The sequence below is a fragment of the Phaseolus vulgaris genome, chromosome 10, assembly GCF_051622355.1.
Source record: "Phaseolus vulgaris cultivar YP4 chromosome 10, ASM5162235v1, whole genome shotgun sequence".
NCBI classification, from domain to species: domain Eukaryota; kingdom Viridiplantae; phylum Streptophyta; class Magnoliopsida; order Fabales; family Fabaceae; genus Phaseolus; species Phaseolus vulgaris.
Window position 1 is genome coordinate 41,294,923 of NC_143507.1, and position 139,356 is coordinate 41,434,278.

General features: G+C 30.2%; 10 protein-coding genes and 2 non-coding genes across 29 annotated transcripts; 6 read left to right on the forward strand and 6 right to left on the reverse strand.

Annotated features, from left to right (window-relative positions):
* Positions 1 to 10,028: 10,028 nt before the first annotated feature.
* On the reverse strand, positions 10,029 to 12,516 carry LOC137818051 (subtilisin-like protease SBT1.9). Its single transcript, XM_068621270.2, has one exon. The coding sequence runs from the start codon at positions 12,412 to 12,414 to the stop codon at positions 10,156 to 10,158; it is 2,259 nt and encodes a 752-aa protein (XP_068477371.2). The 5' UTR covers positions 12,415 to 12,516; the 3' UTR covers positions 10,029 to 10,155.
* Positions 12,517 to 21,256: 8,740 nt separating this feature from the next.
* Positions 21,257 to 22,359, reverse strand: LOC137819261 (uncharacterized). Its single transcript, XR_016516432.1, has one exon. It is a non-coding gene; the product is annotated as an uncharacterized LOC137819261 (transcript).
* Positions 22,360 to 33,038: 10,679 nt separating this feature from the next.
* Positions 33,039 to 34,397, forward strand: LOC137819010 (putative RNA-binding protein ARP1). Of its 2 annotated transcripts, none has more exons than XM_090296752.1 (6): positions 33,039 to 33,227; positions 33,324 to 33,456; positions 33,598 to 33,709; positions 33,794 to 33,830; positions 33,934 to 34,179; positions 34,256 to 34,397. In XM_090296752.1, exons 1-6 carry the CDS (start codon positions 33,042 to 33,044, stop codon positions 34,370 to 34,372), a joined length of 831 nt encoding a protein of 276 aa, XP_090152878.1. In that variant the 5' UTR covers positions 33,039 to 33,041; the 3' UTR covers positions 34,373 to 34,397. The 2 variants fall into 2 exon arrangements, with proteins under 2 accessions (XP_090152878.1, XP_090152877.1); XM_090296751.1 differs by having other exon boundaries at positions 33,040 to 33,227; positions 33,785 to 33,836; positions 33,934 to 34,192; positions 34,269 to 34,397.
* Positions 34,398 to 35,367: 970 nt separating this feature from the next.
* On the reverse strand, positions 35,368 to 39,831 carry LOC137819351 (granule-bound starch synthase 1, chloroplastic/amyloplastic). Of its 2 annotated transcripts, none has more exons than XM_090296839.1 (14): positions 39,540 to 39,831; positions 38,925 to 39,287; positions 38,762 to 38,842; positions 38,592 to 38,690; positions 38,431 to 38,520; positions 37,923 to 37,986; positions 37,734 to 37,834; positions 37,298 to 37,407; positions 36,969 to 37,218; positions 36,704 to 36,880; positions 36,407 to 36,598; positions 36,216 to 36,302; positions 35,989 to 36,117; positions 35,368 to 35,698 (listed from the first exon to the last, which is right to left on the reverse strand). In XM_090296839.1, the coding sequence occupies exons 2-14, from the start codon at positions 39,273 to 39,275 to the stop codon at positions 35,582 to 35,584; spliced, it is 1,848 nt and encodes a 615-aa protein (XP_090152965.1). In that variant the 5' UTR covers positions 39,276 to 39,287; positions 39,540 to 39,831; the 3' UTR covers positions 35,368 to 35,581. The 2 variants fall into 2 exon arrangements, with proteins under 2 accessions (XP_090152965.1, XP_068479263.2); XM_068623162.2 differs by having other exon boundaries at positions 38,925 to 39,284; positions 39,540 to 39,772.
* A 6,820-nt stretch (positions 39,832 to 46,651) lies between these two features.
* Positions 46,652 to 58,806, forward strand: SETH5 (transducin family protein / WD-40 repeat family protein). 2 transcript variants are annotated; one of them, XM_068621635.2, is made up of 19 exons: positions 46,652 to 48,097; positions 48,981 to 49,292; positions 49,390 to 49,626; positions 49,712 to 49,829; positions 49,898 to 50,055; positions 50,193 to 50,826; positions 51,833 to 51,897; positions 52,034 to 52,135; positions 52,224 to 52,366; positions 53,954 to 54,009; positions 54,119 to 54,780; positions 54,884 to 55,074; positions 55,206 to 55,512; positions 55,811 to 56,098; positions 56,231 to 56,340; positions 56,886 to 57,210; positions 57,688 to 58,095; positions 58,185 to 58,425; positions 58,509 to 58,806. In XM_068621635.2, the coding sequence occupies exons 1-19, from the start codon at positions 46,718 to 46,720 to the stop codon at positions 58,532 to 58,534; spliced, it is 5,763 nt and encodes a 1,920-aa protein (XP_068477736.2). In that variant the 5' UTR covers positions 46,652 to 46,717; the 3' UTR covers positions 58,535 to 58,806. The 2 variants fall into 2 exon arrangements, with proteins under 2 accessions (XP_068477736.2, XP_090152666.1); XM_090296540.1 differs by lacking the exon at positions 46,652 to 48,097 and having other exon boundaries at positions 49,155 to 49,292; positions 49,415 to 49,626.
* A 1,498-nt stretch (positions 58,807 to 60,304) lies between these two features.
* TRNAC-GCA (transfer RNA cysteine (anticodon GCA)) lies at positions 60,305 to 60,378 on the reverse strand. Its single transcript has one exon. It is a non-coding gene; the product is annotated as a tRNA-Cys (tRNA).
* Positions 60,379 to 61,030: 652 nt separating this feature from the next.
* Positions 61,031 to 65,223, reverse strand: LOC137818937 (RNA-binding (RRM/RBD/RNP motifs) family protein). Of its 2 annotated transcripts, XM_068622600.2 has the most exons (4): positions 64,749 to 65,223; positions 61,764 to 61,865; positions 61,367 to 61,672; positions 61,031 to 61,288 (listed from the first exon to the last, which is right to left on the reverse strand). In XM_068622600.2, exons 1-4 carry the CDS (start codon positions 65,142 to 65,144, stop codon positions 61,208 to 61,210), a joined length of 885 nt encoding a protein of 294 aa, XP_068478701.2. In that variant the 5' UTR covers positions 65,145 to 65,223; the 3' UTR covers positions 61,031 to 61,207. The 2 variants fall into 2 exon arrangements, with proteins under 2 accessions (XP_068478701.2, XP_090152774.1); XM_090296648.1 differs by lacking the exons at positions 61,367 to 61,672; positions 61,764 to 61,865 and having other exon boundaries at positions 64,749 to 65,209.
* A 2,042-nt stretch (positions 65,224 to 67,265) lies between these two features.
* LOC137812450 (pyruvate dehydrogenase E1 component subunit alpha-3, chloroplastic) lies at positions 67,266 to 70,553 on the reverse strand. Its single transcript, XM_068614429.2, has 3 exons — positions 70,010 to 70,553; positions 68,480 to 69,260; positions 67,266 to 67,739 (listed from the first exon to the last, which is right to left on the reverse strand). The coding sequence occupies exons 1-3, from the start codon at positions 70,235 to 70,237 to the stop codon at positions 67,462 to 67,464; spliced, it is 1,287 nt and encodes a 428-aa protein (XP_068470530.2). The 5' UTR covers positions 70,238 to 70,553; the 3' UTR covers positions 67,266 to 67,461.
* A 9,402-nt stretch (positions 70,554 to 79,955) lies between these two features.
* Positions 79,956 to 85,358, forward strand: LOC137819755 (two-component response regulator-like APRR9). 8 transcript variants are annotated; one of them, XM_068623730.2, is made up of 8 exons: positions 79,956 to 80,455; positions 81,754 to 81,915; positions 82,009 to 82,139; positions 82,273 to 82,419; positions 82,744 to 82,852; positions 82,948 to 83,362; positions 83,920 to 84,691; positions 84,847 to 85,358. In XM_068623730.2, the coding sequence occupies exons 1-8, from the start codon at positions 80,278 to 80,280 to the stop codon at positions 84,958 to 84,960; spliced, it is 2,028 nt and encodes a 675-aa protein (XP_068479831.2). In that variant the 5' UTR covers positions 79,956 to 80,277; the 3' UTR covers positions 84,961 to 85,358. The 8 variants fall into 8 exon arrangements, with proteins under 8 accessions (XP_068479831.2, XP_090152968.1, XP_090152966.1 ...); XM_090296842.1 differs by having other exon boundaries at positions 79,957 to 80,455; positions 82,972 to 83,362; XM_090296840.1 differs by having other exon boundaries at positions 79,957 to 80,455; positions 82,273 to 82,404.
* Positions 85,359 to 92,892: 7,534 nt separating this feature from the next.
* LOC137819499 (NDR1/HIN1-like protein 12) lies at positions 92,893 to 94,000 on the forward strand. The gene has a single exon (XM_068623372.2). The coding sequence runs from the start codon at positions 92,974 to 92,976 to the stop codon at positions 93,721 to 93,723; it is 750 nt and encodes a 249-aa protein (XP_068479473.2). The 5' UTR covers positions 92,893 to 92,973; the 3' UTR covers positions 93,724 to 94,000.
* An 11,992-nt stretch (positions 94,001 to 105,992) lies between these two features.
* On the forward strand, positions 105,993 to 110,605 carry ZAT (zinc transporter). Of its 7 annotated transcripts, XM_068621710.2 has the most exons (4): positions 106,061 to 106,132; positions 106,266 to 106,313; positions 107,721 to 107,783; positions 109,221 to 110,605. In XM_068621710.2, the coding sequence occupies exon 4, from the start codon at positions 109,221 to 109,223 to the stop codon at positions 110,472 to 110,474; it is 1,254 nt and encodes a 417-aa protein (XP_068477811.1). In that variant the 5' UTR covers positions 106,061 to 106,132; positions 106,266 to 106,313; positions 107,721 to 107,783; the 3' UTR covers positions 110,475 to 110,605. The 7 variants fall into 7 exon arrangements, with proteins under 7 accessions (XP_068477815.1, XP_068477812.1, XP_068477811.1 ...); XM_068621711.2 differs by lacking the exon at positions 106,266 to 106,313 and having other exon boundaries at positions 106,036 to 106,132; XM_068621713.2 differs by lacking the exon at positions 107,721 to 107,783 and having other exon boundaries at positions 106,074 to 106,132.
* A 12,890-nt stretch (positions 110,606 to 123,495) lies between these two features.
* Positions 123,496 to 126,975, forward strand: LOC137818875 (transcription factor bHLH67). Its single transcript, XM_068622512.2, has 4 exons — positions 123,496 to 124,235; positions 124,699 to 125,307; positions 125,663 to 126,085; positions 126,387 to 126,975. The coding sequence occupies exons 1-4, from the start codon at positions 124,203 to 124,205 to the stop codon at positions 126,468 to 126,470; spliced, it is 1,149 nt and encodes a 382-aa protein (XP_068478613.2). The 5' UTR covers positions 123,496 to 124,202; the 3' UTR covers positions 126,471 to 126,975.
* The last annotated feature ends 12,381 nt before the right edge of the window (positions 126,976 to 139,356 follow it).

Here is a 139,356-nt window from a genome sequence, read left to right on the forward strand (position 1 = left end):
AAAAAAACTTGAGAAACACATTCCCAATAATTTAGCGAAAAAATTGTAATCTAACTTAATAGAGAATTTAACTCTTTTTTTTTTCAGCAATGAATTAATGAATAAAAAGAGACACTTTAGGGGTATCTCAACCCTTATACAACTCTCAGTTACACAGATACAAACCATAGAAATAAAAGTACATGGAAGCTTTCATTTGCTCAAACATAAACATAATATTTGTTCATAAACCAAAAACAAAAAACTGCAAGACAAATTCTTCCACCAGTAAATCATTCCTTTACTTCAACTTAAAAGAGGATTTCCTATTCTTGAAAAGGCAGCTGCAAAATTTTCCAGTGGTACTCTTTTCCAAATCCAATTCATCATAGGTGAAGCACCTCCCTATGACAGCACAGTAGCCTTGATCCATCCTTAACCATTATATCCTATCTGTTATAGAAACCTGCATCACGATTCTACTAAGCATCGTCAAACAGCACCCAACCGTTAACCACTTCCTAGGCACCATTCCACAACATCTTTGGATCCCATAAAGATACCCCATCAAACCAAAAAACGTAGATCCACAATACAAATTCTCTTCAATACAGATTCTCTTCTTTCAAATCCTGCACCACTAGCCATTTGCCCCTTGTACGCAGTGACCATCTTTTACATGCTCCCCAACACTAACCTCTAAACATATTAACTCCTTCATCAAACATCAGCAACTTCGGACCACCATCTTTTCACACTTCCATCTTCTTTTATAATATTAATACTCTGCTCCCCTTCGGCTATACCTGCACCATCAACACAACCTTTCCCACCTCTCAAACTGGCTTAAACAAGCAAAACAAAACCAGAACCTTGCTCTTGAAAGAATTATAACATATTTATTACCTCACCCAAACCAGTCATTCAGAATATGAATAGGGTTAAGATAGTTTTTGTAAAATACATGTATATGAAAAAATAGAAACACTTTTAAACCCTTACCTAGTTACCATGTTAACACAGGTTAATGGTGATAAGATCCAATCAGAGAAGGAAAATGTAACTTTCTTTTCTTTGTGTTTCAACCAAGCCCAAGATTGTACTTACGCCATAGTGAAAATCTCCTCTGCGTCTACCTTTGCTTGTTTAAAGATAACCCTGTTTCTATGCTTCCAAATGCTCCATACTATGGAGACCCAAAGACTTTTCCATAACTTATTGCCCTCTTTGTTAGAGCACATACAAGAGAATTGTTCAAAATGAAAAATCAATTCTTTGTGATTCACAGAACTAATTCCCAACCAACTAAAGCACATGTTCCAAACCTTACTTGATTCCCTACATGAAAGAAGGATGTGTGCAGTAGTCTCCTCTTCGGTTCCACATAATGCACATAAAGTATCTCCTAATATCACACCCCTTTTGTGCAGATTCTGTTTTGTTGCTAACCTATTCGAGAAAGCCCTCCACACAAAAAAACATGGCCGATGGCATAACCTTTAAATTCCAAAGAGAACCAAACATAGAAACCCCCCCCACACCCGTGGTTAGCTAACTTATTATAAGCGGATTTTACCGAAAAAGTGTAAGATGGAGGATCATTCCATAACCTTGAGTCCTCTTTATCAGGTTGTAGTAACACCTGTGATATTATTGACATGAACTCCTCTACCATAGTTTTTTCCCATTCAAACCAATCTCTTCTCCAACTAAATTTCCACTCCCACCCAACTGCATTCCAAATACCAAAATTATCTATAGTCTTGTCTTTAAGCTCAGAGTTATTGTATATTCTTTCATATCTTACTCTGAGTTGACCATTGGTTAGCCATTCATCTTCCCAGAATTTGATCTTCGCCCCTGATCCAACTTTCCAGACCATATTCTGATTGAACCAATTAACTCCTTGGTCTGAAATACTAGCTTTGAATAAATCTAACCACCATCTAGACGTAAATCTATTTTGTTTCGGTACATATGAATTTGACAACCACCTCAAACCATACTTAGATTCTAAGACCTCCTTCCAAAGACCATATTCTGTAGAACCCAGTCTCCATATCCATTTGGCCAAAAGTGCCTTATTGAAGTGCTCAATACGCCTAATACCAAGACCTCCTACCTTTTTCTCTTTACAAATATTATCCCAACTAGTCCAAGCAATTTTCCTCCCTTCCGTACCCCACCCCCACAAAAACTTCCTCTGTAAATTTGTAATCTCTTTGCACACTCCAATTGGTGCTTTAAAAAATGATAGGTAGAATAGTGGTATAGCGTTGATAACTGATTTTATAAGGCACACTCTTCCTGCAAATGACAGATTCCTCCCCTTCCATACAGAAAGTTTCTTCCTTATCTTTGATACCACAGGCTCCAAAAAAGAACACCTAGATGGGTTACCTCCTATAGTTAAACATAAGTATGAGAAAGGTATCTCCATTATGCTACAATGGAGTATTTCTGAATATAATTTCACCTCGTAACTATCTACTCCAATTGCGCCTAACTTACTCTTAAAGAAGTTTATCCTGAGGCTCGAGCTTAATTCAAAACATCTTAAAATAGCCTTAATACACCTAATATTTTGCACGTTTGGTTCACATAAGAAGAGGGTATCGTCTGCAAATTGGAGTAGATCCACCTCCACATTTTTATCCCCTATTTTAATTCCTGATAACAAGTTTTTTCTTGTCGCTTGTTTTACAAGCCCAGATAAGCCTTGTGCTACCATTAGAAACAAAAACGGTGCCATCGGATCTCCTTGTCTAAGACCTCTAGTTGGTTTAAATTCTTTTGTCGGACTACCATTTACCAAAATCGAGACTGTAGCCGATTCAAAGCAAGCTCTAATCCACTGCACCCATTTTCCACAAAACCCTAGTCTTCCCATCATATAAAGTAAGAACTCCCAACTTACAGAATCGTATGCCTTCTCAAAATCAAGTTTCACAATCACCCCCCTTTTCTTTCTTCTTTTCAAGTCATCAACAACCTCATTCACAACAAGAACACTATCTAACAAACCTCTATTGGACAAAAAAGCTGACTGTGAACCATCAATTACCTTCTTAATTACTTTTTTAATCCTATTAGACAACACCTTTGTCAAAATCTTATACAAACAACCGACAAGTGAAATAGGTCTATATTCTTCAAGGGATTGAGGGTTCTCAGACTTCGGGATCAACGTTAAGAATGAGGCGTTACAACCTTTCGGAATCTTCCCCTATTTGTGAAAAAATTTTACTGCTCCCAACACATCCTTTTCTAGTAGACGCCAGTTCTTTTTAATAAAACTAAAAGTTACTCCGTCAGGTCCAGGGCTTTTATGACTATCACAATTCCAAATGGCTTCCTTTATTTCCTTTTCCTCGAACGGTTCTATCAAAAGTCTATTATCAGATTCAGAAATTTCCTTAAATTCCACATTGTCCAACCTAACTCCAATATCTTCAATGGCCGACATCTTATTCTTGTAAAACTCTCTGACCACCTCCTTTACCTTATTTGGTTCTTCCACCCAAATACCAGAAAGATTACAGTGTGCTCCTTTTATCTCATTTCTCATCCTCCTCCATTTGATGGAAGCATGGAAAAATTTTGAGTTGGAATTCCCCTTTTTAATCCATAGTGCTCTTGACTTTTGTTGTAATAAAGATTCGTTCCTCTCATTTATGTCCTGTAGTTGGCTCAAAAGTTCTCTTCTTTCCTTGATCTTATTTTCGTCTTAGCCATCTACATCATTTCTCATATCTAACTCTTGTATATTCCTCAAGATTTCAAGTTTGATTTTGTCAACATGCCCGAATACATCTTTATTCCATCCTTTCAGATCACTCTTTAACATCTTCAGTTTCTCTTTTAACACTAAGATTTCGTTGCCCTAGACCAAATAACTTTCCCATTTACTTTTAATAAAATTTTCAAACTCCTTATCTTCCTGCCATATGTCAAGAAACCTAAAAGGTTTTGGGCCCCAATCCACCACATTTGATTTTAGTATTAAAGCACAATGGTCAGATATTTGTCTATCTAAAACATATTGCTTACTTCCTGGCCAGTGTTGTAACCATTCAAAGGAAATTAAAAATTTATCAAGCCTGCTCTTAGCTTTACCATTAGGTCTATACCAAGTATATTTTCTTCCAATACAGGGTATATTATCAATGAAATTATTAAACTCTTGTAATTCTTTCTTATAACCATTACCATTGGAACTATTTATCCCCCTACGCTCCCTTTCATCGGAACCATTACCATTACCAAGATTTACACGGATCCCTTTGTCTAATCTCTAATAAATTGGCCCACATTTGCCTTTTCTCTTGCAGATTGCAAGAAGAGTATACGTTTACAATAACAACAGGAATATTTTTCTCCTTAAAGAACCCCAAGAACACTATGAACCGCCTGTTGATGATGTGATTGGAACATTGAAAAAACTTTTTATGCCAAATCATAAGAATACCCCTTGACCCGTTAGTTGGATTGCTATAAAAATAATCAATGTCATTATCACCCCATAACTGACAACAATTATTTAAACTAAAAAATGACAATCTTACTTCTTGCAAGCACAGCATTCTAACATCTTCCTTTCTGATCAAATCCTTGATATACCTCTATTTCACAGGACTCCCAAACCCTCTCACATTTAACGTAAGAATTCTCATTGATAACCCGTAACCTCCCTCACATCCCTTTGGAGTTTCATACTCCTGTCCCTTTTTTCTAATTCTTTTAGGCTAACCATGACATTTCCTTCAACCCCACATGTAGCCCCTAACTGTTTACCCAATTCCCATACACGAATCGTTTCTAGACTTCCATGTTTTAACCAGAACAAACGATTACAGTTATTTATTGCCATATCAGAAACAAAATTACTAATATGAGATAGAACTGACCTTACATTCTTGCGTTCCTCCCTCTTACTGTTTTTGGTTGACTCCCCCATCTAGAAAATTCTTCTATCCGCAGTTGAGGATGAATTAATTGTGACTGGTTCAAAGCCTTGTTTTGTTTGATGGACCATAGCATCTGCGGCCAATTGATCCCCGTTATTTATTGATTTATCGAACGGAGCATAAGTGTCCCTTATTCTGCTTAAACACGATCCAGGTAGAAAATTGGGGTTCGTAGTGCTTAGTTTCATTTGAATTCTGTTTGAGAGAAGAATGGTATGCTTCCCCTGTTTCTGACCCACATAGCGAGTCCTCCACCCTCGAGATTGACTTCGGAGAACCTTGCATCCCCCCCTTCACCGCCACCGCCGACGTCGGCGCACTAGGTCTCGTTGTTCCGTGCGTAACCTCGAGCAAATTATTGGGACGCGCGTTGATCTTTCCATTGCAGGTAACCTCCTGATGTGCGGCGTCGATGGCAGCCCCTGGTTGTTCATTCTGTTCTGAATTGTGAAGGTTGAAAAAAGTTTCTGAATTAACTAGGCTTCCAAGCAACCCATTCCATAGCAGCGCCACCCTATGGGCATATGGGCCATGTTTCGATAAAGCCTCAATTTGTTTTTTATTACTACACCTCCCTTCCTCCTTTTCACAAGTTACCTTGTTCACCACACACTGGGCCATTTCTGAAGGCCCACACAAAATTTCCACGCCAGCCCTAGTAAGAGCCGTTGGGGCTTCAGACCCTAGGTTTTCACTACCTAGGATTGATCTGAGAATAGGCGTAGAGACAGAGCCTACGGGTCTAGCCAGGATGGGTTTGCAACATGTTACTGGTGCGCTAGGTCCCAAATTCCGGCAGCCTTGTGCCGTCGGAGGCAACGCCTTACTCGCATCCACCATCGAAGTCTCCTCAGCGACCTTTCTTACCTCTTCGAAATCCTTGCTCCCCGATCGCACTGAATCATTAGACTCTATTGAGTCAACCTCTGTTTCGAGATCTTCAAATTCTTCGCTCCAATGGCATTGACAAAGTTTATAATCTGGAACTGTGTATTCTTCCTCCACCGAAACCTGGTACAAAACATCATTGATATTCATATAGCTAGTAATTTTCGCCTCGCACCCCACTGATACTCTAATTCTGAACCTTGCGTACTCCATCTCTTCCAATGCTAGAGTTGCTTCATCAATCTCAACGAGGGTTCCCAATAACGCAGCTATGTGCTTGAAACAATCATAATTCCATAGTTCCAAAGGTAAACCTCTCCATCTCACCCGTACCAGTTTGTCTACCGCTACAAATTGCTCATTCCAAGGAATAATTGTGTCAAATATTTCTTCAAACCATTCTTTGTTCTCCTCTATGGCGTCTTTTATCGTCATTTCATTTTCTCCCTTCAGTAACACATGGAACCCCCCCAGAAATTTAACCTTTATAAAGCCAAGACCGCCCAGAATAAAACTTTCGTTCAAACTTGAGATTTTGCTCAGATTCGATACTCTTCCAATATGACAGGTATTTAACCATTCTCTGGGAGTTTCTTCTGCTTTAAAGTGAATAGCATGTAAACTTCCCCTGTTCTGCGATTGTGCTCTGTTCCCATTACCATTCTTAACAGTGTTTGCATACGTATTTGTTCCCTTTGCCCGCCACACTTTTTTAATTTCTTTCTCTGGCTCTAATGCCTTCTCTTTTAGCTTTGCATTCCACTCCTTTCTTGTTTCTGTTGCTCTGATGTATTTAGGTCTATTAGCATTCAATTTCCAGCTCCCAATCCGTATTGTATTCAGATGATATTCCAGCTCCCTAACATTCTGTACTCCCAGAAATCTAACAAATCCAAACCTTTGCTTCTTTATATTTAATCTTCTAGAGATGAAAACATCACTCACCCTTCCCCATCTTGGAAAAATTTTCCACAAATCAGACTCTTTAAGATCAAAGGGGAAGTTGGAGAAGAAGAAAGGTGTTCCTCTCTCATTCATCTCGAAGGGCGTGTGTATGATCTCTTGTTCTCTGCTCAAAGTTAACTGTGTTTTGTTGGTTGGGACAGAGTACACAAAATATAGCAGATCTTCTATGTATTATTAGAGAATTTAACTAATAATAATAATAATATGATAATAAGAATAACATAAATGATAAGTTGAAAAAAAGTTAGGTGTTGTGGCAGATTATATATGTGCTGATGGACTTGGGTTCAATTTCTTGTTTTAATAAAATTTTAATTACAATTATAAACATGGTAATTAGGGATGGCAAAGCGGGGCGGGCAATGCGGGCCGGCCCGCGACCCGCTGGTAAAAAACGCGAGGTGGGCTAACCTTTTCAACCCGCTAACCCGCATTAGCCCGCGGGCCAGCAGCGGGGCGGGGCAGGCTGACCTACTAACTTGCAAGAAAAAAAAATTATCATTATTTTAATGTGTGTAGATGACGGGGAAGATTGTAATTATGAAAAAATGGATGAAAGTTCTTAAGGCGGCATCCAATGTTATTGAAATGGAAGAATGTTAATAATGTTTTTGTTTAATGTTTTTGAGTTAATGTTTAATGTTTTTGAATTAGGTATTTTTAATGTTTTGGAAGTGGAAGAATAGTGATATTTGATATTTATCTTAATGTTTAATTTTTTGATGTTTGACTATATTTGAAAAGAAAAAAATAATTGGGTTTGATAGTAACAAATATATAGGTTTAATTTGACAATTTTTTAAGAACAAAATGTAAAAAAAAATTTAATTTAAAAAAAACGCGGGCTGGCCCACAAACCCGCAGGGCAGCTCTTATGCGGAGCGGGTTGGGAATTCTAACCCGCAATAACTTTGCGGGGCGGGCCAACCCGGCTCGCATTTTTGCGGGTCAAGCGCGGGGCGGGCCAATGCGGGGCGGACTGGCCCGCTTTGCCACCCCTAATGGTAATACTAAAATATTTTGTTTTTTTTTATAAAAGAATTAGTACTTAATAAATATTTTTAAACTTAAAAAAAAACATAGATACTTTAATGTTCTAGTTTTTACTGATTGTTTATTAAGGTGGTGTCGTCCAATTTATTTTAAATTGATAAAAAAATATTTTTCTGATAAAAAATAAAATTCAATAATAAACGAATTCAAATTTATTTCTATTGTTTTTTATATTTTATTGTAAAAGGTATTTAGAAACACTGAAAGTTATATTGTTGGAAGACTTAATTATATATATGTATATATATATATATATATATATATATTAATGGTTATTTACATTTTTTCTTGCTCTAGTAATTTTTTTAAAAATGACTGTTGTTCTACTAGTTATTTTATTTTTATGTAAATGCTAATTTCAAAATATGATCATGACTTAATTAATATTACATTTTATGTTGTGTTGATTATTTTAGTTGTTATATTAAAATAATGTTAAAATTTGTATTAAAAATAATTCGAAACTGCAAAACGAGCTAAGTCAAAAGATTAAAAAAAAATCATACGATTTAGTTAGGATATGAAATTGCATTCAAATTGGACCGAATTCAGTCACATATTTAGTGTAAATATTCTAACAAAATCATACTAAAAGCATCCATACTTTCAACATTTCTTGTAGTTTCTCCAATGAAATTTACATGTTAAATGTGAAAAATAATGAATATAAGTATGAGAGTATGCTCAAAAACATATAAATCTATTCGCCTTTTTTTTTCCAATGAAACCAATCACGCATTATAAGACGTGAGTCAAATGAGTAAAAATTAATATAAAATGAAAAGCGATGGGAAATTAATATGGCCACTTGAAAAAAAATGCAAAAAGATAATCGTTTTAAAATAATTGAGACTATAAAATATTGTTAACGTAACAAAAATGATTAATTAACAAACGAAGAGTTTTTAAAATATAAAAAGGGTTAAATCATTGGAAGTCACGTGTCTTAAATAAATAGTAAACACCAAAACTATGCAAATTATGTTTATAATATTAAAAAATAAAAAATCATTCCCCTAAAACAATATTTATAGATAAGTAAAAAATCATTCCCCTTAATCATTGAGTTCACTTTTTTACTACCTTTTTTCTTCAGCCTATGTCTCAGGTTTAGATATATAATTTGCTTAATCCACCAAGAAAAATTACCATTTAGTTTTTTTTACTAAGTAGTGTGACTTCCTTTTTTCAACAAATATCTCAAATTTGATCAATTTCTATCTGTTATTTAGTTTTGCACTCTCATGATTTACTCGTGCATTTTCATAAGGTGGGTAAAAGACAAAACTATTTTTCGAAGAATATATTCGAGTTCTACTTCAAGAACATGTTCTAGATAAAACATTTTTTTTTATGATTCAAAAATTAAGATTGACATCTAAATTAATGTTTCGAATTGTATAATCTGGTATAAGTTTTTAAATTCTAAATTGTACTATTAAATAACCAAAGTGAGATTTTATTGTGTAGGATGCGGAAGAAAAGTATGAGATTAAAAAAGAAATTCTTTTTCTATCAACATCTGTACTTGTTAAGAATTGGGCTCAAGTCCATGAACCATATCTTAATTTAAAAGTAATTTCTTTCTACACCCCCGTGATCTTAATTTGCACCTTCATTAATTTAAATATTACAAATTTATTCTTTTGTTTTTGTTTTTTTTTTTTTATTGAGTTCTAGTTTTGGATTGTGCAATTTGAAAATCTCGTGATACAATCTGAAATGTTAAACACAGTTTTTTATGTTTTAAATGTATAATCCAAAATATAAATATGTATTCTAAATTATATTTTACAATTCAAATTTGTATTATGGATTAATATATAAACTTATCTTTCCTCACTCTTTCAATAAAAAAATATTGATATAACCAATAAATAATTTTCAAACTATAGGCTTGGTGACCTACTGCAGAATACTTTCTTAGCAACTATCTGCACGAGTACATTGGAAATTTTGTCACAACAGGTACTGAACCAGTGTATAGGGATAAACAAGAGGTAAGGTAAGTAAAAAATTACAGTCTACACTATTAGAATTATTTTCATATATACTGAACAAGGGCGATTTTTTCACATCTTTTAACGGTATGCATATATAAAAAAAATTATATGAAAAACAAAAAGAAGAAAAAGAATATATAACTATAAAAATAGGAGTATAAAAGAATCAATCTTATTTGTGAAGTCATAGAAAATCATATTACTCAAGTGAGAAATGATGATTATTTTATATAGATAAATTTCTAGTGAATATACATTTTTTTCACTTGATTCATACATATGAGCATATATGTAAAGGTCTACATATGGAATCTGAGAGTTGTGACCACAATGGGACTTCTAACCACATATTTCCCGTTCGTCCAAGTGAGATGCCCAAAATCAACTTCCTTCTCTTTCGTCTTCGTTCTTGGACCTTCAATTCTCAATGTGTAGCTCAACTTCTCGTACTTCTCCTTGAACACCAGCAATTCAGGGGTCACACTAACTCTGTACCCTTCCAAGGATGTAAAGTTGGCAGCATAGCTTGCAGGTCCCTCTCCAACATTCGTCACTGTTCTCTGAAATTCTTGTACTGTCCTTGAATTGTTGCTACTGAAGAAAGCAATAAAAGAAGGGTAGTTGAGGTCCAGAGAAGGTCTGGAACAATCATTGTAATAGGTTCCTGTGATTACAGTGATTTCCCTTTGAGTGTAGCCAAGACCGCAAAGGAGATTCACATAATCTTGAACTCCAACATCGTAAACAAGTCCAGGATTAAGGGCTTTGTTAGGGTTGATATGACCAGATCCAGATGCCAAAGGAGAAGCTGGTTCGTTGTGGTCACCAATGTCTTTAATGCTTCCAAAGGTGTTATCAAGCATGTAAGATGTTGTCATGATGGCTGACCTAATGGATGCAACACTCCAATCAGGGTGTGCTCCTCTTAACAATGCTGCCACACCAGCCACATGAGGGCATGCCATGGATGTGCCACTTATCAAATTGAAGTTATTGAAAATACTTCGGGACTCAACCACTGGAACATTTTGTGGCCATGCAGCTAAGATTAATGTACCAGGAGCAGTGATGTCCGGTTTCAACACAGATGGGCAACTGTTTGATGGCCCTCTAGAACTGTAAAAATCCACACTCGGTGCTGGTTTAGTACCCAAAACTGTCTTCTTAAAAGACATGCTTGCTTTTGCATTAGAGTTATTTCTCTCAATGTAAGCTTTGACAATTTCCCCGTTTCTTGGGGAAATAAAAACAGTTCCAAACCTATTATCTAAGAGAAACAAACTCTCATAGTAATTTGTTATGACCACTGCCGCGGCAACTTTTGCTTTATCCATGTTAGACAATTGAACATCGATGATAGTTCCATTATCTTCACACACCACAATCTTGCTCCTTACTTTGGCGAGTTCCTTCACTTGGTCGCACAACCCCATGAAAACAATTGGAACATGCCTAGAGGAGAAGTTTCCATGATAAAGAGACATGCCACTTATCTGGACTCCATTGCCAAGAGTAAGGGTCCCGTGAAATTCACGGTCCATAGTGCCAGAAGCCACAGTTATGACCCATGGTATTCCATTGTGAAGTCGTCCAAGGATTGGCCCATCGTTCCCTGCTGACGTGGACACAAAAATGTTTTTCTGCATTGCTGCAAATGTGGCTACAGCAACAGGGTCGTCGTACAAAGGTACATTATCAAAGCCAAATGACAAGGAAAGAACATCTACCCCATCAGATATTGCACAGTCAATCGCAGCTATTACATCAGACATGGAAGTTCCTTCTCTCCATAGGGCTTTGTACATGGCCACTCTCGCACTTGAAGCCATTCCTGTGGCTGATCCAGAAGCATAGCCAAAGTACGATGCACCTTCGACTATTCTCCCAGCTGCAGTGCTCGATGTGTGAGTTCCATGACCCAGAGTGTCACGTGTTGAGTTTAAAACACTTATGGTGCTGTTGGGGTGCTTTGCCAACATTCCTCTGTTAAAGAACCTTGCTCCAATGAGTTTGTTGTTGCATTTGATGCTACTTTCACACTGGCCTTTCCATCGTGAAGGAACTTCACTCATGCCCTCGTCTCTGAAGCTTTCACTTTCTGGCCAAATTCCAGTGTCCACTACACCAACAATGACATCTTCACCAAATTTCGCTGCAGGCCAAGCTCCAGTGTTGCGATTGAGGCCAAGGAATTTTGGTGAGTGTGATGTGTCAATCTTGGCTAACAGATCTGGTGTGGAGGAAACGTAACCCGGGGAGACTTTGAGAGCTTCAAATTCCTTTGGGGACAAATTTGCACTAAAACCATTCATGGCGTTGGTGTAGGTGTAAATGAGTTTAGAAGAGGCGATGTTAAGATTATTATGATTGGAGGTATGTGCATTATCTAACACAGAAGAAAGAGTGGACAAATGCCAAGAGTGTTGGGTGGAAAAGGCTTTTGGCATGGCTGATGCGTCCATGTGGATGATATAGTTACGAGATTGAGCCAAGGTATGAACGAGGTTAAGGATAATGATGCTGGAAAACCAGAGAAAAACACCAGTTATGGTAGCCATGATTGAAAGTTATTTTGAATGCGAAGGTCTAATTGCCCAAGACAGGGATTCAAATACTGAACCAACGCATCAACTCCTTATTCAGTCATGTTCATATCTCACTTTTCAAATTACAACTATTTTACAATTCTCTTTATTAATAGAATACTGATATCTTTGACACCAGTTTCATTTCATTCACTTCATATCAAAACTTATTAATTTATTATAATATAATATTTTATTTTAAAAAATGATGTTGAATGACTGTTTTTTTTACTGTTGAAGTATAAAGAAAAAAAAACATTTCTTATTAAATAATAAAATAATAAATATAAATAAGTTTAAAAACTTTATTATTATTATTATTATTATAGTAATAAAAATCTATTAAATAGCTGTATCTCTAAAAGAATATCAAAACATATTTTTCTATTAAAACCTCTATATATATAGCTGGACTTATTCACACTAGTTACAACATCTACTACAAGACAATCATGAAATAGAAATCAATTTTAGAGACCAAAATTAATTAGTTGCTATAGTGACTAAATTAAATATCATTTTAGAAACTAAATAATTGGTAGTTAGACTTTTGGTAGCTAATTAGAAACCAATTTAGAAACTATTTAATAATAATCACTACAAGAGAATCAAGAAATAGAAACCAATTTTTAGATAAAAAAAATAATTAGTTGTTATAGTGACTAAATTAGAAACCGGGACTAAAAAAAAATTTAGTTTTTAAATTAGTTTTTATTCACTACAAGAAAATCATGAAATAGAAACCAATTTTTAGATAAAAAAATAATTAGTTGTTATAGTGACCATTCAAAACTATATGTATACAAATTAAATAATTTTTAAATATATTATTGAAATGAGTAATAATATATTCACAATCCATAATTTTTATACATCACATTACAACTTTCAATACTATTATTTTAATATTTTCATACCATTTAATTTCAAATTTACTTTTTATTATTTCTAAATCCATCACATCAAGAATTGTATACAACTTAAAATTGTATACAACTTTAATAATTGTTAAAGCATCATTTTCTTATTAGAATTAATTGACTAGTAAAATTAGTCAAAAGAAAATGATACTTTGATAACCTATAAAGTTTATACAAATCTTGATGTGATGAAGCGACATCTTAAAACAGTAATTGGAGTTAATTGGAGTAATTAGAGACGAAACAAAAATGAGTTTGTCCATTTAATGAGTTCGAGAAGAGGTGAGAACATAATTAATAAAAAAAAACTTGCACACACAACAATTAAATGATTAGTAAATTTTATATTTATTATTTTTTAATAAAATATAATTTAAGGGGAAAGCGTTCCATCAGTTGGTTTAAAAAACGAATTAAATCACGAAATGGTGAAAATTTATTTGTATGTGACTATTTTAATTCTTAAATGATTATAAAACTGTATTTAAAATGTTAATATGTTTATATGATGTTACAAATTAATTAGAAAGTAAACTAAAATATAGTGAAATGAGTACATTTCTTCATATAATGGTGCATACATGTTTATAAAATTAAGTGGTTATCTAAATTTCTTAAATGGTGCACAATTTTTATTAATATATATAGATACATATTAAGAAAGTTCATAATTTTATTTTATTTTTATTTTTAGATTCTCATTAAAGCGTTATCCAGTATTACCATATTTTTATATATATTTTTTAGAAATTCATTATTTTTATTAGAAAAAAATTATTAAATAAATTAATATCAAAACACTAAATAATAATTAGTTAGTATATTGACTAAATTAAATATTATTTTAAAAATTAAAAAAATTATTGATATTTAAAATAGTTTCAATTATTAATAAATAATTTTTAATTTGATATTTAATTAGTTACCAAGATTTTAAATAAAAATTACTTTAGATTCTAAAATTAAAATTATAGTTAAAATCTTAATATTTAATTAACTATTAATTTAAAATTTTATTTATAAATTTTATTAATAATAAAAAATACTTTTAATATTAATATTTTTAGTTTATAAAATAGTGATTAACTATTTTTTTCTCTAAAATTTATTTTTATTTAATGATTTATGATAATGGTAATACTAATAATTTTATTTTATATTAGTAAATACTAAAATTAAAATATTGATTAAATAATTTAATTAATATTATTAATAATATTATAAATAAATAATTATAAAAACAATTTAGTTTAATATATATACTGAATATTGTAATAATAATATGAAAACAAAATATAACTGTTATTTTTAATAAGATAAGTTATGTAGTTAATTTAAAATAAAAAAAATTATTCAATTATTTATTTTATTAAAATAATTAATTAAACAAGTTTTATAATTTTTTGAATATTTTTTTTTCTCATTTTGTAGGTAGTTTCTTTATATAGGTAATTTATCTTATTTTTAAAAACGGTTACTCAAAAATAAAATAGTAAGCATTTGTGTACACCAAATAGAAAATATTATTAATTATTATTAACGTTTTTAAATATTTTAATAATTATTAATAATACTATTAATATTATTAATAATAATTAATAACATTATTAATATTAATAATAATTATTAATATTAATAATATTATTAAAAATATAATAGTAATAACATTAAATATTATTAATAACATTAATAATATTATTAATAACATTATTAAAAAGATTATTAATTTTAATAACATTATTAATAATGTTAATAATTAATGTTAACCACAACATTATGAATAATGTTAATAATTAATGTTAACCATAACATTATTAATTAATGTTATTAATAATAATAATAATAATAATATCATAATAAGAATTACTAAAATATTAATTAATGTTATTAATATTATATTTATTATTTATATTAATAATTCTAAGAATAACAGAAATAGTTATTAATAATAAGAATAACAGAAATGATAAGTTGACAAAAATGTTGTAGTGAGAGATTGTATATATAATATACTCATGGTACTTGGGTTTGATAACTTTTTTTTAACAAAATTTCAATTACAATTATAAACATGTTAATAGTAAACTATTTTGTTTTTTTTTTAAAGAATTAGTACATAATAAATATTTTTAAACTTTAAAATATTATAGATACTTTTATGTTCTAGTTTTTAGTGATTGTTTGAAAGCTTTAATGGTGGTGTCAGATCTCTTTCTTAAGTGCTTAGCTACTATGTTGTGCAATGTTAAATTCAGATTGTAGTTTCATGATTAAAGTTCAGGGTTTTTTTTATTAGGCAATACATGATAACAATGAATTTTTATTGATAAAATAGAAACCAAATTTTATATAGAATAGTAACTAAACTAGAGACTATTTAAAAACTAAATAAAAATTTAGTTTCTAAATTAGTTTTTATTATTGTTAAATAGTTTCTAAATTGGTATCTAATTAGCAACCAAGGTTTTAGAGACCAAATTTAGAAACTAAATAATTAATAGTTAAAACTTTGGTTGCTAATTAGATACTAGAAACTATTTAACAATAATAGAAACTAATTTAGAAACCAATTTTTTATTTAGTTTCTAAAATGGTCTCTAATTTAGTTACTATTGCAACTAATTATTTTGGTGTCTAAAAATTGATTTCTATTTCATGATTTTATTGTAATGTAGTTGGATTTTTTGTGTGGGATATGAGGTAGATTCTACTAGCGAAATTATATAGAAAATAAAATATATTAATAGGTGTACATTGTATTGCTACACTGTAGTTTATTTTTTAATTTGATTCCTTATTTTTTACATTTTTTATAAGGATTAAAACATTTATCAAATATTTTATTTAATTTAATTATTTTTTATTCATAAAAAATATTGATATCGTACATTTTTATTTTAAATTAATATATATATATATATATATATGAATTAAAATATATAATGAAAAAAATAGATATAAATGATAATGATTTCTGCCAAATTTTGAAGGAAAATAATTTTCTTTTGTATTGAGCACTCACTTTGTCACTAATATTTTGACAATTAGATTATCCTTGCACCAGAACACAACTGGCTGACATGGTTGGTTAAATATTAAACAAATAGTGTGTGGATCCGACTTTCTGACATGATTTTTTTTTAAACTTTAGCATTTGAAAGGTGGGTTTTTGGATTGGCGTTTGCGGAGAAGCAAGAGCGTTGCGTTTGGAAGTTAGGGTTCTGGACTGCGAATGAAGAGTGTTGCTTTTGAGGGTTGTGGATTGCGAAGGAAGAGCGTTTGTGTTTGAGGGTTCTAGATTACGAAGGAAGAGTTGCGATTTGTGTGTTTAGCCAAAGAAGCAAAGGTCCGCCAATTGTGTTTTGTAGAAAGGGATTTGGAGGGTTTTAGGTTTTCGATTGGGGTGTTTTTGAAGGGAGAATGAATCATTACTAAGGTGCGTTGCGATTTTGAGGGGTTTAGGGTTTTGGAATGGGAGTGCGATTTGGATTGAGGTTTTTTTATTCGTTTGCTTGGGACTTATTGAAGTATTGGTGCAGTTAAAATTTATGGGGGTGCAAGAGACAGAGGCCTAAAACAGATATGGACTTTTAGTGTTTAACAATGGGCCTCCTTTATGCACTTGTAATTGCTTTTGACACCATCAAAGTTGTTGACAGCATCTTTTTGTTTCATAGGAATGGTAAAAAATATCTTTTAAAAACCCTTACGCTGTCTGAAAAATGTTATTAGGATGTATTAAGAATTTTTGGATTACGTACTTTGAAGAAGGCCTTTTGAAAAAATAGTTCTAGCCAAGAGGGATATCTCTTAACCAAAACATTTAGTTGAGGTCGGGTAAACTTCGAGATGGTCACTGATCGTATCCTTCCAAGCTTCATGGGATCCAAGGAAATGAGGGGGCTCCACCTGCAGAAGATGCTCCGACACTCAAGACCCTGTGTTGTGTCTCTTGTGAGATGTTTTCTTCCCCTTATATAGTGTAGTGCTCTCTCCCTTCTCCTTTTATCTAGTCTTATTATTGGCTTAATTCAATAATAAATGTTGTCTCATCTTATTTAAGGTTGATTATTCAATCCCTTGATTTGCAGTGATACGACATTAATGTCCTTAAATATCAATATGGGTAGGTGATATGTTTATACACAATATCGGGCTCAACCCATGATGCTACAACCCCCTAGCCTCAGGCATAAGCCAATAAGGCTAAAAGCCAAACTTACTCTGACAATCTCCAAACAACCTACATATCTCTTAACATCAGGTTCGACCCATAACACTACAGCCCCCTAGCCTCAAGCATAAGCCAATGAGGCTAAAAATTGCTTTTATTCTACTCATTTTTTGAATATATACATCACTAATATACAGATTATGAACATACTTATGATAAAAAAAATATTGCCTTTGAGGGGCTCATAATTATCCTACTCACCTTCCGAACATAGATATAAGTTTTTACAAAATTTGAAATGACTCATAAAGGCAACTCATGGATAATATGCTTTTACAAAGTATTTGTACCTTTAGTTGTAGACCAAAGTCATGTTTATAAACCCATGTTTATAAACTGATGTACCCTTGTTTTGTGGTTTTGTCTGTTAATGAATGGACTGAGGCTCCACTCGACACCATGGAGGGTAAGAACCCTTCCATGGTTTTTCTGGAAGGTAGTGGACCGAGGCTCCGCTCGACACCATGGAGGGTAAGAACCCTTCCATGGTTTTTTCTTCAAATGAAATAGACCAACGTCACTCCCATACAAATTGCAAACTTATTTTCAATCCCATCGTACACTCTTATTTTCAATCAACATAAATTTAAAATAAATCAAATTGTACCAAATACAAATTAGACAAATCAACAAAAATTTTACAAATATTGAATTAGATGTAATAAAAACGTAGATTAGTCATGTTCCATGTTCTTAGTATAAGCCTCCTATCCAATAATTTAAAAACAATTAAATGAAGGCTCTCCAACATAATAGACATGGTAAGAGAAAAAAGTTCAAAATCATTTTTAATTCTTGAATTTCGACATTTTTAATTTAATGAACTTTCTATCAAATGGATTTTCAAAATTTATGAGATTCATTATTATTTTTCATGGGCCAAAATATATTTAATAATGAAACAACATAATCCATCACTAGTGCAAAATCTCATGGTTCATTAGTGCAATATGCAAAATAAAGTGAATAAATAGTGTATGCATTCTCACTTAAGATAAAGAATAAAAATTAAAGATTACTGAAGTAACCTTTGACAAAATTTGTACCTCCATCATTATTTCTCCCTTTTTCACTTACTTTTATACTCTTTCTTTAATAACAAAGACATTGTAATATAGTGATTTTTTATAAAAAAAATGACATAATCTTAAAAACTTGAAAGAAAAGATTTGGATGAATGGATAAGTTATATTGGTAAATAACCAAAACATTTATTTATTTTATTGGGTGTAAAGATGTTATCATAAGCTCTTAATTTTGATAAAAAGATGTTTACAAATTTTCAAACTGAAAATGAAAGGTTACCACATATACACATCTCCAAAATTTTATTTACCCAATTCTTATAAAAAAATACTTTAAAATAATTAATCTGTTGTCGTATAAATTCTCGCTCCTACTCCTGATTTAAAAATAATGTGTGACCATATTTATTTTCTCATTTGTAACAGAATTTATATATTAAACTAAAATAATAATTTTCCAGTTTATTAACATGGCATCAAACTAAAGTTGTCCTTTTCTTTTAATTTCTTTAATTATTTAATTGTCTCAATCGAAAGAGTAAGTAAAGTAGAATGCTTATTATCAAAATAACATTTAATTAACTAAATTGATTCTTAATATTTTAAAATAAGAAATAAATAAAACAAAATATCAATGACATAAACTCATAACAATGAATTGGACACCAAATCACAAAAACATGATTTCCTATATAAAATCCATTTCTTAACATATTTTCAAAGTTTCATATTAAAAATATTATTTCTCTTGTTTAAAGTATTATTCTCCAAAAAAAATAATGCATGTTATTTTATCTCCTCGTAATTTTTGTCAAACAAACTTTATAAGTATGAGATGGTTTTAGAATGAGATTAAAGTTTAAAAGATTTATTTTTAATAGAAATTAATGGTTTCCCCTATTAATATAAAAATAAACGTATCAACATTTTATACAAAATTTACAATTTTGATTTGCTATAAAAGATAGGTTTTCCAATATATTAGTTTATAAAAAGTTAACTTCATTACTCACAAAAACCCCTTATTACATTTTACGATTACAAAAAAGACAATATTACTAATTTATAAAATAAAAACAATAAATTATTATAAAGTGTTGTAAGTGCATCCATCCATTTTAATTTATTTGATATGTACAAAACTATGAAATACAAAATGTCATTTAAATATTTCTCAGTTTCTTTAATAAAAGAAAAAACATATATATTTTTTAGCATTGTTTTTCATATTACAAGTTTAATTCAATTTTACTTTTTTTATAATGATATTTTTTTTGAGTTTTAATTATCTAATAAATTTCCGAATAATTTTATGTGACAAATCATAAACACCAAATCAATAAATAGTATATATGACGTTGAATGTACAACGATGTAACCTTTATACTCTACTCAATCTATTTACATATTTTTTCATTACGATATTTTTGTGCTCAAGGTGATCAATCATGGATGAAAATAATAACAAAATAAAAATTAATATGCTCATTAAAAATTAAAGGCAACAAATCGGTGTACCTGGTATAGTGACGGCGAACTGCAACAACTACTCTAGAACAACAGTTCTTTCATGGGTGGTGTGTGCTACCTTTTTTTAATAAGAAAAATCTTACATATATATTGTGGACGTAGGAAAAGTTTTACCTGCCCCACGGTGGATGCCAAATGTTCTAGCCAAGAGGATATCACTCAACTAGAGCATGTAAGTAATTGAGGTTGGGTAAACTTCAAGGTGGTCACTTATTGTATTCTTGCAAGCTTCATGGGCTTCAAGGAAATGAGGGGGTTCCACTTGCAGAAGATACTCCAGCGCTCAAGTCAGTAAGAGCATAAACTATAATGAGTATAGTGTAAATATGAGTTAAAAGTACTCATTGTGTTGGTTGTGTCTCTTATGAGTTGTTTTATTTCCCTTATATAGGATAGTGTTCTCCCTCTTTTCCTTCTGGTCTTATTATTAGCTTAATTTAGCAATAAATGTTGTCTCCTACTATTTAAAGCTGATTCTCTAAGATCTCTTTATTTACACTGATACGACATTAATATCTTTAAATATCAATATCGATAAACGATCTGTTTATACACAATATCGGCTCACATGCTAAAAAACTATCATACAAAATGAGAATTCCAAAATTTATAATTTGGAATTAATTTTTTCCCCACATTTTTAATTCAATAACACCTCGAAGTATGACTTATTATGATTTAAAATTTATTCTGAAATGTTCTTTTTGAAAATCTAAACGTTAAACCATTATGAAAAGTTTTGATTTATAAACTTTAAGAAGGAACAATGATACCTTTTACGATTCTTTTTTTGACAATTCAACCATTTGACGAGATTCCTCATCAGTCCAATTTTACAAACAGTCGGGAATCTTTAATCTTCTATTCATCAATCTAATCATGTCATCTCATATCACACAACAATATATAAATATTTCACAACTTTCCAAATTACGTCACATTTGTGAAACCTTGTGATACAAATTTAAATACATGATGATGAAGATTAAGTAGCATTTGTCTCCTTCTCTAATGAAAAAGAATGGAGATATTCCTAATTGTGCCATTTCATTTCTTGTACTAATTATGCCATTTCAATATAGTAGCATATATCCTTAATATATATATTAACACAAAAAAGATGTGAAATATATTTCTCTAATCTGCTATTATTTGAAAACGATGTAACAAAATAAATAAACAAATCTCACTTCACATATGCATATATATACACACGTACGACACCTAAAATGAAATATTTAACACGTTCACAAACAAACAAAAGATAATAATCAAACTTGTTATACACTAACAAAAAACCCAAAAAGGAAAAAAAAAATCAAATAATTAATCATAGCTTGTTATTCCTCCGACATAGAACCTTTCCAACTGCTAGCCAAACTCCACTGGTCGGAGTTCGCCACCGACGACGGAACGCCGTTGCCGCACTTCGCCACCGTCCTCACGCTCTCTATCAACGCCTCCGTCCGCGACTCTTGCGACAAAATCTCCGACAGCTTCTCTGGGCTTATCACCAACTTCACCTTCCAAACTCCACCACTGTTGTACCTGGGAACCACTTCTGGTTCCGCGTACGCATTGTTGTTGTTACCGTTGCTTTTGTCGCACGTGGACATTCGGTATGGAGTTAAGGCCACGTCGGATAACTGTCTTGTCATGGTCTTTATGGAAGAAGAAGGGTTGAGAGGGAGGAGGTAGTAGACTTCGCCGCCGTGGAGCTCTTCCGTTTTGGGTAGCGGTTCGGCAAAGATGTCGCGGCGGCTCCGGAAGATGCCGTGGCCGGGAAACTCGTTGGTTATGCACTCCACAGTTATGGGAGAGAAGAGTTCCATGATGCCTCCGTTTGAGGTCACCACCTTCACCATCATGTCTTCGGACATGTTCTGGTGAAACCCTTTGAACACGCAGTTTCCCATAACACGGGTCACGTTGGATCGGATTTAGAAAAAGGAAGAAAAAAAACAGGAATTTAGGATTGTGTTTGTTGTTGTTAAGGTGGTGTTTGAGGTGGTGTTGGTTTGTTGTTGTTGTGGCTAGGGCTAATTAAGAAGGTTTGGTTTTGGGGTGGGGGTTGGAAGTGAGGAGGTTTCTTGAGGGTTTCTTGTTCATGGTTGGAAAGATGGGTGAACGAAGAAACCGACACAAAAGGACATGAAATCCTTTCTTCTATGGGATCCAGAATCGGGTGTGCATTGCTTGGTGGCTATTATTAGTGGGGTGGTCCTACTTTTCTTGTATTATTAGGAAGGAACTATAATAACTTAGATATACTATGATCCTTTCCTTCTACACCGTCTGATCTTCAATTATCATCAACAAACATGCATCACAATAAGGTCAACCATTCAGGATCATATATATGTATTCATTAATTTCACAATGATAGAGTGGGTAACCTTTCTTAAGCATTGATTGTGAAGTGTTATCTGTTATGTTTTAAATCATTGATTTTATTAGAAGAAAACAAGTATCAAAAGGCCAGATAAAATAAAATTAAACATGCAATATTGAAAGGAAAAAAATACTAGAGGTTTTATTTTACTTGGGTTTTTTAAGCATTGATATAATCAATATAATGTTAGTGGAGGATTTCTGAGATTGGTGAATACCTAACTTTCAGGTGTGTTAATGTTTTTCAAAAGAGAAACTTGATTTTTATGCATATTTTTAAAACTCAACCAATTTCTTAACTAAAATTTCACAATAAAGGTCTTGATGATTTACAGAGCCCCATAATAAACTTCACCAGCAGCAGTAACCTCTCCCCCAAACATTAATGATTATATATATATTCTCTAAGTCATGCAAATAAAAATAATTTTTTCTACTAGAATTCAACCAACAAGATCGATTTATAAGTGCAGATGCTAACCATATCGTAAAAACAATAATTCAAACATAGATAGTTCTGTTAAAATTTTACATAGTTATTTTGGAATTGTGAACTTTTGTAATAAATAGTTTTCAAGTATTTTTTTTTCATTTAAAGTATTTGGGTCAATTGATTCATAGAAAAAATTCAACAAAATTATGCTTAAAATTTCACAATGATAAAGATAAACTGCATTTTGAAGGAAAAATTGTAAATATTAATCATAAATAGGGTAAGTGTTTAGAAAATAGGGTTTAATTAAGTTTTAACTTTTTTATAAATTTGGATATTTTTAATTAAATTTCTATTAAAAGAATTGTTCTATTTAACATTTTTTTAATTGACTCTAACTCTTTTACTTTGCATTATCATTACTTACTTATGAGTCTCTCTATATATAAAAAAAAAAAAAACTTAATTAAGTTTGAAGTCTCTCATAAATTTGAAAGTATTTTTATTTGGATTGAATCTTCAGTGTTAATCGAGTTAACATGAATGGTTGATTTTGCATTCTTAAGCAAAACACCATGAACTTTGACAAGAAGAAAAATGAAGTTCTAAAAACAAAAATCGACATCATTTCATTTTATAAATTAAATACTAAAACAAAAATCAAAATAATTGGTGAGTTATGGAGTCTCTCTTTTATAAATAATTGGTTCATATTTATTTATTTTTTATTGTTAATAAAAAAAACAAAATCAAACAAAAATAACTCATTTGAAAAATATAAAAATGATAGCTAATTGAAAAAGAATGAAATTTTTTAATGATGACTCAATTGAAAATCCTCAAACTTGTACTAAGGACTTAAAATTTAATTAAGAAAAAAAATATAAGTTTCTTTGATTGGAGTTATATTTGTGTATTATTTGCCTGATCTTAGTATAATTATAAATTTGTTGTGTACATCATAAAATATATTATATTTATTATGTATATAATGAATTTCAGAATTTAATTGTGTATTAAACCTGATCTTGCAAGTCAATGTGGTGAGTGTGTACATGAACGATCTTAGAAAAAAAAGTCATGAAATGTCTCTTTTGATAGTTTAATAGTATACGTTTGATGTGGAACTGATCTCCAAGTTGGAACATCACTCACTCAAACTAATATCGTGATTCATACTAAAATGGTTTTAAATATCTTAATGGTATTATTTTAAAATTCACATATTAATTAATAAATTTAATTGTTGTATCTTATCTTTATGGGTCGATTAACAACTTATCATAAATATTACTCAAACCAAATATAAGACCATATAGATTGAGCCATAATACTAATAAACTCTAAATATATATATATATATATATATATATATATATATATATATATATATATATAACTAATTGAGTGTTTACCAACCTCAAATGTAGCAACACTTATTTGATTGTATCCTTCTTGCATTTGTATATGTCATTACATCTTTTGTTATCATTCATTTTGAACTCCACCATTTATAAATAAATACTTTTCTCTTATGTTTTGTGTTAAGTTTTTTTTCTCCTGTATCTCTCTTTTTATATTTGAAATAAACAACAATAAAACTATAAAAACTTATATTAAAATACTTTAAAAAAACTTACCTCAACTTACTTTTTTAATATTTTTATTTAACTTTTGGCTTATTTTTTTTTCACTTTCTAACTCAGATATCAAAACATTTTTTTATTGATACAAAAACTTTCATCACTTCCAACTCTTAAAATTGCAGATATCTCAAAAAAAAAACTGCACTATTACAGTAACATCTACTAATAAAAAAAATTATGAAATAAAAATCAATTTTAAAGACAAAAAATAATTAGTTGTTATAGTGACTAAATTAGAGATATTTTAAAGACTAACAATTTTTGATTTCTAAATTAATTTATATTATTGTTAAATGGTTTATAAGTTGATATCTAATTAGTTACCAAGGTTTTTACTGCCAAATCTAAAATATAAATAATTGGTAGTTAAAACCTTGGTAGCTAATTAGATATTAATTTAAAAATTATTTAACAATAATATAAACTAATTTAAAAACTATTTTTTTTAGTCTCTAAAATAATCTTTAATTTAGTTATTATAACAACTAATTATTTTTTTTCTCTAAAATTGATTTATATTTCATGATTTTCTTGTAGTATAGCAAAGTGTAGGTTCCAATCTTGTGTTCCTTATTCATTGATATTAAAATATTCTTCAACATAATTTAATATTTTAAAAGCTGGAAAATTTCAGCTCATTAAAAAATAAACCTAAATATAGTTGGTCTTGTACTTTTTATGAGAAGATATAAGTGTATTCCTTTTGTGGTTCATATCCAGCTTACATTTGCTTTATAGAATAGGGATCCACTTTTGACCAGCTGCCATGAAAAGATGAGTGGGTGGTTATGTAAAAGTTGATGAATATGTAAAAAATGTAATCAATAGAGGATTCATTTTCATTCATGGGGTTGTTATTCATTTCATCTTTGCTTTACAAAAGGGGACCCCTTTTTCATCCACGAGGTGGTGTAAAGGATTTAATATTAAAATCGGATTTTAAGAGTTAATAAGCAAAATGGTTAATTTTATTAAGGGTTTATTTTTATCCGAAACAATTAAGTCAATCATTTATCTAAGTCTATCTGTGTCAAGACTCCAAGTATTTGAGTCAATATCAAATCAATATGACTTTCTAATATAGTACAGCAATCTTAGCATTTATATTTAATTCGTAAAACATGAAACATCATTAAATTAAGTTTCTTTTAATATATATTTTTAAATAAACAATGCAATTATAAGTATAATTTTATATTACTAAAAGAAATTATATAAAACAACATCAAATCAAGATAAAATTAAGTGAACAATTCATTTTTTATTTTTTTTATCTTCAAGGAAAAATAAATAAATATGAATCACTTCAACGGTGATTCAACTTTTATACCAAAAAATCAAAATTACTAGACAACATAAAATTTTTCAAACTACGACAAACAACACATACTTTAAAACAAGTGGTCCTAGATCACCAACTTCAGCCAAACAAACAACAAGGGAAACAAGGCTAGAAACCACTAAAACCTTAAGCTCCAACACTAAACCACTGTAGTCTGCCAATCTAGAAATCACACAAAAAGAACAACCCAAACGCCCAAACAAAACATCCATCTCAAAAAAAACTCACCCCACCATCCTAATACTGAAATTAACAAGCTAAATCGAGAATAAACAAACCAAGGGTCAAGAAACCAATTAGAGTAAGGGAAGCAAGCAGATGGAATTTTAGAAGTAATCCAAGACCAAACCTTCTATTGAGCCAAAGAGAAAATCTTTGAATGATCCACCACTCCACCTTTAGAAATGATCTTATTCCTATGAAACCAAATCTCACTTACCACCACAATCCAAACGTTTCCCAAAACTATGTTGACAGAATTAGGTGCATTACACAAATTGAACTGCAAGAAATGTGAATAAGAGTTATGAGGATCAATCGACATCAGTCCTAACCACGCATAACCAGGAAATTCTGCAACAAAAAAAACAAATGATTTAAATTCTCCTCTTTTATAGCAGAAACAACTCATTCTTGTATTAGTCTACACTTTAAAAATCAATCTCATCCAAATCAATATTGAAATGCAGTTGTTCTTATGAGAACTATTCTCTTAAACGAAGGTATTCATGTGTGGATGACAGCTCAATATCAGCCTCATGAAAACCTTATATTCTCTGGAATTGGTCGTCTCATATCTTTGTCCTTGCCAACTCCTGATGGATTCAGTTTTCAACTTCAATTCTCAATTTCGATCGAAGATAGATTACTTCCAAAAGACACTGTGATATTCAAATTAGAATTCAGTATATTATGGTTGATGTACTAATTGCTATTAAATACATATATTTATATTTTTTTAAATGTATTTATAAAGACAATGTGATCATATACATATGGATGAAGTTTGAAACAACTTATTGAGATAATCATTTAATTAAGAAAAAACTTTATACACATAATATACTTAATTAATTATCTTAAAATATAATTTAATTTTGGATAACCGATTAACAATAATTCGGAAAAATGTATTACCTCTTCGACCACATAATTCTAGAGATTTTTTATTGCATGTGCCTATGTCTCGGCCACATAAGTAACAATAGTAAATCAAAGAATCAAATGAGATTCATTCTCAAATTTTATAGATTTATAAATAGTTTTGGGTTTCTCTGTCTATTAGGCTAGAGGCTTCTAATATTATAATTATTGCAAGTCTGTGAAATTTGTGTATGTTGTAGAATTAGACACGAGTTTTTTTATAATATGGATCATTTTCACAGTGGAAGAAGAGTGTCTATTAGGCTAACTCGTTGGATTAATGTATCCAATTACGTTAACTAATTACATAAAAAACATTACTATTTATAACCATTTTATCTAATTAAAATTATTCTGATATTGTGCAGCAAAAAATATGGTGGTGGTGGTTAATTTGGCAGGAATTGGAAGAAGCTTGGTTAAGGATATGGTGGGTAGGATTGATAATGAAAGGTTAACAACATTGATTCTATTTCTAGCTAGTCAAAATAAGACTCGGTGTGGCATTAGACGACACTTGTCGGTTATGATGGCAACACTTGGATGGATTTGGAAGCACACATGTTTGCCTTCTGTTATTGATTTTTGTTCTACCAAAACAAAAATGCTAATTCAGTTCGGATTAGAGCATTTGGAGTTATATTCTTCAACATGATTAAGGCTTTATTTATAATATTCCTATTGGAATGATTGAGGTTTTGCGGGACAAGACACTACTAATAGTAGACTTTGACCGTCAAATTACTCTTCTACAGTGAAATTTAGTTTAAAATAACAATTTTTAGTTAGTTATAATTAATATTGTTCTAACCAAGAGAATTGAATATTGACTACCATCGAGTTTAGACATAAACACAAGTATTTGTAGTCGAATTTTTGTTTTTTCGACATTATATCTTTCTATTTGTGCTCCATTGGTTCTCTTCTTAATTTTTATTCACTATTAAATATCAATTTATACTTTTATAATTAATCTTGCATTAAAATTATTTTGAATAGGGAGAAGAAATTAACAAACTTCTTTTATTAAATATTCCATTCTCAATAAAGGCTTTTCTCCTATTAAAATTGTTCCTAAAAGACTCTACCTATTAGAGGTGGCAAAATGGATTGGTCTATCTTGTTTTGGCCTGATTAGTCACTAGTCCACCTAAAGCGAGTCGGACTGGCTGGTCCACCAAGGTTATACACACTAAAATTGGTAATCCACTTCAACATAGGATGGGTTGGTAGGTTGATCCGTCACTTTTCATTTTTTTTTGGACCTATTTATTTAATTGTAGTCATTGATATCACTTTTTGGACCAAAAAATAAATAAAAGAAAGAACAATAAAATTGAATCAAACTTTAATATCATAATCAAAGAAACTTTAATGTCTACCAAAATAAAATAAAGTAAATATCAACAATACTTTAATTAATCAAATGATGTATAAATAAATTGATGTAAATAAATTTTTATATAAAACATTGATCATCACAAATTTTAATTTCAAAAACATGAAATTTCTCTTTAAAAACCATTAAATGTATGTGACGTGCCAAATTGACAAGTTAAGTTGGTTGAACCAATGCAGGCTGATGAATTCAAAAGGTTGACGAGTTCAAAAGGTTGACATGTTCTAATGGAATGACATGCTAGTCTGATCCACTTTGTCATCCTACTACTCATTATATGTATTTCTAAATATTAAACTTATATGATGTTATTTTTAATCTACATTAAAGATTAATAATTTATGATTGTATCAAGACATCTAATAAAAATATTATCAATCAAATTGAAAAAATATTTATCATTACAAAAGTCCTACTTGAAAAAAAATATTGACTACATTGAAAAAATTGTCTATTATCATACAATCCCTAATCTTAAATTAAATGTAAAAAATAAAATATATCTGATGTCATACATATCAGAATTATCAAATATATACTTAGTCATATGTTCAATACGTGAATAAATCTTATAAAAAAAAAAGTTTTCAAGTTAGTAAAATGTTTACCAATAGACAATCTTTTAATATGGAAAATAAACAAAAAGAGTGTCCCTAACACAAGTCAAGAAACGGTATGTTTTTTTTACCCAAGTCCATGATGAATCGATTAAACTAAAGTTGAATTTATTTACAACACAAACATAACCATATTTTACAGCCCTACAACTTTCGGTGATACTTGATTACGATTTTAAACTTGGCTTATAATGATGAAGTAGGCTTCTTGGTTAAAACAACACTTAGAATCATATGAATAATTCCTTTATTCTTTACCTCCATAGGACTACACAGGTGGATCATTTGGTTTAGCTTCACACCTTTCAACCAACTTTTCAATAAATGACGAAAAGCTTTCAAAGGTTTTGATACCACAACTCCTAACACACTTTATGTGAAAAGGTGTAATTTATATGCCTTTTGCTCATGTAGTTAAAGTTTTCACAAACTAATTAATTAATTAACTATTAGCAAGTTTTTTTTGTGAGTGGAGGTGGTCCAAATTCAAAGTGAGTAATTCCATACTAGTTTTTTTTATATATAGTTTTTATGTCTTGTTTATGGTAGTTTTTTTTGGAATTGTTTAATTTGTTAACTAATCTTTACTTGGATCATGTGGATTATATGTAGGTGTATATGTAACTAGAACAGATTTTTTAGTGGACAATTTTTAGTATTCTTTTTATAAGAATTAAAATTGTTTCGATATTGTTAATATAATTTGATATCGTTAAGTAGTTAATGTCAATAGTAATTTATATATTTTTTACTTTTCTAACTCACTAAAGCGTGCATCAAATGCAATGAGAAGACATTAAATTTTATTCTATACTTTTAACTCTTAAGAACAATATTATTTTTTTAATATTTCAATTTTTTCTAATAAAAAAATATTCCAGAATAATCTAAAGGTTTCACTGAAATTATTACTTAGATCATTTTCTTTTTATAATGTAATAAATGATGCTTTATAACGGCATTAAAACGATGGACAATTGAAGGAACTTTAATTTCCAAGTTATCATTGAATGCACAACATTATTACCTCACCATATGGGCTAACTTTTTATAACGGTTTCAATTGTTGTGAAATAAACAATATATGGTTTTTTTGCTACTGTATATATGTTTATTTTAACTTGAGTCTCAAGGATTTGTTTTCAAGAACAAGTATGAAAGTAATATTTACATTGATAATGAAGTTTATTAAATTTACATTTACGTGTATCAGCGTAATCTTTATTAACTAGATATTTTTAAGTTTAATGTTTAATTTCATTCTTTTACTTCTTTTTTTTCCTTTTAAAAAATCATTTTTTATTTGTAATATGCTATGACAAACTAGTATTTAATTTGTGGATTTTAGATATTGCTTCCTGTGCTTTATATATTTTAGCATTTTTTTATCCAAAAACAATTTGATATTTTCTAATTTTAAAGTAATTCATTTTTCTCAAATATATCCTTAATTAATATCTCACTACTAGTTACATAGGCATCAAGGATTAATTTCTTCAATAAAAAGTCAAATACAATAATATTTTACTTTTATTATATTTTTTAATTTATGTCCTTTTAATAAACCCCTTGAACGTCTAAAAATATGAAAGAGATAGTGTTAGATTATTATTATTATTATTATTATTATGCATTTTGGTGAAATTACGTTATTAGATAGACCTGGAAGCATGTATGATAAATTTATTAAATTTAATAATAATTATCTTGAAAAATTATATCAATCATAATTTTTAATTAATTTAGAATGTAATTGTTTTACACTATTAATGTATGACTATTAAATTTCTAGGGAAAAAATATATAAATCAATGCGTTTTAAAATTACTAAAAATTGTGAATTGTCACATTATTTTCTGTTTTTAAATATTTTTATATAAATTGGAAAAAAAATCTGTGTTTATTGCATAATTTAAAAATATTAAAACAAGATAACAATTTTATAATTAAAACATAAAGGCAGAAAATTAAAAACAAGGAACAAAAATACAAGCAGACATCTATTTTCCTTTCTTTCATTTTCTTTTTCACCAATGTAAACTACATAATTTCGGTGTTTCTCATTAGTATTTTACTTCCTGCAATCCCAATTTCTAAACATGCACTCCTACAGCTAAGTGAAATGACTGAATTGCCCCAACACCTCTGCTGTCACTGCTGTTACCACTACTGCACCAACACCACTGAAGAAGAAGAGAAGGACAGTGTTCAAGTTAGAAGAAAAAGAGCAAAAAAAATCTCAAGCAGAAAAGTTATTTCCAAAACATATTTAATGTATTTCAGAAAGTTTGTTCCAGAAATTTTCTTTGGAAAACGAATTATGGAAGAAATTATATGTATTTTAGAAAGTTTGTTATGAAAATCCTATTCTCAAAAGCTTGTTTTAGAATATATTTTATGCGTTTTACGTTTTAGAAACTTTATTCAACAAAATTTGTTCCGAAAATTTTATCATGTTTCAAAAAATGTGTTCTAAAATATATCTCATGAGTTTTGATGAATTTTGGAAGGTGTATTTTGGAAAAATTTCCAAAACAGGTAATGTGAGTGAAAGTCACTTTAAAGAAAGGTAAAATAATCATTTTAAAATTATCGGGGTGCAAATTTAAAAGAAAGGGATGCAGGAAGTCAAAATCTCCTTTTGATTCATTGGGTTTGGTTACTATGTTGCATTCTGCACCCCAATACTTTTCAAGCTACACCGTCAAAATTATTGAAACTCCAAATTTACCCCTTTAAAATGAATTATCAATTAATTTTTGTTTTTGAGTTTCAGTTTCAGATTATGCAATATAGTACCCTTCTAAATTGTACATTCCAAAATATTAAAATTAATATTTTTTATTCTAATGTCTATATTATAAAATACATTTTTTATTTTTTATTCTAATTTCTATGATATTGTGTAATATTTCTTACACATCCATTTACCTCCATATTGTTGAAGCCTTCTCTTTCATGATTTTTAGATTAGTGAATATGTTGAGCACACGGTATATACACAAAAATATATAATAACATAAATAAACAATAAATGTAAAACAATACTAAAACAAACTAAAATCCATGCTCCAAATTATTAATGCAGATCAAACATTAAAGTTCAAAAGTTTCTGTGTTCCTTTTATTTATATTATGTATAGATTTTACAGTTAAGCAATTTCAATAAAAAATAAAAATAAAGAGCAAAATTAGAATCTAAATTTAATTTTAGTTTCGTTCTTTGTTAACCTTTTTTGTTTATAGAATTGAATTGCATCAGATCCAGAAAAGAAGAGTTAAGGAGGTTGAGACACACATAAATGTAAAGATAAGATATTAACATTGAGTAGAAAGAAGAGATAAACACAGAAGCAATATTAAAATCAGTTATTTGTTATGAAAAAAAGAAGATTTGATGTGAAAGTTATCGTATCATGTCCATAGGACACACACAAGGGAAGGTTGGATACAACGAAGCAGAGGTTTTCTGCTCCCAAAATGATACATTATGATGAATGAAACAGCACATGAAAACCTGTGATACAGTAAAACAAAGGTTGGTTTTCTTATTTATTTCAATATTTTGTTCCATCTTCTATATAACTTGTGTTGCAATCATTATATTTTATTATTAGATTTTGTTTCCTTTCTCTTCCTTTCCCCTTGAAAGTAACAATTACTTCTGAATACTAATGTTGAGGAATTCAAGAAGTTGTGCTAATTATTGGATGTGAAAATAGCAGTTGTGACCTTACAAATATAAACTGTACATGAAAGAAGAACAAACACACCTATAGAATCATAACTGCATGAGAACTTTTCATCAAAAATTTATTTGACGTCATCTTCATAAGAACATTTGCCATCCAATTTTTCTTGTTTGTGGGAAATTTGAGATTTTATCTTTCATTTTGCAATATACCATAAAGCAGTTCCAAATGGGGGGTGGTAACATCAATTCAAGTGAATACAATGATACAACTGCAACCAAAATCTTTGTTGGAGGCTTAGCTTGGGAGACTCAAAGGGACACAGTGAGAAGGTATTTTGAGCAGTTTGGAGAGATCTTAGAGGCTGTTGTTATCACAGATAAGAACACTGGAAGATCCAAGGGTTATGGTTTTGTAAGCACATTTTCCCTGTTTTGATTCTCATGTCTCTTTGTTTCTCCATTTCAATTTCTATATGATCTTAAACAATGATTTTTTTTTTCATCCTAGATCACATTTAAGGATCCAGAGGCAGCAAAGAAAGCATGTAAAAATCCCTATCCAATAATTGATGGAAGGAAAACAAATTGCAATATTGCATCTATTGGAGCAAACAAGAATCGCAGGCAGGCTCCACAACATGGTCTCAGTCTGTCCATTTTCCTTTATCTCATAATATTGCAACTTTTACTGTTTTCTTATGAATTAAATGTCAAACATGACAAGTTGTTAATGTTAAAAAGTAAAAGAAGAATTGAGAAATAGCTTCACATGGTGGGTGCAGGTCGGTTTGGAGCAGCACCTGGTTTGTTGGCTTCACCTGTTTATCATGATCCTTCCTCTACATATCTCCATCAAAACAATGTGCAATACACATTTCCTGATCCAACTTTTGGGTAGAACTTTTAATCATTTTGAATCTCTATTTTTCTCTCTTATTTTTACATTCTTTTGATTTTGCTACTTTGCAGTTTTACCAGATATATTCAACATTCACATGACATGATGTACCCCATGGTAGGTGTTTGTGCAAATAATGTTTCACACATATAACTCATACCAATAATTATTTCTGAATGATTGATTATGCACATGTAACTTTGTCTGCACAATTTTGTAGAACTGTTATGGAATACTTGGAGGGCAACAGTTCTCAACTTACTACCCCTACATTAGGCCATCAGAACCTATAGGTTTGGTCCATAACACTTACCCTTTTTCTGCTCAGTATGCACACATTAGCCAAGCTCAAGGTTTTGGAGTCCATTATCCCCAAATGATGCAATCTCCCATTATTCCTAGGCACTATGGCTCACCTGGTATCCTTAGATTTCCTTCTTCAATGGAAATGCCAACAACTATGAGTGCAGGTAAAAAAAGTATACTTTATTGATATTGTCTCTTCATTTGTCAAATTTCAACAAGATTGCATTAAAAGGAAGAATCATGTAACAGTTACAACAACAAAAAGAGAGGCACTAAGAACATGTGCAGATGCTTCACAAACCACTGAAATAACTTCTGAACAAGATTCTTCAGCTGAATCTTCAAATAAATAATCAAATGATGTCTTGAAAGCATAAATACAGAAGAGTCAAATATTGCAAGCTATGTACCAAGAGGAGTAATCCAATACCTCAAAAACCAAAGGGTTCATTCAAGGAATGAATAAATGATGTACATTACATTAAGTTTGTCCACTAATTGACCTAACTAATCCTTAATTCATGTTCTAAATAGTGAAACTTGTACTCTTCCTAATAGACTAATCTTCTAAATATCAATGTCTCAGTGTAAGTAGCATCCAACAATAAGACCTTGTTTATATGAAATGGTAAACGAGCTCATAAGATGATTTTAAAATCTTTAAAAATTGGGTTGATCAATATTTTGAAGGAACAAAATTGAATTATCCATCAGTTTAACAAGAAGTGAATGATTGTTAATCAGTGAAAAGTAATTTGATTGTCTTAAACTACCACTTATTTAAAGGTCTTAACAGAATGTTTATATTACTCGTCATCAAATTAATATTATCATTTCATTCTCGTAAATTAAAATGTTTACATCAAAATTAGTCAAAATTTTAAACATGTAATAATTCATAATCTAATAATTTTTCTCGTCATGATGAGATTTTGAAGCAAAGTCTCTTCTTATATTATCGTACCCATTTTCACTGTATGACTATAATTCTTGCGTAAAAGCTAACTTTTTTCAATAGCTATTATCCATACGTAATTATAAAAATATGTAATAATGTTGATACTTCGGCTTTATAAAACAATCTATTTTTTCCTTTTCTAAGTTTTTTCAAGGAAAGTACAAACTTTCCCGTAGAGAAGGGTTTATGCTAGAACTACCGAACAAGAATAGCAATTGTGTGACTGGTGCAAGTTTTACTATCTCTTTGTCTTTGAAATAAAATTTATTTATATTCTTGTTCCCATATTTAATAGCTATTTCGTTCCTATTTCAATTGGGGTTTGAGATGCAGTAGTAAGCAGTAGAAGTTAGCCAGAGTGATGTGTAGACTGCTAAAGAAACGCTTTAATTTATGCATGCTAATCTTGAAGACATACTCTTATAAATAGGGTTGAAAACACTGATTCTAACAGTGTAATCACCGTGTCCATGTACATTAATTTCTATGATATATTTTGAAGAAAACAAAAAATGGAAGTAGGATAGAAGCACAATAAGAAGTAAGGAGCTAAGGGAACTTCATGAGACTACTAAAAGAGGCTTCCTTCACATATATGCTCTTATTATGGAGTTGCCACATTTTCCTTTGCCTGTGGAGCAATTTCTTCTCCATCAATTCCAGGTTCACTGCCAGGTACTTCCAAGCTTAGCAGCACGTCCTCCCACTTCTTAGCAGGTCCCTATTTAACAAAACAAACCCAGTTACAAAGACTAACGAGAGAAATATAGTATGGATTGGTAGCTGAATAATACTTGTGAGGAAAAAAATATATATAAGAAAATAGTCTAAGGTTTTAGACCATGTATGATAAGTTTATAACTTTTACTGCTTACTATGATTTTTTGTGGTTGAATGTGTGAAAATTATTTGAGAATAAAGACTATGAACTGGAAGTGTAAAACTGGTCCACACTTGACCATTAAACTTAATCTATAAAAGTATCACTCAGGTAGTTCCGCCCTCACTTACCTTCCATGAAAGATCTTGAGCCATGCAATTCTTGATCATTTCTGTGAAAGCTGGAGTTCCGTAGAGTGCAAGGGCCCTTTTGATAGTCTTTGCTATAGCATCAACATCAGCAGCATCCACAGCTTCACACTAGAGCAAAATATTGAAAAATAGGATAGTAATGGTTAGTGCTTAGAACTTCATACTAATGGCACACTTGCAGATTATGAACTGACGGAAGATATTACTTCAACATTGAAGGAACCCATCTGAAATCCAGTGAAGCCTTCTTCGACAGTATCAACTAATCCACCGGTTGAGGAAACAATAGGTACCTAGCACAGTGAAGAATAGAAGTTGAAGAAAAATGTAAAGGCTGGGAAATGTTACTGCAGGAAAGAACACTAGATATGAAGGATTGTCAAAGCAGGAATTATACTGATCCATAGCGCATAGCTTGCAACTGAATGAGACCACAAGGCTCAAATCTGCTAGGAACCAATATAAAATCAGCACCAGCAATTATCATGTGGGCTAGGGGAACATTGAATTTTGCCACTCCTCTGGCCTTGTCAGGGTATGATATTTCAAGTTCCTGAAGCTGTTTTTCCATTTGTTTTTTTCCTGTTCCCTAAGACAACAGCAAAAACATCCTTGAATGAGATTTCTTGTTCCTTTTCTTATGTTTGAAGGGTTGAGAAATTGTGTTTACTTTGTTTTTTCATTTAATACTTACTAGGGCTACCAACTGAACATTCTCCTCGATAAATTGTGGAATGGCTTCTGCAAGAATATCAGAACCTTTTTGCTCTTCAAGCCTACCAATGAAACCAATGAGAGGAATATTTCTGTCCACTGGCAATCCAACTTCTGCTTGGAGGGCTTCTTTCAAAAGAGCCTTTGCTTCCAAAACCTAAGTAGGGGAATTTGTTATTTATTCATTTCTCTTATGAGACATGAGACATTAGGATATACTTTAACTCTTAAAAAAAAGTTCTTACTGTTGAAGCATCGTATTTGACGGCTATATACTTGTCAGTGGATGGATTCCACTCCTGAACATCCATGCCATTCACAATTCCAATTAAACGATCTTCATTTTTGCGAAGGATGTTGTCCAGTTCCACTCCTTTATCTGGACCTGACAATAGTTCTTTAGCATAGTTTGGACTAACAGTTATCACAAACCATGATTCTAAAATTCCAGCTTTCATCCAATTGATTTTCCTTCCAATCACTGGTTTAACATGCCTGCAATATTTGAACATAAAGTAGTTAAATTTTTTAGTTGTCTGCAATGGTTACAATTCGCAACTTATGACAAACATACCCATCAATAAAGTCAAAGGAGCTTTTAAATTGGTCAGGGAGATTTAGAAGTGCATAGTCTGTGAATGCAAATCTTCCTTGATAAGCAATGTTGTGGATACATAAAACAACCTGGTAGTAGCAGCAACCAAAAGAAAATTTGATGAGCTTGTAAGTTGATCATAAATGTTAAATGAGGTTCTTCAAAAGTGGGTTATGCCTAACTCAACCAGCTTGTGATGGTGAAGACTGTTCTTACTTATGTCCATCACTTGGGCTTGGTATCAAGTAAAGTGATTTAAGTCTAACTCAATCATGTAAAAGGATTGTCTGTACTCATATATTATATTGACACTATCTTTAGTCAATGTGGGATTTAGATTTTTTCTCAATAAAGGCAAAATAACCAAATACATAATAGCACTATAGAATAACAAGCCAGTGTGATTTAGACCTACTCGAGCATTCTTAAAGATGCCTACTGACTGGTACATAGTTTTCAAGTAGCAGGGGAGAAGGGCGGTGTGCCAATCGTTGGCGATGAAAATTACATCTTCACCTGCAAAATAAAAATTTAAACGTGATGCACAAAAGATCCTCTGTTGTTGTGAGCTTTGAAGAACTTCATTTATGACCTTAGTCCATACCATATGGTCCAGAGAAATATTTACTGGAATTGAGATTCAGAACCCTTGGTGCTTCCAAAGCTGCCTGGAGATTAATCAAAGAGAAAAAAATAAGGAAAAGGGAAGGGTATACATTAGATGTAGATGAGTTATTATAAAGAGCATATATCACTATATCCATCATATAACTCATGCAACTCTGCAAGTAGCCTTCTTGTTCTCAGAACTTCATATTACTACTTATAAACATGTTGCAAAGAGAATATTTCCTGTGGCAAACTACATGTATTTCTTATAATCAATTAAAATGTGACACACCGCCATGGAAATGACTTGATGTCTAACATTCTATGAAGCTGTTACAACAGTGAAACCCCCCCTCCCAAGTTAAAACGTATATCTCAGGACAGTATAGTAGCTTTATTATGATCTTTTCTGGTTGTAAGTAATAGGTTTCTACTGAAAGCTTTATAGAAACTGCGAAAATCTGTGAACAGAATTCTTGCAATCAAAAGATACGATATAGAACCTGGCAAAATAGACTAAAACGTAGTTGGTTGTCTTCATAATCATCTCCTGTAGTTAGTCCATAAAGTTTGGTTCCGGTTTTCCCCCAGACCTGGAAGTTCAGTCACTAATAAGTATCTGAAAGCAAAACAGCATGACAGAAAAATTAGGAAGTATTCCAACCTTTGAAAGAAACAAAGGGTGATCCACAAAGACACGATCAACTCCCCTCTTGTAGCAATGGAAGTAGCGAACCTTTTCAGTTCTGTCCCCTACTTTCAGCTGCAATAAGCAGATCACAATTGGGTGAAAACCTCTTCTATCAACCTAAAATTGAAAAGTCAAGAACATACCTCAACTACAACACTTGTATCCCAGGCATCTTTGTATTGGTCGTAACGTGGCGCGATAGTCATAACTCGATGTCCATAAGCCTAGAGAAGGACTAATTAGAGAGAGTTTTGCTCTCAAAAACTCCAAATATGCCAATTAATAAAACAATAACATGAAACTTACTGCTAATGCTGGTGGAAGACCCCCAAGAACATCTCCTAACCCACCAGTTTTGCTCCATGGACCCACCTCCATTCCAACAAAAATCAATTTCATGCCACATATGATTTCACCTTTAGGCTTGACATTCTTGCCTTGAAGTCCCTTCCTCGTAGCTTTTGAGTTGATTTTAACTGGGGTCCTGTTTCTTAGCTCATCCACCGGGTTCAAAATTCTCAGTCCATTATGAGTATTGGTCTGCTTTAGAGATTTAAGCCCCATTGTCACTGCTTTAGACTCATATGATGCAGTTGGTCCATGGTGGACATGAGAACTTCCAGAGACCAAGTTACTTGAAGCAGTCAAAGTTGCCATCTTTGGTACCTACTGAACAAAAAAAATTCTTACTTACCCAACTGAAATAATTTTGTAGCAACACATTTGTACTCAGTGTTATGAGCTCAAAGCTCTTAGCTATTCCATATATTCAAAATGGTAGCATCATTGCAATGAAAAGATAAACCATGTCTTTCAAAAAACTGTCTTGAATTATTAAGAACAATTGACACTTGAAAAAATGGCACATCAAACCCAGACGACTGAAAAAAAGGGAAGAAAATGAGAAATGGAACAACTAACCAGGCAATGAAGCACACACAGTTTGGGAGAGAGAACTGATTGAAGTTTGTGAGATTTGAAAGACCAAGTTGCAAGATTAATCAGAAGTATAAAGCATTGGAATGAAAAATTATCATTAAATTCTTGAATTGCTTCTAAACACTGCAGTGGCAGATGCAACATTTGTAGTGTAGTATATTACACGTGTCAATCACAGATTGATTCTCGTGTACTGCATGGCTTGGACACCTCAAATATTATTGGTGGTGATAATTAACATCCATCAAAATAAAAGAACTCTAACTTTACAAGTCTGAATAATAATATTTTAATAACATTTATTTTATTTTTTAATTTAAAATTCTAATATACATTATTATATTATTAAAATATATTGATAAGAAAATCTATATTTGTTTTGAAAAAGGGTCAAATAAAATATTTTTCAATATTATTAGAGGCTTGCAGAGTTTTGAGATTTTAGAGAAATTTTGTGGGGCCATGATGCTTTGAATAATTGGAATATGCCCTCGTACAGACAATGAAGTCTTAAATAAAAAAACATTTTTTTGGTGGGATTTGATAATTAATAACATTTTAGAGTAACCTTTTTTTTTCTTTTCATTAATGATTTCACGGGTTAAATCACTAACTCATCATGTTGGTTGTCATTTTCCTCTTGTGGTTTGAGAGTTTGTGTCCGTCAGTCCATCCATGTGCTGAAAAAATAAGTGTATAAAAATAAATATTAAATTTAGGATTAACTCTATGTAAATATTATAAAAACTTCCACACAAAAAAACTCTTAACCTTATCTTAAGGAGTTAATGTGCATTTTTTTTAATTTCTGAACCGACTACTTTAAATAGGTAGATACAAAAAAGCAGAATTCTTTTCTAAATTTTGTACTATATTTTTATACCTTACCTGTTTTTTATTCTTTAAATTTTGTAATTTCCAAAAAAAAAACAAAAAAAAACACAATCACTTTTCATTAAAATTTATCTGTAAAAAAAAAAAAAAAAAAAAAAAAAAAGGCTTCTTTGTCTTTGGTTTTGATTTGTTTTTGGGAAGATGTAAAATGATTAAAAAAATTCTAGGTCGGTATAGGGCAAAGCTAAACTTGAAGGGTGTGAAAGGTGAAAGTGTGGTGTCAAAATAATAGAAACAAAAATAGCTAAGAGCCAATATTCAAGTGGGAACATGTGCATCAATTGGTCTTTATTGGACAAAAATGTCTTTTTGCCACCATATTATTATTCCAAGTATCTACCACATTACTATTTTTTATAATTTGTCTTTATGAAAATAATAATAATTACTTTTAGCAGAATTTTTTCTTTAAATGTATAATTTTCATTTATAAAATTTAAAGTGAAAACTTTTTGTAATATTGTTTTACATATAGCTTAACTTTATTTTAGAGCAATGTTATGTTGAATAACTGATCATTCATGATAATTGATGACATGATAATAAAATGATAAAAAATTAAATAAATATTGAAAAATGTATTGAGCAATAATAATAAATATATAATAATGGACGGTCCAAAATTTAAGTAATTCACCTTGTAACACTCGAGTCTAGGATGACAATAGAGAGGTGTGTATATGAATTTGTTTTATTTTTTTTAGTCTTTGCTTTCTAATTACAAAACTATATGTACTTTTGTTTTTTTTTTTATATTTGATAGATATGAAATTTATGTTTTTTTTTTATTCTAATCAGGTAATAATAGTATGCATACCTTTACAGACAAAATATTTATTAAATAATTTTTGTTACAAAAAGTAAAATCAAGGCAAAACAAAACTATTTTATCAAGAATTTAATGTTAAAAAGACATATACTACTAAATACTAAATAACAATGAAAAAAATTATAATGTATAAATTTAAAAATAAAATATAAATAAAGTTAAAATGTTTTAATAATTTAAAATGAAATAATATATACATTCTCTGGACATTAAGTATTATTTATACCAATTTCTATGTATGATTAATTTAAATATTTTTATTAGTATTTAAATAAATATAAATAATATCTATATGAATTTATTTAAAGCTGTATTTTCAAAAACTTTTTAATGATGTTCAATAAAACTGTACTAGACATCATAAGTTTCTTCACAAGTGATAAAAGTTTATAAAGAGAATATTCCTTATTTTAAAATCACGCGAGAAGAAAAGAAGAAAAAATTTATTTTTTTGTTACTTTTTTTTATCTATTTCCATTATATTTTGTAGATAATAAATCTCACTTTAAAATATGTGAATTATATTTTAGATCCATATGAAAATTTGAAAAAAAAAATCAAATTTATCTTATCAAGACAGATTTTTATAAATTATAATTTAACTTACCAGTTGGATCAAACCTAAATAACCAAGTTACAATGAAGAAACTTTCCCATCATCCAAAACCTCCAAATTGCATAGTGTTGACATGCAAATGGACAAAATCCTAAACAAGTTGAACCACAGACACACCAGAACACCAGAGTCCATGTGATGTGACTCGTGAGTTGGGCTAATATAATAATTTTTTACCCTTAGTTTGAAAGAAAGAAAAAAGCAAAATTTCCCTAAACATCTGTATTTTTTATATTTTTTTTCTATTTTTTTCATTTCAATAATATTCTTCTTCTGAGTATGATAGAAAGTTTGGTATTTTTTTTTCATTTTGAGGTGGTGGTGATTGTTTATGATGGGTGTTTGACCTTCTAAATATGTTATAGAGTGATTCTTCTTCGTTTTAAAGTGGCAAGGGTTGTTTGTGGTGGTTGATTGTAATGGTTGATGATGATTGAGGTAAGTTTTCTAATATTTTTTACTAGTGGTGATTGTGTTTTTTTTAAATAGAAGCTTTCTTGTTTTGCATCATTATGCAACTTGATATCTCAGTTATGTTTACAACAATCATTTGTCAATACACGAAAAAAAATGTTATTAAAAAAAGAAAATAAATAAAAAACCAAAATATGGGAGAATTAGACCAAAACTCATATTTTAACATTTTGTATTTTGCTTATATTTTCATTAAGGAGATTTTTTTATTTTTTTAAATTATTTTTATTATAAATATTAATATTTTGTTGTGGATGTAAAATGGAGTTGGGTGTCAAAGTATAATCACCCTAACAAAAATGATATATAGGTAGACTATATCTATTCATAAAGAATTCTAAGAATAGACTAGATGGTAGCTTATTATACCAATGAAAAGGTTCTTTGTGAATAAATAATAAATTAGTCAACTTATCAGCACACGCATTTCCTTCACGAAAAATATGAGTAACCCTAAACTTGATTTCCCCACAGTAATTAAGTCAAGTATTCCATCAATTACGAAACATCCAAGGAACATTGGTCCTAGCAGTAAACGCAACATAAACTAAAGCAGAATCACATTCCAGCCAGACATTAGTAAGCCTCATCTTTTGAGCTTCCTCCATAGCATGAATAACCCCATAAAACTCAGCAACCAGAGCAGTCTGAACTTCAAGAAGTGGTGATTGTGTTTTTGTTGGCTTATTTTTTTCATTGTTTTCGAAGCCATAAAATCTAGAAAAAAAAAACCAACAAGATTCAAAAATGGAGTATAAAATTCAAAAAGAAATTATCTTCACACTATGAACATCGAATACAACGAATCTTCTTGTCAACTCTCTCTCACACGCACTCAAATGATGGAACAACTATCTCTCAAAACGGTACGAGAAGAATGAGAAATTGTTGCGACTAAAAGGGAAACATGGATTAGCTTTCGAAAAATAAAAAGTTTTTAGAAGAATTTGTTTTTCTAATTCACACAATTTGAATTAGAAATATCTTATAAATAAAAATCATAAAATTAATTCTTCTAAAAACAAAATACTAGTTAAAAATAATTTTTAAAAAATATGGTTACTGTAAGGATCTAGAAATTAACCTCCCTATAGTATAAGTGATATATTTTGAATGATACATGAATATTTTATTATTAAGATGAAAAGAACATATAAATAAAAAATTCAATTATTCTGGTTTCATTTCAAAAGAACCAACATCTCTCTAGGAGTTCCCTTTCTCCTTTCCTCACCATTCTCTCTAAGGTTCTGACATTCTCACTCATCAGTTTAACGATCGAAGTCCGCCATTAGACTTCTGGTAGCGAAGACTACAAGATTGTCTGATAAAAATATCTAATAGAGTAAGTTCATTTTTGTTATTCTCTTTGAGTCAAATTTTGAACTCGTAGGTTTGTCTCAATCTAAGTTTTTTGCATGTGACTCTTTTAGCTTTAGGACTAATTTGTGTTAGTTCATAGTCTTAGTGATATAGTTAGATTGTTGATTGGAATTTTGTGGTGCAGGTCAAACTACTCTTAAGCTTTTGGTAAAATTAGAGTTCTTAGTGAGCATTTGCTCAAGTAAAGGTAAGGGAAGCTAGTTTAAATTGCCAATAGAATCCTAGGCTAGAAGATATGAATGTAGAGGTGACGTGGTCACCAGTCTCAAATTTTATTGCAGGATTTCTTGTTTTTTAGTACATTGGAATTTGTTTGAGATTGAAATGTGAAGTTGTAGACATAGTAGATGTTGTAAAATGTATGAGTTTGGAATTGAATGAGTTAATGAATGTATTTGAATAGTTGATGAATTAATTCAAATGAATTACTTGACGACAAAGCAGCAGAAGTATCAATGGCAGAATGAATAGGTGAATTTAAAATAGTTAAAGCGGGTAGCATAGTAGGAGATAGTTTGCTGCTTCTTTGATTTCCATGATATTGGGGAGTCTCCTAAGTAGATGGAATATCCAGTGACAAATTTGCTTGTTGTAGGACATGTTGCCCAGTCAAAGTCACTAAAGCCACATATGTGAAGTGAGCTAGTATGAGAAAAATATAGTCATTCACCAAGGGTGCAGGTAAGGCAAAAGACTGTGATGTAAGTTGAATCCCCTTTACATCTTGTTCTTTAGGAAAAAAAAACTCAAAAAAAAGTCAGTAGTAATCATATTATTGGCTTGGGATGTCCTATTGGTGAATTTGTAGTCAGGAGAGAACCCATGCTTTTTGTAATAGTGTGACTACCGTTAAGACTATGGAGACTAGAGTTTTCAATAGACATTGCCTAAGAGATTTTGAAACCCAATCAAGATTTTGAAAGAGAACAGAAAAGATAACCAAGAATAGCAAAGGGGGAAATAAAGATCAGAAGCGCACCAGAACTCTTCATTTGATATTACATAGTCAATGAAGATGAATATTCCTTGTTTAATGTGGTGCTTCAATGGAGCGCACGTAATCACAATGATGAAAGGGAGATTCTGATAAACTCTAATTGCAAATGAAAAAAGACAATGATTAAGCGTAAAAGAGAGAAAAACAGAAAAAAGAAAACACATAAAATTTTTATTCACTTGTATATTAGAGAGTAAAATACATGGTGTATATATAAAAAAAATACTAAGACCTAGTTGAAAGAGAAAATGAAAGTTAGGTCAAATAAACAAAATCCAATAACTTAAAACAGAAAAACTAAAAAAAAAAAATATATTAACAATTGTCAATTTCTTTTGTAACTTTGAATTTTTTAAGTTGGATTCCTATTTGATCTCATTGTTGAACTTAAACAGTGTCTTTTTTATTTTTATTTCAAAATATAAAATTGTGTCGTGTTCATATCTAATAAAATTTAGATTATTTAGGTTGATTTTTTTTATATATTTTATCAACATGTTTGAAAATAGAATAATTGATAAAAATAAAATAAAATATCTCTTTAGCATTAATAAATAATTACAAGTTTTTTTTTTATCTTTTAAATAGACACAAATTGCAAATTGATATCCAAAATCTGAAACACAAATTTTGTATGTAAATTTTTATTTATAATATAAGAGAAATAAAATAATATATTACATGCTCTAATTCATCTCCAAAACGAAGGTCATACAAAAGTCCAATGTTTTAATATAAATTTGTCTATTTTTTTTATATATAACTTCAATTTCATTTACTTTAGAATCATGCATAATATTTTTTTCTATGTAATTATATAACTCTACTGATAAAAGGTTGGCCAAATATGAGACTTTCTATATTCAAATAACATATCAATTATAAAAGTTTGCAAGAAAAATAAATAAATAAAAATCATTGCTTACCTATTGTGATACATATTCATATATGGAATTTCGTAATATTTTTCAGACTTAAAATCATAATCAACACTATACAATACAATATTTTGCAAATGTATTAGAATTTGACCAACAATGTTTTAGTGTTAAAAAATAACTGTGTAAATATGGAATGATAGAATGAATAAACATGTAATTATATATAGATTATTAACATAGTTAACATTTGCAATTGCAACACAAAACATAATAATCCATATATTGTATACTAATTGCAATAATAAGATACATTACATTTCATTAATACACACTAAAATTGTTAAGATTAGTTTAGTTAAATTTGATAAGGTTCTTATACAATTTAATTTTGTCATATTGTTTAATTTTTTAATTTTCTACTAAGACTAATTTGTCTACAATAGTCATCTTTGCAGCGTTTCAACTCAATATAAATAAATAATATTCACTTATCTTCTTTATTTATTTAAATATGTTTTAAGGAAGTTAGTTACGGTAATTATGTATTATCTTCTTTATTGATTTAGATACGTTTTAAGAGAGTTAGTTACATCATCAATTATGTTGTATCTTCTTTATTTATTTAGATAAGTTTTAAGAAAGTTAGTTATGGTAATTATGTAGTTTCTTCTTTAAATGTGTAACTATTTTATCATTTTTACAAATTTTATCATTTATTTATTTTCCTTAGCTTATTATTATATTTTTTACTTTTACATATTTTACCAATTCATTATTGTGTTAATGTTAAAAAAAAGATACAGCTCCAAACAATGATGATATGATTATAAGATTGCTTTATTACTTTTAATATGTTATTATTTTATTAAAAATACAATACATTAATAAAATATATAAAAAAATTGTATGACAGAATCATGAAAGTTAATGGTAAATATGTAGTTATTATTTTTTAAATATATACTATTTAAAAAAAATCGAGACCTAAAACTATGTAAAGTTTATTTTTCTTCTCTAATTGTATATTGAGTTAAAATAATAAAGGAACATTAGACTTGTGCGTATCGTCGTTGGGCACACACCACCATGGAGCTTGACATCCGTTCACTCCTCAACTCCGCCACCTCCGCCACCTCCGCCACCTCCGGTTCCTCCTCCGACACCGACGACGAAGCTCCCCACCGCACCATCGATGATATTCTCAACGACTGTGACACTTCATCTTCCTCAACCTCTCCACCTTCCTCTCCATCTCACTCCCTCTCTTCACTCCCCAATTCCCATCCTCAAAACCCCACTCTTCAACCAAAACCACTCCAACCCGCACTCGATTCAATTTCTCGGTTCAAACCAGCCGAATTCGCTGACCGCACACGCGTTTCGCGCCCGTTCTCTTCTCTATTACAAGGCGTGCGGTCCAATGCGAAGCCGGGCGCCGCGCTCGCGGCGGCTGCAGCGGCGTCTCGATCCGTTCCTACGCCGCACGCGGCGGCGATCATTTCCAGGAGGAAATCTGCGGCAGCAATCAGCACCGAGTTGAGTTCGATCGTTGCCGCCGGCGACGATTATTCCGATGTTACTTCCAGAGGCGAATTGGGCGAGCCTAGCGAGAAATTCGATCCTGTGCCGCGGAAAATCGAGACTCAGTCTGGTGAAAGTGCTTCTGTTAACAGCGAACGTGTTGATAGTGATGCAGAAATTGCCAATGATGTGAAGGCTGGTAGTGCCGCTGACAATCAGGTGCATAGTGATACTGATAATGACAATGGTGATGGTGATGGTGATGGAAATGGCTATTGCAATGATTCTTCTATAGTGACTGAGGAGAATTGGAATTTAGATGAGGTTGACGGTGATCATGGGAAGGATATTAATTCTGCACCGTTTGATGAAGACAATGATGATCGTGACTTGGATGGGAATGATGGTGCTTATGGGAGAATCACAGCTACGGATTCTGCTGTGGAAACAGAAGAAATGGAGAATAATGGTGGCAGTACTGTGGAAAATGTTAAGAATGAGATGAGTGGCGGCGGTAGTGACGAGGGTAGTTCACTGGGTGATGTTTCAGAGCTAGTGGAAGAGAGGCTTGAGGAATTGGAAAGCAGAAGGGCTGCTAAGAGAGCAGAGAAGAAACGAGAGTCTTCAATGAAACCACTTGAATTGGCTGAAGAACTGGAGAAGAAGCGAGCTTCAACTGGTTTGCATCTGGAAGAGGGTGCTGCTGCCCAGCCAATGAGACTCGAGGGCGTTCGAAGAGGGTCCACGACGTTGGGATACTTTGATGTTGATGCTGATAATGCAGTCACCAGGGCAATTTCGTCCCAAACATTCAGGCGTGAGCAAGGCTCTGGTCGAGCCTTGGCAGTTCATGCTAATTATATTGCAGTAGGAATGTCAAAAGGGCTCATTGTTGTCTTTCCCAGTAAATATTCCATTCATCATGCTGACAACACTGATGGAAAGGTTGCTTCCGATTTAATCAAACTCTCTTGATCTAGCTCAAGTTCAATGCTCAATTAATTATGGAAATTTAGTTTACATCCTTGCCTGCAAACATATACCCAGTCTGATATATTAAGGAATAAAAATAATGTAGTTCTTAGAATTTGAGTTTAGTGGTTAATTTAACTTCTCAAAACTGGTGAGACTTATTACACCGTTCACATCTTTTACCAGTGTTGTTAATTAGCCGCTATAAAACTCATTGGATTTGCAGACTTGATCCTGTCCGCTTCTGATCCATGATAGATCTTGATATGATCTTCAAATTTAGACTTAGGCTTAATTCAGCTCCAAACAAACTTATAAGGTGAAGAGCCTTATAAGCATTACTTAGGTCATGTCGCTAAGGCAATGTAGGACTAAACTTATCCTCCATTCCTAGTACTATGATTATGAAGGTTCTGGAGGCTTCAGTGAAGACAGACCGATGAGGCTGCAATTAAGGCCTGTCAGGAGTACCACAATTAAGATGACTTTCCAATAGTAATAGTATGTTTGTTGCTATCTTTTAACTTGATAAGTTTTTCTTTTAGATTTCCCATTAAAAGCTTATTCTATCAGATTGGACTGAAATATCTGAGGAATGAGAGAAAAATATGGAAATGCAAAGGATTTGTTTTTTTTTTTATAAAAATAAGGGATTAAACTACCTCACAAGAAAAAAACCCGCCTCCCCAACACACATGTACACATTATTAATGGTGTAGTATTAAGACACTCTTTAAATGATTACTAGACAATGACAAATCAGTAATGCTGATACTTATAATTTCAAGCATTTATGTGATTAACTTTTGGTATCAGCTCTAACATCATTTATCAATATATGCTGTTTACTTGTTAGATGTTGATGCTTGCTGTACAAGGTGATCGGTTGCGTGCTCCAGTGACATCCATGTCTTTCAATCAACAAGGAGACCTTCTTTTAGCTGGTTATGGTGATGGTCATCTAACCCTGTGGGATGTACAGAAAGGGGTTGTGGCAAAAGTTATTAGTGGCGAGCATACAGCCCCCGTAGTACATACCTTATTTTTGGGACAAGATCCTCAGAATACTCGTCAATTTAAAGCAGTTACTGGTGATTGTAAGGGTCTGGTTCTCTTGCACATTATCTCAGTTGTTCCTTTGTTTAGTAGATTCTCCATCAAAACTCAGGTATATAACATTTTTCGTTATAAAGGGGACCTGTGAATTAATTCAATATCCAAGCATCTCACATTTCTCCTATGTTTAACTTGGGTTAATCTTGTAGTGTCTTCTTGATGGGCAAAGTACAGGCTTGGTGCTTTCGGCTTCACCACTCCTTTTCGATGACTTCAGTGGAAGTGCTTCTCCTTTTTCTCAGGGAAACACCTCAGCCCCAGCCAGCAGTATAAGCAGCATGATGGGTGTTGTTGGCGGAGATGCAGGTTGGAAACTCTTCAATGAATCGTCTTCTTTGGTGGAAGAAGGTGTGGTTGTATTTGTAACCCATCAAACTGCATTGGTGGTATGGAAATCTGATGTTTGTTCTGGTTCAATGTTCCTATTTTGCCGTCATTTTTCCTTCATCTGTTCAGACTTCTTTGTTGTAGGTACGTCTGACCCCTACATTGCAAGTCTATGCTCAACTCTCTAGGCCAGACGGGGTTCGGGAGGGGTCTATGCCATATACTGCATGGAAATACATGACACAAACACATAGTTCTACTGGTACTTATTCATCTATCACAAACTATAATTGATGTTGACTTTTTTCTAAATAGTTATTGCTCTTGTAGAAAATATGTCTGCAGAAGCTATTGAAAGAGTTTCATTGCTTGCAATTGCTTGGGAACGTAAGGTTCTGGTTGCAAAGTTGGTCAAATCAGAACTAAAAGTATATGGAAGATGGTCTCTCGAAGGTGCGGCTATAGGTCTAGCGTGGTTGGATGATCAGGTATTACATCATCTTTTGTGCCTGGATATATTTGGCCACTTTTTTGTGTGTGTGGGTGTACGTCTTGTTTTCTTTCACACTTCCTTTTGTATTGCTTCTTTGCTATAAGGGTAGTTAAAAGATATTTTCTTGCTCAGATGCTGGAAGTTCAAACTTCAAGTGGACAACTGTATTTATTTTCCAAGGATGGAACTGTGATTCACCAAACAAGTATTGCCGTAGATGGCATTGGAGGAGATGATCTAGTCTCTTATCATACTCACTTCAACAATGTATTTGGAAATCCTGAGAAAGCTTATCATAACTCTCTTGCTGTAAGAGGAGCTTCTATTTATATACTTGGTCCAACACATCTTCTTATTTCTCGTCTTCTACCTTGGAAAGAGCGTATTTCTGTTTTGCGGAAAGCAGGTGACTGGATGGGTGCCTTGAACATGGCAATGACTCTTTATGACGGCCATGCTCATGGGGTTATTGACCTTCCTAGAACCTTGGATGCCGTACATGAGGCCATAATGCCCTTCTTGGTGGAGTTGCTTACATCATATGTTGATGAAGTGTTCTCCTATATTTCAGTGGCATTCTGCAATCAAATTGGTAAAGTGGACCAATCCAATGATTCAAATAGTAGAAGCAATTCAGTGCATTGTGAGATAAAGGAGCAATACACCCGTGTTGGTGGGGTTGCTGTTGAATTTTGTTGTCATATCAGACGGATGGACATTCTTTTTGATGAAATTTTCTCCAAGTTCGTGGCTGTTCAACAGCGAGGTAACTCGTTCTCTTAGCATTGTGTAGTATATTGTTAAGAGGGCCTCTCTTTTCATCTCACTTCTTGTTTTGATCCTTTTCAGCACTGGCATCAATTATTTCTTTTGGTTAACAATTTAGTTTGGTTTTATAATGCAGAGTGAACAAAACTAATTCATTGTAAATTTGTAATTTAATGTTGATAAAAGTTCATTCTTTACAAATCAAAACGAAAGCGTAATCATAGAACATCTTCTAATATATTTGGTTATTCTAAATTTTCTCTCTCCATGATTGAAACGGATGCTTTGTATTTTAAAATATATAAAAACTGAAAGTATTTATTCTTTGTATAATCTTCTTCCTCTGGCAATTAGTGTAATCTATTGTGAGCTAATTAATGATATCTCAGTAAAATATTCATGATCACATGGCATAAAATATTTTGTTGAAAATCATATCCTTAAAGTAAAACCATTAAAAAGGTATTGTATCTAGCAATACCTCTAACACTTGATCTATTCTATATCTGGTTAATGTTCTTATTTTGCGCTTCTATTTATCTTATTCTTACTTAGCCAAACCATCTTAGATGCAATTCTACATATATTTCTCAATGGTTCAATCTGTGTTACTCCCACTTTCTCTTTGATGCGTTTATTTGTGATCATAGCCAATGCATTCTCTTCTTTGGAACATCAAGCTTATGCTCTTATTGGCACTTTACTTCCCAAATGCCAAACATTAAGCCGTAAACAAAGATCTTAAAAGAATCATAAAAGGAAATTAATTGAATATTCATTTGAAATTATTGCATTGTTGTCAACAGTTTAATTCTCGTACTTTTCTTTGATTAATGGTTGCATGGTTAAATGGATATTGTACTAAAGCTATTTTTCACAATTGATTATTGAGATTACTTGCACCAGGAAAGATGAATAGTTTGTGTGAACACTCTTACATTATTAATGCAGTCTTTTCCAACTTCAAATGGATAACAGTACAAATACTTAATAATTTTTTCCAGAAACATTTTTGGAGCTTCTGGAGCCATATATTTTGAAGGATATGCTTGGATCTCTACCTCCTGAGGTATTGGATTATGTCAAGCTTTTTTGACACTGATGCTACATTATCTATATTACTTTTTGACTTTCAAATTTATATTCTCGATTGTTAGTTCTTACATTATTATTTTCCATTTTATGTTTTTCCCACTTTTGTCCAGATTATGCAAGAACTGGTAGAGTATTATAGTACCAAAGGGTGGTTACAGCGGGTTGAGCAATGTGTCCTTCATATGGATATATCATCCTTGGATTTTAATCAGGTTCTTGTTAGATCTTCTGAAGCGTGTTTTCTTGCCATTAATTTTTTATTGGCATAACTGTCAAATGGTTAATTTGATACCTTTTTAGGTTGTCAGATTATGCCGGGAGCATGGACTTTATAGTGCCCTGGTGTATGTCTTCAATAAAGGATTAGATGATTTTAGGGCACCTCTGGAGGAGCTGTTTGCTGTATTACAAAATAGCCAAAAGGAAAGTGCTACAGCACTTGGGTATGTTTCCTTTCTCCTTATTATTCCAGTATCCTATTTTTCTTTCTCCATATCCATGTATTATTTGTGAATTCTAAATCATGGCAAAAGGCATAAGGCATTATGGATTTGTAAAATTTGTGGATTTTATTTGTCTTCTCAAGTTAAAAAATATGCCAACTCACTGGAGAATGCCGATATGATGAGTGTAACTATAGTAAGAGAACAAACTGAGATGGTGGCAGTGCTAGTAACCTAATAAATAATGGGGGAATCTCTCTAATGCATTCCTAGTCCCACTAATCTAAATTCCCATGGAAAAGATAAAGAAAAAAGAAAAAAATACCAATTCTATTCACCGGTATCCAATAATTACAAAATACAGAAAATGTACTTGAATCTGAATGAATTTATAACTATGTGCAACCTTTATGTCCAATGACCTTATTTGGCTCCAGTTCTGATCTTGCATTAAGCCTTTATAAACAATTTCTAGACATTAATTTTAATAAAAAATTGAATTGATTGTAATTTCTCCATGGCAGTCTCTATAGTCTGTACAAGAAAACGGATGACAGTTTATACACTAAGAAGAATTTAGAGAAACTGAGAATTGCAAGAGAAGAAAGATTTAAGTTAATGATTTTATGAATCTCTCAACAGATAGCTCAGCTATTTATAGTGCAGAGATTAGAAGCAGCTTTTGTAACTGTCTGTAACTGAAATGACACATTAGATAACTAACTACATCTGGCAAATACTAATCTATGACTTACAATAGAAGCTGAAACACTTAAAAGCTAATAGACAATCACATGAGGGTGAGTGCTGTCAGCAGCTTAGAACTCTGATTTGTATCTTAGATTGCAGAACTGGGACTTTGAAAGAGGCTTGGTGAGGACATGGGTAACTTACTCTTGAGTAGGAACATGATCCACAGTGAGAATTGAGAACCTTCTCCTGGTCAAAGAAAATATGTAGCTGTGTGTTTGGTCTGAATATTTTAGGAGAAGGATGGGAAGATTCAAGAGTGACAAAAGTGAGTGTCTATTTAGTAACTGTTGGAGATTCTACATCAACTAGAGATATAGCCAAAATATAGTATATAAGTAGGCTTACAAGCTGATTTTATAAGATTGAATTAGGCTTAAAATTCACTTTGTAAGATAGTATTAGAATCTATTCTAACAAGGTTTGTTAGGTCTATCATATCATTCGCTGTCAGATTGCTATCAAACCACCCACAAATGTCTAGTCCTATGCACGAGATGTCTAGTTCACAGTGTTACGTTGAAGATTTCATAATCACTAGAGATATGACCAAATTATATTATGTAAAGAATGCAAACCTTGACTTGAAATTTTGTAAAGTTGAATTAAACTTAAAACTAACTTTCTAAGAATAAGAGAAGTGAGAGCTCGGATAACTAACTTCAGCTGGCATAACTAACTATGGCTGACAAAGACTAATCTACTGCTTACAATAGAAGCTGAAACACTGAAGCTAATACACAATTCACTTACGCTAGTGAAAATTCTCAGTATCTTCTGATCTCATTAAAATTTTTTAAATATGTATTTTTTCCCTTCTGTCTCTCCTTTTAACAGGTATAGAATGCTGGTTTATCTCAAGTACTGCTTTACAGGTCTTCCGTTTCCACCAGGTAATATTTTTCCCTGTACTTTATAATCTTTTTTTTATTTCCTTTTCTACTATAAAAATATTCCAATAATACTACAAAATAGTCATTCATCTGTTGCATATAATTGTAGGCCGTGGAACTATTCCTCCCACACGGTTACCTTCTCTTAGAAGAGAACTTGTGGAGTTTTTGTTAAAGGACTCCTGTACTTCAAAATCTCAGACAACTTCAGACTTTGTGTCCAGAGGACCCCACTCAAATCTGTATCTTCTCTTAAAGTTAGACACTGAAGCTACGCTAGATGTTCTCAGATGTGCTTTTATGGAAGATGAAATTTCAAATGCCTGCTCATCTTCACCGGATTCAACCAATAAATCTTTAGAGGAAGCAAAAAAAGAAGATAATGCTATTGAAACTCAAGATGCTTTGGTTCAGAACACAATTGATGCTCTCATTCAAATAATTGATATGAATATTGTTCAGAATGATACAACCTTTAGTAGTTGTGAAGATGGGTTGATAGAAGAGTGGCCTTCCAAGGACATAGGTTATCTATTTGAGTTCATTGCATATTATGTTGCTCTCCAAAGATCTAAAATTTCAAAGGGTGTGCTATGTCAGATATTGGAATATTTGACATCTGGTAGTCACTTGTCTACCAATATTTCTGTTCATGGTCCAACTCCAAAAAATAGAGAGAAGCAAGTACTAGCACTTTTGGAAGTACTTCCTAAATCAGACTGGGATCCGTCATTTGTGCTAGATTTATGTGAAAGAGCCAAATATCATCAGGTAGGTATATTGTTCATTTTGACGATACTGTCTTCAGAAGCACAGTGATACCAAATATACACTTTTTATCTGATTGAGTAATTTTACCCACCTTTTTTTTTAGGTTTGTGGATTGATCCATAGTTTCAGACATGAATATGTGGCTGCATTGGATAGTTATATGAAAGATGTAGATGAGCCTATTCATACCTTCTCCTTTATTAATAAAGCATTATCACAGTTGACTGACAATGACCTTGTAGCATTTCGATCAGCAGTCATACTGCGAATTCCTGCATTGGTTGAACTTAGCAGGTAATCCTCGTTATTAGATTTACTCTAATTGGTTGGATTCTTTGCAGGTTATGCAGCAATTATGATTTTTATATTTCAATTTATGTAACCGGTCATCTTAATTTACATTTACTCTATTTGGTTGCCTTTAGGGAGGGTGCCTTCCATGTGGTTATCAGTCATTTTAGCGAAGAAAGTTCCCATATCATAACTGAACTTCACTCTCATCCAAGAAGCCTTTTTCTTTACTTAAAGACACTCATTGAGCTTCACTTATTTGGCACCCTAGACTTGTCTAATTTGAGAAAGGATGACACTATGAATCCCCTTAACGGAAGGCAGGTTAAGGATCACCCTGAAGGAGTCAGAGATTACTTAGAGAATATATCCAATTTCCCCAAGTACATGCGGGAAAAACCAATTCATGTGCCTGATGATCGTATTGAGCTTTACCTTGAGGTGAGCTTTTGTACCAATGCCTTTGCATGCGATGCGAGGACTAATTTCATTTTTTAATTTTGTTCTTTTTGCCATCTAGAACTGACTGTTAATGTGGTTAGTGGTTACTTTTTTCTATCTCTTAAAACTTCATGTCTCATGGGATTGGAGATACAGGCATCATTTCTCTTTTATTTATTTATTTATTTGGTATTTATCATTTACATCTGTTTTAAATTGTTTTTCTGTATTGAGGGAATTCATTGCTGTAATTGTAGCAGGAACTTAGTTTTTTTCTTCTCATTATTTAATATTGCAGTTATTATGCCAATACGAAGGTCATTCAGTTCTGAAGTTTCTGGAAATGTTTGATAGCTATAGAGTTGAACATTGTTTACGTCTCTGTCAAGAATATGGCATTATAGATGCAACTGCATTCTTATTAGAAAGGGTTGGCGATGTTGGTAAAGCTCTTTCACTTACACTTTCTGATCTAAATGATAAATTCGTTGAGCTTGATGCTGCTGTGGAAGCTGTAGTTTTAAACCATCGCAGAGTTGGTTCTTCCCGTGTGGAAGTATTCGACACTATTTTAAGAACAAAGGAGGTTTGTCTATCTATTCCTGAAATTATAACATTTTAATGAAGCTCCAAAGATGCAAGTATGCTTTGATTGGTGTACTTGTATGTTTGTATCTATTTGGTGACCTAATACTTTTATTGGTTACTAATCCAATAGGGAAGTGACATCCACAATTTATTGCGTGCCTGTATTGGTCTGTGTCAACGGAACACCCCTCGTCTAAATCCTGAGGAGTCAGAAGCACATTGGTTTAAATTACTTGACTCGTGAGTTTGATATCAATTTAATTTTCCTTCATTTCATTTTTTTTTATTTACTAATTTGTTTGAGCCTTAATTACTTGAGTCCTCCCCCCCCAAATAATTTAGAGTTAGGCTTAAAATATAGTATATAAGTAGAGAGCAACCTCATTTAGTAAAATTGAGTTAGACTTCAACTGAAATGTGGATTTCTAGTTTTTCAATTTTCTTGCTTGAGAAATCCAGTTCTCAGTGTGAGCGAGGTAGGTTGGAAATTCTACGTTGACTGAGGTATGACCAGAATATAGTATAGAAAGCACAGCTCTTCTTTTAGTTTTACCCATAAAAAAAGAGAACATCAGTGCTTTGTTTTTTCATTGTTGTGACAGTATATGTTTTCTTTTTAATGTAAAAATGGGTAAAACAAGAAGACTTTTTTACCGTAAGGTGACAGATTTCTATGGTTGTACAGTAATAATTAAATGTCTGAAGAACAGGCTCTCCTAAATTTGTGTTCCTGACATTTGGAAAATTTCTATGTTAATTACCATTTTCCTTTGATTGAAATTCAGGTTTTGTGACCCATTGGTCGATTCAAATGATGGAGCATATGAGAGTGAAAATTATTTTGGAGTGCTAGCTGGATCGGCAGATTCACAACAGGACAAGGACACCTATAAAAGCAGCTGGAAAATTTCAAAGTCCCGAAATGGTCATATATTGAGAAAATTGCTATCACAGTTCATTAAAGAGATTGTAGAGGGAATGATTGGTTTTGTTCACCTTCCGACAATCATGTCTAAACTTCTGTCTGATAATGGTAGTCAAGAATTTGGTGATTTTAAACTTACAATATTGGGAATGCTGGGAACATATGGCTTTGAAAGAAGAATTCTGGTAAGGTTAACTTGTTCAAATTTTGTCTGTTTATATTTTTAATTTCACTGGTCAAGATTTTTGAAGTGTATTATTCTTCATACTATCCAATTAAAATTGATTGATTGAAGTTTTAAATAGTCTAGTCAAAAAGTGCTGTAAGAAACACGACAAGATTCATTCAAGCTAAGTTCTTACTCTATAATCTTTTTGTATTTGTTAAATTCTTTGGGAGATAAAATTTTGTTCTAAACTTGCTCCCGTACATGATATTTACTTTGATGTATTGTTTCTCTGGATGTGTTAACTAGTGACATTTCTGAGAACAAAGTGAACTTTCTTAAGAAGACATGTAAAAATAACTTCAATATAAATTGATTGACAAATAACCGTTCTTCTTTCTAGACAGTGAAAGATAATTTTTAATTTCCTCTTCATTCTTAAGGGGTTTTATGTATTGTCTTGTGTCTGTTCTCATGTTGCTACTTCTGCACTTAGGATGCTGCCAAATCGTTAATAGAAGATGATTCGTTTTATACAATGAGTTTACTCAAGAAAGGGGCCTCCCATGGATATGCTCCCAGGAGTCTCGTGTGCTGTATTTGTAATTGCCTTCTTACAAAGAACTCTGGTAGCTCTGGAATTCGGATTTTCAACTGTGGCCATGCAATTCATCTCCAATGTGAAGTTTCGGAAATTGAGGCACCAAGCAAAGGATCTTCGTCGGGATGCCCTCTATGCATGCCTAACAACAAATTCCAGCAGTCCCGAAACAAATCAATCTTTGCAATGAATGGCTTGGTCAATAAATTCTCATCAAAGCGCCAGTATCCCCATGGAAGTACCATCCATCCTCGTGACAGTGATTTGACAGAGAATATGTATGGACAACAACATATATCACGGGTAAATGTTAATCAAATCTCTGTATAATCCCATCAATATAATGGCCTTGTACAACTTCCATCACATTTATATTGAATCTTCTTCTGCAGTTTGAGATCTTGAGCAACCTGCAGAAAAATCAGAGATTTATGCAAATAGAAAACTTGCCTCAGTTGAAGCTTGCCCCGCCTGCTGTGTACCATGAAAAGGTAAGTAAAGTTGCAAACTTTCTTACCGGCGAAAGTAGCAATAGTTCTTCTGCTATTGAGAAACAAAGTCGAAACAAGCAAAACCGGGAGCTAAGAGTTAAGGGTTCATCAATTAGATTTCCTTTGAAATCAAGTATATTTGGTGAGTAATGTTATTTAAGAAAGGAAATTATGGTTTCTCTTTAGTAATGCCTAATTCTGACACAAGGGAAAACTTGTCTGCAGGCAAGGAGAAGACAAATAAGAGGTGACTAACTTTTTTTAGAAAAGGCAACAGTGTAGGCAGAGAGAGATCAAGCACTAACAACTGTACAGACTAACAATATATATCTTCAGTCTAGTTCAACCCATTCTTATTCTTTTATATTTTATTTCTCTCCTTAATGTATATTTTACTACCTGTTCTATCTGTTTTTATTATACACAAAGTTCTGTATGTACGTGTACAAATAGAAAAGCCATTTTAGTGAGTTTGAGATATTGTAATCCTACCATGAGCAGACATCCTCCTCTTTTCTCTTTCCTTTTCCCTCTTTTTTTTTTCTGCTCTGTTGATTTGTTTTCTTCCTCCTCTCTCTCTCTCTTTTTAAACAAGCATCATTCATTTTCTTTCCCGCACCATGTAGTTTTTATATTGGTGATGATTATTCAGCCTGAGTTTCACATGAACAAAATGTCCTAAAATGCTCAAGTTGTGTGATATTTTTTTTTCTTAGAAGCATCGAGGTATATATATACACACACACTGGTACTTTGACCCTTTTTGAAGGGAGTTTAACATTCATTAATAAAAACAATTTTACATTATATAAAAATATCACAGTAATATATACAAATACCATAAAACTAAATATATTATTTTTTGAGTAAAATAAACTTGTGTATATAATAATGAGCACAAAGTTGTGGTATGGTAAAAGAAATGTTGTATTAGAGGTTATGAAATATTAGATGTTATATTTTATAACTTAATTGTTTCACTTTTTTTCAATTTATACATTTAATTTATTTATATAGTCATGTGAATGTGTTTTTATATTTGAATATGTTAAATTTTGATTCTGCAGTATCTTTATGTTTGTAGAAGACATTATTTTGTAGTATACGGTGGAGAAAAAAACTTTATTTTACAATTTTTTAATTTAATTTTATTTCAAACAGTTTAAAAAACTAATTCATTAATATTTTACAATATTGATTAGAAGAAATAAATCAAAAGATAATGACAATCTTTTTATTATATTATTGATTAGAAGAAATAAATCAAAGATAATGACAATCTTTTTTTTCCAAATGTAAGATACTAAAACAGAATATATTATAAAAAAAATAACGTAGAAGTATAGAATTCAAGTAATTAAAAAGAAGTGAAATAAAATAAATTAAAAGAATGATAGTAGTTATTACTAAAAAAAATCTTAAATAATTTTTAATAAATATATATATATATATATATATAATTATTTGTCAAAATATTTTTAGACAACATTTTTGAAAAACTAAAGTTGATGATTTAAATAACTTTTATAATTAATTAAATTTTTCAAAAAGAAAAATTGGTAAAATATTTTTGGTAAAGAAAATTTAAATTTTCTTATTTAGTTTTATAAAAATAATTTTAATATTTGTGTATTGTAAGTAGTATATTTTGTTTGTTAAATTTAATTTAAATTTCACTTTCTATTTTATTTTATTTTTTTCTTCACAAAAAATGTTGTATATAATGGGGCAAAATTAGGAGCAACTTGCAATTCGGAATTGTAGGTAGTTTAAGTATCGTGTATACTTACGGAATATAAATAGTAAAGACGTAATATTTTGAGGAATTTGTATTCTGCTTCTATAATTTATCCTATATGTTCATAAATTCATATTATTAAACACATGATAAATGTTTATTTGCAAAAAATGCTCCAGGCATAAAATATTTATAATATTCTGCTTCTAATAACTATGAATTTTTTGGGTAAAACATAATGAAGAAATATTGTAAAAATAATGTAAAATTAATGTAAAATTAAAGGGCCCCCAACCGGGTTCGAACCGGTGACCTCTTGATCTGCAGTCAAATGCTCTACCACTGAGCTATGGACCCATTGGTTGCTAACTAAAGACATAACATTATATAGATATATTCATATGATTTAACAACTTTAAGCTTTTATAACAGTGTCGCTCTTCTAGGTCAAGGTTTAGGGTTTAATTTTATAAATCACATTATGTCTAAATTAAAAATCCTCCATATTTATTTCTTAACAATTTTTCTACTGATTGAACTAAAAGTTGTCACACGATTGCGTCATTTAAAATTGAGGGATTTAATAGTAAGACTAAATTGAATAAAATAAATAAATGGTGGACTAAAAAATAATTAATCCAAACAAAATGAGGTTCACCGGTATTTTCGAATAATATTAACACCTATTTTTCAAAAATCCTAAAAAAATCTTTCTTTTATTTTAAAAGTAATATATTATCATTTTTTTTTACATTACACATGCTCCTTCTAAGTTTTAAAAATAATATTCCACATACATATATCTCATAAGAAAGACCATTCTAACAATGAAATAAACATAGGTCCAAGAATACTTCGAACAAATAAAGGTAAAGATGTGTCATTATAATTTACTCAACAAATAAACTTGAATCTTTTACCAAGCATATTTTCACAATAACTTTTACTTTTAGACACGTAGGGTAAGAAAATATTAAAAATAATTGACTTCTTACTATTCAAAGATCAATTTAACTCCATAACAATGCTTTGATATTACTCATTGCAATTTGAAATACAAGAAAAATATAATAGAATGAATCCATATTTTGCTGAACTGTTGCAGTAATAGGGTCCCCACAAATATGCCTCAGCTATACACACTAGAAATCTTTCTCCATGTGAAAAACCAAAATTGCTGCCATTGTTATGCAGACAATGAAGCTTCAGTTAAAGGTTCGGTCCTCTCAACACCCTCTTTAACTATTAGTGTTCGACCATAGAATTCCTGCAAGAAAGATCAAACTAAGCAACAAACAGTAACAAAAATGAAACAAAATCATAAAGTGGTGGAAGAAGATTTTACTGTTCCATTGAGAGACATTGCTGCATCACGTTCCGCCTCTGATTGAAAGGAGAGAAAGGCATAGGCTCGGTTTTTCCCTTGTTTAAAATCAAACAGTACTCTAAGACTAACTATATTTCCAAATCTGCTAAACAGATCTCTCAACAGTTCAGGTCTGATGTTCTTAGGAAGATTGCCAACATACAACTTATGAGAAGATTCATAGTATAAGATTCTCTTGATGGAAGAGTTCACTTTATTGAAACCCCTCCTTTTAGAATTCACCTCAATTGAAAATCTAACCCTCATTTCGCGCCCACCAACATCCTTCACTCAAAAACAGAAAAAATCAAAATCAAACAGGTAGGGCATATTGATTCTAATACAAGCAAGGGAGAGACAGTTTCACAATACTAACTGATCCATCCAACGTAGCAACTGCACTTCTTGCTGAGTACATAGATCCCAGTGTCACGTAACCACACCCCTTACTTTCATTACTCTCATCATCCCGACAAACCTGAAGTAAAATGGTATAATATTAAGAAGTCGACTTTAAACCTTTATAAAACCGAGTATAAGATTTGGATCTACTTATATATATATGTAGCACGGACACAAACACTTCTACGACACGGACACGTACACAGAAATACGTAAAATTTCTAAAATGTAGGACACGGGACACGGAACACGGATCTATATATTATACAATTATGAATTATATAAATTGACAATAAAGATTTATGTGCACAAGTATGTTCCAGATTATTTTTTGGAATAGAAATATGTTTTTCATGACTGGTTCACAAGGATTTGTTTCTTATTTTTATAATCATAATAAAAATATATACAATAAGTCTGAGTTTTTAGAAAATTAATGTATTTTTTCTTTTTAAAATTGTGTTAGAACCGTAATAGAATTGTCAAAAATCTAATAAATACTTTTTGAATTAGACACTTTACGGATACATATTCTACAAGTGTCATACAAGTGTTGGTGCCCGATATCAGATACCGACATATCATTTAAAAAGAGTCTCCGAACTTCTTATTATATACTATGAAATGTTGTTATATCAATTCCACTTTTGATCTCCAACATAGAACACAATAAAGACAAAACCTAATGATTCCAAATTCTCAGACATAATACTCACCATCATTCCTGAATTCTTGATTCAGAATTCAGATTATAATGATAAAGACTTGAAACTTTGCTTTATAATACAAATCTTGTAACCTATTACAATTCTTCCCTGTGTTACACTTGTCGGACACTCCTAATTAGGTGTTTGATTACAAGATTATATTTAACTAGCTAGACACTAGGACAAAATTAAAACTTATAATGCATATTTTGTTGTCAATATGTATTATATATATATATTGAAGAAGAAAGCGAACCGTTGCAGTGCACATTCCGCAGAGTCGCAGAGTCGTTGCAGATCGACGGACACCGCGAGATCTCCTCCGATTTTTCCGGCAATCCGTTTCTCCACTCGCTTTCTGTTTTAAGTTTGTGCCTTTGAGTTTGAAAGGGTTTTTGGAACGTTGCAAGACCTGTTCCACGGTCTTCCTTCTGTTGTGGTGGCCTTCCGCCATTTCCGGCGCGTCTCCAGCGTCACCTCCGAACCGCCGGAACAGCTTTCTCCATATCCCCTTTTTCGTGGGTTTTGAGATCCTCTGACAAAACCCCTAGGGAGAAAAATGATTTTAGAAACATCGAGGGGAATGGGACTTAAGCCACTCGCAAACAAACAAGTGATGGAAACCCAACCTTTGTGATTGGAGATCCCATGAATAAGGTTCATATGGGTAAAAACAAGTCACTTGTTAGTTCTGCTAGCACTAAAATTGATTTTAAATCAATTTTGTCCATTCCTATGGTGTGTGTGAAAGTGCTAGATACTGCATTATCGAGAGGATAAACTTTGTGGTTAAAATTCAGAGGTAAAAGAGTTTTAACGATTTACAAAGTTTTAATGATTTTCATATCCCTTATGGGTGGTGTATAATTTGCAATATACACTTGATGAAATCACCTATATGAGTGTCAAGTGGGGCCGCTTGCATGAGATCTTGGCAAGATCTCTATAGCACTCATGAATACCGGGCACGCGCATGGCCTAGTAGCGCAACACAGCGATAACAGCAAGTAATGTGGGGGTGTATTGTGATTTATAAACCTCTAACACATACTAAGTGTCTTGGTTCATATAGCTTGCTATACCAACTACACTATGTGTTACGTTCATCAATCTAAGACTGGTTTATATAGCTTGCTATACCAGTTCTGATGCATTACATCTTAGATAAACCCAAAATTTCCTTTTTTTTCTTCTTTTTCTTTCTTCTGCAATATGTGGGGGATTGTTGTCAATATGTATTATATATATATTGAAGAAGAAAGCGAACCGTTGCAGTGCACATTCCGCAGAGTCGCAGAGTCGTTGCAGATCGACGGACACCGCGAGATCTCCTCCGATTTTTCCGGCAATCCGTTTCTCCACTCGCTTTCTGTTTTAAGTTTGTGCCTTTGAGTTTGAAAGGGTTTTTGGAACGTTGCAAGACCTGTTCCACGGTCTTCCTTCTGTTGTGGTGGCCTTCCGCCATTTCCGGCGCGTCTCCGGCGTCACCTCCGAACCGCCGGAACAGCTTTCTCCATATCCCCTTTTTCGTGGGTTTTGACTTCTCTCCTTGCCTATAAATAAGAGGCACGAGAATGCTCAAAGTACACTGGTTTTTTCGGCACATCGATCTCCTCTTCTTCTTCCTCACAGCACTCACCACCGTGCCTTCTTCTTCCTTCTCCATTTTTTCCCTTCTCATTTTCTCTCACCTCATTATCCTATTATTATAATTTCTGGGTTCTTTTTGGGTTTTACTTTTAAAAGAAGAGAAACTTGCTAGTTCTGATCCTCGGAAATTACCGGGAAGTTCCTGTTGTATCCTGGGGGACTTGCGGAATACACCGCGGATAAGTCCTTACGGACAGTGATTACTCACGCCTCGGGAATTTATTTTTGTGTTCGTTTTAAAGCCAAATATTTCTACATATTTAAAAAAGAAAATTTGCTATTTATGGTGTATAATGCAACCAAAAGAATAAGTGAAGAACCAAATGGAAGAACCTGTGGAAGTGTGAACCCAGCATATCAATAATGAGAAGAACATAAAAATAGCTTTATTCACAATTTAAAAACACCACCTTATTTCATGTTTCGGAAAACGCTGTAAAAGAAAACTGAAGTTAGAAACAGCATTTTTTAATTATTTTCCTTCGGATGATACATAAACTAAAATTAAAAACAAATTTTTTTCCTGAATAAATTGTACGAGCTAATGAAAAAACAGAAATTGAAATTGAAGAAAGAAAAGAAAGAGAAGCTAAGAGGGTAACCTCCACAGCTAGAATGGTCCCATATGGCCTGAACATGTCAAGCAAGTAAGCTGCATCACAGCTTCTGGGGAGGTTGCACACGTACACTTCACACGATTTTCCAAGCTTTTCGTTATCTTCTTCGCCCCCAAAAACATCACCTTTTTTAGGGTAAACAGATTCTTCTCCATAAATCCTTTCTTCAACCACCTCCCTAGTTTTCCTCAGCGGAGAGAAAGAAGAAGACGATGAAGAAGGTTCTAGAGATGTACGGGAACGCCTTGGAAGCCCGAAATGTAAAACGAATCGTTTCACTTGCGGTTTGTACAGTTTGAAGGGTAGCAAAGAAGAAGAAGAAGAAGAAGAAGAAGATGAAGAAGAAGAGGGTGTAACAAAGGTGTGAATGGAGTGTGGCATTTTTTTTGGTTTTGCTTTTATCCACACAAAAGGAAAGGGTGAGAAGTTCAGTAGATAGAAGAACAGAGGATAACAAATTAAAGTTATATAAAATATACAGAATGAAAACTAAAATCTAATTTGAAATTTTGATTTAATTGAAAAAAACAATGTTTTTTTAGTGATAATTTATGAATATTTTATATGTACCTATTGAATTAAAATATTAAATGTTATTTAGGTTTAAATATGTTAGTGATTCTTTTATCATTTTAGTTTATTGCCATTTCATCAGACATACACTACTACTATCAGGTAGCATCAGATATTACACTGACATAACTTATGTTATTACTTAAAAAGTTTAATATCCGAAATTTAAAATAATAAAATTTTATAGAAATTTATTAATATATTTACTGTAAAATTATTTTTATAAATTAATATTTATTATTTTATGATATTTTTGTAATATGATATCATTTATACAAAATATGTATTTTTTGAAATAATTTTTAACTTTTTTTATTTTACACCTAATTTTATATTGATTAAATTTTTCAATTTTTGTTAAATTAGGTTAATATTTTGATTTTTTAAATTAAAGAGTTATAGTTTCTTACTTTTTGTAAAACATAATAACTGCGAATGGTGTCCAAATTTAAACATAAAATAATTTTGAAAATAGCAATATTAAATAAGATTATGTCAGTGAAAAGAACATAAGAGCTTAAATTATATTTTTTTTTAAAATTGCACTCAATTTGTTTATTTTAAAAATATTTTGAAAAAAAATTGTTGAAGAGAAAGAAAAAAAAAAGACTATGCATATTGATTTTTCTCAACACCAACACTACCAACAATAGTTCTTAAAAACTTCTAAATTTTACTAAACGGACCAAAATAATAAAATTTTATACTAATAAAATCAAAATGAGTAGAAGATTTTTTTTTTTTTTGAGGATTAGTAACATAAGTATATTATAAAGTATATTATATAATATGAAAATCAGGGAGGATGGTGTTCTAGTCTAAAACAGAAAATATTATTTACTGAGATACCAAAGTGTCTTGCTCTTCTCAGTCAATCCATTGGAATTTGACTTATTGTTTATTTACAATTAAACTAGTAATGATTACATGTCTTTTAAATATTATATAAGGTGAAATAATTAATTTAAAATAAAACTATAAAAATATTAAAGCAAGTAAAATTTTGACTTAACATAAATATATGGATTTTTAAGATAAAAATACAAGTAAATAACACCTTCAATATAAAAGCATAATAGAATACATAAAAATAATAAATTGTTTCTCCCTACTTATTATTTTTTATTCATCAAAATAAAGTTGTGCTAGCAAAGGAAGAGAGTTTGTGTTGAAAAAGAATATTAAAAAATATTTTTGATGAAAAACAAAAGACTAATAAAATAAGCTTTTTAAAAAAAATTAAAAGTAGGTTAGTTTTTTAAAAAAAAAATCTCATATAACTTTTCTAATTTTCTTATATTTTATTTTGCGTATAAATTAATTTTAACTCCTAAAAGTATTTTTTTTATAAATTCATTTTTTTATCTATTTATTTTCATGACTAAGATCAATGTTTATAAAAAAATTCTTCACCACAATCAAATCTAACTTTTACACTCAGAGGTACACTCAATAAATAAATAAAAAGTAATTTATCTAAACAATTTATAATAAATATATATATAAAAATTACATAAATGATAACTTTTTATTATTAAAAATGACAGTTGATATTTTTTTATTAATAAAAATATAAAAACATTGATCAGTAAAGATCCGTTTAACATAGAAACCAAGAGTTCCATAAAAAACCTCTTACAAACAGTAAGAGTAATTTTGGACAATAATCTACCTATTTGTAGTGAGATATCGACAACAATTTAACATTGATTAGTAAAGATCCGTTTGGTTTTATATTGACATGATACAAACATGAACGCAAATAATGACATGTTTGGGTTTCGTCAATTTATAAGGAAACAAATTCGTATTTTTCGAAAAGATCCACAACAGAGAATAACACTGAGTGACTAGAAGCATTGATCATATCTATATTATTATACTTGTATGGGATTTCACCAATAAATTGATAGAAAGCAAGAGCAAAGAGAAACAACAAAAGTTTTATTATACACAGTTGGTGACATTAGTTCCACAAACAATGATAAATGTAAGACACATAAAGCCAAATTTCCAACCTAAAGAACAACTCTTGTTTATATTAAACATTGTGTAACATTTCATCACTAATTAAGCATGTGAAAAGAACACTCATACAAAACTGAAAGTTCAAAGAAATAAAAGATTAGACTTGAGCAGTGCCTTCAGTGAATTTTGGATCCTCACATCTATACTTTCCATCTGGTCCAATTCCAAAGCCTTTTGGATCAGCAAACACATTCTCCAGAAGCTGACTGCGGGGTGGAAGAGGGCTATTGTCTGCAAACTCAACTGCATCATCAAGAATCTCATCGATTTTCTTCTCTATGGCCTTCAGTTCTTGCTCACTGGCTAAATGGTTTTCAGCAAGGTATTGTTTCAGTGCAGTGATGGGGTCCCTAGCAGCATAGTATTCCTTCTCAGCTGCCAGAGCAGAAGAGAAATTATGTTTAGTAACTATTATGTCTTATGAGCACCACATACACAAACAAAAGACTTGATCTTACTAGTCATATGTAAGTAGAAAACAAAGTTATTATTTATGTGAACATCTTAAAAGAATACCCTTTTACCATGCTAGAATATATAACTAAGAAACAGAAACCATCTTATTTCAGTGTAATTTTAATGACATTAAGGCAGAAAAGAGGCCGCAAAAACAACTGAAACCAAACCAAACTAAACTATCAGAATATATATATACCCTTACACGAATTGGTTCAGCATTCAGACAAGTATTCTCCTTTAAATCAAGACCATTTTAATAATTCTGTGTATACTCTCAGCCAGGTTAATAACAACAGTAATCGTCTTCTCAATTCTACTACCATTGGCTTCAAAACTGTTAGTTTTTTTAATGATACTATGTACCTAAGGAATCAAAATGTATCAGCCAAGCCTAAACAAAGTTTAAAATCTTATTCCAAATTTGAGCATAATAACTAAAGTTTTGGTTGTTTAGGCCATATTTCTCTTCAGTAAGTATAATACCTCTTTACACTGTTAAAAAAAATTAGAATACATGGTCACCTCCATCAATTAATATCACTAATCTTAGACTAATCAACATTTGTAATGATTATAAGAAGTGAAAAGGAACATCAACATATACACTTCAAAAGTAAGAACTGTGAAGAGAAGATATTATCCAAGTAAATGCTCACCTGGGTCGCGAAGCTCATCAGGGTCAGCCAATGAATGTCCTCTAAATCTATAGGTCTCACATTCCACGAGAGTTGGTCCCTCTCCCCTTCTAGCCCTTCCAATTGCCTCCTTTGCCACCTCTCTGACCTTCAAAACATCCATCCCATCAACATGAACCCCTGGCATTCCAAAAGCTGGCCCTTTCTTCCATATCTGAGGATCTGAAGTTGCTCTGAGATGTGACATCCCAATAGCCCACAAATTATTCTCCACCACAAACACAATTGGCAATTTCCATAGAGCTGCCATGTTCAAGCATTCATAGAATTGTCCATTGTTACAAGTCCCATCTCCGAAAAAAGCCAGTGTCACCTGATCAGCATCTGCCTGATTCAGCACCTCCCTTCTGTACTTGCTCGAAAATGCAGCCCCAGTGGCCACTGGAATTCCTTCACCAATGAATGCAAAACCGCCAAGCATGTTGTGCTCTTTTGAGAACATATGCATTGAACCGCCCTGACCACGGCAGCATCCTGTTGCCTTCCCAAACAGTTCACTCATTACAGCCCGAGAGGAGACCCCCTTACTCAATGCATGAACATGATCTCTGTAGGTGCTCACTACATAATCCTCCTTCTTCAAAAGCTTGATGAATCCAGTTGACACAGCCTCTTGGCCATTGTACAAGTGAACAAAACCAAACATTTTGCCCCTATAATACATCTCAGCACACTTGTCCTCGAAGAACCTCCCTAGTATCATGTCTTCATAGAGCTCCAACCCTTCCTCTTTAGTAATAAGCTGCACTCACAGATCCAGACAAAAGCAATAATCTCAAAACACTTACTCCCAAACAAAAAATTCCAAACTTACATATATATTACCAGTAGTAGCACAACACCAAAAAATTTCATTAATCTGAACTTCTGCAGCCAGTTGGACAAATAACAAACAAATCTAAACCGACATAAAATAGGACAAAAATTAACCGCAACGCAATTCCATAGATGCTTTTTTTAGTAGCTTTTCAATCAGAATTGAAGTTTCACGTAGCTAATTCACTCGTAATTGAAGTTTCACTCCAATTCTGATTGAAGAACAGCACCAAATACACTTGTAGAACTGAATCTAAGTTTTGTGCTGTAAGATATACATATATAACCACAGTGTAACGAACCACGCATCTGAAAACAGCAACCCAAATAATAAATAATTAATAAAACATTAACATTTGAATCAAGCAGCTCATAACCAAAAGCGGATCCAATTCCAGTGAACTGAATTGAATGAAAAAATTGAGATTTTCAACCCAAACAAACTGTTAAGTAACAAAGTATCGTAAAAAGAATAAACAGCAAACCCACATAATAATTTATAAGAAAAAACATTAACATTTGAATCATCCATCTCAAAAATTCAACTGGGTCCAACTCCAATGAGCTAATTTGAGTAAAAAACGGAACTTTTTTTTACCAAACCCATGTCACAGAATCAATACCCATACAAAGAAAGCAGGGATTTTTGAATGAAGAAAGAAGGAGAAAGGGCACCAGATTGGAAGTTTGTTGGAGAAGAACAGCAGCAACAGGGGAAGAAGAACGAGGCTTGGCAGGAGCCCTGAAGCGAAGAAGCTTGCGAGTGGATCCAAGAAAAGAGGAAGAAGAAGGGTTGGCTTTGGAGTGATCGAAGGAGAAAGAGAGAGGCTTGTCATTGGATCTGGGGGTGGTGGAACTGAGAGGGAGAGGAGAGGGAGCAAACTTGGTTGCAGTGAAAGACATTTTGGTCTCCCTGCAACAAAAAGCCAAAAGGATTGGGTGTGAGGAATTGAAGCGAAAAGGAGCAGAAAAGTGGGGTTTATTATAGAAGAGAAGAGAAGTAGGAGAAACAATGTGGGAAGTGGAAGGGGCGGAGGTAACAAGGGAGTGATCCTTGGAGATAACCGTCTTTGAGGTTAGATTGAGGGACACTTGCTTTTGCCTATGTATGTTGTCTACTCTATGACTTAAGTGCAAACAAGTAATGAACACCACAAAATCCAACCAACTTTTCCTACATTCAGCCTCCTTTTTTTAATGACTTTTATGGCCATCTTCTACAAATGTCGTTTAAAGTTTTTTATTTAAATTAAAAATAATCATATATATATATATATATATATGTCAATTTTTTTATTGTATCAGTCGAAACCGGAAGAGTCATATCACTTAGTCTTAGTTACCGAGTGACCAGTCCAATACACATTTAAAGTAGTTACAATAAATAACAGTTAAGACAGTTGCAAAAACTCTCTGAAAATATAAGACACGCCTCACTAAATTTGGACAACACTTCGAGAAATCAGAGAACCTTCCTATAATAAAACTAAAATTGATATAGGATAGATTTGACTCATTACACAAGATGATTATGCAAGAAGTCTTGTCACTAAACACTATAAATAAACCCTCTACAAAAGTGTAAGACATTTTTTAATTATATCTTAATACACACTCCATATATCGAGTATTTACTTGATCGTTAGAGTACCTTTTTCAGGTCAATTCCGATCGAGCAACGACAATTAAAGAATGAGATTTGAAGTAAGGAGCAAAGAAGTGACTAAACGACTAAGACATCAATAATTGTATAACCAATTCAAAGTACTATCTAGGTTCACTTTGTTTATATAAATACATGTATAAATTTATTCTCTCCATAAATCTATTAGTATTATAAAAAATAATAAGTAATTAAGTTATGGATAAATTAAGAAAGGAAAATAATAATGTTAAATTGAGTAAATCTATAATTTAAAAAAAATAAAGTTGTGGTCATAAGAAAAGAAAAAACAATATCTATTAAAAATTAACTTTCAAAAAAATGTTTGATACAAGAGAGATTTTGCGTGCTGAATTCTAATAATTATGAGGTCTAAGAGTAGTTAAAATAGGTTTGATTTATTTTAATTATTTTTTAGAAATATTTATATTAGTTTTTTTGGGAATTAACGAGTAATAAAATGTTTTTTTAGAAATATTAATTATTTATCATATTAAATAAATTAAAGTAATATAATTTTTTTTACTGTAATGAAACATTTTTTCAATAAAATTTATATTTTCACCTTCTTAAGAATGATTTTGTAGAAAGTAAAAAAAAATCAGAAAAAATGTTTTTTTTTCAAAACATATAACAAATTTTTAACAGCCTCGTTCCCCTTTTTAATTATGTCCTTAACAATATAATATTTTATATTATTATTGTAAACTGTGATATTTTTTTAGATTATTTATTTACATAGTATTTATTTTAAGATAAGTTTTAATTAGTTGACAAAGGAATAGTTACGATAAATAAACATTATTGTTTTCCATAAGGATAAATAATATTAAATAAATGTTATTTTTTTAATGACAAATTACACTACTAAGAAAAAAAAATTAACGAAAGTTTATTTTTATATTATTTGAGATTAAAATCTTTATTAAATCATTTCTCTAGATAAACTATTAATAATGCAACATCTTAAGTTAAAAATTATAAAACTTAGGATTATTAATGCAACATCTTAAATTTTTTAATAAAACTAATTCTCTAGATAAACTATTAATATTTTTAAAACTATTAATTTAAAGATTTAATTATTAAAATCCCTGTATAAATGTATTGATAAAAATAAATATCATAGTTTTTAAACAATTTTTTAATAAAATAAGTTAAAGTAACATCAAACCCATTCAAAAGTTTTAGACAAGGGTTATTTTGTGTCATTCTAATAGCTATAAGAAAACCAAAAAATTGTGGGATTCTTTTTTTTCGTGGAATGCATTATTGAAAATATAAAATCATTAATTAATTTATATATTTATTTTATAATTAATAATAATAATATTATTATTATTATTATATAAATAATTATATTTAGTTTTATTATTATTATTATTATTTATTTTTATTATTAATATTATTAAATATTTTATACAAATAAAATTAAGAATAATTTTAACTTTTTAATGGTATTATGTAAATTTTTAATAATTATAAAATATATATTTAAGATAATATATATTTTGACTTGATAGATATAATCAATTATAAAAACTAAAAGTAATATATAATAATTTATTTATTTATATTATTATAAATTAATTTTAACTAAATAAAATCATAATCATTTTATAATTAATTAATAATTTTAATTTTTTATTATTATTATTATTTAGTTATATTTATTCTTTATAATTATTTTAATTATTTATTATAATTGTTATTTCATAAGTTTATTATTTATTATAATTATTATTTTATATATTTATTATTATTTTTATTATTATTATTACATTTATATTATATTATACAATTAATTATATTTACTTTATTATAATATAAATATTAATAAATTAATAATATGAATATAAACGTATATATAATAAAATATACATTCATAATCTTATAAATATATATATTTTATTATATATAACTGGAGTTTTTTCGTAAATCTTCCATGTATAAAAAAAAGTTGTCAAGATTTTTTTTCTCTAAACATTCTTCGCTCTCAACATATAGAAAGGAAATATTGAAAAAAAAATACTTTTAACAACTATGCATTTAAATATATTAATTTACAGCTATAATTTAATTAATATAATTTTAAAATTATTTCATTTTAATAAAATATATTTTGTAATTATAATTTAGTGCAAAATTATCAGTATACTAATATTAACAAATTGATTCATATTACAGTTGTGAAAAAACCGAATAATAAATAAAAAGAAAATTTGAAGAAATTGAAGATGATGTGAACCTCATTTACATAGCCACCTGGCAAAGCATGTATGGATATAATCAAAAGTCCTTTTCATCATCTTCAAGAATACATGTCCCTTCTTCTAATCCTCAACCTATCTACACATTTATCACTACTTTTCTTTCTTTCTTTCCTTTTTCTCCAATGTGTATGGATTTATCTTTTTTGAAACTTTTCTTAAATGACGTGTTGATGTTGATATTTGTATTAGATATCGACATTCAAATGACACATGTAAGACACGTATTTGTGAAGTGTTTAATTCAAAAAGTATTTGTTAAATTTCTGACAATTATAGTATGATTATAACACAATTTTAAAAATAAAAAATACATTAATTTTTTCAAAATTCAAATTTTATTGTATAAATTGTTATTATGACTATAAAAATAAGAAACAAATCATTATCAATCCGTCATAAAAAAAACATCTTTATGTTCCAAAAAATAATCTGGAACATACTTAGGCACATAAATCTTTATTGTCAATTTATATAATTTATAATTATCTAATATATAGATCTGTGTCTATGTGTCTTACATTTTAGACATTTTATGTATCTTCGTATCCGTGTTCGTGTCGTATCAGTGTCAAGATCTCTGATAGATAGGTATGGATGGTTAAAATTGATTTTCTTTATAACAATAAAAATAATGGTTACTGATATTAAAATAAAATGTCATACAATGTTTTAATTTAATAGTTATCTGTTTATAGTATAAAGCAAATACCCGTAAACAGATGTTAATAATCCTTCACAATTTTTATTACGAATTAGAATTGCAAGGATTTTTTTTATAAAAAAATAGATTTTAAATATTTTAACCAAAAATTAAATATGATTCTAAGTTCATTCTTATTTAGGTTAATGTTTTGTAATTTTCAATTTAGATTGCGCTTTTTCTTTTAGATTTTATAAATTTAAGGGAATATAGTATTTGTATTAAAATTTTGTAAGTAAAATTTAACCACTTTTATTATTTTTGTAGTTTTATCATCAATAAGAAAACTTTATAATTTTGAGGAAGAACGAGTTTTGACTTAAATAATAGAAGAAGTACAAGAAATATTAAAGATTAAATAAAGTGACTTAATTAAGAAAGAATAATTGTAAACTAGTTACAAAAAAAATTGGCAATGTAAAAGAGATTAAATTATCAAACAATAAAATGATTTGAAAATAAATGAACAAAAGAGTAAACAAGATCTAAGTTTAATAAAGTATAATAATGTAAAAATAACTAAAAAGGAAAGTAAAGTGTATAAAAAAATGAAAACATTAACACAAAATAAAAATAAACAAGAATGTATATGTATAGTTATTGTGTTTTCATTACTTATGATTGTAGCGTAACAAAACAAAACTTTACTATATTTGTGTAATATATTTTTGTCATTGAAAACCATTTTGAATGTTTTTGTTTATTTTTTTATTTTCTATTTTTATAAATTGTAACGTATAAATTATGTATTATTATTTTAATTCTAAATACTCAGATCTTGATAACTGTTTTAGAAAGATCGTCTTTATTAATTTTATCAATGATTTTATTGATTACTTGAATTTTGATAGAAGATGTTGAATTAATTAATTTAGGTTAAACAGCTTTTTTTTTATCTAAGTATTAAGATGGTTTTTTCTCAATTTTTTCTATCGTTTTAAATAATTTCAATATCATTTCATTTATTTTGAGACTGAATTAATGTAATTACTTTTCTGAAATTCTTATTAACATAATTACTGTACTGATACATGATATTGTTGGTTATTTATCAACATAAAAGAAATTATATTCCCATTATTCCCTCCTTTGATAACTATTCCGATCAATAGTTCCTTTCATTGATTTTTTCTTTGTAAAAATATTAACTTCCCTCGTTTTGATTTCCTATAATTTTAGTATTTTATAAATAAGGTTAATAAAATATGCAAAAATATACTTATTATTTGGTGGGAATGAATAAACCATTAATAAAATAAGAAATTTTACTTCTTTTATGAAAATGAGTTTTTTTTTTTTAAAATTAAATTGTATTATATCCATATGAAAGTGTTAAACTATATAATGAGGTAAGACACTAAGGCTATATTTGGATTGAAGAATAGAAGTATGAGGATTTGAGGGGTGAATGTATGAGGATTTAAGAGAAAAGTGGGAAAAAAGTGAATGTGCTTGAATTGCGGTATGTTAGATTGCGGTATGTTAGAGTGAATTTGTGAGAAAAATTTATTAAAATCTGTAAATAATGTGATGATTGTGAAAATATTTTTTTATTTTTGTTTAAAAGGATAAAATGTAAGATTAAAAATTTACCATTATATTTAAAAAATAGAATAATAAAATATTATGTATTTTTGCCTAAATTTGGAGGAATTAAAATTATTAGTAGTAAAATCCAATATAGTTGAATAATTAATTTTGGAAAAAAAAAATACAAATTACTTGTAAAATAATTTACATGTAAAATTTTGAATATATGTAAAAAATATATTTTTTTATATAAAAATAATTTAAATATTCATAAATTTAAAATTTTTAATTAGAAAATCATTTTGTACTAAATGTAAATAGTATTATTATATTTATAATAATAATATTTATTATATAATTTATTTATTATAAATACCTATATAATTTTGTATTAAAATATTATTTTATTATTAATTATTATTATTTTATTTCATTAAAATATTTGTGTTAGTTAAATTTATTTAATAACTAATATTTATAATAAAGTCTACTTTTTATTATTGAAAAATATATAAAAAAAATGAAATCCTAAAATAAAAAATAGTGCAAATTTTTTTTAAAAAAATACTTTCTCTTTAGTGTTCTCTTCATTTCAAAAGGAGAAAAAAATTTTCTTCACATTGATATTCTCTTCACAAAATCATTAATCTAAATAAATGATATATCCTCCTATCTTTATGTGTGTGAACATATTTCTATAAAAACAAATATCCTCTAAAATAAACAAGTAGTGTATGAACTTGTCATCTTACTAAAGGATGAACAATAAATTTTATTTGTCTCCTAATAAAACAAACAAATGCAGATACTAACTCTTGAAATTGTTTACACTTTAAAATAATATAACCAAAATTAGTGTAATCATAACTACTTTTTTAAGTATTAAAAAGATAGTTTGACCATTAATCTTCATGATAAGACATCGGAGTCCCTTAATTTTCAAAAACTATAAAGTAATAAAATCACCACTTATCCCTTTTTCCCTATTTGAAAATATTTGTTTCCTCAAAACAAAAGCAATAATAAATTGAGTGTATGATCACTAAAACTTATGCTTCTTGAAAATTGGTAGCATTAGAAGATGGAAATTGCAGTTGGGTTATGAAGAACCACCGAAGAATTTTTTGGCATATGTCTTTGGGTGCTTCAGTTGTTAATGTGATCTACCAGCCAAAACATTCAAAGCTGCAATGGAGCTTCCAAAGTTTTTTGTGTTAATTCTTAAGAACTCGTCATTGTCTTCTCCATTGTATTCATGCATGTTTCTAGTTCTTTTATGGTCAACGTGGCTAAACTGGTATCAAATTAAACAAAATTCAATATTACCAACAACACTCATCTCAATAAAGAAATGTTCAAAAGGAACAAATTCAAAACTACTGTATATTCCTCAACGACAAAAACAATTAAATAATCTCAATATAACAGTTTTTTTCTCTATATAAAGAAACTCCTTATTTTAACTATAAGTGTTTACGTGATAACGATACTCAGCCAGAAATGCACTTGCTACATTGGATGGACCAGTAAGTAGTGAAAATGTCACCCCCTTGCTTGTATTAGAAACATTACGCCCTAGCTGTTTGATTTAATTTCTTTTTTTCCGTTTTTAGCGAAGGATGTTGGTGGGTGCGAAACCAACATACGATCAAAGTCTAAGTATTTCGCTCTAAATCGTGAGAAAGTCGAGCATGTCAACCTCTTCTATTATGACAGCTCAAGGTTTAAGTCGAGTACGTTGTTTTAGGACTATTAAGAACTAGATTGAGTAGATAGGTAATCCGATGAAGTCGACCGAACATGTCTACCTCCTCCATTTTGGTAGCTTGAGGTCTAGGCGAGCATGCCGACCTCCTCCATTCTGGTAGCTCATGGTCTAAGCTGAGCACGCCATTTCGGGACCGCTAGGAATTAGGTCGAGTAGACCGACCCATCAAGTAGCCTAATGAAGCCAACAGAACAGGTCCAAAATGCAGTAAAGTGAGCCTATATCCAATTCGATGATCTTGTTAAAATAATGTTAGAAATAAGTAATCTCGTCACAACGTAATTAATGTGTTTTTAATGCACGAGGAACCCACCTCCTCAAACACTCTAATTCTCTTACACAATATCCCTTACACAATATCCCTTATTATATCACTTAAATGCTCTGATTCTCTTGCTAATATTCCTTGTTATATCCCTTAAATGATCTGATTTTATTTGCGCAATATCCCTTATTATATCACATAAATGTTATGATTATATTACAAAATACTTCGATTTATATACATGATATTCATATTTTATGAAAGGATCTAATATGGCACATTAAAACATGAAGAAACCAAGGTCAAAGATCCGAGCCACTAGAATTATTTCTCCTTTTGACCACAGCATGAAAAAAAAAACAGTATTTCGATCTCCATCCTTAAACCATGACATCTTAGTCCTTTCTTTCCAAAAACAAATATTGACAATGAAGAGCATGATCAAGCTCCTCCTTAGCAATCTTTTCTTGACAGAGAAGTCCATCACTATCAGACAAACTAGCAGTCTCTAAACTTTTTTGAATACCAAGAAGGATACCCTGCTTAAGAAGAACTGCATTGTAAACATTACCAAAATAATTTTTATTCCAGTCTCGAAGCTCAAGTTTCAACCTTTTTAACTTATGTTGCAAGATAAACATAGGACAACCAACAACCTTATTAGCCTAAGAATCATGAATAAGCTTCAGGCACGAAGTGTCCTAAAGCCACATCGAAAAGAAACGAAAATTGATAACCTTTCGCACAGAATTACTAGCAAGACTAGCAAGAATAGGGGAATGATCAGAACAATTTTTAACAAGAACCTGATAAGTACAAGAATCACATTCATCCAGACACACTCCATTACATAAAACCCTATCAAATCTTCTATGTATTCTATGCAACCCTCTCCTTCCATTACATAAATCATAATGCGCATTAAAAGTCTTACATAGATTGGTTTTATCATCAATCAAAATTAAGGATAGAGAAATGATAAGAGTAATGGGTCATATGTCGTTTAATCAACACATTTCTTTTAATGTACCACCCTTATCTTTAATATTTTATTAAATCACAATTACGACCCAAAATCTATTTCACATTAGTTACATTATATAATTTTCTAATAGAACATTGAGGCTTTGTTTGGATTAAGGAGATGTTAAGAAATGTAAGACAAACAATGTCACCTTCTAAAATATTCTAATAGTAATATTAAAGTCAAGTTTATCTTGATGAACGATTGAGATGAAGACAAATATGAGTGTTAAAGATAATTTAAGAATCCAAATATGAGTTAAAAAGTCTTACCTTAATTACAAATAAAAAATTGAATAATATATAAAGAAGAATACTTAGAAAACTATTCCATTAATATTTTAGGTTAGATGTAATATCCTCATCTTATATTAATTGTTTATGATTTATTAATACTGAATACCTCTTATATATCTCACTTGAAACATCCTAATGGAAGATTAATTTATTACAATGCTAGTAAAATAGTAACAAATGAATCTCGTATAAATTAATCTTGAATAAGAACCCCATGATGTCACTTCGATTATAATTGTGACTTTTATTAACCATCCTTTTAACACATTCACAAAAAAAAAAGTTATTACAAAACTAATTAAAGGATCCATAAAAAAGAATTATATTAATCACCCAGTACTTATAATAGTAGAAACAAAATATTTTTGATATCAATCAACCAATACTTTTGTAATTTTTAAGTCCACAAAAGCTATTTCACTCAATATTTTAGTTTATGTCACTCTTTTTCATCTCTCAATAATGTCCTTATTTTATTTTACCATAAGAAAGGAAATAAGTGTTTTCATTTTATTTTATTTTTCTTATTCTTTCATTTCCTAAATTCTTAACATTTTAGTTTTTGAATTTTATTTTCACTAGCTATCAAATTGTTGTTAGATACTCACTTATATATAGTACACACGAGATGTATATGTTTTAACTGTGACAAAATATATTACAGACTACATTATTTACAAATAAACTAATTTATAGTACATAAATAAGAATAATTCATATCTTACCAAACTCAGTTTTGTAAAAAAGAATTAAACCTAAAGTTACTTCTCAACAATTTTATCTTTTCACGTATTTTTTCTTAAATTTATTTTTACTTAAATTAGAATACTTTTACTAAAATGAAAAAAAAAATGAGAATGGATAACGTATCAGACCGACTGGACTTACAAACAAAAAGGAAGGCATGAAAAAACAAATAGATTAAATCTGGGTGACTCCACGTGTCAGTGTGTCGACCACAAGATCAGAGTATTGTAAAATAATACCAGATATTACTGTACAGCAAAATATCGGCCCTAAGAGAAGACATAAGGATGACAAGTGTCCATTAGGTGGACCCCACGTGTGGCTGAAGATCACCTCAAGCGCTTCATATTAAAGTAATGGATGGCGGACACTGCGCCACGTCATCATGGAGCAGCGATCTACCTTTTGATGATCTAGCGAGAGAGATGGAGATTTTGGTGGGAAGATATTTTTGACGATTTTCGCGGTTGTGGGAGAAAGCTGGTCACCAGTGAATCAGAATCGGAAGCAACTAAAGAAGAAGAAGAAGGGTTTATTATTATTATTGTTATTGTTGCTCCTGAAGACGACGACTGTGACGAGATCAATTTCACTTACTCTGTTTTCTTCTTCTTCCTCGTCGTAACCGATTAGGGTTTTTCTCTTTGGTCGTCGAATGAGCATGCTGTTGTTCGAGAATGGCTGAGTTGAGTGGTACGATGCAAGAGCACGGGACGGACAACAATAATCGCTCTGCAGAAGTGGTTCTGTGGGAGAGGTTTCTACCGCGGATGGTGCTTAGAGTCCTGCTTGTGGAAGCTGATCATTCCACTCGACAAATCATCGCCGCGCTTCTTCGCAAATGCAGTTACACAGGTTTTGCTTCTTCTTCTTAATTCGGAAGAACTTGTTGTCGATTTCCCTGTTTGTGTCGTTTTCTTCTGGATGATGTTTGTGGCATTATATTAGTTGCCTTTCGTTTGCGAAAAATTTACTTCTGTTCTACCGTTTTGATTATGGTCTATGGAATTAGGTTACGTGTATAACAGCGGTGGTATCCAGAGAATACTTTTATTTAATTTTCCACCTGTTGGATCCGGGCAACGTCATATATACGTTGGTCAATGTGTTGCTGTTTTTTTTTTCCCTCAGAATTTGTAATAAGCTTTTGCAGTCACGATGAATTATGACCTGAGTGCATGAAAAATGAGAATCTCTGTTTTCATTCATATATAGACTTATTCGTCGTTATGTTTAGAGTGTTTTGTTATAAAAGAGAACGCAATAAACGTGATTACCTTGATCAAAGTTTTAAAAAAAAGGCCACAACCCTGTGCAAGTTCACGAGTGTACATGACCACAACAGTAGAAGCATCGGCAATTTTCCGCAGTATCAATAAACACGATGAAACTGCAACTGTAACCGCAATTTAAAATCTTGACTCCCACTGTAATTTTATTTTTTTTAGTAGAAGTAAATTTGTTTATCAAGGGGTATAGGTCTGTCGGTTAAAGCAGTGTAGTAAGTGAGTTGTTATAAATTCTTGGTACCCAGTTTGTCTCCATCCTTTGAACAAAAAATGAATAATCCTTTTTTTTTTTTATTTCAATCCGTTTCGTTTCAAATTATGTATTTATTTACATTGTATATTTGGGAGATACATTTGTAAGGAAAGTCTGGTAACGTTTATTGTGTAATACATATAATACATATACATATATACATACATATAATACATATACATATATGCATACATATAATACATACATGTAATATATACATACATATATATGTATATACATACATATATATGTATATACATACATATATATGTATATACATACATATATATGTATATACATACATATATATGTATATACATACATATATATGTATATACATACATATATATGTATATACATACATATATATGTATATACATACATATATATGTATATACATACATATATATGTATATACATACATATATATGTATATATATATATATATATATATATCTATATATATATAGATATATATATTTGGTTTGAATATCAAACAATTTATTTTTTCAAGAAACTGATCATGGAAAACATTATTGACGATCCAATTTCAGCATGACATTATTGTTTTCGTGCTTTATAACTTAATGATAATTTTCTTTTCCATGTAGTTATCGCGGTTCCAGACGGATTAAAGGCATGGGAATTGTTGAAGAAGAAGGCGTCTGAGCTAGATCTTATAATAACTGAAGTGGATCTGCCAGCAATATCTGGATTTGCACTTCTTTCTTTAATCATGGGGCATGAAATTTGTAAAAACATTCCTGTCATAAGTATGTTGTCTTTTTACTTTGTATTTGTATTTTTAGTCTCAATGTTAGACAGAAATGGCTAATGGGCTCAGGTTTATTCTCATCGCTGTGCAGTGATGTCTTCTCATGATTCTGTAAGCATGGTGTTGAAATGCATGCTAAAAGGGGCAGTTGATTTTCTTATAAAACCTATTCGGAGGAATGAACTCGTGAACTTGTGGCAACATGTATGGAGAAGGCACGCTGTATGGCATATTTTTCAATCTTTTTATAGAGATTTTTTGTATTATTTTCTTCTTTTATAATTGCTTGCTCTTTTAGCATATATTTACTTGTTCCTTTTTTCTTTCCTCTCTCTGCCGTATACTATTTATTCAGAGTAGCGCTCCTACTCAAAATACAACTTTTTCACCAACAAATCTTAAAACTGCCTCCGAGGATAACTCTGCAAGCAATAAATCCAGTGGTTCTGTGGCTTCCTCTAAGAAAAACAACGAATGCAGTGAGAGAGTAAGTGAGACTCAAGTAAGTTTCGCTGCCTCAATTTTGCCAAATTTGTCTTCTAATGTGATTCTTACATATGTCAATTTTCTTAGAGTTTGGTTTGTTGAGTGTGAAGTGATTGACTTTTAATTTAATTATATTTTATATCTGAAATTCTTTCTACAATTTTCACTCTGCATGCAACCTAAAAGTATTGCACAATTCATTTACAAAACCACTTCGCTTGAAGAAAATATCCTTTCTAGATTAGTTTTGCTTCTGAAATTTCACATAGAAAATATCTTGTCGAGCACTTGTACCTTGCCAATTTTGGAAGTTTATAGTACATACGTGGAAACTATGCAGGACATGCCCCAGCTGAAAAATTCTAAACAGAAGAAAATTGATTTGGTGAAGCATGAAAAGTTTGCCAGATTTGAAAGTGAATCAGCGAAGATTAATAATGAAACAAGAGGTATACGAATTTTGTTTAACACTTGGATAAGAATATGTTTTTATCTTGTTTTAATGTATTGACTGTTGTGTTATCCGTTAAAACATTTAATACAGATAAATCAATTATAATTGTATCAGACACTGCAAGGTGCGACAAAACTTTTGAATCGACGGATCTAAGGCTAGAACAAGACCATTGCTGTGCTGATACTGAAATTGAGGTTGAAATCTTAAAATATGATTTAGGCATAGGAGATTCTAATATTAGTACTGAGTTGCATGGATGGAGTGATGAACGGGTGAAACCAATTAAAGGAGCTATTGACTTGATTGCTACATTTGGAAATCTTCCAAAGCACCCTGATGAAAACTGTAATCTCAATGGTGGTAATACAACCATGTTTGATGGTGTTACGCAATTGGAACTTTCTTTAAGAAGTGATTTTCCTGGAAGCTCATGTAAACAAGCAAGCGAAGCAACTGAGGAATCTCAAAGATTGAACCATTCACACAACTCTGCATTTTCTTGGTGAGTTCTGTGTTTTCTTGTGACTTTTTTTAGTTCTTTAAATGATATCTACCAATACCAGATTCTGTAAAATCTTTCCAAAATCTTTCTACCCTAAGAAACTAATTTTGATCAGTGGAAGGAAGTTCTTTGTGGAGTTCTGTTATATTATTTCTCTCATGTTCTTTCATGTATTTTGTCAGTTTTGGTTATGCTGTTCTATATTAACATTAGTGAAAACTGAACAAATGGTGATTTGGAGTGAAACATAATTTTGAGAGCCTATAATCTATTATAATCTCATGGAAGGATCCAATTCATGGTAAAATCAAATCATCTCTTTCTTAAACTATACAGGTTGGTCCCTCTTTTGTTAAATATGAAACTTCTGCACCTTATGGTTCCCCCAACTCCCTGCAGCCAAAATTAAAGGCTACGTTTAAGCTTTCATCCTTGGATGATGAGACATCAGTACCCAGTTTTTCATTCTAAATTATCTTTCCTAGTGATCCTCTAAAAAAATCAACTGGCATCAATTCTTAAGTTTTCTGACTGTGGGTGACAATTTCTATATGCAGGTATAGTAATAGTAAATTGGTGCACCCTCTTTTTCAAACACCATCAATTACATCAACTGAAGTAAACAACCCCAGTTGGGATTCTCACGAATCCCATAAATTGTCTCGAACTACTTCTGGAAATTGTTGTCAGTATGGTGGCTCAAATAAAAACCTGGAGAATATGATCAGTACAGTTATTGATCAGTATGGACAAGTTAAGCCAAATTTATCAAACAGTCAATGTGGAATGTTACCTGTTTCAGGGGTTATTTCGGATCTTAAGTCCAAGGGACATGGTAATGTTCTCACTTCTGTGTTCTCCGCACCATGCGGTACTCATCCTGTGTGGAGTTCGAAACCAGTCTGCCAGAACGAGAGTTCTTCCTTTCCCATAAGTACCTCCTCCCAGTCCAATCCGGAAAGTCACAACTCTGACCAATATCATGACTGTTCCAATGTTGCTCCTTGTCTTAATCAAAATGTAAAGGAAGACACTGATTTGGATCAGGCAAGGCATGATTCTCCTGCTGCTGATCAGAGTACTGGTAACAGTTTATGCCATGATACTTCATATCATGTCAATAGTAGTGCTTATGGAAGCATGGACAGTGGAAATGATGGGCATGCTACTTCAGCTATAGTATCCAAGAACAACCCAGAAGGTTTCAGTGATAGTGTTTGTCATAATTATGATGGGTCTCGAGCCACATATTCTCATCGCACTAGTCAAAGAGAAGCAGCTCTAACCAAGTTTCGACTGAAGCGGAAAGAGCGATGCTTCGAGAAAAAGGTATTACAACCTCCACTGATATTGTTAGTAAAATGCTACTTTACTTTGAAAGTATTTATGGTAAATTTATTTCTATGGCTATAGTTAGGTTGGAAACTCCTGTACTATCTTCTGCTGATGATCTTACTGATAAGAACTCTTAATTTCTTGTAAAGGTTCGATATCAAAGCCGGAAGAGACTGGCAGAACAGCGGCCTCGGGTCAAAGGGCAGTTTGTACGCCAAGTACACAATGATCATCCAGTTGCTGATGCTGGTGGTGATTCATAAAGTTGTTTTTTTTTGTTTTTTTATTTATTTAGGTTGCCTGTAGTATTAAATTGCAGCTGACTGTAACACTGATTGCGTCAACAAGGATTAGCTGTAGGTTGGTGTGCGTGTGTGTGTGTTGGTGAAATCTGTTTATCTTGAAGCATTAGGCAAAGTAAGAGTAGGCCAGTTGGGAGATAGCTAAAGGGCAGTATTTATTCTTAAGGTGTTTCCTCCTGACTTTATATTTGGACTGCCACTTGCAAATTTAGGATTTTGTAATATTTAGTGGGATCGATTTTGGTTTTACCTGTGTATATGAATTCTTGGTTAAATACTAATATAGGTCTGTAATTACATAGTTTGTTTCAGTTTTGAAAAAAATTCCCTCGAGAACCTCTGGTTCTGCAGTTGAATGATCTTTCTTTGCATTCGATTATTGAACATTGTTTTAAACTCACATGGTGCAGTTGCCCATCTATTTCAATTCGCAACCATTACTGACGTTAATTTTCACTCTACTCCATACATAGGTATAAGTGTGAAAGGTAAGATTGCATACCTGTAAATCTCCGTGCCACTTGGAAGGTGGTGGTAACCTGGGAGAGTATATAAATTATGGCTTTAATACTGTATGGTTCCCTTGCATGTACATGTTCTACAGTTTTCTTTTTCGTCTATCTTTCAAGTTTCCTCGTCTCTTATGAGAGAGATTGGAACGCAGTTGATCGGAAAAGCTGAATGTTAATGGAAAGCACTTTCGTAGCTATTGGCTGCGGCTGTGGATACATTGATATTGAAGAGTGGTCCTTGATGAAACCAGCACATGGACTTGCACAGCAAAAGCATCAATAATGTGCATTTGTGGGACACACCATAATGTCTAGGATGATGTGGGACTGGAAGAGGCAATGATCCAAACTCTGATTAGGAACGAATTAACAAGTAAAACATTGAACTGAAGACACGTTAGCAGTAATGGGCACATCATGCAGAAGTGTGACAATTTAATCTTGTCCATACATTTGTTAAAGGGTTAAGATCGAGTCACATCACCTTCTTCGGCTATTCTTTCTTGGGTAATTACTATGAACCGATTTTGATTTGGACGTGAAATGATAAAAGTATCTTTAGATAAAATAGGGTGCAAATCAAAATAATTTTGAAATCTCTTTTCTGAAAAATGTTTTTGGATTTGAATTTTAGAATACTTACTATGAAATCTAAATATGTTTTTCGATTTGGATTTACAGAATACTTACTATCAAATCTCTTTTTCGGAACTTTTTAGATAGAGCTTATTTTTTTCATTTTGGAATTGCTTTTCTGAAATGCAATTTTGATTTTCGAACTTTATTTTAAAATTTTATATTTGGAACACAATAATTTATTTTGGATAATGTATTTTCTTAATTCTAGATTTTCTATTTCGGAATGAAAGCTAGTTTTAGAAATTTATAAATGTATTGGGTGCATGTTGAAAAAACCCGGGTGTAGGAAGAATTTGTCTCTTTCTTATTCTTATCATTGCCAGCTTCATTCTTGGACCTAATTCTCTTAATATTTTTGTAAAAAAAATCAGGAGGTAGAACTGAATTTTGACTGTTTCTTCCTGCACCTCCATATATTATTCTCTCACCTCCATAAATTTTTGTATTTCCAAAAATATCTTTCTGTAATATTCTGGATTACATAATTTGAAAGTCTTTTTTCAAACTCGTAATTAACTTTCGGATTACATAATCTAGAAGTCTTTTGTCAGATGCTTGATTCATTTTCAAATTATGTAATTCGGAAGTCTTTTTTAGCTTCCGGATTATGTAATTTGGAAGTTTTTTTTAAATGTTTATAAATTACATAATTTAGAAGCTACTCTATGGGGTGACATAAGAAGGATAAAAATGTATTTTCAAGTTTTGTATGGAGTGACAGAAAAACCTGTGGAGGTGCATGAAGAAGTAGCCCTGAATTTTTATTTTTCTAGAAATATGTTGAGAAAGAATTTTTTGTTTAGATTTGGTCCATCTTCTAAAAATAACATTAGTAAATTAGGTTTCCCATAAATGATTTTTAGTGAAGTTTTTCACAAAAAGCATTACAGAGAGATGACTATTTAACTTTTTTGAGTTAAAGTTAAATGTTTATTACTGTTATTAAATCAGTAAAGGGGTATAAAATTATTATTTTTTGCTAAAAATCAAATCCTCGCTTTGGTTCTTAATGTAAGACACTTATAACATAATTCCGTATGCGTAAAAGTAATTAATTCAGTTTATTTTACTGAATTTTTAACTCAATATTACCAAGTAAAAATTGGCCTTTATCATTAAAAACTTTTAAAATTCTCTTCTTATTAATAAAAGTATATATTCATACTATTTAATATGGACAAACTATAACACACCTATAATAAAGGCCACCGATTTTTATTTATTTTTTAAATGTATTCCTCTATTTTGATTTTTTTTTTTATACTTTTGATATAAAATAAAAAATTGTACAACTATTTTATTAGAATAAATTTTTTATTACATTTCTTATTCCTGTAAAATAATATTGAAAGGCATACAAAAAGAAATGGAGAGAGTATCTCAAGGAATAATACTTTTTGAATTCAAGAAAACTCATGTGAATATTTTGTGTATACACTTCAGTAACCAAATAGATTTGAAGCATTTTATGGATTCGCGATTCCTAAAAGTGATATGATATCTGGGTACGAAAGATTTATCTATTGCCAAACTTCCTTTAAGAGTATAATAATTATATATTTCCAATTATATATGATCTAGCCATAAAAAAAAATAACAATAAATAATTATTATAAAATTTGTGATAGAATAACAACTAAACCAATTCATAAGTTATTTTATCATGGAAGAAAACATAATGGTCATTTAACATTACCGTTTCCCATTTTAAGGTTTTTATTATAAGAAAATTCCAATCTAATGAGGTTTGGTTTGTCTTTTGAGATTGAATGACAGAAGCAGCCATAATGCTGACAGTGGTGCTTACACGTGAAGATGTTATATGAACTAAAACTCAAACAGAAATTCGTTAACACAGCGTATGTGAGATTGTGATATTTCACCACTTTCACACCTATGTCATATATGCTTAAAAAAATAGTTTTAAAAAATAATTTATTAATTTCTTCTCTAAAATAATAAAATTAATCACTAATTTAGAATATTTATTACCGAGATATCGAATAGTCGTTAGTTGATTCCATACCGGTATATAAGCATCTTAACATAATTTCACTTAAGTATCATCTATAGTATACTCACATCATTAATAAATAATGAAAAGTAAGATAGACACAAATCATGATTAGGATATAGTTGAATTTTATTGAGCCCAATTTATTCGTCAGTAAAAGTATTATAAATAAGAAAACATCCAAAGGTTAAATTAAATGTAAGGTCAATTTGATCATAAATCCAAAGGTTAAATTAAATGTAAGGTCAATTTGATCATAAATTAATATCATTTACTCATACCGAGAGTTATTGTTAAGGTTATGAATAAGTATTGCAGGTTAGTAGCCATTTAGGTTTAGTAAAAAGCGAGTTTAATTTTGAATGGTTTTTGTGGATGATGGAATTTGACTTGTAAATGTGTTGTGTGGATTTTTGGATATATTAGGAGATGTTTTGTATGTATTGTTTTGACTAAAGACTAGTTATAAGGATCTGATAAGGTAAATTATGATTTCTTTTGATGTGGCTTACCATTTCTATTTGTAAGATATTTGTCAAATAGATTCTTCATCTTTCTCAATTTTTTTATTATATCACATCACTAATTAAATTACCTACCATTTTTAATTTCTCACTGGGTGTTTGTACTCCTTGAATGCTCAATAATTTTTTTTTTCTGGAATTATATCTGTCGAGTTTATTTTTCCTTTCTGCTTTTCTCTAATTAGACTATAACATTTTGTGTTTATTAAACATTTTATCTCCTTTTTTCTTTCATTGGAGTGAAAAACAAATATGGAGATGTTGGCCCAGAACTAAAACAAGTCTATATACTAGATTGAACATTTCTTTGATTTTTTTTTACCAGATGAACATTTCTTTGATGTAGGTTCTTAATTGGGTTATCAATGTTAAATAATATTGGTTGTACATAACTATCTACATTAACACTACAAGAAAATCATTAAATAAAAATCAATTTTAAAAATAAAAATTAATTAATTATTATATTTTTTTTCAATAAATAATTAATTAAATTAAAAATAAAAGAAACACTTCAGAGATGTCTCAATTCTTATACAAAATACTCTCTACATAGTCATGCATCCAGATAAAATTACTATATTTTACAAATAGTTCATGACAGAATAGAGATTACAATTAAAAAGTTTGTTTCCCTTTTGTGGGTTTTGATCCACTTCCTAAGATATCAACAATCTGCATAATTTGTTTCTTTATACCGCAGACTTCTCATGAATCCTTAGCAGGGAACTGTTTCACCGTGATCACATTTGTCAATTGTTGCTCTTCCTAATTATTACTTTTCTGTTCGGACGTGTGCCTTTTACCTAATTAATTGCTATATTGATTAAATTATATACTATTTTAGAAACTAAAAAATTATTGATTTATAAATTAGTTTCTATTATTGACATATAGTTTTTAAATTGGTATCTAATTAGCTACTAAGCTTTTTGCTACCAAATTTAGAATCTAAATAATTAGTAGTTAAAATCTTGGTAGCTAATTATATACCAATTTAAAAATTATTTATCAAATAAATAATAGAAACTAATTTAGAAACCAATAATTGTTTTAATCTCTAAAATAATATCTAATTTAATCAATATAGTAACTAATTATTTTTTATATTTAAAATTAGTTTTTATTTAATATTTTTTTAGTAGTGTAAATTAGTGATTAGTAATAATCATTTTTCAAGTTACAGAAATCTAAGCGAAAGAAGAAATTGGGAAACAATTTTGGGACACCATATACTTTTAGACAAATGACACATTCGATTAATTTTAAAAGATACAAATAAGAAGATAAAATTAAATTAACTTCTTCATAATTTTAGTTAATTTTAATTTATGGAAAAAAATATTCTTTCTATCCTCTTATTTTCCTTTTTTCTAAATGCTATCTTTTATTGTTATAATCTCTCCTAAAACCTCTATACTTTATATATAGTTTAATACAAGTATGTGTATACGGTAATTTATTTTTAATTTGTCTATAAATCATCATATATAAAAGTAATTGCAGATTAACGTTATGTGTTAATATGAGACTCACCACTGTATACAACAAATTATTCAACATAGTTTTTGTGTTTAATATTTGAATTGAATTCAAAATTACAAGTTAAAACAAGCTTACGTTAATTAATGCATGTTTTCAATAAGTGAGACGCGTTTTGGATCGGTGTGGTAAATAGAATTAAAAAGTAAATTGAGTAGTTGGAAAGATAGATTTTTGTCGGGAGGATTTGTTTGACTAAGTTCATGCTTTCATCAATATCATTGTTCTACGTTTTTTTGTATAAAATGTCTTCTATGGCGTTGAAGGAAATTGTGAAATTATAGAGGAGTTTTCTATGGGATTCGAAAGGGAGGAAGATTGTTTGGGTTTTCTGGAAAAAGGTTTGCGAACCACGGGAAGTTGGAGATCTCGGTATCCTAGATCTAAGATTATTCAACATGGCTTTGTTGGGGAAAATGGATTTAGCGTTTACACTCAGAAAATGGAGGTTTATGGAAAAAGATTCTTGAATCTAAATACGGAGGGTGAAGAAGCCTGAAAGAGAGTAGGATGTACAATAAGGATTCTCTCTGGTGGAGAGATCTGAAGGGGATTTGGAGTATGGAGGAGTGGGCAAGGAGATTTGAGGAGTGCATTGAATGAGATGTGGGAAACGGGAAAAATATCTTCTTTTGGGATGATGTTTGGGTGGGCAATGAAGATTTGAAGAGTAGATTTTTGAGGTTGTTTTCCTTAAGTATTAGTAAAGACGCAAATATAGAATCCTTTGGGAATTGGGATAATGATTCTTGGAAGTGGGACATTGTTTGGAGAAGGGGTTTATTTAATTGGAAAAAAGTTCAGGAATGTTAGCTTCTTCAGGAGCTTCAAAGCAGATGACTCGTCTCGAGTAAGGATGATTGTTGGGTTTGGAAGGATGGCGTGCCATTTGGGTTTTCAGTTTGTTCGACATATAATATTTTAAGAGGACGTTGTGAAAGGGATTGTTCATCTTTGTTTGCTTCGTTTTGGAAGATTAAGGCTTTGTCTTCAACAATGCTTGGAGGGTGTTGGGTAACTCGATCGCTACTAAAGCTAACTTGGTTATACGAGAAGTTGAAGTTGGTAGTACGTCTTGTGGTATGTGTGGGGAGGAAAAGGAGACAACAAGACATTTATTTTTTGAATGTAGAATTGTTTGGTTAGTTTGGAACCTATGTTATGATTGACTTGGGATGACGTCAGTTGATCATAATGATACCATTTCATATTTTTTGCATTTTAAATTGTGCAACGTTCCAAACTCTGTAAATGTTGCTTGGGGAAGTGTTTGGATTGCAGTTATTGGAGAGATTTGAAGACATCTTTAAAGGAGGAGTGCTCGATCATTCTGAGAATTTTTTCTTGATTCAATTAAAGGTTTGGTCTTGGTTAACATCTAAATGTGATTCTGCTTGTTTTTTTTTAATTGGTGTCTTGATCCGTGGACTTGTTTGTTTTTTTTTATCAAGAACATTGATAGTTTTGAGTGGGTGAATTTGTGACGTTTCCTTTAGTTATCTATGTTGCTTTTGATGAGTTTTGGGGTCTCTCTTTTGTAAGGAGTTGTTATGTAAAAATGTTAGATCATTCCTGAAATGGTTCATATTTATTTATTTTTTCTTAGTGATAAAAAAATAAATATATATTTTCAATATTATCTGACATTGAATATTCTCTAACTTAAAAGGTGTAAACAAATTAGATCGAATCAAATCTTGAGATTTGTTTGTAAAATAACCTATTTCAATCAATCTTAATTGGAAACTTGAGTTTGATATATTAAGAGAATACTAAGCTTGAGTGTAAATCGTTTAACTCCTTTATAACTTAATTAACTTCATTTTTTTATGAAAATCTTAAATTATTTTTCAAGTTTAGCAATATAGTATCTAAAACTTATTTTAATACTAATATACTATTAAAAGATATGTATAAATTCTCAGAAAAAATGATTCATATATATTAAAAAAGAAGTTAGTATTTTTTTATCAGAAAAAAAGTTAGTGTTTTATATAAGTGCAATTCAATATTAATTAATACAACATAATTTTTGTTCTTTAAAACAAGTGTGTCAGCATCTCAATAAAGCTTAAATAACACCATATTTCTAAAAGAATTAAATATATAATATATAAACGAGTTATATGTCAATCTTTAATGTCAAATTTTAAAATTAAAATTTAATGTATTTATTTAATAAAATCCAAATTAAAGTTTAACTTGTTTATTCAATTTAATAAACGACACATAATTAATAACTTCTAACTAAATACTTTACAAATAATTTCACTACGATTTACCCTATTTCTAAGGTATATAATGTTAAACTAATTCATTATCATTTATTTGTTCGAAGAGCACTCCCTAACTAGCTATCTAACATTTTTTAACAAAGATGTAAATGCTTCTTACGGTTAACTTTAGGGTTTCTTAACGTTGATAAAAGCAAACAAAGAAAAGAAGTTGGATAAAGACAAAGCAAGGCATAAAACAGAAAAAATAAAAGTAAAACACATAGCATAAAGTGTGATCAATAATCAACCAATGATATGATCCAAAAAAAGACTTCAAGAGAAACACAACCCTTATGCTTTGATTCCAAGTTTCCCTGCTTATTCCATCTCATGGATTTCCTTTCACTTTTTCACTTGTTCATCATTTATATCCACACCCTCCACCATTTGTAGCTGTTACTTCTACATTCATATGATACACATAACACTCACACAACCTCTTTAACTAGAGATCAACCACTCCTCCCATGGCAGAAATGCAGATACACCATCAAGAAGACCATAACCGTATCCCTAATAACCCTAACCCTAACCCTAACCCCAATCATAACCCTACTCATTACACACACTACCGTTTCCCTGGCAAAGTTCCCCACCATCAAGTCCACAACATGGACAAAGCTACACCTTCTCGCTTCAAACCCAATGCACCCAAACGTGAACACTGCATTTGCATCACCGTTTTCGTCCTCTTACTTGGCATCATACTCCTCATCCTGTGGCTCGCCTACCACCCTTCCAAGCCACGTTTCACGGTGGCCAGCGCCGCTGTCTACGGCTTCAACGCCACAACGCCGCCATTCATGTCCATCTCCATGCAATTCAACATCGTCATAAGGAACCCTAACAAGCGTGTCTCCATTTCCTTTGACAGGCTCTCAGCCTATGTTTCCTACCGAAACCAACCCATCACGCCGCATGTCATGCTTCCCCCGCTCTTCCTGGAGAAGCACAGCGCCGTGTCGCTGTCGCCGGAGATCGGAGGCGTGCCGGTGCCCGTGTCGGTGGAGCTCACGAATGGATTGGTCATGGACGAGACTTACGGGGTGGTGGCTGTGAAACTTGTGTTAAATGGAAGGTTGAGGTGGAAAGCTGGTGACATAAACTCAGCACATTATGGATTGTATGTGAAGTGTGATGTGTTGATGGGTCTGAGGAAAGGTTTTGTGGGTCAGGTTCCTCTCCTTGGATCTCCCGTTTGCGACGTCAATACATGAATAAGTATGTTCAGTTTCACATTTCAGACGCGATTTTTCACATCTTTAACGCGATTCTTCTATAACATGTTTGAAAACATGCTAGAAAACTACCACATATGATCTGATTAATAAACTACAGTGTGTGCATGCATGTATCTAAGTGATCCTATTCCTACTACATTTTAATATTTTTTTTGTCAAAAACCAGCAATTATAGGTATAGAAGTTGGGTTTTGCATTGGGTGTTTGAGTGATATGTAATATGTAAAAGAAAGTAGAGATTTGATTATTTGAAGTCTTTTGAGTCTCATTGTACAATGCTGTGTTGAGAATGTAGAAAGATTAATAAACAAGAATCATAAATATTACAAGGTAAAAAAAAAATCACTAAATAAAAATTAATTTTAAAGATAAAAAATAATTAATTATTATTAATTAGTAATTAATTTATTTAAAAGTTATTTATTAATAATAAAAACTAATTTAAATATAATAATGTATCTTTTTTTAAATTAATTTTTGTTTAATAATTTTTTAGTAATATTATCAATTTGTGAATGATGGTTAAAAATTTTCTTTGACATCGTCAAATAATAAATAACATCATTTATAATAATATAATAATATTTTTAATTAAAAATAAAATAAATATAATTAAAATATTAATTTATTAAGATGTTAAGTGAACTAATGTATCAGTTTTTTTTACCATTATCACCCTTTAACAAGTCATTTTTTATTATCAAGAATGATATCCAACAGTGAAAGATAATTTTGTAATTATGTAATTTATAAGCAATCAAATAATAGTTGTCAAATCATGATTTCCATTAAACAATCAGCATCCCTCTGATTAAAAAAAAATGTATCAGCATCTTTGGTTTGATTGGTGTTTTGGATTGACGTGTTTGGGTGACAGAAAAAAAGTTTGGAGGAGTGTGAGTTCAAGGGACAGCAATATCTAGTTGTCTTGTCTGGTCTCTATCCTAAATAAAGTGCTTACTGCTTTTGTAAAGCCAAAACAACATATACTTATTATTTTATTAACTCTACTCTTTACTTGTTCAAATGGGTAAGTCTTTTATGAGGTATTATTGGTCACATAACACAACACTTTGGTAAAAACAAGGAAAAACAAAACCAATTTGTTCTAACCTAATGGTTAGTCTGCTAACTTTAAAAAGTTAGTTCATCTTAAAAAAACTTGTGAGAATTTATCAAAAATTGATAGTAAGCTATTGAAGAATATTATATTGGATAGATATTTTTAATTTATTCTAAAATATTTAAGATAGATAAGGTATACACTATTTTTTCAGTTATTACTGATATTTATCTTGGGAAAAATAAAATTATTCATTATTGTAATTTATAATTTTTATATTATTTTATTTCTTAAATCGTTATATAATATTAAAAAATATAATTTTTGTTATTATGTACTATAAAAAAATTATTAAATAAAAAATAATTTCATAAATCAAAATAATTAGTTAAATTAAAAATTATTTCATTATCTTAAAAATTATTAATATCTAAAGTAGTTTTTATTATTAATAAAAATATATAAAATATTTTTTTTAATTAATATCTAATCATTATCAATATTTTGACTAATAAAATTTTAGTTAATTCAATTTTATATTCTAAATTAATCTTTATTAATTATTTAAAGACTAATTTAAAATCTAAAATATTAGTAGTTAAATATTGGTAACTAATTTAAATATCAAGAAATTATTTTATAAATTTTTATTAATAATAGAAACAATTTTAAATATTAATAACTTTTTAATCTTTAAAATAGTATATTTTTTTATCAGAAAAACTTTAAAATAGTATATAACTTAATTAATATAATAACTAATTATTTTTATTTTTAATTTTAATTATTATTTAATATTTAATATTTTTCTTTAACTTTGATTTAACAATATATAAATTTGAATAAAGGATAGTTTTGATGTAATTTGTTTATGTAATGAAAAAAAATATTGAGATAAATCTATTTTTTAATTATATATAAGTATATAAAGAATGAATTGAAAATGAGGTTTAAATTTTTTGTCATATAGATATAAAAAGATAAAGGTGGATTATTTTTTTTAATATGTGAAATTGAATTTAGAATTTAAATTTTAAATTTCCAACCACAAACATGAATGATTACAAATAACACCACAATGAGAGTGTCAAATCAAAACTGAAATCAAATGATTAGATATCCACTCATAATTCATTATGCCTTATTTTGACATCTATCTTTATACTCATTTTATACGTATAAAATCAAATAAGTAAAAAGTTCTTAGCACCTATCTTTATATGTAAAAAATAATAGCTGCTTTGTTTTTTTTTAATATTATACAATTAGACTGCTCATATATTTTTTATAAGTGTTGAATGATTTCTGAAATTGTTCTTTTATATATATATATATATATATATATATATATATATATATATATATATATTTATTTTTATTTTTTGGTTGATAAAGAAAAACACATAATTCTACACATGTCAGATGGCTCAACATTCGGGAAGCTAAATTTTTTTAATGTAATCTCTATTGATTCATGAATAATTATGGGTAATTGGGCAATTCAAATAGGAAGCTTGACTTTGTAGAGAGTAGGTTAGGTTGTATAAAGGTTGGAACACCCCTAAAATGTTCATTTTATTTTTAATTTAATTAATTATTTGTTGGAAAAAAAAAATTCCACCGACAAAATCCAAAAGGAACATTAATAAGAAGTTTTTTTTTTTTTTCTCTTTAGTTTTTAAAGGGATGCTTGTGTGCTAAACTATTTTTTTTTTTAAGATTGAAGTATTTAAGTAGCACCCATTGAAGGTTTTGAGAGATGAATTTTATTTTATCTTAAACTTCTATTTATGCATATCATAATATTTTGATTACATATTAAATAACATTTTTCTCCTCATCTATCTTTTTTTTAATGTGGTATAGGAATTTCTTTTATCAACAATAAAAAAAATAAGAACTACTTTAGGGATGATTCAATTTATGTGCAAAATCGCACAGAAACAAACAACTCTTCCTCCCAAAAACTTGTCACTAACTTCCTACTAAGATAAATACAGTTTGACTAACCTAAGTAAATAACTTATTTTTAATTGAATACATACAAACCAGGGGATCCAAAGACCAATCGAAAAAGGAAAAACAAGTAGAAGGGACTTTAAATGTTATACAAGACCAGACCTTTAGTTGAGCCATGAAGAAAATTTCAGAATGATTAATCACTCCACCTTTAAAGATGTGTTTATTCCTATGTCTCCAAATCTCATTTACCACCGCAATTCAAACACTTCCAAAAATTAAATTAACAAAAGTATGTGTTTCATGTATATTAAACTGCAAGAGATGTGAGACAGAAGTGTAACCACTTGAAGCAAAGGTTCCAAACCAGTCAAGCAATTCTATAGCCAAAGAACAATTGATTTGTTGTTTCCTCATTCACCCCACACAAGCAACATAAAATACTTTCTAATTCAACCCCACGTCTCTCCAAGTTGACCTTAATAGCTAACTTATTTTCCAGCACCCCTCCAACCAGTGACATGGGCTGAAGGCGCCTTTATCATCCATAAAGAACTATACAATCGTTTAGCTTCCCCTTCTTCCTCTTCCCTTAAGAAACTATAGGCAGAACTAACAAAATACTCAATAGACTCACCATCATTCCAAACCCATTTATCCTCATTTTTCAGGATGAGACTCAAACTGTGCACATCCTCAAGAAGCTGACTGACTAACCTGGTTCTTCTCCCACTCGAAAAGACCCATTCTCCAAATTAAATTCCACACCCAAATGTTATTAACCCAATCCTCACATCAGAAAAGCTTAGCATCTTTAACCACAGACAAAGAGAAAAGTCTTGGAAATCTACTCTTTAGATCACCGAAACCCACCCAATTATCTTCCCAGAAGAAAACTACCTTCCCATTACCCATTACCCACTGCCCACTTAAAGCGATCTTCAAAAATCCTTCCTCAGTCCTCCAACTTTCAGATCTCTCCACCAAAGAAAATCAATGTTGTTTAACATCTACTCCTTCTCCAACCTTCAAATGTTATATGTTATATATGAAATAACCACTGATAAAAAAAACACTTATTTGAGTAGTATTATGTAATAGGTTAAAAATATTTTTTTTGTTAAAGTAAGAGGTTACAAAATACCTTATTTTTCTCAATTATATTATTTATTTAAAAATATTGATACACATTAAGGGACCAATCATCTTTGCTTTCTCTATTCTTTTACTCCCCTAGACAAGCAACTACACTTAGTCAACTACGGGATTGTGCAATTTTTGAGTCCTTCTCTTGATAACGAAGATAAATGGATCTGGAAGGATGGAGGTAACACTGATTATTCAGTTAACTTTGCGTATGTTTTTTTTTAAAGAGTTCAATAGAGGGGGATTCCTTGAGTTTGTATAACAAGTTTGGGAAGATTGAGGTTTTGCCTTTAGCTCACATCACTACTTGGAAGGTTATGGAGAATAAGATTGCTACTAAGGTTAATCTGGCGAGACGTGGGATTGTGGTGGATAGTTTGCTTTATTGCTTTTGCAGGAAGAAAGAGGAGACTACAAACCATTTGTTCTTTGAATGCAGAATAACGTGTGGAATTAATGTTATGCTTGGGTAGGGTTGAAGTCAACAGATCATCTTGAACCTGCTTCACATTTCTTGAGGCGCTCCCAGTGTCATTAATTTAGCTTTTGGAAATATCTGGATTGCTTTGATAAGTGAGATTCGGCATCATAAGAATAAACATATTTTTAAGGGAGGAGTGATTGATCATTTTGAAATTTTCTCCTTGACTCAAAGGTCTGGTCTTATATTACTTCTAAAGTTCCTTCAACTTGTTTTTCCTTTTCAGATTGAGATCAAATTTATAGGTGCAGATTAGCGTTGCTACGTTTTTGGTCGGCAGGGAAACTGTACCTTAATGGCATATTATATTGCCATTTCATCATGGTTCATGCCTTAACCCCAACCTATAGAATACTATTCAAAAGTTTCATAATTGGATTCTAAATATTCCTCCGAGGGTTCAACACTTTTACGGTCTTACTTAATATATACCTTTAAAAGGGGTTTTAATGTTTTTTTTAATTGTTGATGGTAGTAGAATCTCTGATTCTGGTTGTGTAAGGAGTTTAGAAGGGAAGGTATCTTAGGTTGAATTACTTGAAATATTTTTGAAATATCTTTTATTTGTTTATTTATTTATTTTAAATAAAAGCTTCCATGTTAGGTATCACTATGCAACTTATTTATTTATAAAACTAACTCAATTTTATAAAATTAATCCATAAGATGAGGTTTACATCCAATTATATACTATGAAATGTACATATCTTTAATCGGTGTATGATTTCCAATACACTATAATCAACTCGAAACTGTCAACTCGTGCATGATATTATATAATTTAAAAACTGGAGTATATGAATACAAATTCATTTCAATCATACCTTTATCTTTCCTTACAAAAGAGAGTGGAAATCATTCTCTATTTTTATCTTTGTTCCAACCTGCATCTCCTATGTGGAACAATTATCCATCCAAAAAAGATTTTACTCAAAAAAAAAAAGAAAAATACTCTGCTTTAGGAAATTTGAGAATGAACTTCATAATTTGAGTATTATTATTTGTTGATAAAAAAAATACAAAAATACTAGCTTTATTTATTTTAAATTAAGTAGGATGTTTTTAGATATGATATAATAGTAGAATTAATGTATAATGTAAAAGTATAATTGAAACTTAAATACAACTATAATAATTAATATTTAATTAAAAATTACTAAGAGTTAAAAAATAAAATTTATAATATTATATAATTTTTTATTTTGTGATATTTTGTGTTTATCAACTATAGTTGTATCTTATATTTATAGCAACGTCTACCTACATAGCAACTAATTTTACATCTACCCAACTAGCATCAATTTTTAATTAATTTTTAAAGAACTTTTAACTCCTTACATTAACATTAAATAAGGAGTGGAAATTCATATCTAAATATAATAAAGGCACAGCAATTTTGCCTAATATTTTTTTTTTTGTGTTCTTTCTGCATGTCACTGTGGAACAGATGTTATTATTCATTAAAAATTACTAAACATTGAATGTCCCATTGGAATATACTTCTACATTATTTGCAAAGGACAAATAGGGCAACTCATCAATGTTGTGCAGACGAAGACTTAATAACTCAGATGACTTGTTTATTGAATATAATAAAATAACAAAAAGATCAAAACATTTTTTTTTTATTATTGAAAGTCCAAACTAATATTCTTTCTTTTTCATTCACTTAAAATACTTTTATTTGTCTATTTATTTAAAAGTGTAAGGCAGCTAACATCAATTATTATTTTTTAAAATTATTTAATCTTCACTTAATTCATAACTATTTATATATTTACTATGTATAAAAAATAATAGCAATAAACGTCATATTAAAAATAAAAAATAACTTGACTGGAGCATATCAATTGAGAAAAGTGTTAAACATTCATAAATATATGATATTATTCTCATTTTTTCTTTAAAAAGTATCCTTTCTTAATAAAATCTCTTTATTTTTTATGAACTACATTAAAATCTATCTGTCTGATTACTTTTATTATAAATAAATGAAAAAGTTGGTGGAAATATTTTATTTAAAACTGTAATAATACATTAGCTTTATCCATAAAATTTCTTAATTCATTATTTAATGTAAACATCTTTAACCATAATAATTTCCAAGATATTTTTGTATACTGTGTCTGCAGTGACAGAAACTGTGTCTCCAATGACAGTACCAATCAAAGAAACACGATATTTTATTAACGCACGAGAAAACATGCCTTCTCCTGTCATATTCAAACACCAGTTGGTGAAGGGAAGATCAGATGGAAACTTTTACACACACACACACATATATATATATATATAACACATATATATATGTATATATATATATATATATGTATATATATATATATATTTTATTTTTTTTAAATTATTTGTTTTATTACAATAAAATTAATAAATAAATATCAATTTTAGAAAAAATAATAATTAATTATTATATTTATTACATTACATATTTAAAAATAACAAAATATTAATATTAAAATATTTTTATCTATACCTATATATAAGAGTTTTTTTAATTTAATTTTCTGAATTATATTTCTATTTCTTCAATTTTTACGGTTGTTTTTCGATTTGAATTTTTTGAATTTTATTATCACTATCTTTTTAATTTTTTTCTTTTTCCTCAAATCTGTTAAAACCCAGTAATCTAACTCTCTCATGCTCTCTCTAGGTCTCTCATACATACAAATACACATAAATTTGTATTTTATTTAAATAAATATAAAATACATACAAATACATGTAAATTTATATTTCATTTAAATAAATATAAATATACATATAATAATAGTAAAAAAAAAAATGGGATGTGCAGGCACTCCGCACTTGTGTTCCGCTAAGAAAATTTATAAATTAATATTTATTAGTTATCAATATTTTATATCAATTTTAAATCTTGATTAATAATTATTTAAATATCAATTTAAAAACTAGTTTATAAATTTTATAAATAAAAAATTTATTTACACATCGATATTTTTAATTAAAAAATATATTATTCAATTACTATAATACTATTTTTATTGGGTTTTTGACGATGGTGAGGTTATTTTTTTTTGCTTTTTACCAAAATGAGGTCCGTTTAAAAAAAATTATAAATTTAGGCAAGTCGTGCCAACTTGACACGACTTCTGCCTTGTCATACTGAAGTCGTGCCAACTTGGCCCGATTTCTGCCACGTCATAATTTTTTTTTTAATTTTATTGTTTATATATTGAGTAGTAAGTTATGTAATGTTAAAAATCGTGTATGGATCACGTTAGTAAGGTGTGACATAACCATTACCGTTAAACATGCATCCATACACGATTATCTAATTTTTGTTCCTTAAAACTAACACTCTTAAAAAATTATGTATCAAATTAATTTTTAATATTACATAACTTACTACGCAATATATAAACAATAAAATTAAAAAAATAAAATAAAATAATGACGTGGCAGAAGTCGTGCTAAGTTGGCACGACTTCAGTATGACATGACAGAGTCGTGTCTAATTAGGACGATTTGTACATATGAAGTCATGCCGAATTGACACGACTTGTCTAAATTTGTAATTTTGTTTAAACGAACCCCATTTTATTTAAAAGCAAAGAAAATAATCCTATGATAGTCAAAAACCCTTTTTATTTTTAAAATTTATTTATATTTAATAATTACTTTACACTGATTCGAGGAGATAATTTAGACAAATTAAATAAAAATATAATAAAAGAATATACATAATTAATATAATAATAAGTTACAGAAAATTGTTATAGTGTGAAAAAATTAATTTTGACTAAAAATGCTAATTATTTAATTAGTGAAGTATCTTTAAAGTTTTTCCAAGTGTAAAAAATTAAGTTTATTTATAGTTTTATAAATAATAACAATTGACCACGTTTACAAAAAAACAATATAATATAAAAAAATACGAGACTAGAGTTATAGAAAAAAAAGATTTAGTTTTTTAAATTTATGACAATGATTCAAAGGATAAATAATGTTTGAAGTTTTAAAAACATTTTGATCTTAAATTCATTGCATCTTTCACGTGGCATTTATATTTCTGGCATTTTTTATTAAATTATTAGTTAAAAATGTTTTTCTAAGTTAAAGTTTTTAAATAATCTCATTACAATTAAATAGTTTAAACAAATGTTTCAAAGGTGTCAAAGTCATGTTCTCAATTTTAACATCATATAACATAAGACCTAACTTTTTAGTTTGTTTGCTTGCATATAAATAGATATATATAGATCATTGAATTTTTTAGATAATTTTTATTGCACATAAATTTTATTTGCAAGTCAAAGAAGGTTGACCAAAATTATTATGTCGTCAAAAACAATTTATGTCTCCTCCTCGTGCATGAGACGTCGTAGTATCATTACTATGTTCTTTTATTGAGACATCTCATAAACAATTAATGCATTCTTATATTGTATGCTAGTGTTTAAAAATCAATAGATGATCTCAACTATTTCAAAATAAATAATAGAGATGTATTTAAAATTGAATTTAACTTTGATAAATATAAAAATATAAATTTTAAGAAAATTATATTTAAATTAATAAATTTATCACATGGCAATTTGTAGTTAAATAAGAACATTTACTTTTTAAAATATACAAAAGTGAGTAAAAATAAATATTTTGAGATACATGCATGTACTGAATGCCTTTAGAAAATAATACCCACGTTATATTTTTAATTATATATATTTAATTAACTTAATTTTTTTTTATAAAAGTTTTCATGTTAGACATCACTATGCAACTTGACATCTCCACTAGGCTGACACTTTAAGTAACAACAATCATCTACTATTACATGAAAAAAAGTATTATTTAAAAAAATAAAAAAGAAAGAAAATACAAAAATATGGAAAGACTAGACCAAAACCCACGTGTTAACAAAAACGATAAATAGACTATACTTATTATAAAGAATTCTAATAATAATCAAACTATCAACGCCATATTATCACTCTTAATTTTCATCAAATTATTTTATAATTAATTCAGTAATTTTGAACACTTATCATTAATATTATTATAATTATTATTATTATTAGCAGATTATTTTTTTATTTTTTCCCACAAATATCCTTATTTATTTCATAATCCTGAAATCCTTCACATTACAAGCACGTTAAAATTTTAAATCATTTATAATATCCCATACGATTATTTAAGTAATTCAACTACAGCCCCCAAAATGGACTGCGAATCTTATTTAAAATAAAATGTAAAATTAATATCATCTAGAACCAAACACACTGTAATAGAAAAATGTACAGTATATAATTTCTTTTATCAATTATAGAGGTCAAGGAAGTTACTTAATTATACAAGTTAATATTTTTTTATCTATCTTAAAAACTAAATTTATATATATTTTTAAGCATTTATATCATCTATTATCACAATAATTATAATTATTTTAAAATCTAAATAAACACTACAATTATCCAATTATTCTAAAAAATTATATATAACAATATTTTAACATACATACTATTTCACAACCATTCACATGTTTATAAAATAATATTTCCTAACTAGAGGTAAAGAACTTACTTGCCAACAAATTCAGGTCACCACAAGGTCCCAATTAAGTTACCATAACTCTTTACTTTAAATTCTTTAACATCTTTAATCAAAATTTCAAAGATACTATATAATAAAAAAATGTCTTCAACCTATCTTAAATCTTCTAGATACCATCTCCCATGAATATATTAATTCAACATAACAAACTACTTATTAAACTCTAATATTAAATAGAGTTTAGAGAAAATATTTTTAAAAGATGGTTTTTTTTATGAAGTAAACAAAATTATAACTTATTTATAAAGTTTTCATTATTTATCTATTTTAAAATTATATATTTAAAGAATATTATAGGTCTTACGTTTTTTTTATCAACTTAACTTTTAATAATAATAAATAAATAATTTTAATTTGTATATTTATTTATCTAGATTTAATGTAATGAAGAAAAACTTCATATTAGTTTGCCTTTATTTAAGATTATTGAGTGTTTGAAAAAAATTCATGAATAATTTGATGAAAATACGCTTAAAAACATTCAATAAATGTTAAATTAAAAACACTCAATTTTAAACAAATTGAAAGTAGGAAATAACTTAAAAATTAGAAATTAGAGTATAAGACGAAAGTCTTATATAATATAGTTAGATGAGAGTCATACCAAACATGTGAGTTGTCACCATAAAAAAATCTAAACGACATTATCGAGAGTTACTGAACTAATTTTTAAAAAATGTTTATAATAAATAAATTAAAATAAATAACCCCAAAATATATAAATAATTTTGCAAATTATAATAAATTTGGCCGAGTCAACCTATTCCAAATCCAGAAATTATAATATTCATAAAAAATGAGCAATAACTTTTATAATACATAGGCTTTGCATTGTGTTTGTACTCTCATTCAATTATGATTTATCATATTGGATAAATTTAACATTTTCTATAAATAATTTTAAAAATCATTAATGTTTTATTAATTTAAAATGTAATGACTTTTAAGCTGATAATATATACTTATTAAACTCGACTTTTATTGCAAAATAAATTTTGTGCCTTATCTTATCAATTAAAAAAGACCTTCATTTTTAATAAATTTATACTTGATTTTCCTTAATAATAAAAATATTAACAAGTATTTGTCAGCATCTCTAATAAAAGTTTATTACGAGCTCTTTTTTTTTATAAAAAACGTCACGACTAATAAGTAAAAGAATTAAAAAGCTATTGAAATAAGTTAAATATATTTTTATTAAGGTATTTTTAAACAAAAGTAGTTTTTGTTTTTAATTTAAACTTTAAATTTTCTAAATATTTGTAATAAAAAATTATTGAAATGATTTCAGTAAAATGTTAAAATATTTTATACTTATTTAAACATTATAATATTATAATACCTTAAAAAATATAAATTAATTCTAATAAAAAAACATATTTAACTTTTATTAAAATTGTAAGTCAGAATGAAAAATAATAATTAATACATTAAATACTATATTTCTTCTAATGTTATCCAATAAGATAACTTTATTAACTTTAATATCAAGGAGACATTTAATACAAAGAAAACTGTAACTCATTAGGAATATAAAATTGACATTTTTTCTATTCAATGTCTAACTTATTATGTAAAATGGAATTTATTTTAGAAAACACCATTTTCTTAAAATATCTCTTAACAAGATTTCTAATAAAACTGACTTAACAAAAATATCGTAATAAATAATTTATGTAATTTTTAAGAATGCGCACAAACATTTCTAAAAATAGCAATGACCAACTAAATACGTTATAAATTCGTGATTCTGGGAATTCATAACCATAAGGATAATGATTTTGAAAAATAAAAAATTCAATTTTGTCAAACATCCTCTTAAAATCATGTTAAAATGATTGATGACGTTAACATTTTTAATTAACAATATATTTCCATAAAATTCGATTAATTAATATATGTATAAAAAATGATGCAATTGTCTATTTATAAATTATAATATACACTAAATTCATTAATTGATAGAATAATTATATTAAAAATAATACCTATTGTGCTTTTATTTCTAAAAAAATTCGGCAACGGATAATTTTCAACTAACCCTGCTAAATTAAGACTGCGAATGAAAGAAGGATTCAGAATCAGAATCAAGAAGGAAGGAGGGAGAGAGATCCAGAACGGTAGTGTCCATTTTTGTCACGGTGGGTCCATGCCATTATTTTTATTCTAATCCCCTTTCTCTCTTCTTCAACCTTTTGCATCTCTTTTTTCCCTTATCACCTTTCTTACACCCTCTTTTCATTCTTCATTTTTTTTCTCTCTAATTTTTCGTAGAATCGCGTTTCCATTTTCACGACGGTAGAACCCTAAACCCAGAGCTAAGTGAGTCGTCACTTTTTTTTCTTAGCAAGATAATGAATACCTGTGTCTTGCTTTCTTGAGTTTTTTTTTTCCGATTTTTTTTTTTTTTGTGGTTTTTGGTTTTGTTTCAATGCTTATGATTTGAGGCTGTGTTGCACGCGTGCGTGGTGATTGCTGATTCGGTTTTTTTGGTGGCTCTCGGTGGAGATTATTTTGGAATTCAATTTTAATGTAGTTTAGGTGACCCATCGCTGTGTTATGCTGTTGCAAATTTTTTGTTTCAGGTTCCGTGAATTGAATATTTTATTCCGTCTCAGAACTTGATGCGGGTACAGTTGTACAGGAGATTCAGTCACCTAATCAATTGAATGCTTCGTGTTTTATTGCATCGTTTATCTGTCTATGTTCATATGAGAATTTGAGTGCTTCCATGCTGATGTAGTTATACTCGGTTCTTGGCGGCGGAGTTTACTGTGGTGTTGACTAATGAAACCCACCACTTAATAGTCTTGCTCTTTGCTGACTTGATTATTTTGCAAATAAAGTTGTGCTTCAAGGATTATATGGGCTGTGCGGGTTTTCCACCCCTCTACTGTATTGATATTCTTTATATTGTGCAATGAGGTTTTGGTCTTCTGCTTTTTGCTCTGCTGTGCTTGGTGTAGGTTTATGTTGCACGTTAATTTGAATTTTTGGAGTATGTCTGCGATTCATTGACTATGTTGCCTATTACTTGTGGCTACTGAATGAGTGTGTTGCATATTTTTATGAATAATTATTTGAAAAGAATTGATGTTTGTGTTACATGTTAATTTTAATTTTTGGAGTATGTCTGCGATTCATTGACTTTGTTGCCTATTACTTGTGGCTACTCAATGAGTGTGTTGAATATTTTTATGAATAATGATTTGAAAAGGAATTGATGTTTATGATTGATGCGTAGGCGTTTTTCTGCACTTGTGAAACTATTTGTTCAATCCCTACTTGGAGTGTGACTGTAAACCTTTTTGGGACTTGTCATTTAATAAAACATCATTGAATATCTGACTGAAGTAAAGTTTGTCTCGCTTGAAGTTTCATTCTTTCTGAGTTTGTTCATTTTGTTAATCAATGGTAAAATGTTGCCCTTGTAATTTACAAGTTGCTTGCATTTAATTATTTGTTTTCTTATGAAATTCTTCAGTCCTGGGTTTTAGATCTGTTTTACTATGTTAGTTCATTTAAAATAGTCAGTCGTAGTGAGATTGTCATGTTTCAATAACTGAATTAGAAATAAAATTCTGTATATAAAATATATTTGGCTAAATTTATTAGTCAACCGTATCACCGTAATTATTATCATGCATCAACTACCCAATGATTAGTTTTGCATCAATGCCCTTATATTTGTAACCGTGGATAGTTACGTCATAAATCTGTTATTTTTAGGAGTATTTGAGCGGGGATTGCAATTGCAATAAGGCTTTCTGATTTGGCGGACTCTTAGTCACAGTATGTTCTGACCTATTCTTAATGTATCTTTCTTTAGTAGGAATTTCATTTTGTGCTTTACAGGTTAACAGTCATACTAATTTGCTTACCTCAAGTTAAAAAGGATTTCCTTTGTTCTAAAGCATATTTTCCTGAGAAAATTGGAATTTAGCTACCTTCTACACTGGCCTTTTGAATCATGGTTTTGTGCTGTCTCTGTTGTTTGCCTCGAAGCATCCCTTCTTTACCTACTCTTAAATGGTTTCAGGCAGATTGAGAATCTGACTCTAGTTTAGGCTATGTAAAAAAGTTCCAAATTGACTCTTTTGTTCCTCCCCCCCCCTAATTTATACTGAAATTATTTACACTCTTTTCTCATTCAAAGCAATGCATTTATTGAACAAGTGAGGCTATGTCAGTAAAATTGTCTTAAGAAGTTCTTCATCTTAATCAATGTGAAAAAACTTTAATCAACAGTCATTGTGAAACGAAGGGGAGTATTCATGGTGAACTTCCTCTGTCTTCCTGACTTGTAGCTCATAGGCATCCCTCTCTTCTGTGTCTCCATTCTCCATTTCTCAAACATCTCCTCCAGAGCTTCTATACAAACAACAACACCTAACTTTTGATACCTAACTTTTGTTGTGTACTTTTTTTGAGGTTCTTATCAGTTTACATTGACCTTGACCAGGGGTTTGATGTTTGGCTTCTACATCCTTCGTCGTATTATTGAAAACAATTATTCTAATTAAGAAGATATTAAAAAGTTTGTTTCCAAAATATTGAATTTTTTTTTTTCATTTAGTACTTTATTTATAAAATATTAGGAGGGTTTGTAGAGGAAGGATGTGTTAGGAGGATTTAAGCATTACTCAATTCTATAAGCACCGTTGCTTGAGGTCTACTTATTTTGCTATTTGTTTTCTATAACATCTATGTAGGTATAATTGTGACACAATTTTACTCAATTGACGACATATGGGATTGTATCTAACACTTTTAACTGAAAAGAATTACATTTTATATTCTGTCATATAAAATGATTTTATTTTACTTTGATTTTCTACTCAGACTACTCAATTGTATTAAAAACTAAGCACAGACAGAGACACATAGATCATGTGGGCTAATGTCAAGTCTTAAAGAAAGTCATTGTGATCTCTAATTTATTTATAACACCATTGTGTCAAGTCTTAAAGAAGGTCATAGATGTACAATTGGATAATGGTTGATACAGCTGCTCAGCGTGGTATCTGCAAACCTTACTTTTTGGCCGTTATTTTTTAAGTACTTATTCTACTTCTGGAGTAGTGTCCCGTGGGATCAAATTGTCCCAGATGAACATGAACTGTAAAAATTTATTGATATTTGAAATATTTACTTGTTTATGTTTGATGCTTGGAAGCGTTATGTTTTTTCTCCAACTCAAAAAATGATTTATTTTTCTATATATTGTAGATGGAAGCACAAAGCTCTCAGCAAACGCAAGTTATCGAGATCAGTGGAGATTTTCCTGATGGCGGAAGAAAGATTTGTGGGGAAGCGCCATGTGGGTTTGCTGATGCCGGATCCATCATCAAGGATTCTGAAGAAAGATCAATTTCTATGCGAAAGCTCCTTATGGCAGTGATCCTTTGTGTTATTTTTATGACTGTTGAAGTGGTTGGTGGCATCAAAGCTAACAGTCTTGCTATACTGACTGATGCAGCACATTTGCTTTCTGATGTTGCAGCCTTTGCCATCTCCTTATTTTCTTTATGGGCTGCTGGATGGGAAGCTACACCTCGCCAGTCATATGGATTTTTCCGAATAGAGATTCTCGGTGCCTTGGTTTCTATCCAATTAATATGGTTGCTTGCTGGTATTCTGGTATATGAAGCCATTGACAGAATCATTGCTGGTCCTAAAAGCGTGGATGGTTTCCTAATGTTTTTAGTTTCCGCATTTGGTCTTGTGGTTAATATCATTATGGCTTTGTTATTGGGTCATGATCACGGCCACGGACATGGCCACGGACACGGACATGCCCATGGACATGGCCACAGCCACAGTCACAGTCACAGTCACGGATTTACGGTGTCTACCCATCACGATGCAACAAAACATACAAAAGATGAGCACCATCACACACATGATGATCACACAGACCATCACGATGAAAAACATTCAAAAGATGCTATCCATCACACTCATGAAGATCACTTGCACCATCATGATCACGAAGAACTTGCTCAACCTCTTCTTGACGAATCAAAAGTTGAAACGAAGAAGAAGCAAAGGAACATAAATGTACAGGGGGCTTATCTCCATGTACTTGGAGATTCTATACAGAGTATCGGAGTAATGATTGGGGGGGCAGTTATATGGTATAAACCCGAGTGGCAAATAGTTGATTTAATTTGCACTCTAATATTTTCAGTAATCGTTTTGGTGACAACCATCAATATGCTGCGAAATATTTTGGAAGTCCTGATGGAGAGCACACCTCGTGAGATAGATGCTACTCAGCTTGAAAGGGGGCTGTTGGATATGGAAGATGTAGTGGCTGTTCATGAACTGCACATATGGGCCATTACAGTGGGGAAAGTTTTACTAGCTTGTCATGTTAAAATCAGACGTGAAGCAGATGCAGACGTGGTGCTGGACAAGGTTATAGACTATATCAAAAGGGTCTATAACATCAGTCATGTAACCATACAGATAGAGCGCTAGATTTCATCTTCTATTGAATATTTCGTGATAGTGAAAGATTAGAGGGGAAGGATTTAAGTAGGACTTGAGGAATTATGCTTCTGAAACTCAAATTTCTCTATGGCAATAAAACTCTTATATTCTTCTTTCTAGCTCTTTTAAGAGGGCAGATTTGAGCATTAAATATTTTCATGTCAAGTTTTTATATCTTTGATATATTATTGGCAAATGCTTTACTGTTAGTTTTTTTCATACATAAATTATGTGAATTTTATGAAGTAGTTTGAAACTTTATCTGCTACTATCCAATACAAGTTTGCCTTGCTGACTTAAATTGATTGTGGGTTTTAATACCAAAGGGTTCCGTGCCACCAGATGAACAACTATTATTGTGTTTTGGAGTGTATTACCGACAATTGTTGTGCTTCACAGACATGAGACTGTAAAGCTTCTAAGCTGTCTGTTTTACTGCCATTATGAATTGATTTTAACACGACTTTGCTTTTCTATCCGATTCCACACGTTACCAAACACAAAATGCACAAGAAACATATGTGTGGAATCATAGGTTCTATTCCCTCAAAACACGCCCACAGTATTTTGATGAATCACCAAGTTTGATAGGGTGTCCTTGGTGAACAACGACAAGATTCTGCAGTCAACGTCTCACTGAGTTAGAGTTAAAATAAATTAATGTTACAAATGCTTCTGCTCTTAGTTTTGCACGTTATAGAGTGTGAGAATACGTATGATTGTTGTTGAATGGGTGTAAAATTACTATGCAAGATATTATACCCTCAATAAGATGCTATGAGTAAGAAAACTACAAATTGAAGTACGATTAAAGGGTAGTCACATGTGCTGGATATTGAGTCCTGAACTAGCAGTACAGACAAAGGAAAACATCCCAAACTGTTCCCACCCTGAGAGCCAAGGCATCTACAGTGTGAGCTTGTAAATTTAATTTTGAAAAAAAAAATTTTGTAAGTGAAGTGATTCATATTTTAATGCTCTCTTTTATAAGTTAAATTTAATTGTTTCTTTTAAAAAAAAATTATACGATTTTGGTCTTTCTACTTTTTTTTTCTTCTAAAATTATAGCTTTTAAATTTAGAAAATTCACAATTTTGAGTTAATTATCAATTTTTTTATATATTTTAATTAATTAAATTATTTTTTATGATATTTAAATGACTATATCAATCTGAAGTCTTATTTATTTTTTTTTCCTTGTGACATTATCATTGTTATTTATAATTTATTCATATTATTTTCAATCATCGAATCTACTTACTCTTTTTTATTATAAATAAGAGTATATAATTTTGAGAATGAAACTTTCCTTTTTTCAATATTTTATTTCTTCTCTTTGAAGGTGCATTTTTTACAACACTCCCACAACCAACCAAAAACTCATCCCTCAATTATTTCAAAACACTCTCATTTGTGTTTATCTATATCTTTTAATTTTCTTTGCAATCCAACTATTTCAATCATTCATTTTTTATCTTTATTTTAAAATTAATTTTTAATATTTTTTTGAAAGAAGTTGTTAAGTATTAAAAATAAATTTATTCATAATTTATAATTATCCATTGTAAATCGAAAATGTAGTGCATATATTTCAAAAAAATAACATTTATTTATAAAATTTAATTATATTATAATTTATATATTTAAAATATTTATTAATATGAATTTTAATATATAAACACATTTATTCTTTGAAATGCAAATTTAAACCTTAGTTACTAATTACTTTATCACTTTTTTTTACATTAAGATTTTATATGTTTAAATTTCCTTTTATATTAAATTTGTTGAAAAACAAGGAAAATACAATATGGAGTTGAATTGAATTTGAATTATTTTTTTTGTCCTTTTGCAAATATCGTTTGATGATGACTTCTTAAGCAATGATTTGGGCACCAAATGATAAGATAAGAACTTTTGGATCTAATAGAGAACAAAATATGCAACTTAATGATTTATTTCATTAACTTAGTTTAAAATAGTTTAACAAGAGTTTTTTTTTTCAAAATTGTCCTCCTTCTCAAGTTCGGACAAACAATAATGAATATTTAGTGTAAAGAGAAAGGAAAAATTGCATAAAGTATTTTTATATTGGTTTATTTGTCAGTATAAACTACATTCAGTTCTATATCCACAAATTAAGTTTCATTAAGTAAACTAATGATGTGAAGTACAATGCGATTATTCTTTAGACACAAAGTCACTTCTAACTAACTCATTGAGTATTCTTTTCCACAAGCCACTCTTAGTTTAACAAGTATTCTTTTTGCTAACAAGCACTCCTAACTTCCCCATTTAAGAATTCTTTTCTACAAGTCACTTCTAGCTTAACCAAGTATTCTTTCACAAGTCAATCTTGACTTCACCAATTATTGTGTTCACAAGCCACTTTTGGCTTCATTGAGTATTCTTTGAGCAACAACCATTATTGACTAATAACGAAGTATTATTTACCAAACAATCACTCTTGACTAAGATTTGTGTGGTGATCAAGAGATCACGTTGATACTTACTAGATAATCGTCTATAGATGAATATGAAATTTGACCACACTATTCCAGTTTGCTAATAAAACAAAAATAATGTTTCAACAAAGTCTCTATCCACATATTAAGTTTCATTAAGTAAACTAATGATGTAAGTACAATGCGAGTATCTTTGGGCACATAGTCATTTCTAACTAACCCATTGAGTATTCTTTCCCACAAGTCACTCTTAGTTTAACAAGTATTCTTTCTGCTAACAAGCACTCCTAACTAATCCCATTTATTTTTTACAAGTCACCTCTGGCTTAACCAAGTATTCTTTCACAAGTAAATATTGAGTTCAATTATTGTGTTCACAAGTCACTTTTGGCTTCATTGAGTATTCTTTGAGCAACAACCATTATTGACTAATAACGAAGTATTATTTACCAAACAATCACTCTTGACTAAGATTTGTGTGATGATTAAGAGATCACGTTGATACTTACTAGATAATCGTCTATAGATGAATATGAAATTTAACCGCACTATTCCAGTTTTCTAATAAAACAAAAATAATGTTTTTTCTATGAAGCTTTGATGGGTGTAGGAATTTCAACAATGTTCTAGAACTGTACAACAAAGTCTCTTTCTTCTTCTTCTTCTTGAGTTTCTTTATATAGGTTTAGAAGAAATTAGCTGATGTAAATCTTTTTCTAGCCGTTGAACAACTTCAGTTCTATGTCCTTTTACATATGACGAGCTTACTTGAGTATAATACATTAAATACACTTCATGAAATATTAAATACTCTTTTCTTCTTTTATGTAACTTCTCAATAACTAGATGTGTTGATCTCTTCTTGGGCATTGTGCCTTTTGTTTAACCTTTCCTAAAGTGTAGCACCATACAAAGTAGATGTTATAAAAAACGAAGAGCTAAGTTAAACCAAGAGGGGGAGTGAACTGGTTTTATAAACTTTCTCCTTCTTGAAATTCTTTTTCAAAACCTTTGAGACTGAAAACTAGACAGACCTTTATTTGGAATCTAAATTGATACAAAAAAGGAGTGCAATACATTAAAGAATAGAGAAAGCAAGAAATAAAGCACACAAGAATTTATACTGGTTCAAATTCTCCTGATCCTACTCCAGTATCAACAATTCAACTTGAGAATTGTTGGTTCCACTAACTTTCTCAAAAGTTATATAACAATCAATTCTTGAACCCCTTTAGAGGATATATAACACACTTAATATTAAGAGGATATGCAACCCTATTATCTCTCACGCCATGAGAGAATCTATAGCTTTATCAACTCTTAATCACTAAGATAACAACTCTAGATAATCAACCCAAAAACAACAATAAAATACAAATTAAAAAAATACAACTACATAGTAGAAGCAACTCACAAAATCAACACTTGAATACAATCTTTCTTGAATTCTTTGAGTGCACAAACAAGTATATGAAAATTGTAAAAAGCTCTTTGCTTACTTGAAAAATCTTATGCTCAAAATTTGTTATTCAAATGTTGAGACAAATGCTCTATTTATATATTTTGAAGTCATTGATCAAAACAAATTTTAATGCAATCAATTATTAATCCATTTAATCTTTATCCTTTATAAATAATATGATGCTTTGTGAAGTTTTCATAAAATAAAAATTGTAAAAAGCAAAATTTAACAATAGTTTAAATTGAGAAAATAAAAAAATTAATTAATACTAATTCATGTACATAAAATGACTTGTCCAAATAAATAAAACTAATACAACTTATAAAAAATAAATAAAACTAATACAACCTATAAAAAATAAATAAAAGTATTAATTTTTTTATAAGAATTTAATTGTTTATAAAAAATTTAAACTTATAATTACATATATAATAATATATTTTTCTCATAACACAAATTTCATTTATATAATAAAACTTAGTCATACTATTTTATATCATTTTACATTTATCAACTAGTTTATCAACTAGCATTTATCCAATAGCTAAGAGCATATCCATTGGCAGAGTCATTGTATGAGGTTTATTTAATTTTTTATATCTTCCAGTGTGCAACATTCCTGACCATTTTGTAATTTTTACTCCGATGCAATGGTAAGAACAGATTCTTATTAATATTTGTTATAAATCTAACAAATACTTGCTAGGATAGGTTTGAAATGACTCTAATACCATGTTACAGAGTGGACTTTAAACCTAACTTAACCTCATAAAACCCCTCATAAAACCGGTTCATGAGGTTGAGGTTTGCACCCACTTATATACAATGAAATGTCTTCATCTTTAGTTGATGTGAGATCTCCAACATATTTCGTTGTCGTTGGTAGAAATATATATATATATATATATATATATATATATATATATATTTAATAATTACTTTAAAATTGTGTTAAAGTTGATTTTTGATAGATTGATAATAGAGTAAATTAAACTAGCAGTATCATCAGAATTTTTTTAAATTTTAATATTTTTAAAGCAATTTTTTTCTTAAAATAAAATATAAATTTTGAAAATTGAAATTTAAAAAAATCTTAAGTATATGAAATTAATGAAAAATTTATTTAATGGTGATTCGTAAATATTGCATCATCACTAATACTGGTGTAAAAAAGTTGAACAATTATTAAAACAATAAAATAAATTACAGTAAAAATATTCTTGAATTGGATTGTTAGTAGGGGAAAAAAAAAGAAAAGAAGATGATTTGATATAAAATCTCAAAATATATATGACAAAGAATGCAGATTAATACTACTTAGAAGTATATAGAGTTAGAGATTAACATATTTTGAAGAGTGAGATTGAAATTGAAAGCAGTATTTGAAGTTAATATAGTTTAGAATGTTGGTGTCTGCAAGACTGAGCAATAATAATATATGGAGTACATCTCAAACTGCACCTTCCCAAAGAGGGAAGGTATCTAGACACAGTAAACAACTCTGAAACAATTAGAAACTTTCACACCAACTCATTTTCAACCCTACTAATGTTTCAGGACAAACTGGAAAATATTTTGTCTTAATCAATAAAAAAATTTACTCACATATTATTCTCATTATAATCTTTATCAAAATGGTGGTTTATATTTATATATATATATATATATATATATATATATATATATATATATATATATATATATATCACCGTAAGAAAATCATTTAATAAAAACTAATTTTAGAAAAAAAAATAATTAGTTGTTATATTAGCTAAATTATATATCATTTTAGAGACTAAAAAAGTTTTTGTTTTCTAAATTAATTTTTATTATTAATAAATAGTTTCTAAATTGGTATCTAATTAGCTACTAAGGTTTTTGCTACTAAATTTAGAATTTAAACAATTGGTAGTTAAAACCTTGATAGCTAATTAGATACCAATTTAGAAACTATTTATCAATAATAGAAACTAATTTAGAAACCAATAATTTTTTTAGTTTCTAAAATGGTTTCTAATTTAATCACTATATATTGTAACTAATTATCTTTGTTTTCTAAAATTGGTTTCTATTTAGTGATTTTCTTGTAGTGTATATACACTTTTAATATATAATTTTATAATATGTATTTTTTTCAATTTTTAATGCAATTTTAGATGAGTAGTTGATTGTAGCATCTCAGTTTAGTTTGTACATATGTACGTGATATTAAACTTTTTTTCTTTCATAACTAATTTTTCTTTTTTATATTAATTAAATTAAGAGTATAATTGAAAAAAAAAAGTAATTTATCTTAAACACTACAAGAAAATTATTAAATTGAAACTAAATTTTTTTTAAAAAAATCATTATATTAACTAAATTAGATATTATTTTAAAGACTAAAAAATTATTAATATTTAAAATAGTTTCTACTATTAATATAAATTTATAAAATAGTTTCTAAATTAGAATTTATTTTATAAATTTTTATTAATAATAAAAATTACTTTAAATATAAAAAAAAATTAGTTTATAAAATGATTTCTAATTCAATCAAATATTTGATTTGTAAAATTAATTTATATTTAAGGATTTTCTTATAGTAAAAATTTAAAAGAATATATAAAAAGAGAAAAATATACATTTTTTTACATTAATTTGTTTAATAAAAAGATTCTTCCTAAAAAAAATGGATGTCGTTCCCATAAAATAGTTTTTTAAAGAGTGTAAAAAGTTATAAGAAAAAAAATTGATACCAGCTTTATCATTATATCCTTCCATTTTTCATCTTTTTTATTCCCTCTCTAGTACTAAACACAATGAATCAATAACACAAACACACTTAAGTTTTATCCACAAAAAACATTATTCACGTAAAATTTCTAGATTTGATAGTAAATATGGAACTTTTATCATGTGTTTGGTCTCATAAAGTAATTTCCAAAAATTTAAAGTCATTCTAAAATTGTTGATGAAAACTAGAAAACATAAACTTGTAAGTTTTTTTGCCCTATATATTAATTTCATAATTTAGAAAAATTTATCACTTTTGTATAATCTGTTGAAAAAATGGCTGTGTAATTTTTTTAAATTAATAGAATGGATACATTGTAGAAAAATGATGAACAGTAATACATGGATTACATCTAAAAAATGAAAGAAGGGTTTTACTGATATAGAAGGAAATACAAAAATCGCCTTATACGACACACAATAAATCATTGTAGAACAGTATCTGCGTGAGTGGCCGAGTAAGAACCATATCCATCTACGAGGGACATTGGATTTCCATGCACATGCTTTGTTTTTGTTTGGCTCTTATATGCAAATTGAAACCCTATTACTGAGTTGGAGATTTTCTGCAAGATCTTCATATATCCTTCACACTCACAAAACCAGATAACGTATGTAGAATTTGAGGCCAACTATTGTTGTGCCTGGTTCCACACTTGATACATATTCATACGTGGTTAATACCAGGTTATCCAATTCTACCATGCTTCCTAAATCAACCACCGTCCACACTTTTTCTATCTTATCTGTGAACATTCATCTTCCACTTCAACAATCTTAACCATGTTTTTGATGATTATAAGTTCAGGATTTGCATTATCATATGTAAATGATAAGGTAGTCCTACATGTCTCCCTATACCAATTATTATTCATTAATTGGGTTATGCAGATAAAACAAAATCAACCATTCTACTTTTTCTCTGGTGTAAAACAATCTAAAATCTCATGCAGATTATGTAAACTATACTATCAGGTTCATCTTAGCAAGTTTGCTTTGACGTGTTATTTGTGTTATAGTGGTTAACTTAACTATGGCCAAAACAACTTTCAAATGAATATCAGATAAAAGTAGAAGAGTTGAAAATAATTATTGTTTTTCTATTTTGATGTTTGAAATTTTATGAACAAAAAATGAAATACATTCTTGGAAAATTGGATTCGATTAAAACAAAACCATGTTCAGACACAATGAATGCTAATCTAAAAGCTGGCTGCTGCATGGGCCCCACTCCAAAATTCCAAAATTTTATTTGGACCAAAATACACAGATGTGGGCCCTTAGATGTTAATGAGAGTCAACTGCGCCTTGCTAGGATATCAGATTTATTTTTGGATCAATAATAATTTGGATATCTTTGTAATTATACGATTTCCTGAAATTAAAATTTTAATCTATTGGCTTGACTAATATATTTTAAAGTAAAAGCTATTTTTTTAATTACTTCATTAAGTTATATTTTGTCCATCTAAACAAATTTAAATTATGAGTTTAAAATTTAGAGTTTAAAATTGTTAGAAAATAAGAGTGATTAAAGAAAATTTAACTGCCACAAATACAATTCTTTAGTATTTTTATGATTTTTATTATACTTATTATTATTAATAATATTAATAATATGAAAATAATACTAATAATATGAAAATAATACTAATAATATGAATATAATTTATATTATTATTAATATAATAATAATTATTAATAATAATATGTATAAATTATATTAATAATAATAAGTATAATAAAAATAATAATATGACCAAAGAACTTGTTTGATCTAGTGGTTAATGCTTCTTTGATCATTGAAAGGACTTGAGTTTGATACGGATTTTGGGATGAAAATCAACCATCATGTTTTGAAAGAAGGCGATAGTTTGTTGGACTTATTAGGTTTGAGTTAGACTTAAAATTCATCTCTTAATAAACATCAACAAATGACATGCTTGGCTACTTTTTTTGCTTAATTGTTATCACCTTACTTCTCTCTCATGTGTGTGATAGTGAAACTTCATTATTGAATTTTGCTTCCTCTTTATTTATGTGGTGGTCATGCTTTTAGTTGGAGGTTGTTGAAGCTTCATATATACTCTTGTGACCATGACAGTGAACTTCTCAAAACACTTCTTGAGTACTTAGCACTTTGTTGATAAAGTCACACTTGACTCTTGTAATTGATAAAAGTTTTATTTTTTTATTAATTATATAAATTTATATTGCAATTGATAACACTTTTTAAAATGATTTATTTGCTGTAAAACTTAAATGTTATTATTTCATATCATGTTTTAAAATTTTTGTTACTTTTATTATATGATTTGTTGTTATAATAGATGGACAATGAATATGAGAAAGGGCATGCTACCATGTCCTAGAATTTTTTTTTTTTTAACAATGAATAAATTGAATAAAGAGAGACATTTCAGGGGTGTCTCAATCCTTACACATTTAAAGCTCAAGGCTTCTCTTACTTTCACAGTTGACCAATACCAAACTGCAGATAGGTTATAATAAAAACATAAAGATTTCATATGCAACCATTAATACAAGATTTCCATATTTCTAAATCTATATTACCAATAAATCTTGACTCCATTTTATCCAAAGGTTTCGTTGTTATAACCAATCTACATAATCATCCCTGCAAATCCATCACATATATCTCTCTATCCTAGAGTTATGATTAGTAATGATAGACCAAACAGTTTATCCAACCAACATATGTCTATTCATTTGTTATACGACCCCCTCCACAAAGAATCTTCCTGCATCTATATTAAAATGATAAACAATAGTAACCAAATGCATGAATCATAAGACCACCCTGCATGTAGACCGCAAAAAACCTATTATTATCTATCTCTCCCACCCAATCTAACCCATCTTACTTCCTCATTTAGTATTCCATAAATCCTTTCTGGGCGTTCAAAACCTACGTTCTTATTATCCCACCTCATCTTCATGTCTTCCTTTTTATAGATTTCAGGCATTCATTTGGCTCCATACACCATTGAGAGTAAATGAAAATAGCTAGATTTCTTTACTAGTTATCTATATGACCATATCTTGAGTTGTGCTAGTATAAAGATCTCTGAGCTATCAACTCTACCATTCTTAAAGATAATTAAGTTTCTTTGTTTTCAAATTTTCCCTACCACTGCAATCTACATACACCTCCACATTCTGTTTATCTTCTGTGTTTCCCAGCCTAACTTAAGCATGAAGTGATTTCTAGCTTCCTAGTGGTACACCGTACTCTTCCCTATCCATTGACTACACATGCACCATATTCTCCATGCAACTTTACATTTAAAGAAAATATACTTCCTTGTTTCCTCTTCCTCCTCGCACATAACACAAACGTTACTTTCCAAACCTAACCCTCTTTTATCCAGATTAACCCTTGTAGGGAGTCTGTCTGTAAGAACTCTTTAGACAGTCGTCATTGTAGATGGTAAAACCTTAATGGTCCAAAAAAACTCATATAACGGTCTTAAGTCTCTTTCTACCTCCATCCTTAATCTCCTGTATGCCGAACTAACTGTGTATATTAGTTTTTCACCCGCCTTCCATACCCACTGATCCCCTATTCCTTGTGATAAGGTTTTGTCATCTATAAGTTGCTTTAAATTATTCTCCTCACCCACCTCACATTCAAATAGAGTCCGTCTCCACTCCAATTTCCAAATCCATTTATTATTGTCCCAATCGCCTGTCTGAAATAGACATGCTGTTTTATCTGAGGAGATTGAAAAGAGTCCTGGGAATTTAAAACATAGAGTCCATGTATCTATCCACTTATCCTCCCACAACCTAATTGATTTTTTTTTTGTCTCCTATCCTCCATGTGACATTATCTTCAAAGTCGTTCCCCCCATTCCTCCATCATCCAAAGTCTCTTTAAGTCCTTCCACCAGATAGATTCCTTTGGGTTTCTTCCATTTCTTTTGAGTTTTCTCCAACCTCCATACTTTGATTCTAGGATTTCTTTCCATAATCCACTCTCATTTGACTATAAATGCTAAATCCTTTTTCCTAACAAAACATAATTAAAGAGTCTTAAATCTATGACTCTAAACCTCCTTCCTCTTTGGATTCATAAACTTTTCCCATACAACCCATGCTATCTTTTTTCCATCCTTCTCCAATCCCACATGTCCTATAATGTAAAGAATAAGAAAAAAAGTCTCAAATAAATAAGGTGTAATACATAATTTTATTTAATGATTTAAATGAATTTGCATGACGGGTAAAATGTTTTATTGACATGTGTTTCTTTAAATTATGTATACTATATTTTCATGAGTTCGTGCATTTTATTTATTGTTCTTTAAGTAAGCACTCTTTATTATGTGTACAATTTATTGCAAATAATGAATGAATAATTATTGAATTCACATATATTTACTATGTAATTGTTTAATAAGAAATCAATTAATTAAAAGATTTTAAATTTAAAGTAATTTTAAATAATAAGTAAGATTAACGAGAAAAATGGAGATTTAAGATTTTTTTTAATAAGAGAGTAAAAAATAATCAAAAGGTCTTGAATTAAAGATAATGAAAAAAAAATATTATAGAAATGTGGAGATTGATTTTACCAACTTTCTCACGTAATTATTCTTTCCTTGTCTAACAAGTTCATATCAAGCAATTGATATTAAAGTTTGAGATTTAAACGTGAACTAGTCTTACCCTCATTCCAAGTTTTAGGTTGTACCATGTTTCTTTTTATGTAAATTCAAAATCTACAAAAGGGTTTTTTTTTTTCAATTTGAAATTAAAATTGTAAAAATCGTGATTTAGTTAGTTGGGTGACAAAGAATTTAAAAAAAAATATATTTTATATAATGTTATTTTAAAAAATTAAAAATACTCACAATAAAATAATCAATTATTATTTTATAAAAAACTACCCTGGAACAATTTTCTTAAGCCAAAACAAGTTATAAGTTTTTAAACATTTTTTAGTATTTAACTAAATATGATTTTTGATATAAATGTACTCTCAGCATTTTATAAATCTTACCATTAATACATTTTTTATTCTATTTTATGAATCCGAATTATTCATAAATCTTTGCAATTTTTTTTTATTCTTTTTATCCTAATCTAAATAATTGTATTACTGATTTTGTTTTTTTTTTAGAAAATAATAATTTAAAAATTCTTATAATTATATATAATGTAATGAATTTAGAAATAAATATAAAAATAAATATATATAATAAAAAATAAATTTATAATTAAATAATATGAAAATATTAAAATAATAATTATAATATGATTGTTTAAAAAATTAAAATTGTGAATGTATCGTTACTTTTTTTACTATCTCACTTCTCACTTTTTTTTTAATCTAAACACAGGCTTAGAAAACAGATGATATGGTTGTCTAGAAGTTGTTGAAGCGAATTTTTTGTGCGAATGGATAGCAAATGGAAAGTACAAGGTAAAGTCTCTTTCTTCTTCATTGTTTTCTACTCAACACTATACATATCATTTATATTCATTCTTCCTCCATCCACATTAAATTACATTACTCAAACCAGATTCATTATAACCTTATGGTTAAATTAAAACTATGCTAATGCTCCTAGTTACCTAAGGTTGAGTTTATTCTCAAAACAAGTATTAAAAGAGAAATTAAATATAATTCATCCTCATAAAATAATTTGTAAATTAAGAATTATTTTTAATTAATTTTATTTTTGTTCTAGTAAGATGTTTAATATATCCTCTTACATCCAAACATAGATATATTGATATAACGGTCCATAATAATACATAACAAATTTAATTAAAATATATTTTGATATTATATTAAAAAATAAATTTATTTTATAAAATTAACTTGTAAAATAAAAATTGTTTCACTTATATTATTATAGATTTGTTTTTTTTATGCCTAGTCAAAAGTTAGATTTCTAACAAGAACTACAAATTTATGCATGTTATTTATCTATTTAAAATGATATCCTTGGATTGTTATATATGTACACATAAATAAACTAAAAAAAATTAATTACATTATTTTCTGGGAACAATATATTAAGTGAAAGTTTTTTAATCATGTGGTTATAGTTAGAGTATATTATTAGTGTGATAGTGTATATATTATTGGGATGTCTCCAAGGTTCATGCTCTCACTTTTTTAGTTATTTGAAGTATGTTTGAATGGTGAAATATAGATTAAAATTGGAGTGAGTGAGAAAATAATAATAATAAAAATATGATGTATGGTATGTGATTTTGTTGTCATGTGTAACTAATATTAGCCTGAATAGGAAATTGGACATGATCCATCATCATCATCATGCAGACCACACAATCCACAGAAGGCCTTTCCAGCCCTCTGCTTCTTTCTTCTTTTTTTCCATTTTCTTTTTTCTCTTTCTCTCTCATCTCATGACATAGAAAGATGGGAGAGAGAGAGAGTCCCACAACTGTCTGTCCCCGCTGTTGGACAAAACTGCCACCGCCAATAATGCTTGGGACCTTGTAAACCAGACAAGTAACTCCCTCAAACACACACTCTCTCTCTCTCTCTCTCTCTTACCAACTCTTCACAACACTGTTTCAAATGCATCTCATTGCAAACCAAAGCATATCTCTTCTAACCCCAGTTCACAAGTTTCCACCTTTCGTTTCTTACCACATCCCTCTCTTCACCCTCTTCCCATATCATCCCCTACTTTCTACTTCTACTACTCTTCTGTGACCTCAACCTTCTTCCAAACAAACACACCATTTATTGTTTTTAATATTCATTATTATTATTATTATTATTCTCTCTCTGTATATATATAAGAGGCTAGCAAAGGCATCAGAAACACAAAGGAATATATTGCGGGGGTGTTAGTTACTCGAATGGGGTCTCGCTCTGCTTCTCCTTAGGGCTTACATTTATTACCATTCTTTTGTTAGTATCACTACCATACGGAATGTTGGTCACCCTCATAGAAGCCTAAGGTAGCAGCATTTAAGACCATATACTTTGATCACTGCTCAGCTTTGATGGAGAGGCTCCAAGGACCCCTCAATTCCTGTGTATGTGTTACTTACTCTACTACTACTACTATTATACTACTAATTAATACTACTACTTTCTACTTACTATTTTCTACTTTCTTTCCATACTCTCCCAGCCACCCCTTTTCTTCTTCCTTTTCCTTTTCCTCCAACCCCATTTCTGGATACAAGAAAAGTACTGCATTTACTACTCAAGACGTATGCATTAAATGCACCATTGTGTTACTATTTTCCTGAAAATACATGTATCTGCTCCCTTCTTTGACATTCCTCTTTAGTTCCTCTTTTATTGCTCACTTTCCTGTATATACTTACTCTCTTCTCCATTCTGACCCAACCCCAACACCATTAATGGAGCCGTATATTCCTTTCATTATTCTTTTCAATTCAGTTGGGTGTGAGAGTGAAATAAAACCAATGCCTTGTTATTATTCTCTTGCCATTGTTTCTCACTCCATGTGCTAAATTCCTTCTCTTGCAGTTCTTTGGAGACCCCTTGGGTGTGAATTGTTTTGACCAAGTTCTGGTTGATGAAGAAAGCCTGAGACTAGAGGAGGAAGAGCAGCTTCTGATATCGAGTTTGGAGGACAACATGCCTTTCCTTCAGATGCTTCAGAGTGTGGAGTCCCCACAATTTTTCCCTTTGAAAGAGCCAAGCTTTCAAACACTTCTGAGACTGCAGCACATTAAGAAACCGTGGGAGGGAATGGCCTATGTTCCAAGAATGGAAGCACAAGTTCAGGCAGCATTGGAGCTAGAGAGTTGTGTGACACACGACATGTTGGAGATGCAGTCGCCAGTGAAGTCAGAAAGCAATGAGCTCCAACACCCACTTTCAATTTTGTGTGTTGAGAAAGTGAGCTATGAGTGCAACCAGGAACCCCACAAAGTATCACAATCATGTCCCAAATCTCAGCCAGCAGCCACAAGGGAAAGGAGAAAGAGAAAGAGAACAAGGCCAAGCAAGAACAAGGAAGATGTGGAGAACCAACGCATGACCCACATTGCTGTTGAACGCAACCGGCGACGCCAGATGAATGACCATCTCAGTGTTCTAAGGTCCCTCATGCCTCCTTCCTATATTCAAAGGGTATGCATTATATTCACTCAATTTTTTGTTGTATGGAGTCCAATTGTCAACCCCATTTTTCTCAAAGTGATTATTTTTGTTTACTCAGAAGAATTGGAGTTTTATTTTGATAATTTAGATAATAAAAGTGTATTTAAGAATTACAACATAAATCCCTGAGGTCCATTTAAATTCAGACTGGAAAACAATATCCATACTGAGGAAAGTTTTTTTTTTTCCTTTTCCAAGTCCCTTCTCTTGCTTTATCCGTGCTAAAAATCCAACCTTTTTCAGTGTGGGATGCTGAAAAATTTTGTTTTTGTTTTTTTACCCTTTTTATTGACACTGATGTGTTGGATCATTATTCACGGTGTAGGGTGACCAAGCCTCAATAATTGGGGGTGCAATAGATTTTGTGAAGGAGTTGGAGCAGTTGCTTCAGTCCCTTGAGGCACAAAAAAGGATGAGAAAGAATGAAGAGGGAGGTGGTTCTTCTTCCACTATGTTGTCTAATGCCCCTCCACCATCATCATCTTCATCACCACATGGCTATGGAATGAGGTCATCAACCAGTGAGGAAGTGAACTGTGGGGATGAGATGAAGGCAGAAAACAAGTCAGAGGCAGCAGACATAAAAGTGACCTTGATTCAAACCCATGTGAACTTGAAAATTGAGTGCCAAAGGAGGCCAGGGCAATTGATAAAGGTCATTGTTGCTCTGGAGGACCTTAGGCTAACCATTCTGCACCTCAACATCACCTCCTCAGAGACTTCTGTCCTTTACTCCCTCAATCTCAAGGTATTACTATGTCTTTTCACCTCAATTGTTTTATTTTTAAATATGGTCAACTCTACAAAGTGGAATCAAGTCAGTGTACTATTATTTTCTGACTTGCAATCTAAGCAAAACCTGCCTTCCCTATTTCCAACATTGTCTACAATTATAATTATAATTATAGGGAGAATTTCTTTTTGGACCTTTGGTAAATCACTATTCATTTAACATTAGTATATTCCTTGACTGTACTACACTTCAACTTTCTTTTATTTTATTTTGGATGATAAATAATGGACTTTGGCGTGGTGTGGCAATAATGCAGATTGAAGAAGGCTGTAATCTTCGTTCAGCAAGTGACATTGCAGAAGCAGTTCATCATATATTCAACTTCATTAATGGTAGCTAGAGAGACTCCTAGCTCTCTAACCTTAGGGAGCGGTAGCAGAAGAATAAAGGACAAGGTCGAATCATTGCAAGGAAGATGGAGAAACGGGGAACACAGGGCATCCATTTCTTGTCTACATATCAATATGAGGTGTATAATGTTAGGTGGTAGCTGAGAGATAATAGATGATGGTACTGAAGGGAGGCTAAGGCATGTGATATTATTGTTTGCTGCTCAAATGGTTACTCTTGTGTTGATTTAATTAAAGTGTTAGCTTTGTTGTATAATGTTGTGGTGAATTGCTTGTTAACTGTTTCTTTGGTGTGTTGAGAATTTGGATGGATTGTGGTGGGGTATAGAGGGTAGGGTCTGTGAGAGGAAGGACCCACTTTGAAAATTTTGGAGTTCTCATCATTACGAATTACTAGGAGGGGAATGATGCATCTCTTTTTATATTGACTTTGCGTGATAGCCGTATACTATAAAAGATGTTTCATAATATATTTGCTCACTTTCTGATGGGTTCTTTTCGGCCTCCTCCAGTTCATGCCAGCATCATCCCTTTTGCCATTATCTAACCAAATAAATAAACAATACTGCAACCAAAGAGAGGTAAAAAGAGAGTACTGTACAAGTTTGTTCAGTTTTATCATATATAATAAAAGAGTGATTTTTTTATATTGTATGTTTACATATACAGAAAAGTAAAAGAAAATTTTGATAGAAGTTGGAGAAGTTATAATGTGAAGGCCATCAAGATATTCTCCTTGAAAAGACAGAATGTGCACTTGGGAGTTATATTGAAATAATATGGTATTTATGTTACCTATGATTAAGACATAGATGATAAGGACATGTCTATAATATGTAAATTATATCAGATGTATAATTTCCTAAATTCAAAGTTATTGTCGTATTTGTGTTCCACTTCACAAACCCGTGTTCTAATCAATGATGGTTAACATAATAACAAAGTAGAACAATCCATTTAACAGGATCTCAGCAATGCGATGGTTTGAGACAAGAAAAGAACCATATGTCAATCATCCTATGCTGTCAATATACATAGCATTACTATTTTGATGGTTTTCACAACAACGGCATAACGTGTGTTGCATTATGTTGAGGTGTTGGAAGTGAGAATAGCTGCATTATGTTGAGGTGTTGGAAGTGAGAATAGCGAGGTTGAGAATGAAGTAACGGTAGGGAGCCATATCGGGTGAGACAGAGGATGGCACAAAGCCTTGTTGAGAGCAGTTTCAGGTTTGAGGGAGCCATATCGGGTGAGACAGAGGATGGCACAAAGCCTTGTTGAGAGCAGTTTCAGGTTTGAAAATGGACGATTTTGCTGCAAAATGGTTCGTGCATCTTTGGTGATTAGCATCCTTGGAGACAAGGGGAAGGAGAAAAGAAGGAAAAAGAGGAGAGTGACGTGGTGGAAAATTCGCTATGGTGAAAGGTGTTTGACGAGAAGGTGTGTGAAGGGTAGGGGTGAAGTCAACATAATGATGAAGGGGCAGTCCCTATCCCACAGCCCCACACCACAGCATCCTGTCCTCTCTCTCTTTCTCATCAAATTCTCACTATAATATAATATAATATATTTGTCTCTCCCAAAAAGCAACTTTCTTTTAAAAAAAAAAATAGATAAGATAAATTTTGAAAAGTGTCCAAACTCAAATACTTGTAATGAACTAAAGGGTCTTCTTAGTCTTCTCTAAACTAATGAACTTTTGCTGTTTCTATGAACTAAATCCACATTGGTTTGTCTAACATATAAAATTACAGAATAACATATTTGTCTCTCCCAAAAGTAAAATTGAATAATACATTTGTCTTTCTCATTCACAATGAAAGAGAGAGAGATAGAGGAAAAGAATGGCTTAGAGAGGAACAAAAGTAGCAGCCATCCCCATGTGCAAGTGTGTCAGAAGGACAAAACCACCCTCTCCTTTTCAGGCCCAACCCCAGCCTCAGTCCTATTCATTTTTGGTCCTCGAGTTGCTGGTGCCTAGTGGTGTACCTCTTTTTCCCATTGTTCATGCCTTTCTCCTTACCTTTTCTCTTCTTTTTCTTTTCCTTTGTGTCTCCAAGGACTATAACTTCTCTCCCAATTAATTTACCACCCCATCATCCCTTCCAAGGCCACTAACTTTTCTTACTCTCCTCTCTTCATTCATCACTCATCATTACCACCTTTGCTTCTTCTACTACAGTACTATTTTGCACAATCCACTACCTCATTTTAGATATCAGAGTTCACCAAGTCAAGCCACGCGCATACAAAGCCAAATTTCTTGGCTGGTCCACTTTCAGAATGCCAACACAGACACTTTGTTACACTTAATTGCCTATTCATTACAGATTATATCCCCCCAAACGCTTAGCAAACATGGAAATGATCACGGGTTTCATCTACACAGTTTCACCATTCCAATCATTTTTCTGTGATATTGACATGGAGGAGCAAGTTAAAGATTGAAAATGCAAAACTATAAATCTTCTTATTACATTTTTATGTTTGTAAGGCATTCAATATGTTTTACCTTTTTATGAACCATTGAAATAGGAACATAGAATGTGATCCTTGAGGTAGATTGTAAATGATAGTAGATAGAATTGTTCAACTAAAGGATGATGCACCTAAATTTGGTGCCATCCTTGAAGATCATAGGCATATGTTCACTTTAAATCTAAACATTGGAATTGCTTTTATTAAAAGACAATCCCTAATAAGGGGGGCTACATCTCATCCTAGTCCCCTACTCCATTCTAACTTGCATTTGACACTTCCTAAAGGAACTGTGATGAGATTTGTAAAAAGTCACAGTATCATTATTTTCTTTTGGTGGATGAAGTAGCTTCCTTGATTAAATGTCATCCAACTGTATTGTCAATCACTGAGTGAGATGATGAACTCTATTGAAACTATTCATGTTTTCAAAAGCATGAATTACATGTAAAACATGCCAAATTTTGTGAAGAACTCTTCAAACAAAGTTTTATCAATAGGTTTTATTGCAGAAAATAATTTATCAATTAGCATCTTGCTTTTGCATGGCGCCACAACATTGTCCTCGGGCAACAACAACCTTGACATTAATGAACCCAGAAGAAGGAAAACTGGTCAGAAGTTCTTGGAGTAAGCAACTTTTTATTGGAAAAGAAGAGACATCCTTCGAACTTCACGCTAATTAGTCTCGTATTTTCATTCTATCATTAGTATGATTAAATTAGTATGATTAAAAGAGATGTATAGGATATCCAAGAATAAAGCACAGCACATTTTTTCATAACATATTTTTTTATTTTTTTATTAAATAACTTAATCAATAAGAAAGTATTATTCAACTTATAGGATTAAATATATTATTTCCACAACTTTGACCTATTCTATTATGTTATTAAAAATAAACGTCTATAAATATTCAAGCTGAAACAAAATACAACGAGTTTGTTTCTAAGTAAAAAATTCGTAATTTTTGAATTCTTCTAAAAGTATTTATTTTTCTAAAATAATTAGTTTTCAAACATGCTCTATGTTTGTCTCATATCTAAACTTTATAATGGAGAAAGTGATTAAATTTTTATCAAAATTGACATATTTTAAAAAAATTATCCATGAGTAAGTAATGTAAATATGATATAAGTTTATTATGAAAAAGTTATATAATCATTACACAATTTAAATTTGTCAAAGTAACTTTAAATTTGTCAAAGTAAAGTCGTGTTAATATGACACAATTTTAGTGTAAGGAAAGAATTTGTTTTTGATCCACATGACTTTAATTAATCTTAATCAAAACCTTTTTTAAATGAAGTTGTGTAAAAAATAAGAGTGTCATGCTAATAAGAATAAGTATAATATGATTTGAACTAAAGTTGTGTCATGTTGTCACAATTAGAAGTTGTTATCCTACTTGTATTATCTTTAACTTGTCTCAGAACAAATTTTTTGGACAACTGTATTTTCCTTAATCATCAACAACATTGATCCCCACTCTACTACAAATAAAAAAACTTTGAAAATGGTAGTTCTGACAAGAGGGTTTGAGAGTTCTCCTACACTTACCACCTTTACCTTGCATATAAACAAATGATATGTAATAAGTGTATTTTTCTTAATCATCAACAACATTGATCATTCACTCTGTTTCAAATAAAAGACTTCGAAAATGGTAGATCTAGCAATAGGTTGGAGTGAAAACTACAACACTCTTATAAGTTAATATAACTTTTATTTCACTGTTGCTTTTTAAATAAGAATACAATCTCTCTAAATAATCTTACAATAAACTTTTCAAATTCTACATTCTCTCTCATAAAACCTATACTACAAATTACATTTAAAATCATAGTATAAATGACATTATTCAAAACTAGAATTAAAGATAATAATTATTGACCCATTCAAATTTCTAAATAAAATTGATGACGACATTGAGTTTAATGCTAACAAATTTCCTTATTAAACCCAAACCTTTCACATTCTTCATTCAGATTTTTTGATGGTCATCACCCACACTTCCAATTTTGTAAACCTTTTTTCCAGGTTATCAAATTTTGCTTCAACAATCTCCAATTGAGATACCAGGACACTCATTTCATTTAGAAGATTCTGCTTTTCATTAGTAAATTGCACAATTCTTCCAAGCTACTTGATTTTTCCCTTAAACCTTCAAACTCAATTTTGTCATCACAAAGGAACTTCTCCAGTTATGTACTTTTAAGTCGAGTCCGAACATCTGATTCTTCGCCATCTCCACAATTGCAAGCACTCGTCCATTTTCGTCTTCCAAGTGCAAAACCCGATCTTTCATGAAAACCGAATAACCTTTCTCCAATAATTGTCCAATATTGAGAATATTACTCTTCAAGTCAGGTACATACATAATAAACATCCTCCATAATTTATTGTTTTCCATCCTTTTGAGAAAAAACATATTTTTCCTCGACCTTTGATAAAAGCTTTTCTTGAGTCTCCAAAAGACACATGTCAATCTTCTATCTCTTGTATATAAAAAAAAAAAAGATGTTTGTGCCCACACATATACTAACACCAGTGACCTTGTCCCACCAATTTCGTTGGTTCATATGTCCCCTCTCTTCATTGTTGTTTCCATGACCACGACCTCCATTGTGATCAAAATCGCAACCTCCGCGTCCATGTCCTCTTCTTCGGTTGCACATACATCACTTTGTCTTCTTTGATGATCATCTTTGTTTGTAAGGCTTCCTCCAAGACTTCTTGCTTCTTTTTCTTTTTTCATTGTTCATGTGCTTCAAGAGAACCCGAGAGATCATCAATGGTCATCTCTTCCAAATTTCTTGAGTCCTCGATTGCACATACAACATTTTCAAGAATTTTATCCACTACCCTTGAATCTGTGACCGTCTCTCCGTTGCGTTTTAGCTTATTGTCTACTGTTTGCACACAACTGATGTAACTAGATACATCTTCTAAATCATTCATCTTCATGGCCTTTGACTCACCCCGTAGAGTTTGAAGACGCGTTTGTTTAACTCAGACTACACCCTTGAACATCTTTTCCAAGATGTCGCATGCTTCCTTTGAAGTGGATGCACCAACAATCTTCCTAAAAATTGTCACACCGTGTACAAAATTGCCTTATCTTTCGATCGTGTCTCTTCCAACACTTTGTTTTGGGTCGTTGAGTAACCAGTGGTATTGTCTGATTCTTCAAAACCTTTTGAACCACCTCCCAAAAATCTTGAGATCCCAGAAGAACTTTCATTTGGATGCTCCAATTGTCATAATTGACCATCTTTGTTAGTCGAGGCATGGATGAATTATTGGTTATACTGGTCATAGCTCTAATATTATTGTGTGAACAAAAAAATATAACTTTTTATTTAACTGCTGTTTCTCAAATAAGAATATAATTTCTCTAAATAGTTTTACAATAAATTTCTCAAATTCTACCTTCTCTTTCATAAAACCTATACTATAAATTACATTTAAAATCATTTAAAACTAGAACTAAAGATAATAATGATTGACCCATTCAAATTTTTAAATAAAACTAAAGAAAGATTTGAGTTTAATACTAACATAAAAATAAAATAAAAAACCATAAAGTATCATTAGCAGTACAACGAAGTACTGTTTCAATATCATTTAGATGAATTTGGATTTTACTTAATTATGTGGCTTACATAACCTAGCTAAAACCCATGATAGGTGTTGGTTTAGCTATGACAAGTCCAACACCTATTACTATGACTAATGGTTTGGACGTAAATCAGAAGGCATGGAAAACGAGTTATCCTCTCGGGGGACCGCACTACGACCATTTTATCAGAACCAGAATCTGCACATTATTGACCCACGTACACACCACTATTCTTCTTTGCTACTTATTATTTTTAATATCATGCTTTGGTACTTAGCCCCTCACTGGTTACGTGACTTTATATACATGATGCATGTATAAGACTACGTTCCTCTAAGGTTGGTGATGGGGATGGGACAATGCATAAAATCCAACTCCATTTTCTTCTAGACAAAAAGATAATCATGATGTTAACGTTGTTTTTTATCATTATTTTGCAAAAACTACACTACACAATTTCTATTCCCATCCTTTAACCACCAAATTCAATCTAATTTTGACCCACTGACAAATTATATATACACAAATAGCACAGTACAAGTGGATGTTTTGTTTCATCTTGCCTCACCATGAATCACTTCTACTTTAGCTAAGCTTCACCTAAGTTTAAGTTGAGAAAAACAAGCTAAATTGGAACTTTGGTGGGTTTTCTTTTTTCTAATTCACCAACTTTCTCATTCAGTCAATTTGGATTACAATAATCACTTTTTTTTTGTGTAACACTGTTAATGTTATTAATGGAAATGAGTTTTGTGGAGCGTTCACATCTTGTGTAAGTGAAGTAACAAAGTAATGGATTAAAATATATTGCCCTGATCGGCACGGTACATAGAAAAATTTGAAAGTTTTGTCTAGAACTTGTCTCTGAAATGTTGACTTGTATGATGTTTTTAGTGGGTTTGGTAGTGCGTGCCATTGTTTTTGGTAGGAAGGAGGATGCATGCATAGTGATGAGAGAGAAGGAGGCTGACAAAACAAACACAAAGGCATCTGCAGCAGCTCTTAGTGTTGTTGATGTGTGTTTTGACAGAGTGACCAAAATCTTAATAAGTTCCAAAGCTAAGATTGATATGCGAAATTGGTAATTGAGGAAACAGTGTTCGTACCATATAGCACGAGCAGCAACAACAACAGCCAGATCTAGCTACTTGTCTTAGGCGCTTCAAATTCCAAAGAGAACCTTTCTGACCTTGCCCTCTTCCATCAACTTTACAGCATCACCGTGAAAAGTTAAAAATGGCAAGACTTTCTTTCTTTCTTTTCCACTTTGCACTTATTTGCAGTTAGAAATTAGGTTCTGAGTTGTGATCAGAAGGCAACATATACAAATAAAATAGTTGAAGGCTCCCATATCAGCTGATAGTAATAGCCATATTTTTCTTTCTTTTGCTTTGTTTTGTGTGTTTGTGTGATGTGTCTTTGACCATTGGTTTTGGGAGGATAGGAGTTAGGAAGTGTGAGTGTGGGGGATATAGGTCAGAGATTCGAATCGTGAGGTATGCAGATCATTGACAGAAGACAGAGATCTTCTCTCATCGGACTCTATTGTTTTCAGGAACCTAAGCTCATTTTTATCCTCTTGCATTCTCACCTTTCTTAAGGAGCTCTGCTCCAGGACTGACTAGTCAATGTTTCAATAATGTTTTTATCTTAAAAACATATTTTTTAATCCTAATATTTTGAATAAAAATAATGATATTTTCCAATAAAATAAGTGTGTAAATTTTATTTTGTAAATAAGTTGTATAAGGTTAAGTTAGATTTAAAGTTTTTCTTAATATCGTATTAGAATTTATCTTAATGAAAATTTGTTAGATTTATTAGACTATCCGATCTATAATCATAAGTATAAGTTGAGAATCTCGACATTTAAGATGTATAAATCTTATAAAAAGTAAAGATTATAATATGAGGACAAGGTTACCTTATAAATTATTTTTCATATAATTTAAAATTTGCTTGTTATTATTTTCCTAAAAAATATGTTTGAAAATAATTATTCATTAATACTTGTTTACAATAAGTGAGAAGATTTGTATATAAGTTCTAGTTTAGTTCAAAAGGTTTTGAAATAGTAAAGTTATTGCTAATTATGTGACACTAAATAATATTTTCTTCAGTACGGATTTGAGTCCACTACTACTACTGTGCGGCCACGCATGCTTCAGATTAAAGGTAGATTTAGGCTTTACTTTCTCTGTTATGATGCAAAAGTTCAGACTAAAAATTTATTTATATATACATTTTATTTTTAATATATTTCTCAGTATATGTCACACAATTTTATATATTTTCTTTTACCTTATCCCTTTTTAAAAATAGCAGTAGTAAATGATCTTCTCACATCTTTCACACTCTCTTTTTTATTTTAAAATTTCAAGTTTTTTCTCTCTCTCATATTCATCTTTTCTTTTTAGGATAACTTCTAATTATTTGATCTTAATTATTTTTTCTTAAATAATATCTCATATTTAAACAAAAGCCACCTGAAATAAAAGATTATATAATAAGTATATGTATTAGAAATATATTAAAATTAAATTTAATATACATATTAATACATAAAATAATAAAATAATATAATAATAATAATAATGATGAAATTTTAATTCAAATAATAAAATGGTATAAATAAAAATCCACATACATAAATGCATTTGGACATGTGTTTAGTTTTAATATATAATTCTTTTGACATTCTTTATTTAATTGGTTTAGTTGATTCTTTTTATTAATAAAAAGTAATATATTAAAATAAAGTTTTCAGTTTAATCTGTTTGCTTGTAACAATGTTAGCTAACATAAAATAAAATGTATAATTGATGTATGTCCAGCTTAGGAGAAATTATTATGTAATTTTACACAATCAAGTCAACTGTAAATCCCAGCAAAAATATGTTGATAATTTGGTCTACTCATAAATAACACACAATATAATTTTAGTTACGGGGAATTTTAAAATTTGGACAATGTTCTAAAAGTTTTGTTTAAGTTAATCAGGAAGAAATTACAATATTAACTTGATTTTAAAAATTAAAAAAATTGAACTTTCTTTATTAATAAAAAAAAGGAAGATACCGAATATTAATCTCAATAAATTTCACATTTCTTTTCGAAATTACAAGTAGATCTTATTCTTAAGAAGTGAATTTTAAGTCTAACTCAACCCAAAAAACCAATTCAATGAGATGAGGTTTACACCCACTTATATACTATGAAAGACTTTAATCTCTAATCGATGTGAGATCTCCAAATACTTATTGAATTAAAAATAATAATGTATAAAAAAATTTAAAAGTGGATCTTAACTTCTATGTTTAGTAATAGTATGAAAAAGGGAAAAAAATGTTATTTTAAGAACTAAAGGGTAGAATGTACCAGTTTAGAATCTTGTTAAGAAGTGGGTTTTAAGCCTAACTCAACCTCATAAAACCGGCTCATGGGGGTGAGGTTTGCACCCATTTATATATTATGAAATGTCCTTATCTCTAGTCGATGTGGGATTTCCAACACACCCCCTCACGCCGAGGCTACCAACTCGTGCGTGGAGATATATGTTATGGGTGGTCCGATAATGGCCCGATGGCGGGTGGCCTGATAAACCCAACAAATGCTCGCTAGGATAGGCTTGAAAATGGCTCTGATACCATGTTAAGAAGTGGGTTTTAAGCCTAACTCAACCTCATAAAACCGGCTCATGGGGGTGAGGTTTGCACTCATTTATATATTATGAAATGTCCTTATCTCTAGTCGATGTGGGATTTCCAACAAATCTTCTAAAAGAATTCAATTTTCTCACTACTATCATTTTTTCTTTTATTTTCAGCAGTTTTATTCTAGATGAATTCACTGTCTAATTGTGAACGTATGAGGATTGATGTGAAAAGATAGTAGATGTTGGTGTTACATGCAAATGAAAAACCCTAAACAATAACAATATCAGTATAATAGAGCATTGAAGTATTGTTTAGTTGAGGAGAAAAGTGAAGATTGAAGAGTATGGTTGTGGTGAGGAAGGACAAGTAAGCGTGGGTGATGAGGTCATAGAGAAGCAAGAAAATGATGATGATGCCGTTTGGATAACTGAGTTTGTGTTTAGTTTGTATCCTGATATGAGGAAAAGATGGCATTGGAGTGCATGGAAGCACATGATGGATAGGGATATGAAGTTAGAGCAGAAGACAAAACACAGTGGTACAATGGGGACTCATGAGAGAGACAAGTGGTCCTCTATATGCAAGTAAAAACAGCAATCTCATTCTCACCTTTCAAACATTTTCATTATTTACTGTCACTCTTTCTTCATCTTAAACTTCCATTCCTCCTTGCAATTGCTTTCTTCTGCAGATCTGCTTACTCAACAAAAAATGCTTTAAACATAGCTCAAATCATGGAATATTGATGACCTAGCTCTACCAATTTACATGTCACCTGTTATTTTAAAGAGAACAACCATACTTTTACAACTTCATAATCTTTCAAAATCTTTCCATCCCCTCACAAAAACTCAGAAAAAATTATTTCTCCATTTACTTAAGTAATTTTTATATTATTCAGAATTGTTTTGGAAATTGGACTAACGACACTACAATAAAATCATGAAATAGAAACCAATTTTTAGAGACCAAAATAATGAGTTGCAAGACTATCTTAGAAACTAAAACAAAATTTGATTTCTAAATTAGTTTATATTTTTGTTAAAGTTAAATAGTTTCTAAATTGGTATCTAATTAGCAACCAATGTTTTTGCTACCAAATTTAGAAACTAAATAATTGGTAGTTAAAACTTGATTACTAATTAGATACCAATTTAGAAATTATTTAACAATAATAGAAATCAATTTTTTTTAGTTTCTAAAATGGTCTCTAATTTAGTTACTATTGCAGCTAATTATTTTGGTCTATAGAAATTGGTTTCTATATCATTATTTTTCTTGTAGTGGGAATATATATTAGTAACTCATTTTCTTTAATATATTCCTCTATTATTATTGTCTAAATTTTGTTAAGATTAATGAAGTTTGGAAGATGTCAAGGACATAATTTTGTGAATCTAAATAAATTTTAACCAATATTTAATAAACATGTGGAAACTCTTCTTAATCAATACCTAAAATACTCGCTAACGAATTAATAATAGAAAAAAATGGTAAGGACTTGCCTGTATTTTTTCTTGATTAAAATTGTGCAGTAATTTAAAAATAATGATTAAATTTATATTATATTTAGTCTTTAATTTATTTAATGGTGTGTTGATATAAGTACATGTGTTATATGGGTGATGTAGATAGAATATGATTTCAAGCCTAGTTACACTTTAATTGGGTTGAGAATAAGAATAGTTAATGATAAATACATAAAAGAAGACTGTGATACGATGACAATTTTCATATTATATAATCATTCAATATTATAAAATTTTGTTTTTTTATATTTACTATTTAAATATAATATTTTATTTTTAAAAAGGTTTTGTAATAATATATATAGTTGTAGTAGATGTATAATAATATACATTATACTTGGATAATGGTAGTTGTCAAATATATCATGGTTATAAAAAAAGTGGGGGTTGGACTTTTATTATATTTTAGTCAAAAGTAGTAGAAAACAGAAAAAATATAAAATAAAAGAGGGTGAGATTGGGAAGTGGAAGGTGCAAAGAGTAAATTTTCATATAAGAACACATTAGTTTTTTTTTTTCCTTTTTCTTTTCTCTGTTCTCATTCTTTTTCTTTTTGTTCCAAAACCTTAAAAATAAAAAAGAAGAAGAAGAGAGAACCTCCCATCCTTCCACGGGATAAATATAATTTCAAGATAGTTAGGAGTTTTATAGAAGATTTATCTTGGGTGTTATTTTACTTACAATTTGTTTGTTGTTGAAATATGATTGTGAAATTGAACTAATTTTAGGTTAGGGTATGAGTAGATAATGTTTGACAAAATTTTAGTTTTGTAAAATATGATGTTTTGGTTAAAAAATTTGGTCATGTAGAAGATAAATGTTGAATGTACCTCACTGAAATCATAACTTGTCATTTTAGCGAGGGCAACGTGAAATGTAACTTTGGTTTTATAGGAAACTATTAAACAAAAATAGTTCACTTAAAACATATACTCTTGTATTTTTATAACTTGATTATTTTAAGTTAGTATTTTATAAAGGTTAGTTATATGATCATTATAAAATTTTCATATTATATGATTTTACAATTACTTATATAGATGAATAAATTATGTTGATATAAGAATATTTGATTTTATCATTTTGTTTAACTTTTATCTTTAGAGATATGTTGATAAAAAAGAAGAGTATGATTTTGGAAGTAAGATGATTATTTATAATATGTTTGGAAGTAATATTCAGTATACTATTTTAAAAGTTATGAAGTTTTAATATTACTTTATTTGAGTTCTTTGTGTATTTAGACAGATAAAGAATATATTTAATTTATTATTCTTATATAAAACTTTATAAAATTCTGATTGACATTTTATATAATTTATTTATTGTTTTATTAGCTTACATGGTTTTGTTTGGCGTGATTTTGTAACAGTGATGATAATGTATTAATACTCATATTTAAATTAACATCTCTAATTTAAATATGTTGATAAAAAAGAAGAGTATGATTTTGGAAGTAAGATGATTATTTATAATATGTTTGGAAGTAATATTCAGTATACTATTTTAAAAGTTATGAAGTTTTAATATTACTTTATTTGAGTTCTTTGTGTATTTAGACAGATAAAGAATATATTTAATTTATTAT

What these genes read in the sequence shown, in the direction of transcription:
- LOC137818051 (XM_068621270.2), bottom strand. Translation starts at nt 12,414, where the DNA reads ATGGCTACCATAACTGGTGTTTTTCTCTGGTTTTCCAGCATCATTATC.
- LOC137819010 (XM_090296751.1), top strand. Translation starts at nt 33,042, where the DNA reads ATGGGGGGTGGTAACATCAATTCAAGTGAATACAATGATACAACTGCA. An exon ending in TTTCCTGATCCAACTTTTGG is followed by an intron (nt 33,710 to 33,784) that starts GTAGAACTTTTA and finishes GCTACTTTGCAG; the next exon opens with TTTTACCAGATATATTCAAC. An exon ending in TGATGTACCCCATGGTAGGT is followed by an intron (nt 33,837 to 33,933) that starts GTTTGTGCAAAT and finishes ACAATTTTGTAG; the next exon opens with AACTGTTATGGAATACTTGG.
- LOC137819351 (XM_068623162.2), bottom strand. Translation starts at nt 39,701, where the DNA reads ATGTTGCATCTGCCACTGCAGTGTTTAGAAGCAATTCAAGAATTTAAT. An exon ending in TGTGTGTGCTTCATTGCCTG is followed by an intron (nt 39,285 to 39,539) that starts GTTAGTTGTTCC and finishes TTTGTTCAGTAG; the next exon opens with GTACCAAAGATGGCAACTTT. An exon ending in TCCTTTGACTTTATTGATGG is followed by an intron (nt 37,219 to 37,297) that starts GTATGTTTGTCA and finishes CAAATATTGCAG; the next exon opens with GCATGTTAAACCAGTGATTG.
- SETH5 (XM_068621635.2), top strand. Translation starts at nt 46,718, where the DNA reads ATGGAGCTTGACATCCGTTCACTCCTCAACTCCGCCACCTCCGCCACC. An exon ending in CTGACAACACTGATGGAAAG is followed by an intron (nt 48,098 to 48,980) that starts GTTGCTTCCGAT and finishes TTTACTTGTTAG; the next exon opens with ATGTTGATGCTTGCTGTACA. An exon ending in GTATTGAGCTTTACCTTGAG is followed by an intron (nt 55,513 to 55,810) that starts GTGAGCTTTTGT and finishes TTAATATTGCAG; the next exon opens with TTATTATGCCAATACGAAGG.
- LOC137818937 (XM_068622600.2), bottom strand. Translation starts at nt 65,144, where the DNA reads ATGCCACACTCCATTCACACCTTTGTTACACCCTCTTCTTCTTCATCT. An exon ending in GGACCATTCTAGCTGTGGAG is followed by an intron (nt 61,866 to 64,748) that starts GTTACCCTCTTA and finishes ATTTTACTTCAG; the next exon opens with GTTTGTCGGGATGATGAGAG. An exon ending in TTGCTACGTTGGATGGATCA is followed by an intron (nt 61,673 to 61,763) that starts GTTAGTATTGTG and finishes TTTTGAGTGAAG; the next exon opens with GATGTTGGTGGGCGCGAAAT.
- LOC137812450 (XM_068614429.2), bottom strand. Translation starts at nt 70,237, where the DNA reads ATGTCTTTCACTGCAACCAAGTTTGCTCCCTCTCCTCTCCCTCTCAGT. An exon ending in TCCAACAAACTTCCAATCTG is followed by an intron (nt 69,261 to 70,009) that starts GTGCCCTTTCTC and finishes CTGTGAGTGCAG; the next exon opens with CTTATTACTAAAGAGGAAGG. An exon ending in TGATGAGCTTCGCGACCCAG is followed by an intron (nt 67,740 to 68,479) that starts GTGAGCATTTAC and finishes CTGCTCTGGCAG; the next exon opens with CTGAGAAGGAATACTATGCT.
- LOC137819755 (XM_068623730.2), top strand. Translation starts at nt 80,278, where the DNA reads ATGGCTGAGTTGAGTGGTACGATGCAAGAGCACGGGACGGACAACAAT. An exon ending in ATGTATGGAGAAGGCACGCT is followed by an intron (nt 82,140 to 82,272) that starts GTATGGCATATT and finishes CTATTTATTCAG; the next exon opens with AGTAGCGCTCCTACTCAAAA. An exon ending in AGAGAGTAAGTGAGACTCAA is followed by an intron (nt 82,420 to 82,743) that starts GTAAGTTTCGCT and finishes GAAACTATGCAG; the next exon opens with GACATGCCCCAGCTGAAAAA.
- LOC137819499 (XM_068623372.2), top strand. Translation starts at nt 92,974, where the DNA reads ATGGCAGAAATGCAGATACACCATCAAGAAGACCATAACCGTATCCCT.
- ZAT (XM_068621714.2), top strand. Translation starts at nt 109,221, where the DNA reads ATGGAAGCACAAAGCTCTCAGCAAACGCAAGTTATCGAGATCAGTGGA.
- LOC137818875 (XM_068622512.2), top strand. Translation starts at nt 124,203, where the DNA reads ATGGAGAGGCTCCAAGGACCCCTCAATTCCTGT. An exon ending in AAGGACCCCTCAATTCCTGT is followed by an intron (nt 124,236 to 124,698) that starts GTATGTGTTACT and finishes CTTCTCTTGCAG; the next exon opens with TTCTTTGGAGACCCCTTGGG. An exon ending in CTCCTTCCTATATTCAAAGG is followed by an intron (nt 125,308 to 125,662) that starts GTATGCATTATA and finishes TTCACGGTGTAG; the next exon opens with GGTGACCAAGCCTCAATAAT.